This window comes from Callionymus lyra, chromosome 2 (assembly GCF_982586985.1).
Source record: "Callionymus lyra chromosome 2, fCalLyr1.hap1.1, whole genome shotgun sequence".
NCBI classification, from domain to species: domain Eukaryota; kingdom Metazoa; phylum Chordata; class Actinopteri; order Syngnathiformes; family Callionymidae; genus Callionymus; species Callionymus lyra.
In genome coordinates this window covers 23,661,212-23,804,306 of record NC_141819.1, presented here as the reverse complement: position 1 = coordinate 23,804,306, position 143,095 = coordinate 23,661,212, and the positions used below count along the sequence as shown (strand labels likewise).

The 143,095-nt window shown below is 39.6% G+C and overlaps 10 protein-coding genes and 1 non-coding gene across 22 annotated transcripts in view; 7 read left to right on the top strand and 4 right to left on the bottom strand.

Moving 5' to 3' along the window:
• Positions 1-35,764, top strand: part of nrxn1a (neurexin 1a) — a 63,579-nt gene extending 27,815 nt beyond the window's left edge. For 4 of the 9 annotated variants that reach the window (XM_087784224.1, XM_087784219.1, XM_087784218.1 and 1 more), the window contains 18 exons: positions 437-661; positions 1,495-1,642; positions 2,324-2,454; positions 3,766-4,018; positions 9,748-9,951; positions 11,584-11,610; positions 16,094-16,216; positions 16,360-16,741; positions 17,942-18,132; positions 19,105-19,278; positions 19,474-19,500; positions 20,897-21,016; positions 21,913-22,094; positions 22,709-22,880; positions 23,650-23,739; positions 24,551-24,861; positions 31,992-32,070; positions 33,872-35,764. In XM_087784224.1, coding sequence (XP_087640350.1) covers positions 437-661; positions 1,495-1,642; positions 2,324-2,454; positions 3,766-4,018; positions 9,748-9,951; positions 11,584-11,610; positions 16,094-16,216; positions 16,360-16,741; positions 17,942-18,132; positions 19,105-19,278; positions 19,474-19,500; positions 20,897-21,016; positions 21,913-22,094; positions 22,709-22,880; positions 23,650-23,739; positions 24,551-24,861; positions 31,992-32,070; positions 33,872-34,173 — 3,141 coding nt within the window. In that variant the 3' untranslated portion in view covers positions 34,174-35,764. The remainder of the gene's footprint in view (positions 1-436; positions 662-1,494; positions 1,643-2,323; positions 2,455-3,765; positions 4,019-9,747; positions 9,952-11,583; positions 11,611-16,093; positions 16,217-16,359; positions 16,742-17,941; positions 18,133-19,104; positions 19,279-19,473; positions 19,501-20,896; positions 21,017-21,912; positions 22,095-22,708; positions 22,881-23,649; positions 23,740-24,550; positions 24,862-31,991; positions 32,071-33,871) is intronic. The other 5 variants (XM_087784223.1, XM_087784221.1, XM_087784225.1 and 2 more) reach the window with 3 other exon arrangements.
• An 8,072-nt stretch (positions 35,765-43,836) lies between these two features.
• fshr (follicle stimulating hormone receptor) lies at positions 43,837-55,265 on the top strand. The gene is made up of 13 exons (XM_087784217.1): positions 43,837-44,046; positions 46,792-46,863; positions 47,538-47,612; positions 47,690-47,764; positions 48,332-48,406; positions 48,624-48,704; positions 49,226-49,294; positions 49,370-49,444; positions 50,545-50,736; positions 52,041-52,261; positions 52,340-52,521; positions 52,824-53,015; positions 53,711-55,265. The coding sequence occupies exons 1-13, from the start codon at positions 43,922-43,924 to the stop codon at positions 54,245-54,247; spliced, it is 1,971 nt and encodes a 656-aa protein (XP_087640343.1). The 5' UTR covers positions 43,837-43,921; the 3' UTR covers positions 54,248-55,265.
• A 3,076-nt stretch (positions 55,266-58,341) lies between these two features.
• fbxo11b (F-box protein 11b) lies at positions 58,342-67,922 on the top strand. 4 transcript variants are annotated; one of them, XM_087784216.1, is made up of 22 exons: positions 58,342-58,625; positions 59,651-59,817; positions 61,201-61,261; positions 61,365-61,506; positions 61,574-61,703; positions 62,857-62,940; positions 63,009-63,141; positions 63,206-63,312; positions 63,391-63,502; positions 63,592-63,698; positions 63,770-63,907; positions 63,977-64,194; positions 64,262-64,442; positions 64,504-64,626; positions 65,032-65,117; positions 65,200-65,276; positions 65,347-65,490; positions 65,650-65,760; positions 65,866-65,973; positions 66,033-66,141; positions 66,200-66,298; positions 66,774-67,922. In XM_087784216.1, the coding sequence occupies exons 1-22, from the start codon at positions 58,538-58,540 to the stop codon at positions 66,901-66,903; spliced, it is 2,655 nt and encodes an 884-aa protein (XP_087640342.1). In that variant the 5' UTR covers positions 58,342-58,537; the 3' UTR covers positions 66,904-67,922. The 4 variants fall into 4 exon arrangements, with proteins under 4 accessions (XP_087640342.1, XP_087640341.1, XP_087640340.1 ...); XM_087784215.1 differs by having other exon boundaries at positions 61,362-61,506; XM_087784214.1 differs by having other exon boundaries at positions 61,201-61,282.
• Positions 67,923-68,196: 274 nt separating this feature from the next.
• msh2 (mutS homolog 2 (E. coli)) lies at positions 68,197-78,345 on the bottom strand. The gene is made up of 16 exons (XM_087784211.1): positions 78,120-78,345; positions 77,328-77,473; positions 76,187-76,471; positions 75,391-75,537; positions 75,167-75,316; positions 74,592-74,725; positions 74,328-74,527; positions 74,097-74,206; positions 72,447-72,570; positions 71,577-71,727; positions 70,563-70,660; positions 70,255-70,500; positions 69,595-69,799; positions 69,287-69,534; positions 68,539-68,705; positions 68,197-68,411 (listed from the first exon to the last, which is right to left on the bottom strand). The coding sequence occupies exons 1-16, from the start codon at positions 78,325-78,327 to the stop codon at positions 68,241-68,243; spliced, it is 2,790 nt and encodes a 929-aa protein (XP_087640337.1). The 5' UTR covers positions 78,328-78,345; the 3' UTR covers positions 68,197-68,240.
• A 3,047-nt stretch (positions 78,346-81,392) lies between these two features.
• gch2 (GTP cyclohydrolase 2) lies at positions 81,393-84,504 on the top strand. Its single transcript, XM_087782844.1, has 6 exons — positions 81,393-81,710; positions 82,367-82,476; positions 82,644-82,699; positions 83,716-83,747; positions 83,822-83,906; positions 84,006-84,504. The coding sequence occupies exons 1-6, from the start codon at positions 81,419-81,421 to the stop codon at positions 84,133-84,135; spliced, it is 705 nt and encodes a 234-aa protein (XP_087638970.1). The 5' UTR covers positions 81,393-81,418; the 3' UTR covers positions 84,136-84,504.
• Positions 84,505-85,653: 1,149 nt separating this feature from the next.
• Positions 85,654-88,071, bottom strand: cript (cysteine-rich PDZ-binding protein). The gene is made up of 5 exons (XM_087782843.1): positions 87,992-88,071; positions 87,807-87,872; positions 86,472-86,526; positions 86,290-86,393; positions 85,654-86,203 (listed from the first exon to the last, which is right to left on the bottom strand). Exons 1-5 carry the CDS (start codon positions 88,005-88,007, stop codon positions 86,139-86,141), a joined length of 306 nt encoding a protein of 101 aa, XP_087638969.1. The 5' UTR covers positions 88,008-88,071; the 3' UTR covers positions 85,654-86,138.
• Positions 88,072-88,378: 307 nt separating this feature from the next.
• On the top strand, positions 88,379-91,996 carry pigf (phosphatidylinositol glycan anchor biosynthesis, class F). The gene is made up of 5 exons (XM_087784210.1): positions 88,379-88,679; positions 89,124-89,215; positions 89,666-89,782; positions 90,287-90,395; positions 91,742-91,996. The coding sequence occupies exons 1-5, from the start codon at positions 88,452-88,454 to the stop codon at positions 91,853-91,855; spliced, it is 660 nt and encodes a 219-aa protein (XP_087640336.1). The 5' UTR covers positions 88,379-88,451; the 3' UTR covers positions 91,856-91,996.
• A 12,619-nt stretch (positions 91,997-104,615) lies between these two features.
• Positions 104,616-109,214, bottom strand: cox7a2l (cytochrome c oxidase subunit 7A2 like). The gene is made up of 3 exons (XM_087784209.1): positions 109,080-109,214; positions 105,152-105,286; positions 104,616-104,947 (listed from the first exon to the last, which is right to left on the bottom strand). Exons 1-3 carry the CDS (start codon positions 109,149-109,151, stop codon positions 104,804-104,806), a joined length of 351 nt encoding a protein of 116 aa, XP_087640335.1. The 5' UTR covers positions 109,152-109,214; the 3' UTR covers positions 104,616-104,803.
• A 2,510-nt stretch (positions 109,215-111,724) lies between these two features.
• kcng3 (potassium voltage-gated channel, subfamily G, member 3) lies at positions 111,725-115,126 on the bottom strand. The gene is made up of 2 exons (XM_087782842.1): positions 114,501-115,126; positions 111,725-112,395 (listed from the first exon to the last, which is right to left on the bottom strand). The coding sequence occupies exons 1-2, from the start codon at positions 115,124-115,126 to the stop codon at positions 111,753-111,755; spliced, it is 1,269 nt and encodes a 422-aa protein (XP_087638968.1). The 3' UTR covers positions 111,725-111,752.
• A 2,653-nt stretch (positions 115,127-117,779) lies between these two features.
• On the top strand, positions 117,780-140,097 carry mta3 (metastasis associated 1 family, member 3). The gene is made up of 19 exons (XM_087784208.1): positions 117,780-118,088; positions 120,389-120,456; positions 122,992-123,085; positions 126,278-126,404; positions 126,575-126,638; positions 129,898-130,015; positions 130,107-130,209; positions 130,712-130,811; positions 130,873-131,061; positions 131,714-131,788; positions 131,922-131,980; positions 132,091-132,209; positions 132,926-133,083; positions 133,189-133,411; positions 134,527-134,619; positions 134,700-134,861; positions 135,241-135,272; positions 135,335-135,453; positions 138,464-140,097. The coding sequence occupies exons 1-19, from the start codon at positions 118,061-118,063 to the stop codon at positions 138,633-138,635; spliced, it is 2,103 nt and encodes a 700-aa protein (XP_087640334.1). The 5' UTR covers positions 117,780-118,060; the 3' UTR covers positions 138,636-140,097.
• A 988-nt stretch (positions 140,098-141,085) lies between these two features.
• On the top strand, positions 141,086-141,179 carry trnai-uau (transfer RNA isoleucine (anticodon UAU)). Its single transcript has 2 exons — positions 141,086-141,123; positions 141,144-141,179. It is a non-coding gene; the product is annotated as a tRNA-Ile (tRNA).
• Positions 141,180-143,095: the final 1,916 nt, after the last annotated feature.

The following is a 143,095-nucleotide window of genomic DNA, read 5'->3' as shown; positions in this document are numbered from 1 at the left end:
CTCATTTTTTGGCCAATCGCGACTGATTTGAAGACTTTCAAATTTTAAAAGGCTTTAATATTTGTGCCACAGAGCTTTTATGTAGTTTAAAACCTTCCTTGGAATTATATTAATACAATTAGCTATTGTGTTATTTATACTAGTACAATAGGGTAGTAGTTAGCACACAACTGTTTTCAGCCTGTTTTGGTCTTTCTTGGACGAATAAGGCAAAAAAACAAAAACTCTTAGTTCAGACAGAGCAGTTACTGTCAGTCATTAAGCGATTACTAATAACAAGAAAAGATTCAAGTGACCCCTCGACCTCCCAACACTTTACTAATGTAATACAGGGCGTTAAAGAAAACTATCACCAAGCAAATTGAATCAAACCCTTGTAAACTGTAATTCCTTCCTTGTTTTAAACCAATGATCATTGACACTTTCCACTCGGAAGGTGAGCGGGGTCGTGTCCTTCAAGTGTGAGAGCGTGGCAACGCTGGACCCGGTGACCTTTGACACCCCGGAATCCTTTGTGGCGCTGAGCAAGTGGACGGCAAAGAAGGCGGGATCCATATCTTTTGACTTCAGGACCACTGAGCCCAACGGGTTGATGCTGTTCAGCCACGGCAAACCTAGACAGCAGCAACGAAAGGACCCTCGGACGCCTCCGTCAATAAAGGTTTGTTGCAGATTTTAGAATCCTCAAAATACGTCTGTGATCCTTTGGAAATAATTATTAACATTTGGGAAGTACCTTGAATCGGTTGCTCTGTGCTCTCACATCCACACTGCCTCTTTCTCTCTGCCAAGGTTTGTTTCCCAAGTGGTTTCCTTTGACCGAAGGCAGTTTTTTATGTTTAATACACAGACACCAACATTGTGTCTGGAAAGAAGGATATTAATTTCAAGTTCCCGCTGAGAAATCCATGCATATATAATGTTTAATAAAGGTGGATGAGATAGTCTGGAGCCACAATGGACGCAACAGTGGCCACACATTCTAGGTTGTAATTGAAAAGATCATTGATACTAGAGGTTGAGTGGATTTATTGCCCTTGAGCCGGTGAAAAGATTATACATTCAGTCTGCTTTGGGATCCCTCAGTCAAGGTTAAGGTGCTTATTAAACATGATCTTACAGCTTAAATAGTTCAGAGAAGTCCATGAGCTGCTGTTTTTACACATCATGTATGATAGAAAAACAAAGCTTCTTCAGCTATGCCTGAAACTATTTTTAATCTTATAATTACAAACTTATAATCATTATAATAGTAATAAGACAATTTTTTAAATAAACAAACTCATCTGTTATTGAAAAAAAATTGTATCTGACGCTTTTATTATTCAACGGTCCATTTTCGTCTATTTCTCATAATTCATTTGTATTTTAAATTTGGTAAATAAGATAACAATCTATTGTGTTGTGAATTTCTCGAAAGCTTAACCAACTGGTTTTGATAGTTTATCAATTAAACTCACGTTGACGCAAGCTCTTTTAACCATTTTACTCCAGGTTGATTTCTTTGCCATCGAGATGCTGGACGGACAACTGTACTTGCTGCTGGACATGGGGTCTGGGACGACCAAGACCAGGGCCATGGACAGGAAGGTCAACGATGGAGAGTGGTATCATGTGGACTTCCAGAGGGACGGACGCTCGGGTACTAAGAAAACGCCAGAAAGTTTAGATCATAAGAAGTGCAATATATCATCTAAGTTTTAATTAAAGTCCAACCTAAAAGTGGGAAATGATTGATACCCCTGATGGCCATTATTTATATAAGGCAAAATGTCAAGCAGCATATTTAAGTCAGTATCGACTGAATTGCTAATGGCCGCCTGATGACTCAGGTCTGTGTGTCGGAGGATTTGAATTGCTGATGAGAACAAACAGAGGGAAGACTGCAACATTTCCAATTATACAGTCTTGGCCAAAACAATTAGGAGCAGCACAGTCTCTACAAAAAGACAAAACTTACTGAATTTACCCTCGGTGAACCGACAAGACGTTTTTTAAATGGAAAAGTCTATTTTATAATTATTCTGAATTGAGTTTGTTGCATTTATATCAGTAGGTTTCAGGTGACCAATCATGTTCATGCTTAAAGTAATGTTACATATAATCATTTACCACTGCAGCCACAACATACTACACATAACTGACATATCTGACAAGTCAAATCTGTATTTTTGGCAATTTTCTTGATCAACTTATTCACTTATACGGTTGCATTTCTATTTCCATTTGTGGTCCATCCATGAATGTGGAGAGACAGTAGGTTTCTGTTTGCCGAAAGATGGTAAACATTACTCTGGTTTGAAAGTCTAATGATCTTCCCCAGGAACCATCTCAGTGAACAGTGTTAGAACAGCCTACACAGCACCAGGGGACAGCGAAATCCTGGACCTGGATGACACACTTTACCTTGGAGGACTCCCGGAGGACAGAGCTGGACTCATCTTTCCGACCGAGGTGTGTGTTTAGGACACAAGGTTTAAAACCTTCAACGTTTGCAATTCTGCTGTTTCCATCTGTTTATAAATTACAAGCCAAAAGTGTGGACACACCTTTTCAATCAATGCTTTTTCTTGGTTTTCACGACTATTTACGAAATAGATTCTCGCTGAACTAAGTAAAACTATGAACAAACACATGTGGAATTATGTAAGTAACAAAAAAGTGTGAAATAACTGAAAACTTTTTTATATATTTTATATTCTGGTTTCTTCAAAGTAGCCTCCTTTTTCTCTGATGACTGCTACAAAGACTTGTCATTCTTTGACGACCTTCAAAATATAGACACCTGAAATAGTTTTTACTTCACAGTTGGGCTTTCATTTTCAGGGCTACATTTTCTGCCTTTTTAAATGGGGTCGTGACCAATAGTTGTGTTGTGCAGGTTGATACTGCTGTTCAACCTTATAATTCATTTTGTGGAAAGAACCAATCGGCTATAAAAAAATAAATGAGTGGCCATCATGACATTAAAAAATAAAGATAATTTTTCTTCTATAATGTGTTAATTAATTTGTTTAAAGCAATGTAATAGAAAATTGACTAAAACACTTATTCAGGTTTTCTTAATACTTTTTTATTGGACTTTCTCTGCCTCATTATTGGACCAGATGACTGACTTAAAGGATTAGGTGATATGTGAAAAATAAATAGACTATAACATCTATCCTTGAAACCAATGAACAGAGGCACAAACACAGGTAAACGCCTCTCTTTGTTTTTTGGAAGTTTCTTTTAGTATTTCAGATCTGTTAAAGCGATTAATATCAATCAAGTGATTCATAATTAAATAGATGAAAATTTGATTTTAAATACAATATTAATGAACACCTGATGGAAGTATAAATGTGTTTTCTTTTTGCTTAAGATCTACCGGAGCTAATATATGCTTGAATAGTGATTTGGTATTTTGTAATGGTCTTAAACTTTGAGTTAGGAAACAATACGTTCTTTCCCCTGTCGGCTTTTGAATACTTACAGAATAATTGTGTTCATTTAAGGCAGAAAAGGCTTTTGATGAAGAACATATTTTCTCGGGTATTGTCGTCACTTTCACATGAGCAATTACAAGTTGTGTAAACTTAACTTTTATTTCTGGGGCCGCCTTGACATATTGGCTATGTGAGCCGTACTTACAAAAAAAAAAGAAAAAAAAAACGTAAACCACAATTGAATTGTGATTTACTTTACCACCAACTACAAATGTCAAATTGAAATGTTCACCGAGCGTGCAGTGAAGCGACTTGACAAAGCTGACCTTTTCCTCAGGTGTGGACGGCTCTGCTCAACTACGGCTACGTGGGCTGTGTCAGGGACCTGTTTGTGGACGGCCAAAGTAAAGACATCCGGCGGCTGGCCGAGGCGCAGAGGGCAGTGGGGGTGAAGCCCTCGTGTTCCAGAGAGCCTCCCAAGCAGTGTTTGTCCAACCCTTGTCAACACAACGGCGTCTGCAGGGAAGGATGGAACCGCTACGTCTGCGACTGTTCAGGGACGGGATACCTGGGGCGCTCCTGCGAGAGAGGTGAGCTTATGTCTTTAAACTGTTAAACTGGACCTCTGTGCTCGAGCCAGATCGAAGGGAAGAAACACCCAAACTAAACATCATGTTTGGAGAATTCTAGTCAACTAGCTCTTAATAAAGAATTTGGGGGCGCTAATCTCTTTTGTACCACTGACCATTTTAATGTAGGTATCATTTTCAGGTACGATCCTTTAAAGTAAGGCAAATAAAGACAGAAAAAATAAGACAAAATGACCCACATAAATGTTTATATCAATTGGATTCAAAATGGCCCTCCCACTGAAAACACTTCTGGAGATGTAATCTTGTTTAATATAAACTGCATCCACTTTGCTGTGTTTGGTCAATCATCAAGGTTTGTCACCGTTCGTCATCAATCCCAGAATTCTCCACCTCCAAGGGACTCATTGTATAAACAAAGCGGGCATGATTACAACTGGCTGGAGGAGGAGTGAAGCCATTATTACGTCATAATAGACTCTTGTAACCTTTTGTTCGCTGAGATTTCAGATGGGGGAGAGCTTTATAAAGTAATAAGTTCAAAACATGGTCATGATGAGAGACTTACTGCATCTTGGAGAGGAAGACTTCAACATTTGAAACATGTGAGTCAGGAGAGTTGGGTTGTCGTTTAAGGTGCCGCAACATACAAACAACTTTACATAAAATACAACATACAATCCATGAGTATCCAAAAGAGGAACTGGGAGATTGACAACAAGAATAACAAAATATTACTTCTTGCACATAAAAAAAACCCATCAACATAAATAAGAAACAAAAATTAGTAAAATAGTCAACAATCATTAAATCATATTAACAAACAACTAATTGGCAGCAAAAATACACACAATGATGATGCTAATTCTAAAATGCCTTTCCTTCCATTTTTTTTTTCATTTTTTTAATCAGACCATGGCATGAGCTCACTGTTAACATTTGACCCTTTTGACTTAATTATCTTGGTTTGGACTGACTCCACCAATAAATGATTAGATCATCTTTAGAAAAGTCATAGTCACAGAAACGTTATTTGTGGTGAATTCTAAGTGGAAAAGAAAGCCACAGTGACGGCGAATAACAAGAGGCGAGTAAACAGAGAGGCAATATTGTTATTGACTGTATATTTTCATTAAGAAAGACAGCCGGGGAGCGTGTGCGCCGCAGACAGGGAACAGCAGAGGTGAAGAGAAGGAGGTGGGTGGAAGCGCGAGTGCAGACAGGAGTATTGGACTTCTATAGATGCAGAGACTGGGAATCGATGGGAGAGGAAATGTGCAGCGAGCGGGAGCAGTGTCAGTGGAGGATGGGACCGCTGGGTCGGAACGGCCATCTGACAGCAGGTGAGGAGACGAGGAGGATGGAGAGACGGGGAAATGTGAAGGGAGGAGGAGGAGTGAGGGAACGAGGGCGAAATGAAATGTACGAGAGATTGGCAGGGAGACGGATACAAGGCTGTTGAAAGAAGCAAGATGAAGTCAGACAAGGAGAAGAAAGTTGTTTGTGCCACAACCACTGGTGCGTCTCCGGTGATGATTGTACGATCAGCCACCTTAAGATATATCCTCACTCGCTCCCAGACATCCTGGAATGATCTGAAATGTTTTATTTACATCTGCTCTCCTGGTTTATCACTCTCTCTCATGGCTGTCTTCCTGTACGTCTTCCCTGGTCCCTCTCCGTGTGCACTGAGGGGTCACTAACTGGTGGTTCAGTGGATTAAAGGAAGCGCAGATGGAGAAACAGATGGAGAGAGTGATTGGCCATGTTTACGCCTTCTACCTGCAGTTTCTCTCGTCCTTTTTTCCCTCCCGTGCGCTCTCTCCTTCCCTTTGTTTACCGCCTCTCCTCTGTAATGAACAAAGATGGTCGCCCGACACCCACTCTGAGACAAATGTTGTTTTTCTAAAGAGCGTTTCCAGACTTTTTGCTCCGTGACACAGTTGAACGCTCTTCAAAACACTTCCAGTCATTTTGTCCTGCTGCTGTTTTCAGTTCCTCTTTCCACGGTTGTTGATCTTTGCACAGTCTAGTATAATTGCATCATCGCATTTAATCGGCCAAATTCAATCGGCCTATTTGCGCTAATTGCAATACTATGCGTTCAGATGGGAGGTAGAAAATAAATGTGTAAAAGAATCAATAAAGAGAATAGAAATTATTATCAGATGGGTCGTCAAATGACATCCTTTAAATATACTTTAAAACAATAATCACTATCCAAAATCTGATCATACTTTAATTTGACACTCAAATAAACATCTAACATTTGATCAAGTTTATACAACTGTGTAACCAATGAGTAAAAGAGGGGGACCTTTAGAGGTGAGATGGAAGATCATGCAGAGGATATACGTAAGTAAGTAAGTAAGTAATATTTATTTATATAGCGCTTTTCCAGACCAGGGTCACAAAGCGCTTTAACAATCAAAACAATACTCAAAAAAGTAAATACTTTAAAGATCAAGATAATACTGAGAACAACACAGGAGTTCCAGAAAATCAAGGAAAAGCCTGAACAAATAGAAATGTCTTAAGATGTTTCTTAAAGGAGTCAGTAGATCCATCAAGTGCAAAGAGAGAGGAAGATCGTTCCAAAGCTTAGGAGCAACAGCCTGAAAAGATTTCTCTCCTCTGGTCCTGAACCGTGTGCGAGGAACCATGAGTAGATTCTGATCCACAGACCTCAGAGCCCGAGCTGGGGTGTAAGGCTGGATCAGATCAGTGATGTAAGGAGGAGTCTGACCATGAATAGATCTGAAAGTAAGAACCAGAATTTTAAAGTTGATCCTGAAAGAAACTGGAAGCCAGTGAAGAATTTTAAGGATCGGAGAAACATACAAGGTACAAGTGAGGGTAGCGCAGAAATGGGATGAGGAATGTCTGGCTCAGAGAGAGTTGTGTAGAGGTAAAGAAGAGAGCGCAGACATGGTAGAATGGACCAGTGTGAATATAAATATGTCACGACGTATGATTTAGACACACAAATAATATAAAGTAAAGTAAAGATGTAAACGGGGAGGACGATCAAGATAGTTAAAGGTGGAGGAGACTGACTTGCTTTCATAGCCACTGATGGGGAAAAATGAATAAATAATAAAAGACATTTTATAGCTTGACTGACTCATTTTAGGACTGTCATGTACAAATCTGAGAAAACAATTGTCCTTAACCAGAACTGTCAACGTAACCTTTTCCCTGTGCTTTCGCTACTTTGTAAAATTGAGGCGTGAACACACGACTGCACAGAAGAATGTTCTTGGAAGGGTTTTCTTCAAAATTAAAAGTGATGTCTCGGAGCATGATTGACAATGAAAAGAATTTAAACTATTTCCATCTTTGCCTTTCACTTGATGTCAGCTCCAGGCATCTGATTCAGTGACAGACCCTGCTTGTGATTGAATCTATTTCTATATTTCTCAACATCCACCTACCTTTTCTATCAGTCATCATTTATGTATCGATGTTGCAGCAAACTGTTGATGTGTTTTAGAGGCACTTTAGCAGAAGCTACGTCAGTGACAGAACCCTGGATGCACGCGATGATCACTCAAACAAGCTCTGGTGTGTTTGGAAATTCTTAAATCATGGAGTGAAGGATGTGTTTGAAAAGCAGCCATCAGACACTAACAGGCTTAAGGCAGAACAAATGACTTTAACTCCGGGATATACATGATGCAATTAATAATACCATTGAGCGTCAGGGGGTGTTTGTCAACTGAGGCATTGAAAAATAAGATTTAACATTTTTAAAATCTTAAGTGGACGAGTCCGATTCGTCTGTTCTGCTGACACCGAGTGTCTAGGAAAAGTCGGGGCCACACGTCACATGACCCCAGCACAGGGGTCTCCTGAACCACATTTGAGAAAGAAAATGAATGTGGGAAAAATGTCATGTTCATTTAATACACATTGATTTTGCTTTTTGGAATAATTAGTTGATTGTTTATCAGTACAGTTAGTTCCTCTGACATTTGTATAAAACCAGAATTTTTATTTATTTTTATTTACCTATTCTTTCTGAAGAGAAAAGAGAAAAAAACAAACAATCAGCATTATTTGTTAAAGCTTTGAACTACAAAAAAAAATGTAAGTTTTTTTTCTCTTTGATATTGTTTTTATGAATTCTCTAAATAAAAACCATTTGGTATATAATGGATTTTATAAAAATAACATAAATCTCAGATATACGATATATTAACTAATTTAGCTTTTATTTAATTAAAATTAAAATTAATTTTTCCCCCCATTTATTTGCAAAAAATATCATCTGTTGGAGAAGGAATTATTCCAAGATTAAAGTCCAGGTTTAACCAATTAAAATTCAATTCAATTTAAAGTTTCATTTCATAAGGATGTTATCTCAGGACACTTTACAGTTTAAGAAATACTTTATTGTAGAGAAGAAAAATAGATCCCAACGAATCAACGATGAGAGAATCACAGTGTGACAGTAACGAAGAAAATAACTTCTTTATAGAAGGCAGAAACCTCGAGCAGAACCAGACTCGGTGTTGACAGCCTGCTGGGAGGTAGACAGATGGATGGAGAAAAGGAAGAGGGAGTATGAAGTGAGAGAATAAGAGAGTAGGGCAGTGAAGTAGAGAGAAATATGGATCTGTCGACCAGAGCCTGGATCTGCACTGTGGTCCTTCACGAACCAAATCACCCGATAATTTCTCCTTCAGGGAGGTTTACGTCAATCAAACGAGGTAGAGTTCCATTCCTGCGACTTTTGCCAATTAACTTGAAGAACATCTGCGTATAAACCACACCGAAGAAACAAGTAATGACTGTTTTGTCGCAGAAACCAAAAAAAATCATTTGAAATAATCTTCAAAGTAATTTCCACCTGCAGCTGGCTTGTCAATGCGACGGCTCCCGCGGTCGATCAGGTGCACCTTGTTGACGTTCGAGTGCGTTTTCGCGCGTCACGCTCTTGGTTGGTTGGTGTGTCTGCGAGTTATGTTAACCGTGATCTAACACCTTCCTCTCTTCCCCATCGACCTAATGAGGGTTCATTTGCATTTTAGCCAAGAGCTTCCACCTCACTCTTTCTCTCCCTCTCATCCCTCTGCGCTCACTTTACTAAACCCTCCTCTGTTCACGCTTAAATTCCCTCACTTATTCTGACACACACACACACACACACACGTGTACACGCGCTATCTCTCACTTTCCCTCCTTCTCAGCTCATCAGTATTCATGATGCCACCCTCTCTTCCTGTTCTCTTGTTTTCCCTGCCCTGGCTGCAGCCGTCTTCTTTAGATGCAGTGAGAGGGAAGGGGAGATGGGGGGGGGCGGAGGATGGAAATGTATACAAAGACAAAAGAGAGAAGAGAGTGAGGTTAAGCTGCTCGACAAAGGACAGGTTCCTGAGCGGCAGACAGGTGGGGATTGACCCTCAGAAAGGGGGTGATTATCTACATGAACGTTCCTGAACTTCATCATTGATCGTGGGTTTCAGCGGCAATGATTGGTTCTGATCCCAGAGAAACCAGCAGCAGCTATTTTTACTCCCCCGTAACCGAGATAAGAGGAGGGAGATGAGGTAACTTTGTGGAGGGGTTTGGGTGAACCAGGGATTTCATGCATGACGCAAGTAACTAAATATAAAATGAGGCGTTTTTTTTTTACGTGTCAGTCGTTCATCTGTTACAAGTGCCAGCTCGGTGACACTTACAACGCTCCCGCTCACGGCTGCCTCTCGTCTGTCTCTGTTTCGCAGACGCAACCATCCTCTCGTATGACGGCAGCAAGTTTATGAAGGTGCAGTTGCCTGTGGCCATGCACACCGAGGCGGAGGATGTTTCACTACGTTTCCGCTCCCAGCGGGCCTACGGCGTTCTCATGGCAACCACTTCCCGGAACTCTGCCGACACCCTGCGTCTGGAGCTGGACGGAGGCCGAGTCAGACTCACTGTCAATCTAGGTACACGCTCCCGGTCACGTGTAGACTTTCAAACGACCTTCGAGGAAGCGAGGAGCAGGTGCTGCCTTCACGGCACTGATTCAGAATGACGTGTTTCGACACGTGGGCCTGATTTATAAAGACTTTTAGAGAGAATCAACTTGAATCATCCACTTGAGTGGATTTTTAGGAGCTGTGACTCATTTTATCTTCAATTATTAACTATCTAGATAATTATATCCAGGTAAATCATTGTCTTTGCACCAATATAGAGCTATTTCACTAAGAAAACAGGTCAATTAAAGTAATATTTGAAAGGAAAACATCAAACTGGAATCTCAATTTGTGTCATCATAGTAATAAACAATAGTGATGTAGACAAAATAGTATTATAAACAAGGAATTATTAACATTCTTGTCTACAAGTGCTTTTCTTTGTTTGCAACATTTATTCAGGGTTATCCTGGAAGATATTTACAAACCCTGAAACAAAATTACAATTTACTGAAAATAAATGTACAAACTCTAAAATAAAATGTAAATTTCCTGGGTAAAAAAGTACAAAAGAAATTACATTTTCTGAAACACAATTACAAATTCCTGAATGAAAAACAATGAAAAAAAATGTTAACTAACAAATCAATTTCAATTCCACAAGTTTACAAACTCTAAAACATAATTAGTGTTTTCTGACCCAAATGTAGTATTTTCGAGTTTGTACATGTGTTTTGTTTTACATCTGGGAAACCGTACGTTACACCTATTTCAGTTTTAACACAATGAATTTCAGCAAAATTCTTCTAAAGCAACTAGTGAAAGAAATGTTGCAACACATGTTGATAAACAGACTATTTTTCTTTTGCAAAAACTACTTTCCTTGAAAAGTTATTATACATTTAAGGTCCTTCTGTTACCAAATTCAGGGCGAAATATAAAAAAGAAATTGGGCTAAAAAGGCATGAGAGGCCAAGTATTTTTTTAAATCGTAAACATAAAAGAAATGTAATCGATAAAACGGTGATTTTAAAACAAAAATGATGTCAGGCCCAGGTGGATTTATCAGAGCTGCGTTTGTGTTGAACAGAGGGTCAAGCCTCGAGCTGCATTCCTTTGCTCACTCCCAGTGGACCTTTGCATCCCGAACATCACACACAGTCAAGTAAAAAACACTGACAATGCTTCTGTTATGTATAAATCTCACTCATCTAGTGCAAACATTTATCTCCACATGAAACACACACCGGGGTGCATGTGTTGGTCTCTGGTTGTCTGCAGCCACGTCCTCCTGCGGTTGACGCCACACGACACACCCAACAGTCGACAACAACAAAAGCTAGTAAAAAAAAAAAAAGGAATCTTCAGGTGATTTTTGTGGAGATTTGCGTTTTGGAGCCCAGGATGTGTTCACGGGCGTCAGAGACAAAAGTGAAGCACATCCTGATCTGCCTGTGACTCGGTCACCGTCTGAGAGCAGCCGAAACACAAACGCACCACTCATGCTGGGAATTTTAGCTTCTTTTACCGAATGTATTTATAGCAATTGCGTCCCGGCGGTGAGTGGTGTGAGTTCAGGGTGTGTCGTCGTGTGCGTCCCCGGGATGTGGAGTGTGTTTTTGTGTGCAGCATTAACCCTCTGCTCTGCTCTTCCTCCAGACTGTATCAGGATAAACTGTACCGCCAGTAAGTGATCCTCCATCTCACCTCACCTTACTCCCTACACTCTCCCTCTCCAGTGTGAGTGAGATTTTACTCTTCATTTCAGGGTGTCAGCGGGTCTCTAAAATCTTTTTACCTTCTGAAGAGCCTTTCAAAAAGCTATAAATATAACTCCTGAAGAGGTCAAATACAACCATTTCTATCCTTCTGCATCTTCTGAGGATTAAATAAGTGCCGCGTGCTTCTATGTAAAAACTATTAGATTGCGATACTCGACTGCACAACACCTTAAAGTGTGAATCATCCAAGTGAACACGAGTGCCTCGTTATTTTTCATCTGACAAATCTGTAAAGGCCGTTTCAGTCGGCCATGTTCCCTTAGATGCTGCAAAAAAAAACAAGCTCTTATGTGTTTGTTGTTCTGAATATTCACAGAATTCCTACACACAGTCTTGTAGAATTTTATCCTTATTTTATATATAATCTCCCCTTTAGTGTGACTCATGCATATAGAGAAGAGAGTTTTAAGCGAGGGTCTCTGTGCACCGAAAATATATAAAGTTTAATTGAATGTATTAAAGTTTTTGCAAATAATTTGTTAAAAATGAATTAATTCAACACTGAACTAATACATTTAATTAAACTTTTTTATTTTTCAGTGTACAGAGGTGTCGAACTTCCACGTCAAGGGTCTCTCTACCTTTCTGAAGATTTCTTATTGATCTATATAATCTTGATCTGGGATTTTAACATCCCATAATGCACATTATTAAATTAAATTAGGTTTTCGGCTGCCGGGCCTCGAGTTTTGCACATGAAGTCTCAAAGAGATGATTCGTTCAGAGCTAAATTAAGTTCTATTCATTAGGAATGAAAGTGTGTTCCTGTGTCCTGGTGAAGTAATATAACTGCACAACACAAATAATAACCATTAATATTGATTTTGTTGTAGAAATATGATATTATACTATTTATTTTATATTTATTGTAACTATGATAACTTCAGCTAGCCACTGAATAAGCGCTTATTAACAATAATACTGTTTAAACCTGTGATTCATGTTTCATAGTTAATCCCAATTTTGGAAACGTAGGTTTGCACACAGTTGTTGACCATCATTAAAAAAATAATAGATAAATACACATTTTAGTGGGTAAAAACTGTCATGTGGTAATGTAGTTTGGTACGGTCCTATGGCATCTCTGGATTAGTGTCGATCGTGCAGAGAATCTTTTCACAATAGGGGAGCGTTCCATGTGTGTTGAGACTGGCCTTTTGTATCGTGCTCTTCAAACCTGCAGATACCCTGTCCTGTCCATTTCTCTGTGAGTTGTGAGTCAATATCCGTGTGTGTTGATGGCGGGAGGAAGTAACCGTGAGTGTGTGTGTGCGCGACAGGTGCGGTTTCATTTTTGCTGATGGCTGGAGTTTTTTTCTTCACGTCAGCCATTTTGGAAGAAAAAAGAAAGACAGGGATGAGGCTGTTAGGGGTTGAAGGAAAGGAAAACATTCTTCTTTTTAAAGGAGACGCTGACGTGTCAGATGTAGCCGGTGACTGAACACTAGCTTAACTCCAGACTAATTACTTTCCCTCATGCCACAGACAAAAGATCAGTTAGAGCTGCTCTTTATCCGTCGCACCTTCATCCTGCCGTCTGTCTGCTCTCGCTCGTCTCTCTCTAAACTACACGCCGGGGGGTTTCAAGAAGTGTTTCATCCTGTGTCTTTTTGTTGCCCATCTGTGAGTTGAGCTTTGGGTTGTGTGTCGATGAGTGGCGCTGAATCCTGATGAAGTTTAATTCCCTCATGTGGAGTTTCTCTCCGTCACGACCACAAGAGAGAGAGAAGGAAAAATGAGGGAGGGAGGGAGAGATGGAAAGAGGTGCTGAAATGGACGACTGCAGTTGCCATGGAAACCCTACTAGCCACACAGTGCTGTTGCTGTCCTGCATGTGTGCTGGCCAATCTTAGACAGGTCGTCTTAATGAGCATTTCAGTGGGCCGACGCTTCCTCTTACACATTGTGTCCATGCATTGAATTATACATCACATGTTGAAGAGGGAAGCAGGGAAATGTATTTAACAGCGAGGCGCCGCTGAAATAGTCCACTCAGCAGTCAAATAAAAGCCTCAGCATGGAGGAGATTTGAGGCTTATCCAGCAGAAAAAAAACCCATTTGTGACTTCTTGCTAATGAATTATAAAACACAGTTTTCATGCTCATTGTTCTTTCATTAACATGCTCTTATCAGCAGCCTTGGATGGGATTTGCCTGAATAAAATGTTACAGTTTTTTTTACACGTGTTATCATCCGATAAGCTGATTTGATCATCAACGTAAAAGTCTCTAGTATAGGTGCATTCGTACATCGCAACACAAGTACTTTGTTTTCGTTTTTTAGCATCAAGATATAAACATGGGAGAATTTTAGAGACTAATGTTTTTAAAAAAAAATATTAACACAAAACATAAACTTATAACTCTGTGTTAGCCTGAATAACATTATAATATTTCTCACAGTTCATGTTTTTGACCACTTTCATTTTTTGTTTTTCTGTGAAATAAGATTTTCTAATTAAGAATTTATTTTTTTTAAATATGTAATTATTTATTATTAATCTCCAATTGATGTTGTCTTTGTATTATTTGTTTGTATATTATTTTAATTACCACATGTTTTATTTTTTCAGTCGTTTTAAATGATGTCTTAGCTGCGACCCAATGATATTTTCTCTACAACTAATACATTATTAAATGATTTTCTTTTGAAATGATCATACATTTGGGACTATTAAGTATTATAAATTATAAACATTGAGCGTCCAAACGTGTCTAATTAAGCCTATTTTTAGTCTATTTCATAGAAACCACTTTCCTTTTTGCGCTGTATTTTTTCCACATCACAAGTAAATAATATTCCTTTACCACATTAGAACGTACTTAATTCGATCATAACATATTCCTTGTATTTAATGCTTCATTTTGTAACTACCAGACCGCTGCTCTACCACGATCCAACTTACTCCCGTGGCCTCTTGGGAAATGCGATTGCCCTCCCGTGCTTTAGCATCGGCTTGTAGCATCGACTCACCATGCTGCCGAGTGCATTGACCCAAAATAGGCGCGTGTGTGCGTGTGTTTGTGTTTGTGCGAGCCTCTGTCTATTCCCAGGTTGACACAGATCACTGCTTCTCTCTTTCAATCCGTCATTCTTTGAGTGTTAGCCTGCATACGCGCATACTCACACATGCATCTTCCTCGCTCGGCGCTGGGCACTGATCCATGGTAACAGGATGAGATGCTCATGCCTGGAGCGCAGCTGAGTCTCCTCAGGGGATCCCTCTGTCCTCTCCCAGCGTATTCTCTTAGCTGCACATGTATCGTGCCATCATTTGAAATTTACTTTTCATTTTTGCTCAGTTCGCATGCCTGTTCCATCTCTCTCTCTCTCTCACTCTCCCTCTCTCTCTACCTGTGTGTGAGTGTTGCACGGCGAGTGATGCAGGCACACTTGACATTCTCTGCAGCCCAATTCACTTGGGTCAGTTTGCTTCTCACCTTCCTGCCGTCATGTCTTCCAATAGGTCAGTGTGAGCCGACTGACTCCACTCAAGGCATATAGGGTATGTGTGTGTGTGTGTGTGTGTGTGTACACCGTGTGTGGTGCAGAGTGTAGTGTCAAGGCATGTTTGTTTAGGTGGTTTGAACATGACAGTTTTCAAAAAACACAGACGGAAAAACCCTTTGAGGCTTCCAACCGTTGAGAATAAATTTGACAAACAAAAAGCTGCTTCATGGCTAAAATCGTGTTACATATTTATTGTATTATATTTAGAGTATATACGTTTTGAAGTCAATTTAAAATGCAAATAACACAAGAAATAAAACGTATTCTGGCATTATTTTAAGAATATCCTTCATCGTTTGATTTAAAACGCTGTATATAAATGCATAATAAAACAAGTTATTTTGAATTGGATGTGTCTGGACTCGTTTTGAAGGGGTTGACTTGAGGGTATGCCATCATTTGAGCAAGTCTGCCAACTGTGTGCACTCAAGTGTGTGAAGATATGAGCTGGTAGACAGGCGGAGAGAGAGAGAGAGTGAGAGAGAGTGAGACATGATGATTGGACTGCTCAGCACCTTGGAGAGCGACCGGACCCACTTCTGTGCGTCTAGTGCCACCTAGAGGTGTAACGACTAATTGATGGAACGATAACAGTCTGAACCGGATGCGAATTTTTTATGTGTGTGTCTGAGGGTTTGAATGTTGGTGGTCTTCATGATTATGTTTCCTGTCATACATTTTTTAAGTTCTAATGAAAGGATGAGAGATGCCCCCCCCTCCCTTCTTCTCCATCCCTCTTTCATTTTCTCCATCCTGAAAATCTAAAGTGCCTGGCTCTATTTTCTACTTTCCTCTGTCTCCTTGCATCTGTCTCTGTCACTCTGTCTGCCTCCTCCTCCTCCGTGCGGATGTTAATGGTGCTCTGGACTAATTGTAGGTAAAGGCCCAGAGACCATCTTTGCGGGCTCGGGTCTCAATGATAATGAGTGGCACACGGTGAGGGTGGTGCGGCGCGGAAAGAGCCTCAAACTCACAGTAGACGACCTGCAGCCCGTGGAAGGTGACAGCACGAACACTACATTTGAAAACATGTATTTTTGTACTGAAAATATGATACTGTGTTTCAACCAAAGATCTAGCACTGAAGACTAGTTAAACGACTAACTAACCATTTCAACTGAACTCTCTACGACCCACCACCAGGTCAAATGGCGGGCGACCACACACAGCTGGAGTTCCACAACGTGGAGACGGGTATAGTGACGGAGAAGCGCTTCATGCCGGCCGTGCCCTCCAACTTCATCGGGCACCTGCAGGGCCTGACGCTGAACGGCATGCCGTACATCGACCTCTGCAAGAACGGCGACATCGACTACTGCGAGCTCAACGCCGTCATCGGCTACAAGAGCATCGTGGCCGACCCCGTCACGTTCCGCTCGCGCTCCAGTTTCGTCACGCTGCCCACGCTGCAGGCCTACTACTCCATGCACCTGTTCATGCAGTTCAAGACCACGTCGCCCGACGGCCTGGTTCTCTACAACAGGGGCGACGGCAACGACTTCATCGTGGTGGAGCTGGTCAAAGGGTGAGATGATCGTTGGAATATTAAACTGTTTGCTGATGACATGTGTATGTGAGTTGAAGAATTATTGAATACAACCATTACATTAAAACCAGAGCTTCCTTAAACTGGATTAGAACCTCAGACCTCCTAGCTTTAAGACTGTTAAAATAGATTTAGAAGCAGCAATACGTAAAATTTGAAACTTTTTCTGGTTCCCTCGTCTGTCAGAATGGTGTAACTGCAATGTATCAGTTATAAGTGTCTCAGTACATCCTATAAATACTGTGTTCTATGGTCACATGACACTTACTGATTCTTTGGAAAAGTTATGTAGGTCTTAACAAAAACAGAAAAAGATCAAAATGTTGTTTGTTTTTTCTAAAATAGGTTTATTGAACTAATACAATAATCTCATATGACCTTTTTAATGTTAAACAAGCAAATAACTAAAATTAAACACAACTTAAGTTGAAGTAAAACAACAGTGAAAATAATTATTACAGAGAATAATAAAACATTTCAAAAGGTCATTGATTATGTGTGTTTGTTTTTACTGAAATATGTTTATTGAAAATAATAATTTATTCATTTGCAAAGTGATATTACTTTTCTTTAGTTTTAAACAAACAAACAACTACATTTAAATACAACATAAGTTAAGAGAATAATAATAAAATAACAGTTATAAAGGAAATAATGTGAAGTAAATACATTAAAATTGTATGCATTGTATATTCTTTAATGACAACAAATAACTTTAATTAAAAATGTATTGTTAATTAACTTTTCAATTCAATTTTATTTTAAGTGTCTTATCATAAAAAAGTTATCTCAAGACACTTAACAATTTAAGTAAGACTATATTGGAAAAAAGAAAAACAGATTCCAATTGAAAATGACTCACCGTCTTGAACTGAAAACTGAAAGTTAAATTAACCGTCATTATCCATGTTTGTGTGTTTATTCTAATCTAACTATGCGTAGTAATTACCAGAGTTAATGAAGAATAAGACGACTGTCGAGCGGATACATTAAGCAGGGTATCATATATTCCAGGGTCGCTCACCTCTTTCATCGCAGCTCTAATTATATTCCTGAAGACAGATTATAATACCCTCAAGTGTATGACCCTGTCTTGTTCTCCGGCGAGAATATGATTAATTTGCCGTTCGGCTGCTGATTTATTTAGTCCTGTCGTCTGCTCCCGTGAACCCTCTTTAGCTACCTGCACTACATCTCTGATCTGGGCAACGGGGCGCACCTGATCAAGGGCAACTCCAACAGTCCCCTCAACGACAACCACTGGCACAACGTGCACATCTCCCGGGACACCAACAACCTTCACACGGTCAAGATTGACACCAAGGTCACCACGCAGACCACGATGGGCGCCAAGAACCTGGACCTGAAGGGTACGTTGGTGCAGACGCGAGCAGCTTACATGAGACTCTTCAGCGTCTGGCCACAGAAATCACCTTCTTGGATGTTCAATGTGTCGGCTCTTGTTTTAAATAAGAGAGAGAAAATAAGAAAGATAAAAGATAACTAATGTCAATTAAAGACAATGTACCAAGAGCAAAGTTTAAATTCTGTGTTGATTTATTTAAATAATATTATATTAATGTGGTATTATAATGATATGATATTAATATGATGGAAAGTAGATTTGACATTTGTTATAATTTATTATAAAGTTTTGTGTGAGAAACAGCAAAATAAAAATACGAAGTCAAAAATGTACGACAAATAATATAATTAATAGAAAATTGTATTATTTATTATTGTTATTACACGACACATATTCTCAATTTTTAAAAACTGAAATACTATATTTTATTATTTTAATATACATGTTTAATTAGTGGTTTAACTGCCTCCCCACTTCTGTACTTCCATAGTGTGTCTACTAATGTTTATTGTTTTGATATATTTGTCTTTATTTGTGTTAAACTTGATTTTTATTTTATTATTTTCGAATATCTTTAGTACATGTGTATTTGATTTGATTCTTATTTCAGATGTATTATTGTTTTTGTAATTATTTTTACTATATTTACTTAATGTAAGTAAGTAAGTAATTTATATTTATAGAGCGCTTTTCAAAACCAGGGTCACAAAGCGCTTAAACAATCAAAATAATACTAAAAATATATATATATACTTAAAAGATCAGTGTCTTAATATAATGTGCATGTATGTTTAAACTGCTGTGACAACTTGAATTTCCCCAATGAACGATAATAAACAAATTCAAACTAAAATGGCAAATCTTTTGTCAAAAGTATAAAAAAATGTTTAAAAATCCAAAACCTTCTCAACAAACAAACATTATTTCAAAATAAAAGGACTATAATTGATGGTAACGCTTGTATCGTCCCTCCAAGGTGACCTTTACATCGGAGGAGTCTCCAAAGAGATGTACAGAGACCTGCCCAAGCTGGTCCACTCCAGAGAGGGGTTCCAGGGCTGCCTCGCCACGGTCGACCTGAACGGCCGCCTGCCCGACCTCCTGGCCGACGCCCTGGCGACGATGGGTCAAGTGGAGAGAGGCTGTGAAGGTACTACCATCTGCTTGCTGCGCGTCTGAGTCCATCACTCCAGCGAATAACACACTAACCCGGCTTCTGTCTCACGCTTTCAACTTTTGGTTTTCTGTTGTTTTCTTTACGTTTTCTTCTCCACTCTTGGCCGTCTGCATCGACTAACCATCTAACTTGATTTGCTTGTTTGCTTTTTTGTTTGGCTGACAAAAGTAACATTGATGAAAGCTGACTTGCAAGGTATACGACTCTGTGTGAGCATGACAGACGTGTGACAGCAATGATGTAGATAGTGATGCACGATATGGAGGGTTTTTTTCTTTCAGCTGGCATCGGCTTTTAAGTTTAAATAGGACAAATACACCTTCTGTCGTCAACAGCGTCACAATCATGGTACTGCAGTCACGGTTTGACAATAGTCAAGGGGTTCAACTGTTATATATCTATAACACTAGTCGTGAGATTTGACCTAAGTATTCAAGTAGTTGCTAAAAGTATTTTTATTTGATGAAAAGCGGACGTTGATTGTAAGTTTAGGGTCTGATAACTTTCACATACGAAGATAAGTCAAGTTTAAATAGTTCACATACTCAATACTTCACTTAAAGTATTATAGTAATGAGTTGGCCTTGAGTTGCACATGTATGCTCTCAAATACATACTTAGTTTTGATGACTTGAATCACAAAAACAACTATTATCTTTCTAAATAGTGTTTCTGCCTCCCCCTACTGTCTGGTTAGTGTCACTGCAACTTCATATTTCATTTATTTTTTTGTTTAGCCATCACCAATTTTCTGTATTTGCGTATGTTTATAAAACAAGATAACGGCTCCTGCTGGGTGATTTTATTATCATGATAAGTTTTAAAAGTCTCTTGTTACTACATATGAAAACAATGTCTCTGACCCACTGGTGTAACGGTTTGATGGTCACATGACACTCACAGACCCTGTCAAAGTTGTAAACGGCATCAATTATTAAGGAATAACTAGAGAGTTCCACTGTGATTCATGATCATTAAAAATTAAACCATAATCACATTAAATATGAATAAAATGATCATGTTGAAATCTTACTTGATGCTGCTTAAAAAATGTAAAAAGTTGCTAAAGTAGGTGCAGAACTAGTGTGTTGACATATCGTGCATCCCTAGTAGAAAACCTCCTTGTGGAAGTGTTGTGTGGATCCCAGAGATCCAGAGTCAGCGAGGTCAGAGGTGACCTTTTCCTAGCGCTGACATCACTGTAGTGGCATCACCATCACTTGACCTGAGCTGGGGTCAGCAGGCAGCATGCTCTCCAAAACCCCTCCCACGACTCCTGATCTGTCATTGAAGCCTCTTTCCTCCTTGTTAGATGAATCACTCTCTTCCCGTACAGATGAGTCGATACAGAAGGAAACTCTTCTAGGCCCCTTATGTTCACTAGTCCTGCTGTTCTGACCACACTTGCATGATCCCCACGCTCCTCTAGTTCCTCTAGTTCAGCTGCAGAAACTCTCCACTACTAATAGGACTAACCACAGCATCGATGTGAGCACTATTTGAAACATTCTCACTGGGATCCGATCGCAGTCACACCAGTGTTTTTTGACGCTGCTAACACACTTCCTGTCCCCTACATGTGTCACTGCAGGACCCAGCACCACCTGCCAGGAGGACTCCTGCTCCAACCAGGGCGTGTGTCTGCAGCAGTGGGAGGGCTTCACCTGCGACTGTAGCATGACGTCCTACGCAGGACCACTATGCAACGATGGTGAGTTTTGACGGCCCTTAATGCACAATTTCTTTCTCTTTTTTTTCTATTTTTGACCCCATTTAAAACTTGTCTTCTTTGCATAGTTATTCAATGTTTTTTGTTGTTGTTGATTAGTGTTTTTTAATATTGTTCTTTTTGTGTTATTATTTTTGTTGTTGTCCATGTAGAAAATACTATGGACAGTTTTGTTTCTTATTTTATTCCTGCTGTAATCTAAGAACATGTTGTTTTATTTACTTATTTAACAGTTCATTCATTTCTTTTTTCACTTGAAAATAATCTTTGACTGTTTATTTTGACTCTGCTTTGATTACTTGTTGGCCTTTGATTATTGCTATAAATTAAAATGAAATTTCCAATTATTGTAATTGTCATAAACATTCATATATAATACATACAAAATTAACTTACATTATTTTTTTAGTTACAGTATAACGTCATATACTGATGGTGGGGTTTCTTTTTTAACTTTTCTATCTTCAGATCTCGTTGCTGTAGTCATATGCAGTTCCTAGTGTTCAGCATGTGAGGGCGCTGTTTCGTTTTCTTAAATAAACTCTTATCAGTCTTTTTTTTTTCTCCATTTAATCCGTTTAAATGTTCTTCTTTGGTGTTTAATTCAAATTATACTTATTGATCAATTATATGATTGTTGCCTGGAAATTTAAATATTTCTGTAATTGAAAATAGAAAAAAATATTTTTCTACCCAAAGAAGTGTTGAATTGGATGAAATGGTCTGAAGAATTAAACGATGTGAACATATTTAAACATATATATAATAATGTCTTGTATTTTTTTTTATAGTTATTTCAATCCTATTTGTTTAAGATCAAGTTGTTATTACCAATTACAACATATCTTGAATACCTTTGACTTATCATTGTTGTCCAGCCGGCACAACGTATATCTTCGGTCGGGATGGAGGCGTGGTGGTCTACACGTGGCCCCCCAACGAGCGTCCCAGCACCAGAGCCGACCGACTCGCTCTCGGGTTCAGCACTCAACAGAAACACGCCGTCCTCCTGCGGGTGGACAGTGCGTCTGGCTTGGGAGACTATTTACAACTGCAGATCGTAAGTCTTCTTTCTTTTTAGCAGGATTTTAAGATCATTTCTTTAGTGAACTTCAATGAATATGAAGTGTTTTTATTACTGTTTATAATGCTGTCAGATGGATATTTCCACTGGCAGGAAAATGTAATTTATTTATATCTGACCATCCTTTAATTTAAGTGATAGTTCTCATCTTTTCCTTGTCTTAACAATGACTGTTCGTCACATACATGTTAGCTTCATAACCAAAAGGTTTTGCCTTTTTTATTCTTTTGTTCAAATTGGCCCCTTTAAAAAGAACCTTACCAGCTGTGAAATCATGACATTTCTGTAATTTATTTTGCTAGTTGTTATTATTAACTTCTTTTTAGACATGCTTTTAGTTTGGCTTGTTTGATTGGCAGCTCAGTGTGCTTTTGCTTATTTGTTAATTTTATTTTGGGTACAAAATCTTTGCAGCGTGTCTGACGACGATTACAATCCGTACTCCCGCTCAGAAGACGAATGTCAACTACATATTTTCCTGTACTGTTTTACACAACTACTGTGTACTCGGCTTAAATGAAAATGACTGAGGAACATGTTTTTTAAAACTGACACTTGCACAAATCATGTATCTTTTCACTTGCTCAAAGGACAAAGGCAACATCAGGGTTGTGTTCAACGTTGGTACTGACGACATCAACATAGAGGAAAGCTCCAAGTTTGTCAATGACGGAAAGTACCACATCATTCGCTTCACCCGCAGTGGGGGCAATGCCACCCTCCAGCTAGATGACCTGCCAGTCATTGAGCGCTACCCCTCAGGTATGCCCGGCCACGCCCACTTCTGCTCCTCTTCCTGAGCCGCCATGACACGTCCACAGGGGCAGAGTTGACTAATCAGCCGTTGTTCCTTCTAATGTCACTGAAATAATATAAGTTTTGTTTCATGTAATTGTGTTTGAAATGACCTTTGTGTGACGTGAACCTTTTTAAACCATAAAATGATTCAGTAATTCTAATAGAAATGTACATTTTATTGTCAGTTAAATAGAGTTAAAGGTAATTCTTGATAATATTTAATGTCTCTGTCGTCATAAAAGAAAATAATGGTGCATTTATGGTCAATAATAACATAAAAAGATGTTATATGTTGAGTTAAATGTTTAATTAGACAGGATAAAATAAGTAAAAAGTGTATTTTGTTCATGTTTATTTCTTGTTGTTGTTATTTTTTTACATAGTTAAAGTTAACACAATGAAGTGGAGGCTAATAGGTAAAATGCTAAATGTTAGTTGTTGTGAGGTTTGTTCTGTATGTAACTCTAAATTACACTTGTAACTTTATTATCCTCCTGTGCTCTTGCAGATGTTAACCCCTGAAATGTCTCTTTAAAGTAAACCCAATGAACAGAGAGTAAGAGTCCGCTCACTGGAACCAGTAAACCATCCAACTTGTGTTTTTATGCATCAAGCTTAAACCAACAATGAGCAGACCATTACTTTCTTTTCATTGCTGTTCTTTTTGTATCCAGCTCCTGTACCACGTTTGGATGTGCGTAATTACTACTGTGTTTTCATCTCTAAATTAAAGGCAACATTGATAACGAGCGCCTGGCCATCGCCAGACAGCGAATCCCCTATCGGCTCGGTCGAGTAGTTGACGATTGGCTACTCGACAAAGGTAAAAACCCTGATTAAAATTCCTTAAAAGTGTCAGCATTAAAAAAAAAAAAACAATACAACTTGGAGGCAGTTGAATATATTGTGCACCATCAACTAACATCTAAAAATCTAAATCCATAACCAAGTATTAAAAAGCTGTAGTGTGTAATACTGTGTAAACTGTAGTGCCTGTGAACGCATCTTGTTAGTGTGTATCTGATAATATCAGGTTAAAGGGACGGTGGAGAGATTTAAATCAGTAAATAGATAAGAAGTACTGATAAAAAGATGCTTTATTGAGGTGGTAAACAATGTAAACACTTTAATTAAAGTACATGCTGTAAGTAAAGTAAGTCTTTAATTCGAGGGCATAGTTAAAATCTTCTTTAAAGTAGTCCCTTTAACAATGAGCAGAGCTTTGGAAACTGTGCATGCTTCATGACGACGGTGCTCTAAATGTCTGTTGCTCTGTCAAATCTAACGTTGTGCTGCACATCCATTACCATGGCAACCATCTGTCAGCCCCGTCTTCTGAGGGCCCTGTGACTCCTCATCTGCTACATCTTCTCCTCCTGTTCTGTGTCTCTTCCTCCCCTCCATCGCCTCTTCCTTCATCTGTTCACCCCTCTCTCCCTCCCTCCCTCCATCTCCACAGTTCTTCCACGGCTTGGGTTGCTCTGCTCATGCTTAATCTGTTCCATCCTCTCACCGTGGCGTTCGTTCTGGAAGTGGATTGTGAAATTCTCAAACACAACTCTGTGTGTGTGTGTTTGTGTGCGATCGCTGGTGTGTTTGTGCATCTCTTCTCTGTGGTGCGGTTGTGGCTATAGGTCGTCAGCTGACCATCTTCAACAGTCAGACCACGGTGCGAGTGGGCGGCGCCGAGAGAGGAGCCGGGATGTTCCAGGGCCAGCTGTCCGGCCTCTACTACAACGGCCTTCGCATTCTCAACATGGCCGCCGAGGGGCATCCGCACATCAGGGTGGACGGCAGCGCCCGGCTGGTGGGAGACATGCCGTCGTCCTCCATCACGCCCCAGTCCAGCGCCGCCGCCGGAGGGAACCGCTCCGACTCGGCGCCATCCATCAGTGACATCACCACCACGACAGCCACCAACAGAAAACAGGGGGCCACACAGCAGGTCAGAACCTCAACGATCCCTCTGAACTCACACATTCTTGAGTGTCACAACAACATGCATCTGCTTTTAAGTCTCTGGCTTCATTTTGAAGATATCTGGAGTTGTTTTTTCCAGATATGAAATTATATATTTGATCCAAAATGCGGCCCTTGAGCGATTTTCAGGCTTTTGATGGTATTTAATTTGGCCCCCATTATAAACTGTTTATTTACCCACTATAGCCAGAAGAAGACTGTTGTCACACACGCTTTTTTTTTAACCCTTGTGTTGTCTCAGGGTCAAGGTGAACGACCTCCACCACTGCATATGTATTTATTGAAGACGTTTAAAGTCGTTGACAACACAAGGGATACCTCACACACATTTGTTTTCATCAGACAATACAAGTGTTAAGACAAGATGGGTCAAACAAAAACACCAGAGAGAGAAGGTTTTAAGTGTAGAAATAAGTCCGCAATTTAGGTTTGAATTAGATGAATATATGTGCTTTTATTTTAAATTAAATGACCCTTGGGAATGATGTCACTGTTCACATTTGGCCCCGGCTTGTTTTCATTTCCTAAAATGTGGCTCTCTTAGAAGAAGTTTGGACGCTCCTGTTATACTTGAACGTGACCTCCAGCCATGGCCTCGTAAATGTCTGTCATTTGTCGTAATTGACTGCTTTAATATATATATTGATTATTGATTAGCCTACAAACTCTGATCGGCCTCTACAATGGTGTGTTGGAACAGTGGACGTGTCATGTGAGACATTTGTTCTCAGGCTGCACTGGAAGAATGAACAAATTGTATCATTTTCGTGAATGTTGTGTTTTGTTGAAAAAAGAAAAAAAAAATTACATTGGCCTTTGAGAAATAAACAAACTGCTCACCTTGAAGCAATAATAACCGCTACAGTGTATCTGTGGTGCATTAAAAAGGTTGTCTTAGTAGTTATGTTACTCTGCTCTCTCTATTTTTATCAGGCAGTAAAGTACGCCACCAAAAAAAAAAGAAAACGTGGCCAGTCAGTGGTTCTGTCCACATTTTCTTATCGTAAAGAGAGCAGAAATGTAAACTTCATAGTCGCCGCAGTCTCCATGCGAGTCACAAACAACCTCCTTCTTCATAAATGCACTGATGCAGCAACAAACCAGGAGCTGCCGATATTTCACTGACAGCTGTGTTGTGTTCAGATAGTCGAATATACAGTCGTGTGAGAAATCATTAGATCAGTTTACTTTACTTCTTAGTTTACTTCTTAAATTAAACTATTATGATCTATTTTTCTTCTTATCAATGTATTTGTACAAAAATGTAGCTTTAGAAAAAAATAATGTGCTATAATAATTGTTTTGATCATCATTTTTACCTAGTTTGGTATCTTATTTGTTGGCATGTTGACAAAGTAAATGTGGGCTCCCTTTCGTTACAGCCTGTTTGTCCAGTTCCTCATTTAGATTTTCTTTGAAGAATGTAGAATTTGGGGGTCACATCAGTTGACCAATTGAAAGAAAAGTTGTTTAATCCATCATAGATATGAATTAAATTAGGTAGTCCAGAAATGGGTTGATTCGGAGCGTAGTCATGAGTGTGTTTGTGAATGGCTGTGTTTCTTTGTGTGTTCTATGACAGACTAGCTTCCCGTTCAGGGTGTCCCTCACCTCTCGTCGTTGAAACTGGGATACGCTCAAGCGACCCCAATAAGGAAAGTAGTGTTAGAAGAGGAATGAAGGAAGGAAGGTTAAATATATGTATTATAGTCTTTTTAATAAGAAAATCAGACTCCACCTCCACCTGCACCACCACTGAAGATCAACGGGATTATAGACATCTGATTCTCCTCTAAGTGGTCCCTGCCCACCGAATTACAGTAGAGGAATTGTTTGTGTTAATGGCTCGACTAATAGCTTTTCCACAGTATGCCTGTAGTAAAGCGTGCAGATGGGACTCCGCGATAAAAAACACCGTTGTTAAAGCATATTTTTAGCTGATGCCACTGCGGGGACGATATTAATGTCACAGGATGGACCATCAAACTCACAACCCAGAGTCTCTTTGTGGGCGTCTGTGTGCTCTGCAGCTTCATAAACTGTGCTGCTGCACCGGGAAAAACCAGTGAGGCAGGTTGCCATGGAGACAGAGAACCACACTTCTTCCATGCTCATGCAATCCTATGGAGAAAGGGGTCCTCTGTGGATCAACCACCAGCTGTTTGAGACATAAATAATAAGGTAGAGCACTGTGAGCCCAGCCTCAGGCATCAATAATGGATATGAGAGCTGGATGGATGGCAGAGGAGAGTGACAGGGCCGTCACAGGGGTGAGTCTGCTCACGCCCCGCCGCCCTGCTAATGCCGGTGTTTTAACGCGAACACATCGTGCTGCATGGTTGCTGATGTCGGTGCTAAATATGAGGCGCTGCACTGTGTGAGAACTAGGTCAGCGCACCTATGTGCTCGACACACTGCAGTGGCTGTTCAGTCTCTTCAATTGTCGGAGGATTCTTCTCCATCACAGCCGTCCAGTGTTGCCTGGCAACCAACTTTGCCTTAACACACAAAAAAAACTCAGACAAATGAGTGCAGACGAACGGAAGTTAAAAAACTAAGTGGCCTCAAATTACACCACATCTCCGGGCGGTAAAGAGTCTCTGTTTCGAAGAGATGTCATCGATTTTTCATGCCACCGCCCCGAACTCGTGCGTGTTGATCTGCTTTACTTCCCCCCTGAGTGTGATCCAGCAGAATGTCTGATGAAGTCCACACTTGATTTCATTTTTTTCGGGAGGGTTGAAAAAGTGGAAGGGATTAAATATGCATGACAGTTGAGCACCGGCGAGGAGAGAGGAGTGTTGATGCTGGAGGCGGCTCCGAGTCACACGGCAGGCTTTTGATGACCACAAATCACCTGATCACCTCATCCTTCACACCCGTCCTCCGTCCCTGTCGCGTCTCACACCCGGTTCCTCCTCCTAACCTGCTCCTCGTCCCTCCGCTGAGGACACTTTTCTCCCTCCTCCCTTGTTTATGTTTCTTCTTCTCATCCCCTTTGGTCTATCTCTGTCTACATCTTTCCATATTTACCCATCACCCCCTCCTCCTTTTCTTCCGACTCTCTCTCCCTCCCGCACCATCTCTCTGGTGATAGGCTGTTAACACGGGCGGTGTATGAGTCTATCTCACCATCTGCAGTAGTGGAACTAGCTTCTCTTTTTCCTTTCTTGTCAGGATCTCTCCATCAGACAGAGAATTTTGCCGGGATTTTCTTCGGCAGAGTAGTCGAATGGAGCACTTTTGGCTGTTGTAAAGCGTCGTGTGTGTAGTTTTGACACTCGTGAACGATCAGTTGGATCTTCTTGGATTCTTTTGCACAAGTGTGTGAGGACAGAGTGGAGAGACTATGTGTGAACTAGGCGGTCAGGTGGGCATCAACGGTCGTTGGCACTGTTCGGCCGCTCAGGTAGATCTTCTTTCTCCAGCATGAACATGTTCTTTGTGTGTCCGTTTGTTGGCATGTTCGAAGCGGGGCGGGATTCTCACAGGAGCGCTTTGTTGGTTGTACTTTTGCACACAGATAAGTGTGAAAGTCGACACCCCATCGTTTGATATTCCATGTTTAAATTTCCATTATTATTAAGTTGACTTAACATGCAGACATGATGGGATTATATCGTCAAGTAGGACGTCTGTCGTCCATGAGGCTGTCACTTCTTCACGCCCTGAAAGATGCAGCTCTCGTGCGTGAATTACTGTCTTTGTAGATCAGTCTGTTACTCTGTCGCGCAGCAGACACTCGGTGTAGATCCTCTTTATGTAGGATCTTGTTGGGGATGGATCCCCGGACTTTGTTTTAAGGAAAATTATTATTATACCTCATACTTTAATTGTACGACGACAGCCGAGATGAAGCTGGAATGTGTATAAAATTGAGCTTTACATCAAAGGAATGCGCGAGAATTGTAAAATATATGATAAAGGCAAAGCGCTTACATAAATAATGTGTGCCGTGTTAACCGTAACAATGTGATGTGTTATTGGTCCTCGGGTGTTTTTCAAAGGAGCTTGTGTGAAGTGAATTAAGCTGCAACTGAGCGTGTGTGTTTGTCATACGATTGTGTGATTTTTGGCTTCTGTCGTGACTTCAGTAGAGTTTAGAGGAGTGTGTAAGAGAAAGAACACACTGACAATACTGTCGCGTATTATTTATTTATAATGGTCTGACATCAGATTGGGTCAAGTAAGGACATGGAGAATGAATCTAAATGTATTTTAATTGATTTTTCATATAACATGTGACATCAAATATGATTATTGATTAGATTCTCTTATATGTGATGGTGTTTATAAACTTTAAACTTGAGGATCGTGGCCCAAATCTAGCACGACAAGTCATTTTATGTGGACGGCTCTGAAAAAATCAAAGTAGATGAATGTTCAGGTTGATATTGTGACCTATAAAATGTTTGTGTTCAAGATAAGATAAGGAACAAGTGATGTTAAAGAGATAGATTAAACCCCGAAGAATAAAAAGGAAATACTCAGACTTGTACTTCCTGTTATACTTTGGTAAATACACATTTTGTTCAACTTAAGGTTTGATCTATAACTAAAAGTTTGGATCTATGATTAGTTGCTGACTTACAGAAATGTTATTTTTATCAACAATCACAGTTTTCCATAAATCAAAAAACACGCCTTTAATTTCCGGAACAGATGAATTCGTTGCTCAGACGATGTCTCATGTCAAAGGTTGAGTATTTGTCAAAGGTGCTCGTGAGGGTTTTTCGATGAAAACGGGGTTCAGGGCAGAATCCATCAAGGTGTCCCCGATCGATAGCGGAGCGAATCAGCCAGACACGGATGTCAGGCGTGATGTGTTCGCTGCAGGCTGATTGGCTCTGGTGTTATTTAGATCCTGGCAGAGACACAGAGGTTTATCGACTGGCTGGAGTCCAGAGGCGGAGCAGGATGAGCAGGACCGTACAGCGAGTGATCAGGGATGATTGTAGAGCCAGTGGAAGAAAGAGACTCGAGCATCAATGTTTTCCACTCGAAACACAGTCAGGACAGAGTAAAAAAACAACAAACTGGGACTCTGGTGTTTAGAAGATGCGACTCTGGGTGTGTTTTAAGCTTCAACATCAATAAGTCCCTATAAATAAATGTGACCTACTTGAAGAAGATGAATCTGTAAATTGATGCAGCAGTGCCTGATCGTGTCAAGCTAACAACCGCCATTGTCATGACTATTGTTCATTCATTAGACAATATCCTAAACTACATGTTGGCCTCACATGCTCGCGTTTAACCAGCATCCTTTGTGGTTGCTCGAGAGACAGAATGAGAGGTTTAGACAGGAGTTTTTGGATGGTTATACAACGGGCGCCATGATTAGCATCTTCCTCGTCGATTAGCTAAAGGCCACGTCAGATGAGGGCGGAATGAAAGGGAAACGAAGTGTTTTAAAGTTGTCTGCCTTCAGCGACGTGACAATAGACCTGTAAGTACTCTTTTCAGGCTCTGTTCTGGTCGGCTTGTAATCCTCGTCTAAACCTCTTGTGTTTCGCGGCTCTGGCGCTCACTCCCATCCCCTTTATTCTAGTGGTACTCACATCCACTGCAATGCATCACAATCCAATTTTAATTTGGTCCTGGCATCGAGCATCCCGGCGTGTTCTCGCGCACACACACACACACACACACACACACACACACACACACACACACATGCCCCGCTCCTGCCAAGGCTTCCAGGCGGCCAGTGTTTAACACTAGGTTATGAATATGCAGAACACATTAGCAGGATATTAAGTTAAGACCGTAACACTTTGAAGTCTGTTTTTTTCCCTTTTGTCTGCCCCTCCCCCCCCCCCCCAAAAAAAAACAATCCTTTTATCCTCCCCTCGTTCTGTCACACACACACACACACTGAATGTTAAATCAATGCACAGGTTCCCACTGAGAGTCCACGATCCCCCTTTATTTCCACATCATTTTTCAACAGCCTCAACATAGAGTTGCCATGGCAACAGGAGGAGCAGGGATAGGGAGAGAGGAAAAAGGGCATCTTTTCCAGGGAGATGTAGGGAGAGGATGGAGGAGAAATATATTAAAGAACGTGAGAGCTTTTTTTCCTTTTAGTGGTTCTCTTCTAAAAACGTGTTTAATTCGCGACACAAACAAAAGGCTTCACCGTACAAGCACAAGATGGAGGTGTTGAAGCAGGAGGGAAGGAAAAGTGGACACAAGTTCAAAGTGTGAGCAATGATATCCCTCCCAACGGGCTTTCTGTGGTTCCTCTCCTCCCTCATCCTTTCGCTTTCTCCTCGCTAATCTTGTTCTGGCAAAACTCCATCGACGTGGGTCGGAAACAGGCAACGTGTTTGTGGAGTGAAGGTGGGCGACGTGTGTGTTCACGCTCGGACGAAGAATTCCAGATCACAGCATTCCAATGGATGGAAATATGGAATAGGGGTTGGTTATTTGAGTTGTTTAGTAAACACTCATATTTTAAGTATATAAAGTATAGTAGTATAGAGTTTTGTTTTGAGACCTCATTTTTAATCTCACTCTGGTGTTGTACTGTTATGTTTTAACATTTCTTAATCTTGTTGCTACTGTGTAGCACTTTGAGATTTGTGTGCAAATGTAAAGTGCAATATAAATAAAACATATATTATTATTATTACTAGTATTCAAGGTTAGTGATGTTTAAAAAAAGGGGGGTTTTTTTGGTGATATTTTGGCTATTTGTTTATGCTTAAAAAAACATTTTTGTTTTTTTATTTATTGTCCTTGCAAAGTTGTAAACGCAACATGTTTAAATAAAAAGTAAAAAAAAGAATAATAATGTAAATAGATGTTATGTCATCTTTAAAAAGAAAAACAATACAAATATTTTAACTTAATACATTTCAAAAATGAGATTTTGTTTAAGATTATTATATCCCCCTAAAGTAAAGGTTTTCTTGGTCTGTTCTTGTCATTTTACCAAAAACACATCACTTGATTCTTTCCCCGTCACTGCCTTTTCTTTTCCTGCTTCTCATTCCGATGGTGTAGGAATGACTTTGACGGACCTGCAGCGTTGTTGCTTCGACGTTAACTTTCTCATTTGGATTCACGCGTCTCTTCTTCTCCCCGCAGTCGGCCGACGACCTGCTGGTGGCGTCAGCGGAGTGTCCGAGCGACGATGAAGACATTGACCCGTGTGACCCGAGCTCAGGTGAGAGAAGTCGGAACACAGATCCATCAGACTCGTCTCCCACTTTCCCCGTCGTCGCTCGCCCTGATGCGCTGAATATTTTATCTGTACTTTGGATCCTGTTCCCAGGCATCAGCCCCTCTACTCACTCTAAGTCTCCATCATTCATGTTTGCCGCTTCTCCTCACCTTTTCCTTCGCTATTAATCTTTTATTCAGCCTCTCTCCGGCTTTTTCTCTTTACTTTTTTTCAAAGGCGCTGGAGATAATGCGGCTCTCTTTACTTTTAGTTTCACAGAAAATATATTTTCACACTGAGATTTCTCTTCTCCAACTTCAACTTCAAGGGACGCCACGTAAAATACACTTTAAGACATAAAGTATACAAATATCTTGATCACTACAAGAATGAAGTTGTAAATAATCACCAAAAATAGTGAAAATAACTATTTGTATTATTGATTATTTCTGTCTAAAAATGTGTTTTGTTTTGACAAAAAGATTTATTTTGCTAGTAAGTAAAATTAGCTTGTGGCTCTTGACACGTCATGATGCTTGTTATAGTAACATTTATTTTAAAAATGAACCCGTAAACTAGTGAAAATGAGTGAAACAGAAACTCTATAAGATTCATTTTTTACTGTTTCTATCCGAAGATCAGTCTGTGAATATAATGCCGACATAAAGATGGTTCGGGGTGCAAACAAACGTTGGGGACACCTGCACTAGAGCTAACAAATCACTACAAAATCGAACCTATTAAAACCTTAAATTACCAATTATTACTCAATAATATACATTTAGATGATAGTAAAACTATGAAAAACCACCCTGATTATTTACTTTTGAATAAATATAACAAAATATCATAACTATTTAGTGTATCAGCCGCTTGACCTTTTTTACGTCAAGATAAAGATGGTCAACGGATCATTTAAAATATTTTGACCAGAGGTGAAACAATATAAATATATTTTACTGTCATTCACAATGGCTCTAGAGTCGTATATGGAAGTGTTAAAAATCACCTAAATAGCAGAGGACAGTGTTCTGGTTCCATCCATGATGGTTAGAACTCGTGTTAAACTCGACATTACAGTGTTTAAGATGAGATAAGGAGCAGATGTTATGGACGTCAACAGTAACACAGATACTTCCAACAAGAGTGATGTATTTGATGTGATCATTGAGAAGGATTGAACCTCCAGGAATGAAAAGACAATGGACTCATACTTCCTGTTCCAGACAGTTTGGTAAACATGACTTCGATTCCTCCCACGAGACGTTACAGCAGCAGGACATCGATTGCATCAGAGAATCATTTCTGTGAATGAGTGTCGCGTTGTTTCTCGTCGAAGCTAAACTCTGCGTGTCGCTCACACTCGTGATGTTTGGTGCAGCTGTCCTCACGACTCTGACCGACTGCACTTATTCATGCGACGCCGGATGATAAAGCAGGAGATTTTTTTTTTCTGCTGCGAGCCGCGGCCCTCCATTCTTCCGACACACTGCTTCATGCAAAATGCATGTGCAACCATTCATTATGAGCGAGCATCTCCCAGCTGGCTCGCTGGATCTTCAGAGAACTCCGTGGATGTAATAACATGAGAAGCATGAATAAATTATGAAGGTAAAAACTCGTATGAGTCAGGCTCACCAAAGGCACGAATGGAATTATATAAACCTTATTATTCGAAGAATATTGTAGTTTTTTTCAACGACAGCATTCGTACGACAATTCCCATAAGACACTGCAACAGCCGCGACGATCGATTCCGAAGCGATGCAAATAATGCCGTCGCTCTTGTGTTCCTCTCCTCCAGCCCGCCCTCCTCTGCCCGAGGTGAAGGTGTTCTCCGGCCCGTCCGAGGTGGTCCGGGAGAGCAGCAGCACCACGGGGATGGTGGTGGGCATCGTGGCGGCGGCCGCCCTCTGCATCCTCATCCTCCTCTACGCCATGTACAAGTACCGCAACCGCGACGAGGGCTCCTACCACGTGGACGAGAGCCGCAACTACATCAGCAACTCGGCCACGCAGCCCAACGGCAGCGCCAAGGACAAGCCGCTGGGCATCACCAAGATCTCCAAGAACAAGAAGAACAAGGACAAGGAGTACTACGTCTGAGGACGCCTTTCTATATTATGGTATATGTACATAAATAGGTATATTCTCGACAAAAAAAAAAAAATGATCAACACGGACAGAGACCTGCTGATGTTAATGTTTACTCTACAATAACTACACACACATGACAAGCACACACACTCCCGCACAAACATGACACACAAACTGGCCCGAGGGACCCTTTACTGTATAGTATTTACCAATGAGGCTCCTTTTATGAACTAACACCATCGCCAACATTTAGAGAAGCACCAGATCGACGACCTTTTTCTTGAGGGGCGGGCCGGGCCGGGGTGGGGGGGGGCAGGCAGGTGAGAGGATGCAGTAGCTCACCTGCCACAGGACTCTCAAGAGTGCACAAGCGTGAGGAAGCGAAGAAGAGCCACAAGAATCAAGAAGCAACAAAGTCCTGGTCGTTCTCCTCAAACCTCTTTTGTCTTTCTTTGGCTCGACCAAGTGCCGAGGGAGAGCGCAGCACACAAGCAAGCACACCTGCGGTCGCTCCCGGATGATGTCACAGGTGCGCTTCGGACAGGTGCTGTCAATCAAGTGTTGAGCTGGAGACGCTGGACTATCCTCCGCAGGATACCTGAGACTTTCAGATGCTACCTACGACTGAAGCGTTACACACACGCACACACACACACATCGACAAGTCAACGGACTCCTTCATCAGAAGCTGGACGACGGTGAAAAAGACTCTTACGATGAAAATGGAGGGCGTTTGGGCAGGATTGACTTTTTGGGGTTCCGGGGAAGGGGGGGGGGTGTTCTCATTGCACGTGAATTATCTTACGCTGTGTGATTTCTACCACGTTGAAACTCGGGAGGGTTCCCACGCTGACGCGCCCCTCAGACCACCTTCCAGACGACGACGATGACGGGGTTCAGTCGGACGACCATCATGAGCGAGCTGCATGCTGGAGCCCCGGGGGGTGGGGGGGGCGTCGTGGGGAGGCCGGTGATGAGTCGCAGTGCCTAAATCACTGGTCCAGTTCAAAGGTCGCCCACTACTACTCCTGCTCTGTTCGCTACAAATTGCCAAAACCAGAGGAAAAACAAAAACAAATGTTAGTCCATTCTATTAGGCGATCGACCTGAGTTTCCTGGGCCCTTCATTTTTGGCTCCTCGTCCGAACGACCGGCGCAGGTCTCGGCCGGCGTGACACGGACCGGCCCTTCTAGTTCTTCCAGATGTAATCAAGCAGTTGCATGTGGACGGGATCCCGGCGGTGGTTTGAAAAGGACCGAGCGCAATTTTCAAAAAAATTATTCTCTCCATGCTGAACTGGCCTTTTGACCTCCTACGTTCTCTTGTTTTCCTCTCGTTCTGTGTTTTCCCTCTGATGTCTTTCGCCTTCTCTTCCTTCTCTCTCTGTTGTGTCGCCATCCCAAGTGAAGGAAGCGTCTCCGCCGACGGGACTCCACATCTAGGTGTTCATTAGCCATGTTTATTTTCTATATGTACAATTTTTCTACAGTATTTACTTTTATTTTTATTGTTACGGTTCTTTGATGAACATAAAGTGGAAAATTTATTATGAAAAATAGTTTTGAAGATTAATGAGTAAATAAAATATTACCCAAGTGACCCCCGCATCGTGGTTTTGTGACGGTGAACGCTGTGACTCCGCCTCCTCCTCCTCTCACACGTCCTCTCTTCTGCGGCGACATGTTTATATTTAGTGCCGCCATCGACCACCAACACCATCTGGGCTCATTTTGTCTCTGATCGAAGGGTCCAGATGGTACCGGCGTGTTCTGTCGTGGTTAGTGCTTCTCAAGAAGTGGTGAAGAAGAAGTGGTGAGACAGGCTGGGTGTTACCCCAGCAGGATGCTCCCCCATAATCTCCCATTTCTAGAGGGATGGGTTTCATGGTTGTTGAAGAGCCCGTCATGATGCTGACACACATGTTCGTTTGAGGTATAAACGCTGTCATTATGAGGGAGAAAAAACTGTTAAAACAGCTCAGTCTTGTAGAAAGAAGGTCTTTTTCAAACCACATCCATTGAAATTGAGTTTCATAAACTATAGCAGTGGTCCCCAACCCCTGGTCTGGGGATCGGGACCAGTCCATGAGGCATTTGTTAACGGGTCGCACAGGAAGAAAAATAAATATGTCTAAAAAAGAAAACAGATTTTCTCTGAAAAAACCTTGAGCGTGTGACTCTTGACTAGTGAAAATGAGTAAAACACAAACTCCAGAAAGAAAACTTCTGTATTAGGTTCATCGTTCCATATCAATAATGACAAACTCACACATGGACACAAAGTCTCTGCAGACTAGAAGACACACACACACAGAACACAGACAGCATACAGTCAAATCTACGTAGTTTCAAATGAACATCTGCATCTATGTCTATCAAATCATTCCATTGTATTCTTTTTTTACTTCTCTCTCTCTGAACTCCGGTCCCTGAATATAATCCTGATTTAACCGGTCCGCGGTACAGAAAAGGTTGGCGACCCCCTCGACTGTAGGTTTGTTTGTTTTGTTAAAGTCAGTCAAAGAAGGAACCAAAGTTGTAGTTGCAGGCAGAAAACAAAATAACCATCCATAACAGATGCTACATTTAGCATGCTAATAAATGCTCTTCCTCACCATAGACACGACATACACTAAGTACACAAGTACAAAAATGTATTGTAAAGGAGTCCGGGCATCAGGAAGTATGTACAGTAAACAAATACATGTGGAGAAGTATTTGTTTGTTTGTCAATAACTTAGTAACGGCTGTTACATGTGACTGAAAACGGCAGATTAAGAAAACATGGAACGACTAAAAGCACAGTTTTGAGAAATTTTATAGCTACTGATACTTTATTATCAGGAAAATGAAATGAAAAGAAAAATGTCTAGATATCAGTTCTTAAATGAAACTATTATCATCTATTTTTCTTTCGCTTGAACAATACATTCAAAATCAACAAGATATGAAATAAAAATGATGCTATTTTTACATCATTCAACTTATATTTAGACTATACTAAGGTGTTTGAGTGGACGACTCATCCAAGAAGTTTATTTCAATGCAGTGGGAGAAAAGAAAAGTAATATTTGTAAACGTTAGAGTAGATGTTAATATTATACATTTGGGTTGAGCTTTTTTGTTTGTTGAAACATGGATCCATCTGTTTAGAAAGTGCTTCAATGTTACTCCATGTGATGGACTCGTTTCCTCAACGCTCTTCAGAATCACATCAGGTTGTGATGGAAGTAAACTCAACACGTCAAATGATGCACTTGGACTCATGGAATCTTCCTCCTGGTGTTGCAGTAGAGCTGCGTGTGATCACAGATCCAGTGGAAGTCATAGGCAGGAAGGATCTGGTCTCACCAGGATTCTAGGTTTACTCCTCAAGTCTAACCTGCTCTTTCATCCTAGCGACATCTTTTCAAAGAGCCACTGCGTCCAACTAGGACAGTGGACCCTCATGGACTCGGCTTTGAAGTAGGAATCCATGCAGGGAAGTGTGCGAGTCCCTCCAGAGTCGCTGTTTGCGGATGAAACTCTGCTGAGCGGAGCTCGTGTCCTCAGGTGAGAGGAGCCACGAGGACCTGATGTTTCAGTAAATGTCCTCATCTTTTTTTTCTTTAAAACTTGTTTTTCTCCCTGCACAGCTCCACAGAGGGGGCTCTGTTTTCATCCGCCTCTGCGTCGTCCTTGACCGCGGCCAGCTGGGATGGAGATAAGCTCCGCCCGCCGCTATATTTGTAAGAAGAATCTGTTGAAATTCCAAGGCCCTCGATAATAATTGCTACATGCATTTGAAAATAAATTTTAAACTGTATTTTTCAACCGGTTTCTTAATTTGTCCTTCTATGCTATTGTCTTCCACCAATATCCCACGGGGTCGCTGAGGCAGCAGTCTTAGCCCAGAGGCCTGACATACATATGTTACATCATAAGAAAACGACTCTTTTAGAGAAGCAACATGTGACGATGACTGTAACTGCACTGAGACGATGCATAGCTGGACTAGTTTCATATCATCAGGAACATACACAGCTGTGACCATACAGCGGTGTGATCTCATGAAAGTTATCATGTCCTGTGTAAGCAATTTTAAAATAGCATCTTTTTATTGTTTTGTGTCTTTTTGGTAACTTTTTATGTTTAAAAAAACTTGAAAAATAATGATGTCTTTTTTATTATTTATTTTTTTATTGAAAAATTTGGGATAAATATATATTTATATTTTTTATTTATATTTATGTTTGTTTTTTTGCGGGGGAGAGGTGGTTTTCTGTGGACTTTTTGTTGTTCTTCTGTCAGATATTTTAATATTCTTCATCTGTGATTTATTTTAATGTTTTTTTTTAATCAAACTTGTATTAGTATTTCCTTGCTTTGTTTGTTTTTTTCCATAAAACCATCTATAGGTTTACAACCCACTTCTGCTTTATTATCCTGCTTTTAGGACCTCATAAATCTTACTCATAAATATATAAAATTAATATTCATTGAAGATTTTGTATGGACACACACATACAGAGTGGTTGGACAGGTGGACAGATTGATCAGAAAGGCTGGCTCTGTGGTTGGCATGAAGCTGGACTCACTGGTGACAGTTGCTGAGAGAAGATCACTGAACAAACGACTGTCCATCATGGACGATGACAGTCATCCTCTGAACACTGTCATCAGTGAGCAGAGAAGCAGAATGAGAGCATGAATGCTCCTTCCTAGGTGCAAAACGAAAGTTACGTATGTAACTACGGTTCTATGAGTCCTGGATGACCACCAGAGGTGGTGCTTCAAGCACTGAATGTATCCATCTCGCGCATGTGCTGTTCGAGTGTTAATACCAACAAAGTCACTTGTGACCCCTGATGACGGATACAGAATCTTCTCGTGAAGTCAAAAGGATTCTGAGTGATAGAACGCTCTGGCGGTCATCCAGGACACATAGAACCGTAGTTACATACGTAACTTACGTTCTATTTCGTCCTTACTGACCGCCAGAGGCGGTGCTTTAAGCACTGGATGACCCATAACAACAAAGGAACAGAGGAATCCCAGTACATACCTCATTGAGAGGAAGCAGCAGAGTCGGGCAACAGTACCACACCTAATGGATGAGGAGTGGCGACGTTCACCCGATAGAACCTGAAAAAAGTGCTTGGTGAGGCCCATGACGCTGCCTCACAGATGTCCTCCATGACGTAGACATCGCTCTGGTAGAGTGGCACCTCACCCTGGATGGCAGGGGGTAACCACTTCCTTCATATGCGTGGGTAATAACATCCACGATTCAGTGAGACAGTAGCTGTTTGGAAAGAGCACAGCCTTTCCTAGGGCCACCATAGCAGAGGAAGAGCTGGTCCGACCGTCTTATACTTGCGGTTGCAGCTAGGTCCTTAAAACCCGCACAGGGCACAGCAGTCCCAACCTGTCTTCCCCTTCCGGGGGAAGAAATTGTGCCACTTGAATGGGACAGTGCACAGGGTCCTCACCCCTGTCTGAACACCATGCAGTAAACAGTTGCCACCTATTTGCATACTGCAGCCAGGTAGAAGGCGCCCTGGCATTTAGTATAGTATCGAAGACAGCATCTGAACACTCCGTCAGGAGCGGGTTGGGCCCTGGAGCGGCCAGACCCATAGCTGCAGGCGAAGAGGGTCGGGATGCCAAATCTGGCCCTCCTTCGTGTCGGGGAGGCGCCATGGTGAGCTGTGGCAGAACCTGCTCAGCAGTGGAAACCATGTTCTCCCTGGCCAGAAGGGGGCTACCAACATCAGACTGTGACCCTGCTGGAGGATCCTCTGTAGTGTTGTAAATCAGAGGGATTGGGGGAAAAGCAAAGAGGAGACCTTCTGGCCAGTCGTGCGCAAGAGCATCCTGGCCCAGAGGACTGCTTTCCTCTTTCAGGGAGAACCAGAGGGGGCAATGGGTCGACTCCTCTGTGGCAAATAGATCTACCTCTGCTCTGCCGAAGATGTCCCAGATATTGAGCACCACCTCTGGATGAAACCGCCATTCCCCCGGCGGAGGCTTGCCCCGAGAGAGCAGGTCTGCGACCTGATTCCGGTCCCCGGGCAAATGCATTGCTCTCAGGCTGGCCAGGCGTGGAGCCGCCCACAGCAGGAGGTCCCGGGATGCTTGCAGCAGCTGTGCAGACCTGGTGGTTTATATGCGATACAGTCGACACATTGTCTGACCGCACAAGCACATGTTTCCCTCTCAGGAAGGGAAGAAAGTACTGCAGGGCCATATACACAGCTCGTAGCTCTAGAACATAGATTTGCTCCGAGCAATCTCGAGCAGCCCACAGCCCCTGGGCTGTCCGGTTTTGCCACACTGCACCCCACCCCGAGAGGGAGGCATCTGTTGTGATGGCCTCTCGACGGAATGTAACCGAACCCATCTGCATGCCCTGGAGGAGAAAACGTCTCTCTCTCCACAGAGCCAGAGCAAGGAGGCAACGGTGTGACACCTTGAGTCTCCTGTGCCGGTGCCACCTGGCATCCAAATGAAAGCTGTTCAGCCACCTCTTAAAGGGTCGTAGCGACAACAGCCCCAAAGGGATCACGGTGGCGGCAGCCGTCAGTCTGCCTAGGAGTCGCAGAAACTCCACGTAATGCAACATTCCCCTGCAAAAGATGGGAAGGAGGCGGAGGATGTCGTCCACCCGCTGTGGTGACGGCCAGGCCTTCATTGAGAGGGTATCAAGTGTCATCCAGAGAAAAATTGTGCTCTGCGAGGGAACTAGGAAACTCTTTGTAGAGTTCACCCTGAGACCTAGTCGAGACACATGGGAAAGAAGGCTTGTGGTGTCCAGGGTCACCCGAGACCGGGACGGAGCACAGATGAGCCAATCGTCTAGATAGGGCAGGATCTTCATGCCCTGCGACTGCCGGGGCAAGAGGGCTGCCATCACAACCCTGGTAAATATCCGCGGCGAAGGGAGAGGCCGAACGGGAGCACCATGAACTGAAAATGACGCCCCTGAAAAGCGAACCTCAGGAACTGTCTGTGGTGCTATGGGCACATGAAAGTTAGCATCCTTCAGGTCTATTGAAGTAAACCACTCCTCTCTGGAAACAGTGCGCAGAACCTCTGCAGGGCTGAGCATGTGGAATTTCAAGACCTTCAGGAACTTGTTGAGTCCCCTCAAGTCGAGGATAGGGCTGAGACCGCCATCTTTCTTTGTTACCAAGAAGTAAGTCGAATAGACCCCTCCTGGTTATAACAGGGGATCTATCTGCTCGATTGCACCCTTGTCCAGGAGGACGGACAACTCCTGGTTGAGGGTTTGGGCTTTTGCCGGGTCGCGTATGATGGTCATCTTGACCTGGCCAACGGTTGGGGGCCAGCGTCGGAACTGAAGTTTGTACCCGTTGGTCAAGGTGGAGAGCACCCAAGGGTCCCGGGTGGAAGCAGCCCAATAGCTGAGCTGCTGCTGGGAAAAACAGCCGACGGCGGACCCCAATGCCTCAGTGCCGGGTCCCCCGGCCTCGAAAGGCTCTGGGGGTATGGCGGACAGTATGTGAGGCCTGAGGTTGCCCAGAGGGCAGCCGCCCAGGGGCTCGAAAGGTCTGTGCCGCCTGCTGAGCAGGCTGTGGACGTGGGCGCCGAGACCTGAGGTAGCCTCTGGGATAAGCCTGTGGATGAGAGCGATGCTGGGGGGGAGCTGAAGAACCCCTAGGTCTGCCAGGAGGAGGCACACTCCTGCGAAGCCCGGACAGCTGCTGTTGAGTCTGTCTGGCTGGACAGTTCCTCAAGTGACTCTAGCGCTGCAGGTCCAAACAGTTCCCCCTGTTCCCACTGGAACACTGCGGAGGGTTCTCCTGCATGCCTCTGTCAGAGGTGATTGTGCCAGCTAAACCTAACGCAGCTATTGTGGGCTCAACCGCTGGTATGCAGCCCAAGCCAAACTTGGGTGCATCCTGCATGGCTGCCAGGGTCCGGCCGTCTAAAGTTGTATGAGAGAAGACTCTAGCGCCTGAAAAAGGCGAAGAAGAAGAATGGGAGCCCGGCGCGGAGGTGTGGGAGGCTACATGCCGTGGCACCACATCCTCTCCATATTCGCCGAACTCAGTGGCTGAAGCTGCCATGGAGATAGAGGAGGAGGAGCAGGATCACCCAACTCTCTTTCACCAGTCCCAGACTTGAAGGCCAGGAAGAAGGATCTCATCCGATTAACCTCCTCCGTTAATTCGTCCACCTTGGAAGCAAGTCCGGACTTTTTAACCTTCTTCCTACAAGTGGGGCCTCTAGTCTCAGCAGCCTGCCGTTTAGATCGGCCGGATTGAGCTGGAGTCTGCCGCTGGGCTGAGGTCAACTGCTCAGGCAACGAAACGAGGCCCAACAGTTGTTCCACCTCAGCAAGTCTGGCAGCCCTTACTACCCGGGGAATGAAGCTGCAGTTCATGCAGGGATCTTCTGAAAGACCTTCCCTCAGATGCTCGAGACCAAGGCATGAGGGACACATATCATGGCCATCTTCAGGCTGCAGAAAAGCCATACAGGCTGAGCAAGAGTGGCCGCCAAGCATGTTAGTAACGAGCAGGAAGGCCACACAGAGAAAACAACAAACACTGGGAGCGGGAGCGAAAACACAGCCTTCACCAACGAGTGTTACACATATGAGATACAAGTAGCACAAATGCTGGGAGAGGGAGCGAATACGCTTTTGTCACCAACAAATATGAAAATATAAACAAAAGCGAATGCAATAGGTTGCACAGGTACTTCAATAACGGTAGCTGTATATCAGCGGTACAGATGTCGGGAGAGGGAGCGAACACACTACCACCAACAAAGAATTAATGCAACCAAAGGCGAGTACAACAGGTTGCACCGAACAAAATGTAATAAGAAAAGTCGGTACTACTACATCTGAGGCGGAAGTGTCCACGGCAAGCCGCTACAAATTCTCAGCGTCAAAGTTTGTTGCAGCCTCTGGAGGGCGAAAGGTTCGCAGCTCCGACAGACGTCACGAGACTACCAGCAACGAAAGAACTAGTCCTTGAGCTAGCTCGGTGACATGCGGTCTACCTACGCAGCGAGAAGATGAAAAGGAACAGATCCTCTGATGTCACCGGAAGATATACCCTATCCATGGTCATCAGGGGTCACAAGTGACTTTGTTGGTATTAACACTCGAACAGCGCATGCGTGAGATGGATACATTCAGTGCTTGAAGCACCGCCTCTGGCGGTCAGTAAGGACGAAATAAAACAAATAGACTCAAGGACTCATTCATTCCTCGGGCTATTATATTGTACAATTCTGAGTTCGGGGGCAGGAGTGGAGGAAAAGTACCATGATTTTCTGTTCTATGTTAATTTTTGTATCCTTTGTCTTTGTTATTTTTCTCTGATTTGTGTTCTTTATCTTTATCTTTAGACTTAGATTGTATTATCTTGTTCTTTCTCTTTATTTCTCTTTGTTCTTGTTATTATTTTATTTTGATTATTTTTTATGAAAGATTGCTGTATTTGCTGTGGCTAATTTGGAAAAAAAACAATTTCTCGAAGGAGACCTCCTGAGGGATCAATAAAGTTCTACCTAACCTAACCTAATACACCCACACACGCACACACAACCCACTCACACACACACAGACACACACAGACGCAGAGTTGAGAAGGACCTCCTACATCCTTTCCAAAAAATGTTCACACTGCCACAACACAGCAACTGACCAACAGAACCCTCCAGAGGTTTGGACCAGAACACCATCTTCAGTACTATCCTGAGAACTGGACTCTCTCTGAGTCTACAAATAAGGTGTGAAATGGTGATTGTTTTGATCTCGCTGACTGTCGTGGTTCTAACCATCAAGACGGCCGCTGTCAGCTACAGCATCGGAGAAGGAGCTAAAGTCATTCCCGCCAGCATTCCCTCGGACATCCACCACTTGTGAGTAAAGCCACACACATGTTCAGTCTTATTGTTGACAATAATACAATTATATACATGTTGGTATTAAATTAATCATATAATGAATTCATAGTTTATATTCTCTGTGCCCTGCTGCTCTGGATGCTGAATATAATATAAAGATAATATCCATAATTATTGTACTTATACATATTTGGTTATTTGTTTTATACTTAAAATATCTTTACTTTTATAAAATGAAATTGTCTTTTACAAAGGTTTAGTGCCATCCTTTCCGTTCGGCCATTTCTCAAACTAAAATCTCAGAAACGAGCGAAAAGTTTCAAGTGTGTTCCGGTGCCACGTGCAGTTTAACATGAGAGGAGGACATTTAGCATTTCATGCTAGCAGAAGTATCGCCAGAACAAACGTGGCGCTCTGGAAGATACAAAGAAAGAGCTGAGCTGAAAGGCAAAAGCTGTCCATATACCAGTGTAGTGAATGTACTTTACTGCATCTATGCCAGCTTTAGAGTTCTCCATTTACTGAGATAATATTCCTGACGCAGCACGACTTCACAGGCTAACGGTCGACAACAAACACTGAGAGCCGTGTCTAAAATCTGCTGCGTTTCTCCTTTAAATATTTCATTCATCCTCTGGAAACAGCAGCGCTCACCATCACTGGGAATATGAAACATTCGCTGTGTCTACCCATAAAGATTGAGGTGAAGTTAACTAATGATAATCTGGTTGTGCGAGCGTGAATAATGGATGAGAGCTTCATCGTTGCTCACATTCTCTACACACCACATGCTTTTATGAAACATTCATGTATCCCAGGGAAGGTTACTACACACGTTCTGCTGCTTAATTATCTCTTGCAACCCTAACCTGTGCATCATCGTCCACTGACTGGAAGCGTTATATCTACACACTTTATTTTATCTACACACTTTATTTTATCTACACACTTTTTATCGTGTACATTGATGCACGGATGCACCACCCCTGGTTCGGGAACTGCTACCGGTCCTTAAGAAATGTGTTACTGGGAAAGCAAGAAAAATATTGATCTATTCTTTTGATTATTACTGCCTGAATGTTGTTTCATTTTTTTTTTAAAGAAAAGAGATTTTCTTTTAAATAACATAAGCGTGTGACTCGTGTGAAAATGAGTAAAACACAAACTCTTTAGAAACAAAGTCTTCATTCCATATAAATGATTAACTTAAACACAAACTCACACATTGGCACAAAGTCTGTAAAAGCAGGACACACACAATCAATCAAGTATTCATAGACACAACAACACACAAATATCTTGTTACAAGCAGTCCAGAGCTCTTGCTGATTCAGCTTTAGATGTTTTTTTAAGCACTTATTTGTAGTTTTTTTTTACAGGTCATGCTATTGTTTTAAAAAAAAATGTCTGTTCTTTGGTTTGTGAATATAAGCCGGTCCACGGTCCACACAAAAAGGTATTTTAAACACATTTAAATGAAATAGATTTTCATCCACTGACATTTAAATTGCTTCTTTAAATTGATTTTATTTGCTCTAGAGATTAATGTGTTCAACTTTTCCCAACAGATTCAAACAGACCTATATAATACTTCAACTTTATTAAAAGAAATATATAATATATTTTATGGGATTATTCACTGTTTTATCTGCAGTTTATTAGTCAAAATGGTTTCGCGGCTCTGAGGGAGTTTTCATTTGACTGGGAAGGACTGAAGTTCACTTCATAATATTTAACTTCTTATTTTCAGCTTGTTCTAAAACTTTTCAATCTGGAGTCACACGCTAGTGCGCTACGCTAGTGTACACACTAGAATATACATTCTTGGGGGGGGGTCATGTGAGGTTGATGTGTGAGGGTCTGTCAAGATGTTTGCACTGATATAAAATTGTTTTTGTCGTTCCGAATATATATATATATATATATATATATATAATATTGTTATATATATATATATATATATTGTTGTTATATATATATATATATATATATATATATATATACAGTATACTGTATATATGTGTGTCGTTCAGATAATGTTGAGTAAACTCTCAAAGTTGCAAAAGCTACTGTAGCATCACACTGGCCAAGAGAAACGATAGCCTTTAGGAGCATCTGAATGGATTATATCTACGAGAAAAAGACACTCGAGGGACCTGAAACGATTCATATGTTGGTGGAGGATGATTTTTTTTAAACAAAATATAGTATAAATATTGAGTTATCGACCCTAAATATCACATAGCACTGCAATTTTGGCCTGGACAGAAATGTAAAACCAGTGAACCTGATTCAGAAAATGGATGCAGATTTGGAAGGAATCTCAAGGTCAGGTGATGTTGAAGAATCTGGTTCACTTTTCAAGTTTCAAAGTGTTTATCACGACTTGAGTTTAAAAACGAAAAGACACAAGTGTGTAACTGTGCACGATCAGCGAGCTGGTCTGATGAGACTTCACAGAGAAACCCTGGCGACCGTGTGTGTTCCTGTGTGTTCCTTCAGCTTGAAGGTCAAGGTCCTGCAACAGTTTATTGACAAGAAACATCGCAGGTGTGAGCCTCAGCAACACAGAGCTCTGAATCTTCGCTTTCACACGATGCAGGTTTCATTTTTTAATGACAGTTACAAAGTGTTTGAGTCCATTCACTCCCCCGTTGTTCCTGAACACTAATGTTTGTCTTTTGACTCCCTATTTAGAAGCAGACATGGTTTTGTCTTCATGGTCCAAACAATAAGCGAAGATTCTTTTATGTCCCATAGGGTCATAAATCACTCAAAGATCAGAGTGATACCTCGTGGAGCCTTCACCAGCCTCAAGCTTCTCCAGCAAGTGTAAGTCTGTTGAAATGTTCTTTGAGTAGATACTTATCAGATAACAGTAGGTCATGACGTACATTGGAAGGGAACCCAAATATGGGGCTACTTTAAATTAAAAATGTAATTTTAAAGTTGTTTGTAAGTTTTTATGAATGCAGCAAGAGCAAGGGACGCCATTTTTATTCAACGTCAGATGGTTGAGGATCAAGTTCATCACATCAAATGTTATTGTTTATATAGCTTTGGTTGTTTAGTTAAAATGGAACAGATAGTTCAAATAAAAATTACTGAAATTCACTGTGAAAGCACACAAAAATATAATATATATAAATACAGTATATAAAACATGTCAAAGATGTTCATGAACAAAAAAAAACTCCCCTGACTTTGGGGGTGCCAACGCTTGCTATGAAGGAGGTGATATTTTCTTCTTCTTCTTCTACTTCATATTCTTCTTCATCTTCTTCTAATTATTTTTCTTCTTCTACTTCATATTTTTCAGATTCTTCTTTTTCTACTTCATATTTTTCAGATTCTTCTTCTTCTTATCACCCCCTTCAGCCTGAGTGTTTAGACTGTATTCGGGAACAAGACATCCTGTCAGAATCAGCAACTGCATCTTCACAGCTCATTGTCGTCTCAGACAAAATACACTCAAGTTGGTTAACAAAAGTTCTTCTTCCTTGCAGCTACATCACTGAAAACATCATGCTGGAGACCATTGAAGCTCTCGCATTCTCCGATCTTCCTGAACTCTATGCTATGTCAGTCGAAGAACAATTCAAGGATCCGTCACTATAACAACTCTATAGACTTTGATGATTCGTTTTTTGGCTTCCAGAACTATAAAGAACTGCAAAAATCTCAGGAACATCGACCGTGATGCATTCAGGAACTCGATAAAACTCAAACATCTGTGAGTATACATTTATCTCCAACAAAGTCTGTCTGTCAGCAAAATAGATACAACAGATGATTACATCTCGGTGCTGTTTTGGAGTCCATCTGGATCGAGGGAGGTTCTGAAAATGAACTTCATTCACCTGTATGGCTTCTATCTGCCGCTGCTCAGACGCCCTGATAGAAAAACATGGTTAGCTGTGGTCATGACTCCAACAAATCCAAACGAAAACAATACTTTGAAACAGAAAATCTTAGTTATATCTTAGGAACAGACTTGTTTTATTCAATACAACCTAAGAGAATCTACACAAAAACATGACCTCCTTGGCAGATGTATTAATCAACCATTCAACTTATTTCTTGCAGAGATATTTCAAAACATTCAGAATTCTTTCTAACAGCATTTATTGATATCGATTTTGTTTTGTTTGGCTTTTTTTGTTGCTGCCCTCAGACTGATTGATGACATTTTCTGTGTGCGACACTGTCGGTCTGTGGCTCAGTGACTCAGCACAGAAACAGTGTCAGCTGTTTGAGAAGTTATGGTGTGAATGTTCTAACATGTTGTGCTTCATCACAGAAACATTGCCAACACTGGGCTCAGAGTCTTCCCGGATCTCTCCAAGATCGGTTCGGAAGCCTTTGGCTTCATACTGTAGGTCCCAACTCTCTCTCTCTCTTACAGACACACACACTTACACACTTTTGGTTAAGTGATAATGCATCATGGTGGTCACCTACAATCTCTGACTCGTTACTCAAAACATCTACCAGCATTTCAGTTTCCACCTGCTTTAGCAAAATAATGACAGATTATTGAAGTCAACCATTGTCCATGTGTGTGACGTGTGTGATCTGTGTGTGTTGCTCAGTGACATTGAGGATAACAGTCACATCCACAGAGTTCCAGCCAACGCGTTGAAGGGCCTCTGTCGTCAAACCATCGAGGATATGTAAGAACCTCTGAAACACTGCACCACTGACCCTCTGGGGAATCTTCAGCAAAAGGTTAAGATGTTCCTACAGTTTCATTCTTCTTAAGTGAATTAATAGATCAGCAAAGTCAAAGTGGGATCTTAAGTTAAACCTTCATTTCTTTTGGCAGCTGGTTTTCAGATAGTGTGAGGAGACTAGTCGTCCGTCAGAGACTCATAAGGTATATCTTTGATAGAGTTTGAAGACATTGTAACACTTCTATGACACAACAGAGAATATTTTATTAACGTACTTGAACCAAAGAACGTTCAAGGTTTAGCTTGTTGCGAGACATTGTCACTGTCAATCTTAGGGTGCTGGTGTGGTCGAAGATAAGGACGTCCTGCATCACAAGCATAGGGATCAAATCCAAACCAAAAATCAACCAGGCCAGTTTGTTCTAATGTTTGATCAGAGAAAAAAAAACACTTTTGAATACATTCGGGAATTTCTTGTGTCTGTGCCACGAGTGTAACTTGGCTTCTTCTTCTGCTGACAGACGGCTCACCAGAAATGGCATCACGGGGGTGGACGGTGACGCCTTCAGCGGTGTAAATATGCACATATTGTGAGTCACATTCAGAGGATGAACAAACGGACAGACACGTGAGTGTGTCAGCTTGGATTGTGTGTCCTCTCACAGGTCTTTGAAAGGTAACAAGCAGCTGACTCACATCGGGCCGAACGCCTTTGCAGGTTGCAGTAAGTTGGTTAGTCTGTAAGTATGACCATGTTTTCATCAAAGAAAAGTGACGCCTTCTGTGTAATAAGTTAATCAAAGTCACGTGTTCCATTCCAGTTTTTCATTATGATCTTTAGAAAAATAGGTACTCGTTTACCTCTTTTTTGTTTTTTCATTGACAATATAATGCGATCATGTGAAAGATTAGTATTGTTAAAATAAAATATACCCATTTTTCTTTTTAATTTTTGCATGAAGAAATTTCCGCTATTTAAAAGTTGTCATACTATTATTAGAAAGGTCAGTTATACTGTTTTATTCATATCGTGTTTTATATGAAACAGTTTGAATACACCCTTTTAATTAGTTAATAAAAGAAACGGCAATAAAACACACTTTTTTCTTGACCCTCATTCCACAGATAAAGTCTCTTTTTTTTTTCTACGTCAGTTTTAATAAAAGGAACAGTATGAAACAGTTTGAATACACCCTTTTAATTAGTTAATAATAAAAATAGACTTTATCTGTGGAATGAGGGTCAAGAAAAAAGTGTGTTTTATTAGTTAATTGTGAAAAAAATCTGAAGATGACGATCTAAAGACAAATAAATACTTTCAAAAATCAAACTTTTTTATGTTTCATACTGGGGTTTGTAGGCAGCAGTTAAGTTGTTGCTATAGCCTCAATCAAAACATTTTTTAATCACATTTTATTGCCGTTCCAAGGTTCCATCTGGATCTTAGGTTTTAATAGAATAATAATCTGCATTAACCTGTATGGCAGCAACAACGTTTTTGGAAATAATTAAAACAAATGTTTTTTTCGATATGTATCTTAGACATTACTGCCATCTAACGGCACAGACTGTTAACGCAACTGTTTATGTTTTGATCATTGTTACGTAATAAATAACATTTGAAATGTTCTGGTAAAGGCTTAATTCATGTACATAATTACCATGTTATGACTCAACCGCATGGTCGACTGTGGAGTTGGATTGTTGTTCCGTGTGAGTGAATGGTTGTTGGTTCTTTCGTGTGTTTTAAGAAACTATACATTCTACTTTAATTGTCGCCATGTTGACACACATGACTTCAATTTTAAGTGAAGACTTTCATTCTTTGATTGACTTCCAGTGACATCTCCAACACGGCCCTCAGCTCCCTGCCACAGTCTGTCCTCGGAGGACTGAAGACTCTGAAGGCTCAGTCTGCCCGGAACCTGAAGACGCTCCCTGTCCCTGGCCTCTTCACCAAACTGCAGCAGGCTAACCTCACCTACTCGTCTCACTGCTGCGCCTTCAAATTCCTCAAGATCTCCAGGAACAGGTAGACGATAAAAAGGGAGGCCATCCAGTGTCTTTCGCTTGTAATGGTTGAGGGTTGACTTCTCCTCACATTTTGGGAGCTAGTCACGTTATTCTTCTGGTTGCCGGGCAACTGTACCTGGCTGAAACTTGAATAATCTGAACTTCAAGGTCTAATTTGAACAATAAGATGATGAAGGGAGGATGGAAGAAGATAGGATACATGTGTGTCTTTAAGCCGCCTAGGGTGGATATATATTCACTGTATGTTCTTAAGTGGTTCCCAACTGGTCCCAACATCCCCCCCTTTAATTTCAATACAAAAATTAATCGTTATTGTTTTTTGTTTGTTGTTGTTTTTGGTCTATAACCCTTCTTTTGTTTTTAGAATTAAATATTTCTGAGAATATTGCTTTTCCCTTTTGTTATCTCATCATACTGATTTGTATTGGTTGTTGTTGTTTATATATTGTATGGTTTTTATTCTAACATTGCGTTGTACTCTTAAACCTAATGTTATTTTAAACGTAAAATGTTATCCTAAGGTCAAGGTGACCCGGAGGCCCAAAAACAAATCTATTTGTGTTATCCTTTGTGTTGTCTTGGGTCAAGGTGAACGACCTCCCTGGCTTCCATAAATACATATGCAGTGATATTTTTGTGTTTTTATTTTTTGTTTTTATTCTACTTTATTTTATTTTATCTTATTTTTTATTTTATTTTATTCTGTTAATAGTGCTAATTTTCTAATACTGTAAATAATTTGTATATTTTTAAGATCTTTTATTTTTATTTTATTTTATTATCTCTTTTACTATTTCTTTTTTTTCCATGCACTTTATTTTCATTGTCCTGCTGCTGATGTTGTAAAAGTGTGTTTCCCCTCTGGGGATGAATAAACGTTTTCTATTCTATTCTATTCTATTCTATTCTATGAAGGACGTTCACCTCGACCCAACAGACAACACAAGGGATAACACAAATACATTTGTTTTCAGGTCTTTGGGTCATTTTGACCCTGAGATAACGCAGTCAAGTCATCTGCTGGTTATCTTCACTTCGAGGGCATGATTTTTGGGGGTAAATAAGTCTCAAATATTCAGGACAGGCATCTGCAGAACTTGACTTAATCAAGAAACTAAAATGTCATCTTTTATAAACATATTTGTTTACAGTCTGCACATTTCCATGACAAATAAAAGATAATATCCTTAATCCAGACCCACCAGTTGAGAACCACTGATCTATTGTGTATTTTTAGCCAGAGAAGTTGGTAACAACACTTTTTCTCACCTACAATTTCAATGTGTATGTTGTGTTTTTAAGATCCGGTTCCAGTCTCCTGTGTTCTCATCCTCTGGTTCAAACAAACAAAGAACTGGAGAAGGAACTCTGCTCTAACGACACCGCCATCGTCTGTAGCCCGGGAGAGGATGGATTCAACCCCTGCGAGGACATCATGTCTGGCGTCCCACTGCGTGTTCTCATCTGGATCATCTCCACCCTCACGCTGCTCGGGAACACAGCGGTTCTGCTGGTGCTGTTAGGTACCGAGCTGCAGCAGTGGTTCAGTGACTGTTCGCGCTGGAAAACGAACGCTCTCTTTGTGTTTTTACCGCCACAAGGTAGCCACTCCAAACTCACCGTTCCTCATTTCCTCATGTGCCATTTGGCCTTCGCTGACCTCTGCATGGGCGTCTACCTGGTCTTCATCGCAACCGTGGACATGGCGACCCGTGGGCACTATTACAACCACGCCATGGACTGGCAGACTGGTCCGAGCTGCAGCGCCGCTGGATTCTTCACGGTAAAAAAAATGTTTTAAATAGTGATATAGTATATTTAATATTATGTAAAAAATCAATACAGTGCACAGCTTGTCCCTATTCCTATGAACCGTCAAAACATGGAATACCTAAAAGCTCTGGTTTTGTCAGTACAATGTCATAGCTATTGATGTAAGAACTTAAGTGTTTTTATCAAGAAAACATGGAAAATGTCTAAATATCAGTTCTTGAATCAAACTATTATGATCAATTGTTCTTCTGAGGAAAACAAGGCTATGGTTTTACAAGACTGTGAGTTGTTAAAGCTGTGCTATGAATGCAGGTGTTCGCCAGTGAACTCTCAGTGTTCACGTTAACGGCGATCACGCTGGAGCGCTGGCACACCATCACCAACGCACTTCGGCTGGACAGGAAGCTCCGAATGAGACACGCTTGCATCGGCATGACGGTCGGCTGGATCTTCTCCACCGTGGCTGCCGTGCTGCCCATAGTAGGGGTCAGCAGCTACGGGAAGGTGCGTTCCTCTTTCTGTTGGAATTAATATCATATCAGAGATTTTAGATAAATCATTGTAGGGTTTATTTATTTATTTTCACCCAGTGTCAACAGTGTAACTGCAATGAAGGGGAAACTGTAGCCATGTGTCTACTCTTGTTGGTTTGTTTTATTTACTTCCTGGATAGTAATGTGGTGGCCACATAAGACTCACCCAGGCGGGTCAACCAAATGACCTAGCATTCGTTGATGACAGGTATCGATGCAAAAAACAGGTTTTAGAGATGATGGTATTTATGATATTAATGAAATAATTGTACATTTTGATTTGGAAAAATATTCTTATTTTGATATTAGATCTGTATCATACAAATGTGCTGTTCTCTCTGTTATCTTGACCTTTTAAGTATATATTTTATTGAGTATTTTTTTGATTGTTTAAGCGCTTTGTGACCCTGGTCTGGAAAAGCGCTCTATAAATATAAATTACTTACTTACTTACTTACTTTACCTTAATACATAAGAGAAGAGAAAGTTTTTGAGCTGTAAGTCCTGCCTTTAAAAAAAAATTTGGAGTCAAAATGATGATCCCCATCAATCATGGGTTTTTGCTACATTTGAGAAACAGCACAAGCAGCAGGATAAAAGTCAAAAAGATGAAATGGATGAGTTGCTGTTTGCTCTCCTCATCTGTCAGCATCTCTCCACGCTCAGGTCAGCATCTGCCTCCCCATGGACGTGGAGTTCCTGGCGTCTCAGGTCTACGTCGTGTCGTTGCTCCTCCTCAACATCCTGGCCTTCGTGGTGGTTTGCAGCTGTTACCTGAGCATCTACCTCACCATCCGAAACCCCTCCTCCGCCCCGGCCCACAACGACACCCGCGTGGCCAAACGCATGGCCGTGCTCATCTTCACCGACTTCATCTGCATGGCTCCCATTTCCTTCTTCTCCGTGTCGGCCGCCCTCAAGCTCCCGCTCATCACCGTCTCCGACGCCAAACTGCTGCTGGTGCTCTTCTACCCCATCAACTCCTGCTGCAACCCTTTCCTCTACGCCTTCTTCACGCGCAGCTTCCGGAGAGACTTTTTCCTGATGACGGCTCGCGTCGGCCTCTTCAAAACCCGGGCGCAGATTTACCGAACAGAGAGCTCGTCCTGCCAACATCCGACATGGACTTCACCTAAAGGCAGTCACATGGTGCTCTACTCTCTAGCCAACACCTTGAGTCAAGACGGGAGGCCGGAAAGCTGACTGTCAATCAAAACTCTGATTAAGAAAACTGGCAGCTAACACCTTAATAAAACATGCCAGAAAAATGTAAAGCACAGGATTCAGAAACCTTGTGACAGATATTTTAGTCTAATTTCCTCTTAATGAGACTTTGTCTAATGAGACTTTGTCTAATGAGACTTTGTCGAAAGACTGAGCGTCTCTAGAAGTCCACTAAACTTGAGGTGCACAGACTTCACCTCAGGGATCTGATGTCTTCTTACAATGAGATGATGGAAACTGCCAGATCTGATTACATCAGAAAAATGGTAGCAGCAAATAAGAAAAACCCCAAAGTGTTGTTTGACACGATTAATTCTCTCGTGTCTCCTGCTCCTCAAATCACGCCTGTCTTCTGTGAAGCTGATAGCAATGCATTGTTGAGATTTTTCATTGACAAAATTAAATTGATCAAAGAGAAAATCTCTCCCCCTTTGTTTGGAACCCCTACTGTCTCTGAGCCCCTCTCCTCTTGGTCTTCCTTCACTGCTGTATCTTGGGTGATATTTCGGCACTAGTGAACAAGATGAAACCCTCCTCTTGCTCAGATGACGTCCTTCCTTGTAGGCTTTTTATCAAAGTATTTGATGTAATTGGCCCCTGGGTTACCAATATAGTGAACCTCTCCCTTTCCACAGGGGTTTTTCCCAATGCATTTAAACATGCCATTGTGGAGCCCCTGCTCAAAAAGCCAGGCTTAGACCCAACTGACCTCAGTAATTTCAGGCCTATTTCTAAGCTCCCTTTCTTGTCCAAGATCTTGGTGAAGGTTGTGTCTGAGCAGCTGTCTTTGTTCCTGGATCAGAGCGGCATCCATGAGAAGTTTCAGTCTGGCTTCCGTAAACATCACTCTACGGAGACAGCTTTATTGAAAGTGTCCAGTGACATCATGATGTCGGCTGACTCGGGTAAATACACTGTTCTGGTTCTCTTGGATCTGTCCTCAGCCTTTGACACAGTTGATCACCAGATCCTGCTGAGAAGACTCAGGGGTGAAGTGGGACTGTCTGTGTCTGTGTTACAGTGGTTCTCATCTTACCTTTCTGGGCGCAGTTTTAGTGTATCTGCCAATCAAATGAGGTCTGAATCGGCAGATCTGTTGTGTGGAGTCCCTCAAGGTTCTGTTCTTGGTCCTTTATTGTTTTTGCTGTACTTGAGTAAAATCATTCAGAGATTTCCTAATGTTTCTTATCACATTTTTGCTGATGACATACAGCTCTACTGCTCTTTTGATCCAGCTGAGCCCCGGAGGCTGAACAGCTTAGTCAATTGTTGCTAGAAATCAATCTGGGTGTTGTATTTGATAAAGACATGTCTCTTGTTCAACACTGCAGAAAACTGACCAGAAACTGTTTCCTTCAACTGAGAAAAATCTCTAAACTTGGGAAAATGTTGTCAAAACATGATCTGGAGCTTGTAATCCATGCGTTTGTTTCTTCTCGCCTGGACTATTGTAACAGTTTGTTTTCATGTCTTAACAAGAAGGATCTGTCTCGCCTGCAGTTGATTCAGAACTCTACAGCGAGAATTCTGACCCGCTCTAGTAGAAGAACTCACATTTCTCCGATCCTTAAAACTGACTTCTCGTTTCTTTCAGGATCAACTTTAAAATTCTGGTTCTTACTTTCAGAGCTATTCGTAGTCAGGCTCCTCCTTACATCAGTGATCTGATCCAGCCTTACACCCCAGCTCGGGCTCTGAGGTCTTTGGATCAGAATCTACTGATGGTTCCAGACACACGGTTCAGGACCAGAGGAGAGAAATCCTTCCAGGCTGTTGCTCCTAAGCTTTGGAACAATCTCCCTCTCTCTTTGCGCTTGATGGAGTCTACTGACTCCTTTAAGAAACATCTTAAGACGTTTTTATTTGTTCAGGCTTTTCCTTGATTTTCTGGAACTCCTTTTGTGTTATCAGTTTTGTCTTGCCCTTTAAAGTATATACTTTATTGAATATTGTTTTGATTGTTTAAGCGCTTTGTGACCCTGGTCTGGAAAAGCGCTATACAAATAAAAATTACTTACTTACTTACTTACTTAATGTACATATTGTCTGCATACGTGTCTCACTATAAAGTACACAGACTAACAAGATATGTGTGTTAAATAAATGTGTATCATCGTCACTCATGTTGCTTGGATTATTTCTTGACAAATATATAAATATGTGTCAACATATTTAAAGCCCCAAAAGTTATTATCAAAGTCCATTTGAGTTAAATTTAAAGTCATACCACGCGTCTGTAAAGTTCCCTCACAAATATATTTTACTTGATCTCTGTCCCATCCTATGATACTATGATAAAAAAAACATGTTTAGGTCTTTGAATATGTTGTAACATAAGAGCCTTAATTATGTACCACAAAACAACTTCTTTTTTTAAATAATTAAATGCCGAAATATTAACCTGAAAACATTACATGTGCTTAAATAAAAGTGTGAATTATGTCTCAAGGACTTCCCTTTTGACTGTAATGGGATGCTAAAGATGAATGAGTCACCTTGGTCACAATAAAAAGCATACATTTAAGAAAGATTTAAGTCTCAGGTGATTAAAAAAAAAGAAGTCATTTATATGTAGATGAACTTTGTACCGACTACAATGTAATCATTAAAGCAGAGTGCTATATATATATATATATATATATAACTCTGCTTTAATGAGAGTTCTATATATATATATATATATATAGAACTCTGCTTTAATGATTACAAATCTGAGCTAAATTAATGCAAAACCTCACTTTCTTGAGTGAATCCTTTAATCTTGTAATCAAGAGAAGAAATTGCTTCATGAGATGCAGGGGAAGAAAACAGAAAAGTGAGGTTATTTGTCCATGTGTGTTAAAGTATGTAAAGATTACACCTGAAGGATCTGTTGATCAACAATCAACACGGTTGTAAACATGATCAACTGTTGAGATTACTTTTTTTTTGTGTATTAATAGAATGAGCCACAAGGTCCTGAAAACATCTCGCTATCTGGAGCTGATATGCTTCAAGGACGAGTCTGCCCTCGAATGAAGCTGCTCTGTGTTCCTAAAGGTTTGGGAGGAGAGAGTCGGCTGCAGCTCCTTTTGGATGAAGAGACGGATACATTCACACACACACACACACTCACACACATTCAAGGTTGCAGCTGCAGGAGGGCCTGTGAATCCTTTCTGGTGGTCCCAAGAAAACATACAGATCCTCAGTTCATGAACACTTGACATACCATAGATGAGTTCATGATCCAATAACTGATCTGAGGTGGCCTTAATTGATATATTTCTATCTAGACTAGAAATAATCATTTGCTTTTGAATCACCGGTGTACTTTAAATTCTTTGTTATTGGTCCATCTTTATTCTTTCATCTGACTGGCTGAGTGGATTGTCTTTGTAGTGATTATAAAATCACCAGCTATCAGTGAATCAACGAGAGGAGGTTGATGCAGACAAACAGCGCTCTCTGCTCGCCAAAGCCTATAATTACATTTCCAATTAGACCTCGTCCATCAACATTCACAGGAGAGACACTAACTGGAGGCAAAACCACTCAAAACTAAACCTCATGTCGGTATGTGAAGCGAGTTATATTTGGAATTAAATATGGTTGTTATATAATGTGAGCTGACACTACCACACTCGGAGAGGACTAGTGTTGGTCATGGAACAAGCGGGTAAAGTTATAGATCTTCCGTTATTAAGTTTATTTCCTTCTCGATTTTTTCGAAGTGCAACCAGAAATAAAACCTAAATTATTCACCTTTTTTTTTTTACATTGAAACGAGTTACCATTCAGTTCTGCATGAGGCGACTATTAGGATGTTTGAGGCATAAATAGCAGGTAACATGCAAGAATATGAGCGATTTAATCCTAAATGAACATTATATATTTGTGTTTATTTATTCTATCGCCGCTTGACCGATTGCGAACCTTACAGAAAATATTTTTGTGAAGTCGCTTGATACGACCCGTTTGATTGGCCGCCTCCGCGGGCAGTGATAGAACGGCGGCTGCGATTGGCCGAGCGAACCCTCCTGCTCGATTGTTTCCCGTGTGGGTTAATGGCTCCTCCTGCTACAGACTGAGACGGAGCAGCGAGCGGCGGTTCGGGGGGAAGCTGGAACGCCACTGTAGAGGTGAAATTAAAGCCATCTTACCTCAAAAACACCAGCGGGTTCTCGCTCGCAGCTTTCGAGGGCGTATCTGGGGAAAAGGCTGCCCGGGTGGTTGCGTGGATCGAGGGTCGACGCTAGCGGTGAAATCTTCGCCAAACCAACTCCCCAGATGAACTCCGTCAGAGCCACCAACAGGAGACCCAGGCGAGTGTCGAGGCCGCGCCCGGTGCAGCCCGAACGAAACAACGGGGATAGAGGTAGGCAAAGGCCGCTGTTGGCTCAGACAAAAAAAACAACCGTATCTGTCCGTGTAGCCCCCCCTGTTTCGTCACGCAGATGCGCAGACTCGCTGTGGGTTTAAGAAGCAGGAAACGCCGAGGCTTCTCTCTGGGTAGTCTAGGCCAGGCCGCGCTTTGTTTGGCTTGAGTGATTGGGGCTAACTAGCCTGCTAGCATGCTAACTAACCTGCTAACCGGAGGAGGAAGGGGGGGGGTAGTGGTTTACCGTAGCCGGACCACAACTATCAGTTATCGGTATCATCTATCCTGAAAGCAAAAGGAGGGGGGTCTTGCACATTTATGTACTACACTCCCCGGAAACCTTTTCTCCATTCGGCCACTGCATTCCCAGCTGTCACTCGCGATTTCCAGGGTGTAAATCTGCAGCGACTGCCATTTTTGGGGTGTAACAAAAACATTAGCCGTGTGCCATGCTAACGCTGGCTAGCCCCGGCTTCTTCACGGGGGCCACACAGATCAGCTGTGATGGATGACACCGGGGGTGTTTTTTAGGTGCATTCCCGTGACCATTTTGTTCGCCGCAGTGACAACAGCCAGGGCAGACTCGTGCCGGGCCTCGTTCTCGCTGCTTTTTAGCTTCAGTGCTGTTTGTTTGCACCGCGGATTTGCCTGCTACGCAGTTGGGAGTCTTTAGCAATTAGCCTCACGTCTGATCCACTTCATCCCCGGACACCAGCGTGTCCCTGTTGTAGTCATTTTCAAAACACATGGTAGACACAATTGTGTGGGTTTTTTTGTGCACAGAGGTGACGAGCCACAGCATAAAGAATAATGCGTCTGAAGGTTGCCTCAGACATTATCAATCCCAGACCTTTTGTCTGTCTCTTCTACGTTCCTCTGCAAACATAAATCAGACACCATACATAAGTCACTTTCTCCAAAACCCCTTTTGTGTGATAACATGACGAAGCAACCCGGTGAATCGATAGTTTCTAGGGCATTTAACAGCGAGGAAGATCAACTGTCTCTCTATTTTTGTCTAGATGAGGAGGCTCCTGCAGCAGCTGCAGCAGAGATGGCTATTGAGGAATCTGGTCCCGGAGCTCAGAACAGTCCCTACCAGCTTCGACGCAAAACCCTGCTTCCTAAAAGAACTGCTACCACCGCCTCTGCCACCGCCTCTGCCTGCCCCAGCAAGAGCCCAATGGAGGTTAGTTCAACACCGTCTCTGTGCCAAATTAAATCCCAGCTTGTGAAGGTGCTGCGTGAAGCAGTTTGTGAAAACATAGAAGCATATCTGAGCGTTTCAGGTATATCATTCAAAACAGACCTGTGGGGCAAAGGTCTTCCTAAGCGTGTTTCTGAAGAACACTTTGTGCTGTTTCCCTCTTAAGTTATTTTTATACAACTTGTTAAATGAATCCCAATTATTAATTAACTTAAAAACATGAAATGAATGATCATATCAGCTGCTTGTTGACATGTTGACAATGTAAGTTTGCCTGTGTTATGTTTGGCCCTTTATATACAATACAATGCGTTACAACCTGATTAGGTTCTTCTAATGTTCTGTATCTCTCTTCCATGTTATAATATGTAATGTTAAGACAATTAATTTAGACATCTGTTTGCTTCAGTTCATGCACCTTTTGTTGTTGTGTTAAAAATACATTTTCATAAAATCTCTGCAAACATGCTAAATGAATCTACTTCAAATAGCTAGTTAAGATACAAGATTGAAGACGTGTAGAAATGAGTGTGTGTGTGTGTATATATATATATATATATATATATATATATATATATATTGCTTTTTGCAGTCCTAATGAAACGTTTTTACTTGCACCTGGTTTCGTCTTGTTTTCTTGAATGTGTGTGAATGTTATAAATGTATAAAACATGCTTTATTACATATTTAGTTTACAAGAAACTTTAAACACAGGATTAAATGCTTGTTTTGGTAGAGATGGAGGCGGGCGAATGGCAAAAATCACATTAGTACTAAATGTTAAATTGATTGTTTTAAAGCCAAACTTCTTCCAAAGTTCCTCGTTTAGAATTATCAGAGAGGCTGGATGGTATTAAAAATGTTGAACTGTACAATATGGTGCATTTATTTGCTGTGATAGTAATGACTAATAAATGGCCTCATCATCTCATGTTCAATTTCAATGCATGTGTGAGGGAAGTAACTGTACTATTAAGCACTGCTGCGTTCAATTTAAACAGGCTTGATTAAATATTTGAACAAAGAATGTACATACTGTTGAAGTTGTTTAAATAAACGGCAACATTGTATGTATTCTTTCCAAATATTTGCCTTAAGGCTGCGTTGCTAACCTCTCGGTGATACACATCTATGATGATGCATTGAAGTCATTTAAAATCTGCAAGCAACTGCTACTACTAATGCATTTAAAAATAAGTGTTGTTTTTACTTTTCAAATCACTTGTAAAATAAGAAAAACGTAATACTTAAACATGTTTTTTAGTGCCTCTGGTGTCAAAGAAAATGTATTTTGAAAAACTGATTTTATTTCAAAGTGTCTCAATTCAAGAATTAGCCTAACGTTGTTCTGGTTTGACATCGCAGGGAGCATCGACGTCCTCAACGGAGGCCTTCGGCCACAGAGCCAAGCGGGCACGAGTGTCCGGTAAGAGCCACGACCTGCCAGGTGTGTGTCACATCTTTGCATCTGCAGCAGAGAGATTACAGGTCCTCGTCCACTTATTACATTGTGTGTGTGTTTTCAGCAGCACCAGCTGAGCAGTATCTGCAGCAGAAGCTCCCAGACGAGGTGGTCCTGAAGATCTTCTCCTACTTGCTGGAGCAGGATCTGTGCCAGGCGGCTTGTGTTTGCAAGAGATTCAGTCAGTTAGCAAATGACCCCATCCTGTGGTGAGTTTAGACGAAGAGATTTTTGTGTGTGTTAAGAACACATCCTCAACTTATTTTTGCGTTACAGGAAGCGGATTTACATGGAAGTGTTTGAGTACACACGACCCATGATGCACCCAGAGCCGGGCCAGTTCTACCAGGTCAGCCCAGAGGAGCACGAAAACCCAAACCCCTGGAAGGAGAGTTTCCAACAGTTGGTGAGTGACTTTTTATCTGTCATATGTTTTTCTATGGCCTCGTTTAAAGGATACTTGACTGACATTTTTTCTCTCACTTTGAACCACATCTGTTTAATTTTCATACACTTTTTGTTTAAGCTCATCAACTAATAGAACTGCTTAACGTTCCTAAAATGACATTATTGAGTTGTATATTATAATGGAGTACTAATGACCATTATTGATAGCTTGTGGTGATATAACTCCAGTCGGACTAAAGTCTTTCTACTGTGTGATATGCTTTAAGACTTCGGACATTTTTGCTCTGGGATTCATATTCATGAATGTTATACCTGTGGTAAGAAATCTATCTACAGAAAGAAACGAATAAAGAAACATAAACATTTGTTACGGTGGTTAGAGTTTTTAAATGAAATGTATATTTGAACTTGTGTTCACCTGAGACACATTAGGATAAAGTGTACAACAGCTTGGAAACGGTAGTCGTACCAAGATGTAGATCCAAGTGCTGCTCACAGCTCTGTGAATAATTGAGTAGCACACAAATGCAAAAACCTCTCGCAGATCAGTTTGGAAAATGCTTCTCTGTGCACATGCTTCATTTGATATATAGTCCTCCTCCTTTGACTTGCCCCCCCCCCCCTTATCCAAGAGTCCTGCAGCAAACAGTTTTTTTTTGGAATAAAGCATTTTCTCAAGATTCTTTGGAATAATCAAGTAATTTCTTAAAAGCATTGCTACACGTTTAATTCTGTTGCTGCAGTGAAATCCACGAGAGAGCACATGCTCATGCAAGTGTAGTTACATCCAGGTAACGGGTTATCCGGCATATTCTCTCTCTGACATTCAAGTACAAAATCTGTCAATAAATACACAAGTTGCTACTGCTGTCAGTGGGAATCTAAAACACTTGTTTTCACCTCACTGTTGCCTCATAAAGATGGATGAATAACAAAGATTTTGAAGTACACCAGTGATTCAAAAGCAACATGATATCACACGAGGAGAACCTTTGTAATTGTTTAGAGATTATTAAAAGACGATCAATACTTTTTGTGAGTTGATTGTTGAAATCCAATAAATGATTGTATTTAGTTAATTCTGTACCTTGCAGTTTATTTTTTCCTATGTATTTCTTATGTTCATTATCGTGATGCTTATTGTGTTTCAGTACAAAGGGGCTCATGTTAAACCAGGTTTCGCAGAACACTTCTACAGCAACCCTGGCAGATATAAAGGCAGAGAAAATATGCTGGTGAGTTTTTGCAGCTTCTAAGGTTTCCTTCTAAAAATCCTTGTTAATCTGCGTCCTCTGCTCTGCAGTACTATGACACCATCGAAGACGCGCTCGGGGGCGTGCAGGAGGCCCACTTTGACGGCCTCATCTTCGTCCACTCTGGTATCTACACAGACGAGTGGATCTATATCGAGTCTCCCATCACTATGATCGGTGCAGGTATGCTTGTTGATCACATGGCTGAGACGATTGTGGGTGTTGATTATTCCTTCCGACCCATTAGCTCCTGGCAAAGTAGCTGATAAGGTCGTGATAGAAAACACGCGAGATTCCACGTTCGTCTTCATGGAAGGCTCAGAGGACGCCTATGTAGGATATATGACTATTAAGGTAAACTGATCCACACCTTGAGTATTTGGAGTTCACTAAATGGATATAGACTTAAACTTTTACGTCTTTTCCCCTCAGTTCAATCCAGACGACAAGTCAGCGCAGCACCATAACGCTCACCACTGTCTGGAGATCACCGTCAACTGTATCCCGAACATCGACCGCTGCATCATCCGCTCCACGTGCACATGTAACCCACTCCGCCGAGTCTTGTTTGTCATCATTCTAGCTGGTTGTGTTGTCGTTATAAACTCATTGTGTGTGTGTGTGCGTGTCCAGTGGGCTCAGCCGTGTGTGTGAGCGGTCAGGGGGCGTGTCCGACCATCAAACACTGCAACATTAGCGACTGTGAGAACGTTGGCCTCTACATCACGGACCACGCACAGGTACGAAGGGAAAGAAAAGAGTCGTTTGTCTTGTTGGCGTCTGGGTTCACTGTTGTCTGTTGTTGTTCTAGGGCATTTATGAGGACAACGAAATAAGCAACAACGCATTAGCAGGTATTTGGGTGAAGAACCACGGCAACCCCATCATTAGACGCAATCACATCCACCACGGCAGAGATGTTGGCGTGTTCACGTTCGACCACGGCATGGTATGTCCAACTATCGTGACGCTCTCACTCGAACACTTGTTCATAAAGGTTTGCCGTGTCATTATTCAGGGCTACTTTGAAAACTGCAACATCCACGAGAACAGAATTGCAGGGTTCGAAGTCAAAGCGTATGCCAACCCCACTGTGGTGCGCTGTGAGATCCACCACGGTCTGACGGGAGGAATCTACGTCCACGAAAAGGGGCGGGGCCAGTTAATAGAGAATAAAATCTATGCTAATAACTTTGCTGGAGTCTGGATCACGTCCAATAGTGACCCGACGATACGGTGAGAGCCCGGTCACAGGTGGACGCCGCAGGAGTGACGGCTGACCATGTTTCTCCTCTCTGCACAGGGGCAATGCAATATTCAACGGTAACCAGGGAGGCGTGTATATATTTGGAGATGGGCGGGGCTTGATAGAGAGTAATGACATCTATGGTAACGCTTTGGCGGGAATCCAGATCCGGACCAACAGCTGCCCGATTGTACGACACAATAAGATCCACGACGGTCAGCACGGAGGAATCTACGTGGTAAATACTCCATCTCACACTGGCGTCTGGACCCGGGCGCTGACTGAGTGTTTGTGTCCAGCACGAGAAAGGTCAGGGGGTCATCGAGGAAAACGAGGTTTACAGCAACACCCTGGCAGGAGTCTGGGTCACCACTGGCAGCACCCCAGTGCTCCGCAGGAACCGCATCCACAGTGGCAAACAGGTACTGGAACTCTTGCTGTACAACGATGTCATTTAGAACTTCCTTTTTTTGTTATTCTGATTCCTGTTGTGTGCAGCAATGAAGCTGAACTGTGTTGAAAATGTTTAAAATATTTTGAATAATGAATTACTGGAACATGTGACTATAAGCAGTATCATTTCCATGATTTTTCATGATTTCATTAGTAGCCATGTTTTATTACTTAGTTTATTGTTCCATATATGTTAGGCCTCTACAGATAAGTAACCTCGAAGAGTAAAGTAGAGTAAAAGTAATTGTTGGTCCTGAAGTAAATCTTTATACTTGTGTGATGTAACAAGAAACAATTTTCAACGTTTATTTTAAGTCAAGATTCTTCAACGATGATTATCCAAGATCTAATAGACACAAACTCTTGTTGTTCAGGTCGGCGTTTACTTCTACGACAACGGCCACGGAGTGTTGGAGGACAACGACATCTACAACCACATGTACTCTGGTGTCCAGATCAGGTGATTTATGCTGTTATTATCGTCAATGAACCGCATGTTTGACTAAAAACAAGAGACTGACAGACATGTTGTCGTGTCACAGGACGGGCAGCAACCCTAAGATCCGGCGCAACAAGATCTGGGGAGGCCAGAACGGAGGAATCTTGGTGTATAACTCAGGTTGGAAGATTGATTTTTGTTGCCGTTGTGTTGTTGCAACTCTCATGTTTTCTTTTCTTTCCTCCTGCAGGTCTGGGCTTCATCGAGGACAACGAGATCTTTGACAACGCCATGGCTGGAGTCTGGATCAAAACGGACAGCAACCCCACGCTGAGGAGGAACAAGATCCACGACGGCAGAGACGGAGGCATCTGCATCTTCAACGGAGGACGAGGTCTCGAACCTTCACTTGTTTATACACGTTCGTTTTGTGCTTCCTGTGATGAACGCTTTTTATTCTGAATATCCAGCTTTTTAAATGGATTACTATGTTCAGCTTGTCTGTCTTTCTAGTCCTTTGCTAATGTAAGTTTTGTGTTTGTTCATGCGTCAGGTCTGTTGGAGGAGAACGACATCTTCAGAAACGCTCAGGCGGGAGTGTTGATCAGCACCAACAGTCACCCCATCCTCCGCAAGAACAGGATCTTTGACGGCTTCGCTGCAGGTAACTTGATCCAAGTGAAAAAAATATAATTATATAATTGATGTTTAAAAATGATTCAGTTCCTTGTTGATGCTGTGATGAGACTAAATCTAAATCTGTCTGCAGGTATCGAGATAACAAATCATGCAACCGCCACTCTGGAGGGCAACCAGATATTCAACAACCGCTTCGGGGGTCTTTTTCTCGCCTCCGGGGTCAACGTCACCATGAAAGGTAAGTTTGTTTCACTGATTATTGTGGCTCCGTTTGTTGACCCTGGTTTCCGGTGTCAGACAACAAGATCATGAACAACCAGGACGCCATCGAGAAGGCGGTGAGTCGAGGACAGTGTCTCTACAAGATCTCCAGCTACACCAGCTACCCCATGCACGACTTCTACAGGTCAGTGATCGACTGGGTGAAGCTCCCGGCGTCCGCTAACCATGCGTGTGTGCTGCAGGTGTCACACGTGCAACACGACGGACAGGAACGCCATCTGTGTCAACTGCATCAAGAAATGTCACCAAGGTCATGACGTAGAGTTTATACGACACGACAGGTGAGTCGCTTGCACACACTCAGTGATGACTTTTACTTCTTTCTTTGTTGGTCTAGATCAAGTTGTGGGAATTTGAAGTTTAGCTAGTTTTATTTTCAGTGCAGGGAAGCTATTATATCACATTTATTGGCTGCACTTGTGCATCAAACAAGTTCCTTCATTTCTCATTAGCCTGGGTTGAGGATCTTAAGTCAGGAGGATGATGATGGATACATTGATGTTGTTTACAATACTGGCAGTAAAGGTTTTCGAATTCTGATGATGTCGTCTGTCTTGTGTCTGAGAGTCGATCCCAACTAGTGGATTTGAAAGGCCACTAGATGGCGCTTTGAATCAGTTATTTATTAAAACCTGCTGACACGCATATGAAACCTTCAGCTCTTTCATGAAATGTCATGTTTATTTTTTCTAAAAACTATTGGTACTTGTCCGAAGCGACACTGATTCATAAAATCTTTTTGTTTTTGCCACTCAGGTTCTTCTGTGACTGTGGCGCCGGGACATTGTCCAACCCCTGCACTCTGGCGGGGGAACCCACCCATGACACGGACACTCTGTACGACTCTGCGCCGCCCATCGAGTCAAACACGCTGCAACACAACTGAAGGCCTCGAGTTGACTTACACATTCATATTTAAAGAAAACAACACGACATTGCACACACACCTGGGGTTACACACAAACACAAACAGTTACTGAGACACACACACACATCCACGGACGGCGTTGAGGAGCCGGAGAGACTCTGACGTTTCCGCGCTGTGGTTGCGCTGCGGTGGACATGGACTCCAAGAGACGGAGCTGAAGCGCCGCAAGAGATTCCTGTTGCAGTCAGGAGGAGGAAGGTGGCGCCGTTGAGCAGTGTGTAAAGTTCATGCTGTCAAAGAAACTATTAGCTTACTTGCTGCTGCCTTGCCCAACGGCTACAAGGCAGTGGACTCATCAGCTGGATAAATAACTCCGTGCTGATAATCGTGTGTGTGTGAAGGAGGGTGTGTGCGTGTGAGATGGAGCACTTCGACTTTTTTTTAAAAAAGAAAGTGTGTTCAGATCAGTTATAATTTTATTTCCATACTTTCTTATGTAGTTTTGTATTTCCAAACAAAAAGCTAAACTGTATTTGAATGTCTTATTTTATTATATATTATATTTTGCCTTTGTTTAGCGTCCCTGAACTCCCCCTCATTCCCTGGAAGCCTGCAGACGCTCTGAAAATTGCCCCGGTGGTGAATTTCTTTCTGTGAAAGAGAATCTGGTTTAAACACTACAACCCTCTCCGCTCGTGTAAATGTGTGTATGAATGTGTGTTAATGTGCAGTGTGGAGAGGGTCTCACTAGAGGGCGACGGCCCCGCGGAACTGGAGCAGCGAGCGCTCGTGCGTCTTCCCCCCTCCTCCCCCATGTCTCCCCCCCTTGTGTATCGTGGTGACTGTGGCTCCTCATGCAGCCTGAACCATATGCATGTATCATAATGACATTTAGACTTAATATATTGTGAAGTATTAATAACCTTTGTGTAGAATGATAGTCGCAATTGAAAAAAGGGGTATAATTTCTTAGAAAGACGAAGAAGGAAAACGGGAAACTGGCCATTTCTAAGAAAAAATAAAACTTTATTAGATCACACTTGTCTGGTGTTGTGTTGCACAAGTGTGACCTGCGTTTAATCCGTTTATAAAACCAATTACTCCTGGGTTGTGACATAACAAAACGCTTGTGATCACCTGGCACAAGGTGTTAGCAACACCATGGATGAGACGGTGAGAAACATGACTTTAGAGGTGTCTGGACACATTCCACAACTGTGACTAGTCGTGATGGAACAAGGCGACTAAAGTCTGGGGTTTTCTTCTTGCAATAATGGATCAAGTTAACCATGACAATGAAAACAAAACATGTTTTATTTTGAATATTTATTTATAAAAAAAAAACAGCTAAATGTTTATCTGCCTGGAGTGCAGCGTGCGAGGACGTCACTGATGTACTGATTGTCTCGGGCAGCCAGCTCGTCTCTCATGCTCTTCAGCCTGGCCTTCACCTGCTGGTCAGTCATGGTGGCAGCAGGAAGACACTTGACCTTAGCCAGGAAGTCCAGGATGAGACCTTCACCCGCCTGAGAGGAAACAATGATCACGACACACTTGATGTTCTGAAGGATTCCCTTATGTGTTCACAACTTACACCTCACCGTGTGTAAACGTATTTGGGCGGAAGTGACATCATAATGATGGGAAACTTGCCTGTTTGTCAGAGCGTCGTCGCTTCGCTTCAGGCTCCTCCCCTTCCGTCCCCGCCGGCTCCTGAAACTCCTCCAGCTCTTCGGCCTTCTCCTTCGCCATGGCGACTACGGCGGGCGGGAAACAAGCCAGCTCGGCCACATGGATCCCGAAACTCTGATCACACACACCTGAAGAAAATCTTGAGTTATTTCTAGGCAACGACCTGATACAATATGTATCGCGATACAGGGGCAACAAGGATATATTTGTAGTACTGTCGAGAACTTGACTCTTGTGTCGCAGAATTTACCGAACACATGACTATGGACATATTTTGGAATAAAATCAAATGAAAGCAGTTACGACTTTTTCAAAACATCAGCTCTGAAAGTTGCTGGAGTCGGCTGTATCCTCTCGTCCTCAGACATTTAGACTTTTAGCTGTCGAAGGTTATCGTGACTGCGGCCGGAAGTTTGATAGCGACACGAGAAATTAACAAACGTGAAATTTAGCATGTTAAACAGTAAAAAATAAATCAGAACGAAGCCGTAAACTAACCACGTATTAAATACAATCCCGAGTGCAGGAATCAAACCTACGACTCCAGAGTGGAGTGCTCTTCATTAATACCTTAAATTGTTTTTCATTTACCATGTCATGTCTCGTACAATATCGCGATGTTTCTTTCACAATACCTGTTGATGTTCAAGTGATTTTCTTAAACCTCTAAAATCTGCCGGACGTGTTCAAGACAGCAGCAGGTTCTGACCTGGCTTGACCCGGTACAGCATGGTGAGGGTGTCGTGTGTGGTCAGCGCGGTCACGTGCAGGTTGTGGACGCTGGTCTGCTGGGCGGCCAGCGCCGTCAGCTCGTGGAAGTGAGTGGCGAACAGACAGAAGCAGTCGATCTCCGCGGCGATGTGTTGACTGATGGCCCAGGCCAGACCGAAGCCGTCGTAGGTGGACGTTCCTCTGCCCAGCTCGTCGATCACGATCAGAGACTTGTCCGTCGCAGACCTGCACCCAAGATGGTGGCTCAGCTTCACCGGCAGCTGTGGTTTCACTTGTGTCTCGTACCTCAATATGGCCGCCGTCTCCAGCATCTCCGACATGAAGGTGGACACGCCCTTCACCTGGCTGTCTCCGGCCCCCACCCGGGCCAGGATGCTGTCGATCAAGCTGAGCTCCGCCTTCTCGCAGGGAACGAAGCAGCCGATCTGAGCCATGAGAGCGACGACGCCCACCTGGCGGATGAACGTGGACTTTCCACCCATGTTGGGTCCTGAACACACAGAGAGACTTCAGCGCTGAGCGGCGACCCTGCAGGAGGGTTTCAAACCTCCGGAGGAACATAATAGTTTCGACAAAACAACAAACAAGGTGCTTGAGCAACAAACACACACACGTGCGTGTCTTTGGAGAAACACTAAGCCTGTGCAGTACCAGGAACCGTCGGGTCGTCCGAGTACTCAATTCAAGGAAACATGAAAGGATCCGTCACAGATGTTTCCGCTCGTCAGAATTCATGTGTGAGTGAACGTGACACACACCCTGTCTGGGCTTTCAAAATTTCTGTGTGACCCTCGAAACAACACGTGTTTGTTGTGATCTCAAGAATTCCATGAAATCCTTTAATCAAAAACAACTATTCGATCCACAAAGATATCAATTTTTAAAGTAAAAAAAAAAGTCATGACTATGATATAATGTTGAGGAAGAACAAACTTGATTCCTCACCCGTGATGATGTAGAAACTCTTCTCTCCCTGCACGAAGGTCACGTCGTTGGGGATGAAGGCGGTGTCGGCGTCCGTCTCCATGCAGGGATGTCGGGCCTGAACCAGCAGGAGGCGCCGCCTGCCGTCGTCCAGCAGCTGCGGCCGCACGTACGGCACCGGGGCGGAGACGGACGCCGTGGCGAAGCTGACCACGGCATCCAGGTGAGCGATGAGGTCGCCCAGCGTCTGCAGAGGATCCACGTAACCTGGCGAGGGGGAAGCGTGGTCGGGTTCAACGTCGGCGGGTTTGCACGTGACGCCTTCTCACCAGACGAGATGTTGATGATCTCCTTCACGATGGCGTTCTGGGCCTCCTCGTACTCCTCCCGGTTCCGGCCGTAGTCCTCGCTCAGGGAGCTCAGCTTGCTGCACATCGTGATGAGAAAGTGTCAGTGAACGTCTCGGTGCCACAACGACACCGGTTCTGGCGTGAAATGTCGCGATGGGTCGGAGAAAACTACGCCCGCAAACAAAAGATGGTCGACATATGTGCTCAGTAACACACAAATTATCCTCAAAGTAATACTGAAAGAACCAAAATCAGACGAAGTGTGTAACAAGTGAAACATTTAAAAATGATGTTTATCAATTTGCTACAAATTATACAATAGTTTCGTTAAAAATCTTAAAATAACAACAAACTTTCCTTGTTTTTCCTTCTTAAAGCATCAATTTGGCACCATTTCAAAAGTTGATATTTGGTAAATGTATCAGGTAAAACGTCCAACCAGAACAACAGCAGTTGAGTCAAAATTGAACCAATTTAAATTGTTTAAATCCTGATTTTCCTCAAAAGAATTGTCAGAACGAACAATGGATGTTGTTCGGGTATTTTTTCTAATATTTTTTTCCCGGTCATTTGTAATTAATTAAAGATTTCCATCTTGTTTTTGAGAATTACACGCCGTATCCACTGTACGGCCTTGAAGCGCTTTAAATACTTTTATTTTACCAAAGTTTTGTTTTAAGTCTCAAACTGCAGAAAAGCTTTATGCTAACATTAGCATTTCATGTTAAAAATAGCGACCGTTTAAACTATAAATACATATAAATGTACTTTGACCGTGGTTCCATCATGTCCAGTTTGTTTTGTCATTCTCATCTTAAATCAAGGTTTTCTTCATGGATAACGAAACCCAAAGACGTATAAATACCAGTGTTGTTACTCAGGGCCGGTCACATCGAATACATCAGAAAACATACGGTGTCACCTCCAGACCAAAACACTAAATTGATCTTGAGATATAGCCAATGGTTTCAACCATTAATATTGAGGTCGGACCTGTTGGTGAAGCGCACGCCGTTCTTCTGGACGTCCAGCGTGGTGAACTTCTTGTTGTTCCTCAGAGACTTCTCCTCCTTGCAGGTGACTCTCAGGTAGAAGCCCAGAGCCGCGTTGGACTCCAGCTTCACGGTCTTGCCGGCGTCTAGACCTGAAACCAGGAACCGTTGATCAGACCGTGGCATAAAAAAAAAAGAATGTCTCACTCTTACGAGGAACTTAATCAAGATGCCACCGCTTTCCCAGACACACAACTGTTTCTTTATTTTCATCACAAGGAAGTTTGGCTCGCACAGAATAAGAGCAGCTCCTGAGCACATGATGCCCGACTACACAATCCATCCGCCATCTGGTTTTGGTGATTAAAGAGAATTTGTTCTGTTGCTTTCAAAGTTGGGAAGAACCTGGCGAGGATGTGTCACGACTTTAAAGTACCTTTCTGCTTCCTGTCTATGTTTTTACATGCGTGTCAATTAGGTGTGTGTGTGTGTGTGTGTGTGTGTGTGTGTGTGTGTGTGCATTCTTGTCGTCATGTTTTTTATTTAAACAGAAGCTTAGATTGTAACTTCACAATTGAAACATCATCACCCAGACTGATGTTTCATGACCCTCTTGATATGTCAACATGTGTTTACTCATGATAAAAATATCTATAAAAGGATAATAAACATTAATATTAAATAGTTAAGTCAAAATATCTCAACACACAAACGACAAACACCTAAAGAAGAGAGTTTAAAGACTAAGAATCTTGAAAATGTTGACGCATTAGTCGTTTGTTTTCACCTAGTAAGAGAGAAATTAATCTTGTAATACTTTTATGACAGATTTCTGGTGTGCGTGTGTGTGTGTGTGTGTTGTTGTACACACCAAGATCTCTGGCTGCACTGCTCAGGACCGTCTGCATGTTCTTCTCCAGCGCGTCCATCTTCTCCCTCAGCTCACTGAGAACCGGATCAAAGGAAGCCTTGACAAGGAACTCGTGGTGGTCGATCTATGAAAACACAACGTTAACATCACAAGAAAACATGGCGAGTTTCCCTTTAATGCAAGCGTTTAAAACACTGCCACGAGTTAAAACAAGGAACAAGACATCTTGCTTGACTTTGACCTTTTCTGTGAATCGATCAAGCGAAGCGTGCAATCAATTGTTGCGCGGCTCAGTTGTGGGGATCACATTAGTTGTCGTGGTCACACTGCTGGAATCCATCCGAGCCGCCACTGTGTTTTCAACGCATCTAAATGTTGACGAGGACCGAGTCGGATCGATCGCAACGAAATGCATAATAATTGACGTTATGTTGCTGCAGGTTAGAGCGCTCGCCTCACAGCAAGAAGGTTGTTGGTTCGATTCCAGGCCGAGCCAACCTTTCTGTGTGGGTGTTGTGTGGGTTTTCTCCGGGCACCAAAAACATTCACAGGTTGATTGATAACGTTGGGAAATTGTCCATAGGTGTGTGTGAATGTTTGTCTGTCTTTGTGTGCTGGTGTCCTGTCCAGGGTGTCCCCTGCCTCTCGCCCTATGATACTGGGATAGGCTCCAGTCTCCCCACGACCCCGGTAAGGGATAAAGCGGTAGAAAATGAATGAATGTTGCTGCAGATTTTCTGTGTGCTTCAATATTGTTCTTTAATTACTTGTTTATTTGAATGTCTGGTTCAACATAATAGCATTTGTTTATAAAAATATAAAAAGAAGAACATTAGATCATATTAATTTAATTTAAGAACCGTTATCTAGACATTTACCTAGTTTTCTGGATAACAACACTTTACTTCCAACATCAATATCTATGACATTATGCCTCAGTAACTGTTTGATAACCATTGAATAAAACAAGGCGGCTCTTTAAAAATAACAATAAACATCCACAATAAATACATAAATCACCGCATCATTAGAAAACATCATCCAGCCCGAAGCGTGTCCAGTTCCATCTACAGTTTATATACACTCCAGTCAGCTTGGTTCTCTCATGGGTACTACAGAGCTTTTCTCTGGCTTGAAATGACCTTGAACTAAGCCAGGTTTTGTTATTCATCCGCTAAGGTCAGAAAGGTCATGCGCCAACTACTGCCTTATTATAAGAGCACAATAATCAGAAAGTCTGTCAATTATGCAACTAGAATAATTTTAAACTAACTTTGAGCTCTGTAGGTAAAATAAATGTAGCTTTCTTTTAGCCTTTAGCAGCTTCCACGCCATTTTTTGGAATCTGTCGCGATCGGCAGAAAAATGAGTTCATGCAAGCATGTGAAAACGACCTTTGCCTTTTTCATTTCCAATTTTTCCTGTGGTAATGTAGCTTGTTAAAAAAAAAAAAAAACGGTACTTCAGCAAGTAATTGTATAATAAAGAAACTTTTAAAAATCTGTTAGACTAAGATATAGTTCGAGATGGTTCACATTTAGAAAAACCCTCGTCTAACCTTGACCCACAAGGGGCAACGCAAGGGATATCACAAACACATGTTTGTTTTCGGGCCTCCCGAGTTAACACAAGGGTTAAAACAAAATTCACCTGGTTCATGTCCAGAGTGGTCTCGATCATCTCCTGGTACTTCACAAAGTCTCTGCGCAGGTCACTGAGGGGCGACAGGAACGCAGCCTCCAACAGGAACTGGAAGTTTCCTGCAACACAAAACCCGTTAAATGTGACCCGCCTGGATTCTTTCCTCCATGACAGAGACGTGTGTGTGTGTGTGTGCGTGTGTGTGTGTGTGTGTGTAAAACTTTGTGTGTGCGTGTGTACCCGAGTGTCTCTCCAGGGCAGTGGTCAGGGGCTGTATCTGGCTCACAGCCTGGTAGACCCGGTAACAGTCCTGCAAGGTGGCCGAGTGACGGTGGAACTTCTTGGCGAGCCGGTGCAGGTCAGGGAAGCGTCGCAGCAGGTCGTCCTGACAAGTCTGCCTCAGCTCAGCGTCGCACACAAAAGTCTCCACCAGGTCCAGCCTGCCACGACAATGAGCTCAGACTTCCAGAAGTCCTGGAGAAAGAACCTCACGTTCAACATTACCTCTCTTCTATCTTGGTTTTGTCCATCAGGGGCTGTTTGATCCACTGACTGACCAGTCGCTGACCCTGAGGGGTGCGACACTTGTTCAACAGTCCCGCCAGTGAGTGCGCCCCGCTCGTGTCCTCCGGAGATCCCTGAGACACCAGACGTTACTGTGGGCAGCTGGGAAATAATCATTTTGCTTTCTTGCCCGACCAGATACTACACTTAATGTCGACATAACCATCTAGACTTTACGCTTTCATTCTGGATTATCATTGTTTTCTGTTGGCACAAACATTTTTAAACACTATAATAAAATAACAATATACGGTTTTCCATCAAATAGTTTTTTGTGTGTGTTTTACTATGATGTGTGATGCTCATCTTTAACAACAGTATCTTTATAGTCACTATATTTGAATCTGTATTTACTGACAATTTACAAAATAATTCCCATCAAAGGCTTCATAAAAGACGAGGCCTCCAGTTTGATCTTCCAAAAATGCAACACAGAGTCAGGCACAGACGGAGGCTTCAGGTCGTTGGAAGCGAATGACTGTAGATGTTCAGTCAGTTCGTGGTTGGAGTGTTACCTGGAACAGGTTCAGTGCCCGGACGGCAGCGTTGTCCAGCCGCATGTACTGTCCCAATTCTAGCGGGGTCAGTCTGAAGGAATTAAAGTTGGACTCGTTCGAGAGCAGGTCCAGGAAACGCACGACTGCAGCCAAGCAAGACACGGCGACCTTTGAGCAGGAAGAACACATTTGAGAATCAACCTCATTTTGGAACCAAGAACCCTGTGAGCCTGTGAGTCCACCTGCTTGTCCAGCTCTGGGAGTGTGTTGCTGGACACGTTCTCTCCTTTCTTGGTTCTGAGCAGGCGGTTGAGATCCTGCACAACGTCCTTGCTGCTGAACTCTGCCCTCTTCCTCTCAGACACCAACACCCCGCCTCGCTGCACAACCTGCACGACACAGAGGCAGCACTGAAGACCACCGGCTGAACGACAAAAACAAGTGGCTCAAGCTACTGTGGCTTCAAGAGACGCTGTCTTTTCTCAAATGTATTTAAAATTAAGCATACAACGAGAGGTGACACAGAAAGGTTGTTTTTTTTTCCCTTCAGGAAATGGCAGTTTTATTTCTTATTTCTAATCTCTGGACAGTCATATTAATATTGTTGCTGCATGTATATATTTTTATTTTAGTATTCTCGATCATTTTATTTTATTTGTAGTAATGTGTTGGCATTGTTTTGTTTTTTATCTGTAGTTGCTTTTCTTCTTGCGTCTTTCGACTTTGTTTGTCCAAATATGTTTATGTATCGTGTCAAGTCTTCCAATAAAAACACTATTAATAATTATAATTAAATAAGAAACAACAACAATAACTTGCCAACAAAATAAATAACTTTTTTTTTTTTTTTTTAAACATATCAAAGAAAGTGGACAAAAATACTAAACTTAACCTCCACCTTAAGAACAACTAATATATCCATTAACTACGAGATAAAGTGTGGCTAAAAGAAAAGTTAGAATAAGGGCCAAAACAGTTGATAACAACTGTATGTAAACACACATCAAGTGACAAGATAGAAAGAATCCAAGCACAGACCTCGCGCAGCTTGAGCCCGTCTGTGTTGTTCTCGCCCTGAACGATGAGACACTCTTTGGGGCTGATCTGCACGAGCAGAGACTCCAGGTTCGAGAAGATCTCGTTGTCGGGGAACTCGCAGACTCCCATGGTCCTCTGTGCCGCGTCCACGTAGCCAACGCCGACCGCCCGCTGTCCGTCGGCGCCGGTCCCAAAACGCACCGCAACGACTCCTGCACAACCTTCGGCACCGTTTCCACCGCCGAACAGAATGTCCTCAAACTGGGTCAGGTTTCCTGGCGACGCCTGGATTTGGTTAAAAAACATGATTTTACTTTAACAGAGTAGCGTTTTCGCCAAGAAAGCAGCAGAACAAATGTATTTGACAGCAAATCTCTTGAACAGAAGTTGACAATTAAGACATTTAGAAAAGCTTTTTGATGCGTCCGTTTGTATATCTGGTTATTTTTATTATCATTTATCAAGATGCACCACATAGCAACAGTAAATGTTGTTAATGTTATTAATTAACTGATGAAGAATTATCTTTCTGACATTCACGACTGAAATGGGTTAAATCTTGTGATATTATTAGAAGATGGTGCAGGTATTGTCCATAAATATAAACAATAATAATCAATCATGGAGCCAGAAAGATATTGTGTTCTAATAACTTTAGATATTAATCAATAATTAAGGAAATAAATGGGATAAACAGAAATGTCTCAATAACATAGAATAGAGTTGGCGTCACATTTACCACGCGGATCCATTTTATGCTTTACAGTTCATTTTGCATTATTTTCCAGTCGGATTTAGTGTTATATGGAAATAATTAATCCCCGCACGGTTTATCGGTATATAATGGACATGTTTCTGAATTTTTGAGACCAGAAACTTGGCAATAATATTATTATAGATAGTGGCTTGAATTAGAAATATATGTTCAAAACTATCATAACGAGCGGAAGTTTATATTGTTTTGGTGGCTTTTTTATTCACGTCTCAAAAGTCCTAGTATCTACTGTAGATCCAAATGTACATTGTTTTTCTGGTACAACATATATATATATATATATATATATATATAATGTGAGATAGAACACAATGACATGCAACCAAAAAAAGATCATCTGAACATCTATGAAACTTAAACACATACCTTGAACTCGATCTTCCAGTCGTGCTCCTTGTTCTTGCCGTGGTTCTTGTAGACCTCCACCCTGTACTGTCGCATCAGGAGAAGGTCTTTGGAAAAGGCTTCAAAGTTGGCCCTGCTGAGGACCACACTCTCCACCTTTCGACTACCTGAGCTCAAAGAGAGAGTCAATGAGCGCAGACCGAAGAGCTTTTATTGTCAGGACAAATACACCTTTGAATATTGGAAGCTGGCTTTAGAAGAATATTACTTTAGTAATTGATCCATTACATTAATGTACACATGAACACAACATTTAACTATATTTGAACTTATCGTAAAAGGTTGTATGTAAAACAATTAAATTGAATTCACCTATTTTTCTTTAAAGAAAATTAAGCTCTGTAGAGGAAAATTCAAATTCTATTGTTATACTTTAAAATTGTATATTTAAATTGTAATGTGAAGTAAGTTTGACATATTATTGTAGATTAACTTTCACATCTTATTCCAAATGTTTATTTTCAAGTTGTATTGCTTCTCAGAAGATTCAAAGCATACATGCGTGTACAAGTGTACATTGTCTACAAGATAGTATCTTGAATGTATTTTCTCCATGTTATTGTTGCATGAATAATGAAAGTATCACGAGGACAATAACTGAGACAGTTTATCTCGAGAAAGGATCCATCATTTAACCGCTCATGTTATTGTGTGCGTCTAAACTTAGCGTCACATTCCGATCTTATGATCAATCGATCGATTGTTGAACACTTGTCTCGCAGGTTCAGGTTCTCGTGTGTCCACAGTGTGTACCTGAGCCCAAGTACTTGATGACCCCGCTGGTCTTGAAAACCTCTTTGGCCGCGAAAATGGCGTCTTTCCCGTGAACGGTGTAGTAGTCGTTGCGGTCGAATATTCTGAAAGTGGTGTCGGGTTTCTCCGACATGGAGAAGTAAAAGCTGATGAATCCATGTTCTGAGACGCTGTCCATGGACAGGTTCTGCTTCGGCTGCACCGCCATGCTGGAAAATCCCGCCACCACAGTGACACTACAGGAAGTGACGTATACCCTACGCAGGAAAGGGTCATAGACATAGATATATTCGCAATAATATATAAAATATATCAGATGTATTACCTTATTTTGTTTATAAGCATATTTTTTGTATTAATAATGCGTATTATTGAATAGTGAATTTGCGCCAAATAATACAACTTTTTAGGACATTTATAACCATTTTACTCAATTATTGATTCATATCTTCTCACCCTCAGGAAAAATGATTGAGACGCAAACTTTATTTTGGTCATTTGTTTGGGGTTTGTGGGCAGGTCAACTGTAAATCCACTTTAATCAGAATAACATACTTTTATTTCCACTGTTGCAAACACAAAACGGGATTTTAAGTGGCATTACGGAATAAAATAAATAAATAATAATTATAATAATTTATAAGAAATGTACAATAGAACTGTGTGCCAAAAGTCTGATCCAATACAATAGATGACATCACAAGGTATGAATGTTTTCTTTCTCTGGTTCTCTTGTCGATTAACAGTCAACATGTCACATGTTCTTTAAAACCCAAGCTGTGAAAATATATTATGTGTTGTAATGAGAAGTTACGGACACTGTTCGACGAAGAGGCGACTGTTTTGCTATTTCTTCAAAGAAATAGTAAAACTAATGACACACATCACTAACAGACAAGAACATCTCATGGGAACCAACACATTCCTCTCCCGTGCTGTCTTACTTCCCGTAAGGCTGGAATGGATTTCCCAAATGTGTCTTGAACTGTAATACAACAATGAAAGCATAACAGTTTATTTTTATTGATGATGGGTTTGTTATTATTGTGTATAAAATAGGAGACATGTTTTTAAAGCAGGGTGAAAGAAAATTCCCTTTAAAGTAACAATGACAACATATATATACCTGTATATATATATATATATATATACAAAAGGAAGATATAATCCTGTAAGCATTTAATAAAACCATTGCTTATTGCTGATAAACAACTGTGAAGGCCTTGCGATATATAGCAGGCACATCAAAGTCAATCACAAAAGGCACCGACAGTCGAGGTCACAGACTGAACAAAATGCATATTTACTCCAGTCTTTAACAGGAAGTTCTTCACTAAACACAACTATTCAATTCTTTCATCTGCCTTTTGAAAGGTCGCCATAGCAACATGACATTGTATCTATAACCATCTCATGGACCACATCAAATGACTTGGTGGGATAGTTTGACACATGATATGTAGAGATTTAATTAAAAAGATTCCTTCCTGTAAGTCCCCCAGATCTACACGTTGACCCATGATTGTGAAGCTGAAGCAGTTTTTCAACAGTGTGTGAGAGTTTATTTTTTCTTATCAACCCTAATTATTATCTGAATAACACATTTCAACAATGCAAACTTACAGAGAAGAGTCAAGAGTCTCAACACTGTCGCATCAGTGGAAGGAGGAAAAGCCCCCGATTAATGGATGCAGGAGAATAAACTGGTGAAATCAATTCCAGAGCGGTGAAGGGAAGTGGGAGCACATGTGTTAGATAAGGACAAGCGTGGAAAAGACTAATTTTCAAGCAGAGTTAATAGGTAAACCTGTGAATGCTTCATTGTTTCCAGCAGATATGGATCATGTGGTGGTATTCATATGTTGTTTAACTGCATTTAAGTATAACATATAACAACCACAATTCAAAACCAAACCTAAAGAGTTATTTACTAAGAACATATTTTAAAAAACAAATTGTTAAAGTGCGACTTGAGCATGTGATTCTGTGCTACTTTGACAGTCCTGAAAACCTTTATTTTCCTTCAGCCTCTTTGTTTATTATTGATAGAAAATATTACCACATGGTCGGATCAACATCTATACCATTATTTTTGGAGGATGTTTTAGACATATAATTGAACCTTGGGGTGTCTTGAGGTTTTTTTTTGTGAAAATAACATAATTTTATTTTAGGAAATGTTGTGAGAATCTGTCAAGAGTCAAGAGAATAAACAGACAAAGATATAACGTGATGGGAAAATGTATTGAAGATCACAGGAAGAAAATAGATATAACATATTGTAATGTAATGTTATATTTATATATTTAGATATGAATAATAACAAATCCTTAAACAATTAACAATTAATTTTAATAAAAAATAATAAGATAAGAAGAGACAGTAACACCCAAAAACAAATAAATTCATCAAGTTACATTGAAATTAGAAATTACGAAACAAACATAAAATTAAATTGTTATCCATCAAAAACATTTGGAGTATTTTATGCCATTATTATAGATAAGGAAGTGAGTATATAAGTAAGTAAGTAATTTGTATTTATATAGCGCTTTTCCAGACCAGGGTCACAAAGCGCTTAAACAATCAAAACAATATTCAATAAAGTATATATTTTAAAGATCAAGATAAAACTGAGAACAACACAGGAGTTCCAGAAAAACAGGGAAAAGCCTGAACAAATAAAAACGTCTTATATATGGCGTCCACTGTTAATTATTGAATCTATGGAAATATAATAACAAAAACATTATTGTAAACATAAGACTAAACATTATTTTGTCCACGTGGACCTGCAGCTTTTGACAAGATGTGGAAATATTGATTGATGACAATAGTGAGTATCAAAGTAATTATTTATAATTTCATACTGAGTTTCTGTATTATTTTCATGATGATGAGAATTATAGCAGCTTTTGTTTTAGCTGAAGGTTTACAAATAATTATTTCAACTTTCATTGTAAAGTTGTTAAAATAAATACCTATTAAATAGTCATTATTGAAGCGAACAACAGCTTTATGTCAATACATTTGAAGCTGACTTCTAAGAAACTAAACTGAACATCCACGTGAAGTCACGAGTGCTTTCATTGAAGCATTATCAGTGGAACTTATTACACGATCGATTAGCGCGTTCGTCAAGTGATGCACCGAGGGACGGCGTGAGGGACGGCGTGGGGGGGGGCGGCGGTCCGTGACGCGGCAGGGAGGATTTAAAAAGGTGGCGAGACGGTGGACCAGGACGACTTCCTCCAGCACCGCCTCTGCCTCGCATCACCTCACGCCCAGCCATCCCAACCATGAACGGACACTGCAACGGTAAAGCCCACGAGGTGGCGGAGGACTTCCCCTGCAAGAACAGCTTCAACGAGATCATCATCGACAGCAAGAAGGCGGTGGTGCTCAGGAAGCACGAGAAGTCCCGCAAGGTGTCGGAGGACAAGTCCCACTTACCTGAGCTGGAGGCGGCCTACACCACCATCCTACGGGAGCTCGGGGAGGACACGGACCGCCAGGGGCTTCTGCGGACGCCGCTCAGAGCCGCCAAGGCCATGCAGTTCTTCACCAAGGGCTACCATGAGACCATCGACGGTGAGTTCTTGGAGATTCATTGGGACACTTTTTATCCTACATTTATCTACTTTTTATTTTATTTTTTATTGCGTTGAGACGAAAGTAAATACACAAATCAAATAAAACTTACCCCAGAAGCACGCAGCATATTTTATTATTATTATTATTATTATTATTAACCTACCAACCGATAACAGTATTACTTACTTTTATTGGAAATATGCAGCGTTTTTCTTAAAATAAAAATTCGAAACGAGTTTAATTTAGCAAAATATTGTAATAATATAAATATACAATAATCATTCGATTTATGTATCCTTACACTTTTCACAGGAAGAGTTTCCAAATGGTATATTTCAGATTTTACAAATATCATAAAAGCTGCATTGGAGGTCTCAGAAGTAGCATGAGATGTTCGGCTTTTCCCGTCGTCGCTCGTTAATTTTCGGAACTTATATATATTTCACAGCACACACAGAACTCGTGCTTGTCAACTGGGGGACATAATGAAAATGGTTGACTAACTAAGCATTTTAAAACGTTTATATAGATGTATTGTTATGGATGAACGATTCTTTCTTTAGTCCCCATTTTTGCCATGTCTAATAAAACATTTAAAAAAAAAGCCAGTGTATCAGAAGATGCTCATTCAAAACTCGGTTGTTGGTCCACAGACATCCTCAACGACGCCATATTTGACGAGGATCACGACGAGATGGTGATCGTGAAGGACATTGACATGTTTTCATTGTGCGAGCATCACTTGGTGCCCTTTTTCGGAAAGGTGAGTCAACGGATGGACACTTTATTTCAGAATAGACCTGTTGTTTTGAAAAAGCTATAATATATATATTAGGATATCATTATAGTCATTTAATTAAAGAAGCCATTAAGACATTGGAGAACATGTCTTTTCACACAAAAGTACAAAAGCCTCTGTCTGCTCTGCAGGTTCATATCGGCTACATCCCCAACAAAAAGGTGGTGGGACTGAGCAAGCTGGCAAGGTAAGGAAACAAATCACTCTTTCCCTCCGTCATATTTTAGTGCCGACCGGCTGCATTCTTCTGTTATCTCAGCATATTGACCTGGAGGCTTAGAGTCTAAGCCCACTAGCCTTCATCTGGTCACTCACCCTGAACACTCACCGACACAAGCATCAACTCAAAGCTGTGGGAAGTGCTCTAGTTATCATAACAGTGTCTCTGTCGCGCCTCAAAAATACTTAAGTTGAAAGAGAACATATTTGTGGCCATTATTGTAGATACAAGGTTTGGGCTGATAGTTCTGTCCCTGCTGCTGCACAACTGACTTCTTTATTCACAAATGATCAAATACTACATATAAATCTATTTTTGTGGTGATTTAATTTTGAACGGTGATGACTCACAGTAGGACTCTGTAGCGATTATTCAAACAATGCTCTTCACTACACAAGTGTCATGTGACCGCCCAACTGCTGTACATCAGTGCGTCAAAGACAGTGTTTTTATATAAATAACTACATTTTTTGAAGTTACCAGGAATATAAAACAAAACAACAAGAGTCTTTCTCCCATTTTTGTAAAATCAAACGCGCATGCGGTACATGGCAACTTGGCAACGTAGGTGCCATGAAATTGTTATATTATTCTGACACTTGGGGGAACCAGAAACAAACAAAAAGACAGTCAAACAACATCACTTATTCCAATAAATATTATAACTGAAGGAACAGTGAAGATGCCAGCTGTATATAAATCTGTTCTGTTTGTCAAGCTAAAGAAATGTGGGCGACATGTGGGGGTTGCTATATGTAAAAAAAAATGTATATATAATGTCACTTATTGGTTGTCCCTTCTACTGAACCATAACGCACTGCAACAGCAGAAGACTTGAAAGAGACAGTTTAGATCAACTCCGGATAAACATTGTCGGCTTCAGAAAATGTCATGTTCACCTCAGTGCTTCTCTGGGATGGACTTTCTAACCTGTCCATCAATCACACTTTTAACCTGATGCCATTTTCTTGTGTTCCGTAAAGAATCGTGGAGATCTACAGTCGAAGACTTCAAGGTGATTTTCTTCAGCTTTGTGCTACTTACTGCACAGTTTCTTTCTCCTGTATCTAATCTCATCTTTTCCAACAGTCCAAGAGCGCCTCACGAAGCAGATCGCCACAGCGATAGCAGAAGCTCTGCAGCCAAAGGGTGTCGCTGTTGTCGTCGAAGCAGCGTAAGTCACCGTCACACCAGATCCCTACTTTTGTTACGACCTATTAAATGGCTCGTTTGATGAACTTGCTAATGCAACATGATTGAATCCAATATCCAGGCACATGTGTATGGTGATGCGGGGCGTCCAGAAGTTAAACAGCCGCACCGTGACCAGCACCATGTTGGGAGGTTACCTCGAGGACCCCAAAACCCGGGAGGAATTTCTCACCCTTGCCCTTAGGATCTAATAAAACCCGGGTGGTCAGCACATTGAAGACCCTATCAGACGGAGACTGGATCATCGTCAACATCTCATGACAGGAAACGTTTGATGCAGCCGGCGACTGCAGTGCTGCGAGTCTAAACCACTGGGACAGAGGCAAAGACACCCAGAGTGCCTTCCATTTACAGACAGAATTAAACTTGAGTACTATTGGCTTTTACTATTTCCTTTGATGGGAATTTCAACGGTGCTCTCCCAAAGCTTTTTATATGCTTTAAAAGTGTTAACTATATTTAAACATTAAATATGAAAACAAATACAAACTGTGTTGTTGCATTGTAATATAAATAACCTGTGAATTATACGATGACTTCTTCTGCTTGAACTGTGTATGCATTTTTAAAATGTGCAAAGCTGCAATAAAAACGTATCTGAGAAAAAACAAGCTGTGATGAATTCATTGAACTCAGACGTGTTTGTTATGAAACAAACAGCAAAGGATCATGAGCTTAAGAAATATAAATAATAATACAATATTATTGTTTTTATTATTATATGAGAAAGGAACCATATGCAATCTGGTAAAAGAAATTCCGATGGGAAAAACACAATTCTCAATAAAATAGTAATATTGGAGTTGTTTGTTGCATTTATTGCAATATTGTTATGACTTTTTAAATCATGTTGAATACAGAGAAATTAAAAAACCTAATTTGAAGTGTAACAAAAATGTTTTTAACTAATAATAATAAGTACACTCACACCCTCCCCATCTATTACAAAAAAACAACAAATTATCAATTCTAAATAACAGCAGGAAATTGTAGTAATAGAATAATAGACAATAATACAAATCAAAGAATACTAAGTAATATTATTAATACAAGTAAAATATTTTACTTTCTCTCTTTTTCAATCCCAGATACGACTTAAATGGAGCTTTTATGATGTCACATGAATATAAATGAAGACAACTGTGGCCACCAGAACCCATCCAGCCAGAAATATAATCACATATGGGCTGCAACATAATTGAATAACATCTTTTACATCCAACCAGTCATACCAATGAGGCTGTGATCAGTAATTTAAAAGATCATTTCTTTTATCATTACAACCGGGACACAAGCTTAACCGTTTACCTTGACCAGACTATGTTTTTAAACTCCGGGAAGTAAATTGATGATTTTATTTTAACAGTAATCCAAGGTAATGCATTTGGTCATCATTCTCTTTGAAACTGAAACTTAAGGTCCTGTGCTCTTATGAAGATCTGATGAACAGCTGGTTATGATGCCAACAATCCGTGCTGAGATTAACAACCATGCCTGAGGGAGAGTACAACCTTTAAATATCAAGTGCTCAGTTACAATGTGACCTGCGGGAGGAAGAGGGTCATACCTGACCAGGATGCACGTAGTTTGCTAATGCGATTATTTCACAGTAAAACAATTATCACGGGACAAATTTGGAAGCACCGTGCGTAACAGACCCTGCATTGTCATGACTCTGCCCTTTGGCAAGGATCGACTCCATCAACGTGTGACTGTGGAACAGTTTAATATACTAAAATCAGATGATACCAATCACACAAAAGCATAAAACACAAAAAACACATAAAAGAAAAAGCCAAAAAATTAAATGACGCAGATATAAAAAAAAAGAGTAAATGTTAAAATCAGTCACGATGTTGTCTAACAAAAGTTGAATGTGTGTCATTTGAGCAAAATTATGACAGACAATAAAAAATATTATCCAACGCCTTGACATAAATTGAATAAAAACAAAAATCTGTTGAAACAGAAGATTTATTATCACGCTAGATTAAATATGAAGGTATTTTTAATTGAACTTTTTATATAATCTATCATACAATTAAATTAAACACCGAGTTCGCTGCATTTTCAAAAAAGCAATCCAAGTTACGCCAAACCTAAATTTCTCATTGATATTGAAGGATTAGCAGTAAAGATTATGGTCTCTCACTCTGAAGCACAAAAATACAGCTGGCTCCTTTTTCTTCTTCTCTCACACCGATGTTTGCTTGTAATTTGTTGTGTCCAGAACTTTCTTCCCACACATTGCACAGATTCCTAAAAAAAAAAGGTGACAGCAACATTTTGAAAGTTACATTTCGAGTTATAAAACAAATAAATGGTTTGAGAAATCTAATGCATACCTTTCTTGTAGGCACAACCCTGGCAGTAGTGGGACCCAGACTGATGGACTGAGCTCTTACAGATCCGACAAATGGCAAAGCGACTTTTGCCATAAGGATCAAACCTAAAATGAAGAGTAGGTTGACTATTTAACATTTTCAACAAGGTGAGTATTTTTGTATTTTTTTGTTGGATAACCTACCTTGATTTCTTAGAAGTCAGGATCTTGTTTTCATTTAGCTTCCGCCCACCGCTTTCTGAGACAGAAATACTAATACAAATTAGAACAATTTACAGATTAGACCTTCAAATAAGATGAAAATTTGTGTAGTCTTAAAGTAATACTTCATCGAAAATTCAAACTTTTCTACTCACAAAGGGTTGGTATTATTTTCAGAGTAGTCTTCTTTTTTTTTAAGACTTGTATACAAAAATGTTTGTTCATTTTAATGCAGCGATTGACGCTCAGTTGTCTTTGTCTTCATCTTCATCCAAAAAGACCTTGAAAAGATCCAAATACCTCAATACTGCTCGCCTGTAACAACCATTTTGTATTGAATCCTTGCCAAAAGGAATTAAATAAATGAAATTAAAGATTTATAATATAGAATAAAAGTCTATATTTTAGGCTTTTTTGTAGCAGAAATGTAAAGGATAACAGGCGATGAAGACCAAAGTCTTACAAAATAATATTTGTAGGACTTATCCAGACCAGGGTCACAAAGCGCTTAAACAATCAAAACAAAACTCAATAAAATATATACTTAAAAGACCAAGCTAACACAGAGTGCCCTCAGTCTAGACAGCCAACTATATGCGCTTTGGAATTCTTACAAACAAGCTAAATAATATATACACCTAATTAATTTTTTCAGGAACATTCCTCTCATTGAGGCTTCAATACAAGATGGACATTACAGACGAGCACCACGGAGGTATACGTTTTTAAGTCTTTTCAGAAGAAGATGAAGTCCACTGAGCATCATACGCTTCATTAAAATGAATACACATTTTTGTTTATAACTCTAAAGAAGAACAGATTACTCTGAAAACAATCACAACCCTTAGTTGACATGAGGTGAGTAAAAAATGAGTGAAGTTTGAATTTTGTATGAACTAGCCCTTTAAAATCTCCATGAGGAATTTAACAAGGTCTTAAATCATGAGCGTTTAATTGGAAATATGCGTCATGAAAGGATTCCTTTTTTGCAGATGAAGTAGAAGTTAGATTAGATTAGATAAACTTTATTGATCCCTCTGGAGCTCCTCGGGAAATCGTTTTTACAGCCAGCAAACAGCAACACAGATGATAGATTGATAAAACAAGTGCGAAGTGTAATAAAAGGACAGAGCAGGAAGACAAGCTTGTTCAGTTGCTACTTCAATAAAACAGCTTTTGTTCAATCTGAAAATGTATCATCCTTTGTTACCCTGACATATCTCTTTTTGAGTATGATAACCCGAGCTCATATGGGATATAGAAATGTAAATATTCTGCTCATCGATATAACGATATCGAAAGTAAATATGAATATACCTGTCGTGTTCCGTGCTCCATCCTTCCAGGTGTCAGGAGTAATAACTCTACCCAGCTTTTTCTCACCTGAAACATACAATAAAAGGTGAAACCGAGCAGCAATGTTAACATTTAAACCGTGTTCAAGCGTCAAAATAGTACAATGCGTAACATTTAGTCTTCGTATGACCATTAAATACACTTACACTTCTCACAAACCATGGTTGACGAGTTGCTCGGAGAAAGAAAACTGCGTATGCTAACTGCTAGCCAGCTGTGTTGTAAACTTCCGGTTTGTGTCGTCGTTACCTGTTAATGACGGAAACTAGTCCGTTTGCTTTTAGGATGGCGCCCTCTAGAGGTCGGCTACTGACAATAAGAGTGAGCTGACTCGCAAAAAACCTATGACTTGATCATAAATATTAGTTTATAACTTATAATATAAGTTGAACTATCTAATGTAAATTGGCACCAACAGCCGTTAACACAAATGAATATTTTCGTGAAGCTTTGATCCATTTGTTCTAGTAGGATTTCCGTACTGACGTCACACCGTACCAAGCAACAGCGTTAATGCGCATGCGTGCCACTGGTATGTGCGGTTGCAGGTGACATTACTCTGTGGAACTTCATCTCCTGAGAGAAGATCCAAGACTTGTCTTCATCATGTGGGACCATGAGATCCGAGTCATGGCGTCCACCCACCTCATCCTCGCGGCGGCTGTGTTGGTTGCGACGGTGGTACCGGCTCAGCTGGTTCCGGGCTTCTCTGTGTACGGGACTCACCTGCTGTGGATCTACTCGGTGTCAGGTGCCGTGACCGCGGTCAGCGTCGCCCTGTTCTGGGTCCTCGGCCTCTCAGCGCCCACGAAGAAACACACGCTCGGATACAAGGTTGTTGACTGGCTGTAGCATCGTTAGCTTCTTGCTCTGTTTGGAGTCATAACAATTGTTGTTTATAACAAACCAACTGGTGTTAGTATGTACTGACCATCGATACACTTGTTTGATTTATAAATATGTTTAAATAACTAACTTAAAGCAAACTTATTCACTTTATAGGACCTACAAGTCATTTTAAATTGTTAATTGTCAAAGATAAATACTAGCTCATGTCCCTAACAATCTCCTGTTAAAGAACAACCAGCTTTACTATTCTGTTTAATATCAAAAAGATAAGACGAAATGAGATTTACGTTCTTTAAAATGTTTTAAGTAAATTATATTTTGTTGTTTTCTTAATTCTGCTCTTATTAAATTGATTTTGTGTATTTCAAAGTTATTTTTTGTGCGCCATGATTCAACCCAACAACTGAAGATTTCTATTTTGTTTTACAGTTATCTCGATTGTTTAGGTCGTGTCTCTACTTCTTCCTGTCCTGCCTCTTCTTCCACACGGTTGTTGTTCTCTACGGAGCTCCACTGGTCGAGTAAGTCCAAAGAACTAGCCTGGCTTTCGTTGTATCACAAAGTAAAAAAACAACTTCATTTATTAAGGTAAGGTAAAACTTTGTTGATGAAGTTGTTTTTTTTCCAATAGCCAATACATACAGCATTTTTTTTATAAAAATAAATTAAATGATGTGCTTTATATTTTCAATAAGATGTTACGTAAATATTCGTTTCAAAACCTTAAAAATTAAATATCATTTTTCTGATCAAAATAAAAAAATGTAAAACGTTTTACACTCAAATATTAAACCTTATTTAAATGAATGAATATATTTTATATTAATTTAGAAAGTGAAATAAAATATTAAATCTAGATTAGAAAAATGAGAAAAAGGATGTGAGGGAAAAGGGAGTATTTGTATAAAAACGAAGGTCAACACCTCATTCAACTGTCGACTAAAAGAATGTTCTTTTGTTTTTGTTTCCAGATCTGCTTTCGAGACATTCTCGCTCGCCGTGCTGCTGTCGTCTCTGACCACGCTCCGGTGTCTCTGTGTCCTCGGCCCTAACGTCTACGCCTGGATCAGAGTCTTCAGTCGTCATGGGTGAACTAAAGATCTTGTTTTCCTTTAAATTGATTTGATATGTATATCTTTAAAATGGGTCAAAAATACATTCCATCTTGAAGATGGTAGACAAAGTGGAAAAGAAGCCTGACCAGAATGAATGCAAGTCGGGGCAAGAGAAAAACATGTGTGTCAAATTACAATTTGTGTAAGAAAATCTGTCCTTAACTCCAGAAGATGCTGAGCACACATTTGTGATAACTCTCTACCACCATATCTATTGGTGCACCCAACCCCTTTTTTTTTAACTTGATTGATCACAATTGACACAAATATTGTTTTTATTTACGAAACCATACCTCTATTGTTGCATTTAAACATGAGCAGAATGTCGGTTGTTGAGCAGGTAATGAGGGAACATTTTTGATGCAACATTTCTTACTTGAAAATATCTGAAAAGATTATTTGAAGGGAGCTTAAATTTTTTTCATTAACATATTTTGCATGTTTATTTATAACGGGTCATCTGTGTTTGTGTTCCAGAGCCATGTCGGTGTGGGACACCTGTCTGCAGATCACTGTGACCTCAACTGTGGTAGGGGCCTGGCTGGGAGCGTTCCCCATTCCCTTGGACTGGGACAGACCCTGGCAGGTCAGGGAAAACTCATTATCGAAATGTGACATTCACACACCTGACCTTCACGGGTTTCAATCACTGCCTTCAGTTGTTTACCTTGTACCAATAATGATGTTTGAGCCTCAGCTAATCCCAGGCGACCTTGAGCCTGGGTTTTACAGGTCAGCAGGTCAAGTACAAGTGCGTTCAATTTTTCACAAAGAATCACCTTCTTAGTCCTTGGAATGGATCTTAACTGGTGCTTAATGCCACCATTTCACCTCCATATTAAGTCCTGCTTGATCCAAATTGAGTTGAGAACGTCTCGAAACTTTAACACACGGGAAGTACGAAATTTGAATATGTTTGAATATAAGAAATGTTTTAAATTAAAGTAGATCAATGTTTATGTTGATATGGAGACTTTTGGTGATATTATACAGAGACTTCTAATAGGAGTTAAAGTGATGATGAATAAAAGGAATGTAATGAGAGAGTTTCATGAAGCAGGACAAACACAAAGATAACTAGGATAACCTGCAAAATTGAAAGACAATAATGACACCCATACTTCCTGTTGCAGACGGTTTGGCAAATAAACCTTTTGTTTAGGTTAGGTAGAACTTTTTAGGTTAGGTAGAACTTTATTGATCCCTCAGGAGGTCTCCTATTGTTTATCCTGTTACCATGATTGTTAAAAAAAACATTGGTCCACTGTATCATTGAGTTAATAAGGTTCTAAATGAGTTGAAATTCCAAACTGTTAGTTGTGTGACGAATAGAAAGACTGGCTGATACATTGCACAAGTCAATGTGGATGTTGTTCAGAAATTAAAATGTTATTTTTTCCAACACTTTATTGGGTTTTATCCCCCAGGTATTTGTAGTCTCAATTTCAAGTGCAACATTATTACACGTAACACAACCAGGATGGATGCTTTGATAATGTTCCAATGAAATGAACATTGTCATTTGGGCTCTGCAGCTGCACGTTACCAACATATATACAACAACTAATGGATCTAATAAAAGATGACCGTGTCTTATTATGCGTCCCGATGCAGACGAGCACAGAATGAATGTGCAGGAAGATTCCTATCTTTAACTCCTTGAATTGTAATTGGAGAGTGTTGGCGGTGTGGATTAGAGGTTGGTGGAAGTTAAACAATCGGTCTCTGAGACACTTTTACAGCAGTTTATTCGAGAAGGATTGTTTTAATATTAGATAAGAAGTGGTGGCACTTGAAAAAAAGGTTCAGATGACTTTTATATTTTCACTCTAAACCCATGAGTGCCATGATGGCACAAATCTATTCTACACTGACTGTCAGAGAGTCTTGGAGAGCTGCCTTGAAATAAAAAGTATTAATATCTTCTTCTAGGTGTGGCCGGTGTCCTGCAGCTTGGGGGCCACGTTTGGATATCTAACAGGACTGGTGGTGGCCCCTGCATGGATCCACTATCATCGCAAAAGGCTAACGTACAAGTGCAAGTGATGGACGACGTGGGGAAGTTGTTGTCTCCGTTTGTTTCTGTCTGTTCTCTGTGTTATTTATTGAAATATCAGAAAACCAGAGGAGCGTTGTTTTATACCAAGAGAGAAAGTTGTCTTTTTTTTAATCATGAATAAAACTTTGAATATGTTTATTTTGTTGTTGTGTGTTGTCAAATACAGTCACACGATTAGTATTTTGTGTGTGGACAAACTCACAAACAAGATAGGCTACCTATATGATCGTAAAAGAAGGGGATTTGGGCAAAACTTGTGTGTTAAAAATGGATATGTAAGTTATTATTTGGATAAAAGTTCGTTTCATTTGGCTCTCGCACACACTTCCGAGGCTGAGCACTGGTGGAGTTTTTAACAGCCATTCATCTTTCTCAGACTCCATACCCTCCCCTTTCTTTCGCAGTTCCTCAGACTGTCTCATGATCAACTTTTATTTTTAAGAATATTCATTTTTCCTCCTTATTCTGTCCTCCACTGCTGGTCCAGTCAGAGTATGAACCTCTTGTGTGTCCTAATTCAACAAATTCTGTGAATGTTGTTAGTTGCCGTCAAGAAAAAAGAAAGACGAACAAAATCCCTAAAAAAAAAGGACATGCATCATTAGCCCATGACATTTTTAAGCTTAATAAGCTGCAATTTTATTCTTGTTTATATGATTTTTTTTCAAAACATTTCTTCAATTAACTTGAATTTTTTTTTTGAAGGATTCATATATACACAAACAATTATACACAAGAAGGAGGGAAGTATGTGAAAATGTAAATTAAAAATAAATACAAAATACATTTGTTAATGCATTAGAACCATTTATACATGATCATACTTTGACATTACGAGGCTTAGAGCTCTTAGAGAACTTTCCACAACCGCGGATGTTTTAGAAAAACTGACTGTTCATGTCAGAATATCCCTTATTTACCCCTATTTCAAAATGAATAATTTAATCTTGTTTTTCTTTTTACTCTAAATTGACGTTTCTTTGCATTCTTGCACACAAAACTGATCTTTTATGATTTGTGTTTTGAAGATGGTTTCCGACAACACTTTAGTTCGACACTGGGCGGCGCTGTTCGTCAACATGGCGCACAAAAGCGTGAACCAATTCCCTTGTGTACATATTGACTATGAAAAGTGGGTCAAGGCTATCAAGGGTTAAACTGCTTAACACAGGCAGGAAGTCAACACCTGTGATGGATCACCTGAAACCCAGAGGGCTGACAAATGATATGTTTACTCTTCAAGGGGATCTGATCACCTTCTCTCACGTGGATCAAGAGCTCGTCTCCGGAAGTCCACCTACCTGTCTCCATGGTCACGCTCTCTGGACTTTTTTTTAAAATAATCACCTCACTCCAGATACCTTGTTACCTGCTGAGATCCACAGGTGTGATGAGGCCAGACCTGCTCAGGTCTGTGTGTCGTCGTGGATCTCATTCTTTATGCAATTACTTGTTGTTTGATTTTCCAGCACACTTTACAAATGGCTCCCCGCCTTCAATCTCCTGCAACTTTATTTATTCATCATATGTTCGCAGCTCAGTGTGCAGAGGTCGTTTGTCACTTCCTTCTCTAGACCCAGTGTTGCTGCTCAGGGCTGATCCACTGATCACGACACTTCCTCACTAACATTCACACCGGAATAAGGAAAAATAACAAGGCTTAAAACAAAGATGCAATAGTAACAGAGGTGTTTCACAGTTCAGAGGCAAGAACATCTGTGTAGGTTTCTGTGTATGTAGGAACATACTTTTACAAATGTTTATAATAGCTGGGTAGGTTTAATAAAAAAAAACACAACGTATTTAATAAATATATATATTAACATCTGGGTAGGTTTTTTAAACTTATTTAATAAATATATATATTAACAGCTGGGTAAGTTTTTAAACTTATGTAATAAATATATATATATTAACATCTGGGTAGGTTTTTTAACGTATTTAATAAATATATATTAACAGCTTGGTAGGTTTTTAAACTTATTTAATAAATATATATATTAACAGCTGGGTAGGTTTTTAAACGTATTTGATACATATATATTAACATCTGGGAAGGTTTTTAAACTTATTCAATAAATATAAATATTAACATCTGGGTAGGTTTTTTAAACCTATTTAATAAATATAAATATTAACATCTGGGTAGGTTTTTAAACCTATTTAATAAATATATATATTAACAGCTGGGTAGGTTTTTAAACTTATTTAACAAATATATATATATTAACATCTGGGTAGGTTTTTAAACTTATTTATTAAATATAAATATTAACATCTGGGTAGGTTTTTAAACTTATTTAATAAATATAAATATTAACATCTGGGTAGGTTTTTAAACCTATTTAATAAATATATATATTAACAGCTGGGTAGGTTTTTAAACTTATTTAACAAATATATATATTAACATCTGGGTGGGTTTTTAAACGTATTTATTAAATATAAATATTAACATCTGGGTAGGTTTTTAAACGTATTTATTAAATATAAATATTAACATCTGGGTAGGTTTTTAAACTTATTTAATAAATATATATATTAACATCTGGGTAGGTTTTTAAACCTATTTAATAAATATATATATTAACATCTGGGTAGGTTTTTTAAACTTATTTAATATATATATATATATATATATATATATATATATATATATATATATATATATATAGTAACATCTGGGAAGGTTTTTAAACTTATTCAATAAATATATACATTAACATCTGGGTAAGTTTTTAAACTTATTTACTAAATATATATATTAACATGTGGGAAGGTTTTTTAACTTATTTAATAAATATATATTTTAACATCTGGGTAGGTTTTTTAAACGTATTTAATAAATATATTTATAAATATTAATATCTGGGTAGGTTTTCAACTTATTTAATAAATATAGATATTAATATCTGGGTAGGTTTTTAAACGTATTTAATAAATATATATATTAACATCTGGGTAGGTTTTTAAACGTATTTAATAAATATATATATTAACAGCTGGGTAGGTTTTTAAACTTTTTTAATAAATAAATATATTAACATCGGGGTAGGTTTTTAAACCTATTTAATAAATATATATATTAACAGCTGGGTAGGTTTTTAAAATTATTTAATAAATATAAATATTAACATCTGTGTCTGTTTTTTAACTTATTTATTAAATATAAATATTAACATCTGGGTAGGTTTTTAAACCTATTTAATAAATATATATATTAACAGCTGGGTAGGTTTTTAAACTTATTTAACAAATATATATATATATGTATTAACATCTGGGTAGGTTTTTAAACGTATTTAATAAATATAAATATTAACATCTGGGTAGGTTTTTAAACGTATTTATTAAATATAAATATAAAAATCTGGGTAGGTTTTTAAACGTATTTAATAAATATATATATTAACATCTGGGTAGGTTTTTAAATCTATTTAATAAATAAATATATATCAACATCTGGGTAGGTTTTTAAACCTATTTAATAAATATATATTAACAGCTGGGTAGGTTTTTAAACTTATTTAATAAATATATATATATTAACAGCTGGGTAGGTTTTTAAACGTATTTAATAAATATAGATATTAACAGCTGGGTAGGTTTTTAAACTTATTTAATAAATATGTATATTTTAACATCTGGGTAGGTTTTTAAACTTATTTAATAAATATATATAGTAACATCTGGGTAGGTTTTTAAACGTATTTAATAAATATATATATTAACAGCTGGGTAGGTTTTTAAACTTATTTAATAAATATGTATATTTTAACATCTGGGTAGGTTTTTAAACTTATTTAATAAATATATATATTAACATCTGGGTAGGTTTTTAATCGTATTTAATAAATATAGATATTAACAGCTGGGTAGGTTTTTAAACTTATTTAATAAATATGTATATTTTAACATCTGGGTAGGTTTTTAAACTTATTTAATAAATATATATATATTAACATCTGGGTAGGTTTTTAAACTTATTTAATAAATATATATATTAACATCTGGGTAGGTTTTTAAACTTATTTAATAAATATATATATTAACAGCTGGGTAAGTTTTTAAACATATTTAATAAATATATATATTTATAGCTGGGTAGGTTTTTTAATACATATTTTTCCAATGTATATTTTAATATTAGTGTTCCTTTTTAATAAATATATACTTTATATTATGTGTATGTTTTTTTTTTATCTGTTATGTTTTTATTGATTTGTGTGCATTCTTTTTGTGAAGATGTGTGTATTTTCAAATATTAATTAAAATAAAAATTCTAACATCTGTGTAGGATTTTAATACATTAACTATATATTTTCATATATGTGTATGTTTTTTAAATCCCTTAACTCTTGTGTTATCTCAGAACATTGCATATGTATTTGTGGAAGTCAGGGAGGTCGTTCACCTTGACCCGGAGACAACACAAGGGATATCCCAAATACTTTTGTCTTTGGGCCACCAGATCAGCTTGACCCCAAGATAACACAAGGGTTAAAATCGTATTTTAAATACATTTAGACGTTGTTAAAACTTGTCTAAAAGTTATAGGACTTTGTTTCTCATACATATTAAGGCCAGGTGTATTTTTGCAGTTCTTCAAATCTCTGCTCACCACAGTCCTCTCTTTTTTCACTTAAGGTACGAGGAATCCATTCATTTGCTCTTCAAATGTATGTAGTCAGCTAATAATTCACATTTGAGGAGCACAATGTTTGCATTTTCTATGGGGATTTTTCTCTAACATCATGCCCAGAGTAAAATCTGTTTAACGTGAAATAAGTTTTGCTATATTTGAGGCATATTTAAAGGGTCATTGAGATGTTTTGCCAAAGCAAGCAAGAGATATTTTAATGTGTTTCCCATCCATCTATCTAACAAGGCCCAGACTTCAGGCCCAGACAGTTCTTCCTGCTCTTAGGGAAAACAGCACCACGGGCCAACTGGGAGACAGAGTTGCTCAAATTTATTCTGGATCTGCTACTGGACCTGGACTGTCCCAACAACCCTATAGGACAGGGCTATTCAACGGAAACTTACGCCAGTCAACCTCTCTGCTACTATTCCCTTTGGGATGTTGGTCAGCCTTTTTGCGAAAAGCGACACAAGTAGAGCATTGCATTGAATAGCCATGTTAAGGTAGTTGTGGTTGAGTCTCCCATGACAAACCCGAGGTAAGAGACAGGACCAGATCTAATATAAATGTGTAAAGGCAACACACCAATTCAATTTCAGGCCTGTGTTAGTTATGGCCTCATGTTCAGACGCTGGTTAATGTCCTGATGTGACAGTAATTGACCTGCACACTCCAGACCCTGCTAGATATTTTACCTCCCTCGGCTTCTACACCGGCTCAGCCTAACTCAGTGTCCAGCTGCTGCAGGCAAACATGTCTGACAAACAAGCTCTGAATAATCCAGCACGCGACGCAGATTGGACTGGTCGATCAGTTGTTTTGTGGCACCGAACAATGCTTCAGTAGCACCGAGTACCATCCTTTGATAATGTATGGCTTTTTCTGATAACTGATAAAGCAGGTAATTATCAGATTCATTTTTGACTTGTTATCAAGTGTTTTTTTGCACTGGAAGCTATTTGTTGTTTATTTGTTTGGCATGAAAACAGCTTTGAGTGGAAATTTTAAGTTGAAACCCAAGATTTGTACTATGTGTAATGTCATTTGTTTTTTGTTAGAATTTTATATATATATAAAAAAAATGGATCATAAATTCTATTCCTCTAATACAATAATCTCATTATTGATTCTTTAACAATAGCCAACAGGGTAACAAGAAAGGAAACACAAAATCAAATATAATAAGATACTGTAGTTATTGTAAGTAAGTAAGTAAGTAAAGGTTATTTGTAAGCGTCTTTCTAGACCAGGGTCACAGAGCGCTTTAACAATCAAAATTAATACGCAGTTAAAATATATACTTTAAAAGATCAAGACACATAAGACGAACACAGGAAATCAGGGAAAAGCACAAATAAAAGTGTCTTAAGATGTTTCTTGAAGGAGTCAGTAGATCATCGAATACAAAGAGAGAGGAAGATCGTTCCAAAGCTTAGGAGCAACAGTCTGGAAGGATTTCTCTCCTCTGGTCCTGAACCGTGTTCAGGAACCATCAGTAGATTCTGATCCACAGACCTCAGAGCCCGAGCTGGGGTGTAAGGCTGGATCAGATCACTGAGGAGGAGCCTGACCATGAATAGATCTGAAAGTAAGAACCAGAATTTTAAAATGGATTCTGAAAGAAACTGGAAGCCAGTGAAGAGTTTTAAGTATCCGGGAAATGTGAGTTCTTCTACTAGAGAATTCTCGCTGCAGAGTTTTGTATCAACTGCAGACGAGACAGCTTCTTCTTGTTTAGACACCAAAATAAACTGTTACAATAGTCTAAACGAGAAGACACAAACGCATGGATTATTAGCTCCAGATCGTGTTGTGACAACATTTTCCTAAATTCAGATATTTATTTCAGTTGAAGGAAAGTGTTTCTGCTCAGTTTTCTGCAGTGTTGAACAAGGGACATGTCTTTAGTGATTAGAGGGAAACATGGATCAATGGTAAGGCAAGTAGTGAGCATACTATCAGGTCAAACATGTGACAGAGACGGGTTTGCATGCACGGATCATTTGGACTAAAGCTATAGAGGTTGGTCTGGGGGCTTATCTCTCGAGTAACATGCAGGTGAGAAAGTCAAATGGTTGAGGGAAAAATGTCGGTAATCGGTGGGTTGGACTGTTCTCACACTCCAGGAGATTGACAGTCAGAAGAAGTGTGACATGATCATCTCCACTTTATTATTTCGGCAGATGAGATTGAACATTTGATTTCTCATCGAAGCAGATAACGTTGTATTTCTCAGATGGTTTAGAATAATCATTTCAACATCGCTTGTTACTATTATTAGTATTAGCTGAGTTGTTTTTATTTTGTTGAGCAACTATTTGACACTGTATCATGTCTGGAAGATTCATAATCACTTTTGTCTTTTCAGTAAACAAATGAATAATTCATGAGTTTGTCATCACCTTGTGGTGCCTAATTTGTTGGGCAAAAATTAAGAATGTGCCATGAGAGCTAATGCTAATTAGCAAAAGAGATATTGTGCATTCTTTGATTAAATTAAAGCCAAACAAATTATAATAATAACAGGAATAGTACCTAGATAATCCATTTTTAGATTATGCTTGTACTACACTGATGTTAATAACCAAATTGAAGATTATCTAATAACATTACATCAAGGAAAAGCCTGCACAAATAAAAGTGTCATAAGATGTTTCTTGAAGGAGTCAGTAGATCATCAAACACAGAGGAAGAGGAAGATCTTTCCCAAGCTTAAAAGCAACAGCCTGGAAGGATTTCTCTCCTCTGGTCCTGAACCGTGTGCAAGAAACCATAAGTAGATTCTGATCCACAGACCTCAGAGCCCGAGCTGGGGTGTAAGGCTGGAAGAAACTGGCAGCCGGTGAAGAGTTTTAAGGATCAGGGAAATGTGAGTTCTTCTACTAGAGCGGTCAGAATTCCACATTCTCACAAGCAGGATCATAGAAGAGAATTGTGGGTTTATTACCTAAACATCACAGAAACGTTGGACAAGTGTTAACTAGCATTAGCTCTCCTGCCCATTTTAGCAAAACAGATGAAATGGGCAGAAAAAATTCTTCCCCAAATGAATCATTTTTCTTCAGAAACCAAAAAAAACAAAAGCAATGTATTGTGATCTTTAAACTCAGCAGTCATTGAAAACATGAATATAAATATTTAAATGTCTGGTACAAATGAAGGCTACTTTGTTTTACAAAAATAATAATAAGAATAAAAATACATCTCAAGGGTTTAATCATGCTGCTCTAATCATTTTTGACATGACAGTTGACTCGTTGTGTATTTTACTATCCCACAACCACGACACACATGGGCAACATAAGTAAGTAAGTAAATAACATTTGTAGAGTGCTTATCTAGACCAGGGTCACATAAGCCTTCACATGCTTCGAACACGTCTCCTTTTCACGCCATCTCACATCAGATGACATTTGCCACAAAGAGCGTGGGGTGTCTGTACGAGCGCCTTCACGGATCTCAACTCAAGGCATCTTTGTTTAGCGATATGGCAGAAGTCCGTGTGTCAGGGGCCCAGAAAACTAACAATCCTGATGTAAGAAAAAAGCTCATTTAAAGCATAGAACAAAAAGGCCAACTTTGTGATTCTCTTTAAGACCAGCATCCCTCCTTCAGCCTGGAGGACATTGGTAAGATGTTCTTCAGGCAGATGAAATATGATGCCTCTGTAATTGTCACGGTAACTGCTTTGGCAATGACCCAATAATTCAATGTTTCTGTCAAAGAGACTTTTTTAATCACAACATTGGCTCGAGCGCTGAATCTGTGACCAGTCGTCGTACTTCTTTAATACGATTGAATCCAACCCTAAAGTACTCCGTTGCAAAGAAAGCGAGGGAAAGTGTAGATTACATCCTTCTCGTTCTTTGATAGAAGTCACACCCACCCTCCGGGTCACACTTCCCCCCCCTCACATCTCACCCCCCCCCTCAACTTCCTGTGCTTTGTGTGTCTTCTCACCCTGCTTTCCTGGCTCCTCTCGAGCCTGGATAACTGCAGCTTTATCAGCAGCTTGAGAGCTCGAAGTCGCAGCCATAAGCATATTGTGATGATAATGATGTCCTGCCCGACACAGATCCATTGTTGCCGAGGGATGCTCAAGTGTTTGAGGTGACGCAAATGGGATCTTTCCCTTTCAGATGGATGTTCTATAGCTTGTTGTCGTACGGAAGCAGATCCTTGCCATCACAATATCGTATGCTTGAATGTCACGTTTTAAACGTTGGAACTCTTTTTTTTTTTAATGTTAACTCATTCGTTTTCTGTGCCGCTTGTTCCCTTATATTGAATACAAATATTCTATTTAGAAATATTCAATATTAATTAAATTTCTATATTGTTAGGTTTGATTTGTTTTTATTGAATCATTTAACTTAATAATTATAATGTTCTAAAAAATAAATGCATTTTTTTATCATAGAGTTTCATCATCTTATTCCATTAAACCTTTATTTATTTTGTTTTTTCAAATAATAACAAGTAATTTGTAGCCTTTTAAAATAAAAGTAAAATGTCGTAATGACAGTGCCAGCAAAGAGTACCAAGCTGTTAGAATGTTCAGCCAATCATGCGACACACAGACGTTCAATCTGTGGTTTCAGATGTCTAAGGATTTCATCAGTAATGATGTCATTCTCTGTCGGTCAGTGCATGCTGTTTTAGCGTCAGTATGAGCAGTGTGAACTCTGGGCAGAGTCTCTCAAGAGAGCTTGTTCTATGAAAAAGGGGGGATTTATATGAAGACAAAACTGCAAAACTGATATCAAGTCACAAAGGAAGGTGCTTTTTTCACAGAAGAAGGTTTATAAAGAGACAAGCTCATTATGATTCATGACACAATCCAAATGCAGGTTTTTAACTGTCTTTTAATTTAATTTCAAAAATATATATTGTATATCCATCCAACTAGCTAAGTTCATTTTAATCTTTTTTCCCCACCTTATATGATTTAATTTCAGGCCATGTAACGTTAAGAAACATTGCTATAAATAAAATACAATGGAATTGTCTCCGATGTTCAACCTGATGATCGAACGAAAAACTCTCCAGAATTGTGATCATTCTTCTTTTCCCCTCTCTGCGAGGATTTCATCTGCTGAGGCGCTCCATATATTATTCATTGTGTCTTTATTAATGTGTCTTATTATTTCCAGAACATGCGGGATGAAGTGATTCATCGTTGAATCAGTTTCTCTTCAAGCGAGCAGCATGATGGTGTTCCAAACACTTGAGACAGACACACTGTTATTTACTTTATCACCAGTGGGTAGAACAGATGATCTATTTCTTCTCCCAGGTCTCTGGATTCAAAGGGAACATTGCAAACCAAATTTAGCTCATCTCAGAGAGATCTATATTGTCTTCTTGTTCTTATGAATCGCAGCAGACTAATAGACTGTGTTATATTTGGCTGATCTGTGGACCTAAAACCTGCAGCAGACTCTGCATCACTTCTTTCTTCCCAGCATGAATCTTGAAAGAGATTCTTCACCCGGAGTGAAATATTTCCTGCCTGCAGCAGACGTTACTCTGACGTGAAGGCAGACATTGAACGGCTTCCAAATTCAAATGCTGGCTAGACCAGAGCTGTCAAGGTGGTGGATGGTTAAAGAAAAACACACACATGGAAGTGTGTGTAGCTGAGATAAATTATTCATACAATGGAACTTGACAAAAGACATAATTATACAAAGCTGAAACAAGAGGCGAGAACAACAGTGGACAGGTCGCCTCTCCATCGGAGGGGTGCACCAACAAACACGCACACACAATTCACAATAAACCTATGCAGGGAAGGACTGTGGAAGGAGATGGGAGTACGTGAAGAAAGCCCACACAAAGAGATTATATACAGACTTCACACAGAATTGCCTACAACAAGAATGAAGCCCATTGATTTTGGAAGCACTTCAGGGCTGTGCTTCCTCTTTTCTTCAGTGATAATCCACAGCATTAGGTCCCACGAGCACAGAAGGGGGGACTTGTATTAAACAAAAAACATTGATAATGAGCGTGAAATGATGTTCAGCTCAAAATTTGATGGGTCTACAAAATAATATTTTATTGTAGCTGTGAGACAAGTAGAGACATGTCAAAACAGCATGTGTCGTTAGCCATCTTGAATTGTAACTATATTGTTTTATAGGTTAATTTGGTCTATGTAGTGAACTTGCAGGACTTTATAAAAAAGAGTGGACAACTAGAATAGTAAACAAAAGTCGATCTTCCATCCGTGAAAAGAAATACTATTGAAAAAGGGTCAGATGTTGGAAGAGTGTATTGTCTTACTTCTACTCTTTATTCTGACAATTTGCAATTTTTTTAGATTCATCATGTTGTGATGGTTATCACAACATTCCTCAGGCAATGATTGATGGACGTCACATGATAAACATATTTTCAAATTCTGAAGTCATTTATACTTTTCTCTCCTGTAGTTTCTTCCTGAGTGACGGCAGTTTCAACGGTCAACGTTCAACATGTAATTTCAGCCAGAAATCTTGGTCCATAATGATTGTGCAGCCCCTTAATTAATGGTATTAATGTTTTTCCTTTCCTTTCTCAGCGCATTCATTTTTAGACCATCAACCTTGAACTTTACAACGAATGGACTAGTTTTTTTTTCTCCACAAATCTCTACAGAATTGATTTTTGTTCATTACCAGCAGCAGCTTTCACCCCTTCTTCGAACAGCATTTCCATGTTTCTCAGAGTATCAGCACTTTATTTTTGATGACAGAATATAGTCAATTTAGCCAATTCACCATTTTTTCCCCCAGATAATCCCTTTTCAGAAGCGTTTGCTTTCGATGACGACTCTAGTCAGAATTCCACGAGGTAGGAATATGTCGATAGCCTTCTGTTAGGAGCCACTGAGCAATGATCCAATCAGCGATTGATCAATGGAGAGTAAAATACGTGCTCGTAACAAAGTGTACTGAGAGTTAAGCTCAAAGCGAGACTGCAATCAGGAGCGTTTGACAGGCAATGATGGGCAAAGCATAATAAATACTTGGTGATTTGGAACTCGAGCCAAAACAGCAGCTGTGAGGTTCCAGACGGCACGTTATGCCACAATGTTTGCTCTTTCTTACTCAGTCTGTGCCGCATGGGTTGAATCAACAGTTCCAGTATGTGCTGGAGCACTGGAGGATTAGACAAGGGTCTTCGAAGAAAAAACTCTTACGCGTTTTTTTCCTCACATTTTACTGCTTCATCGTGTTTGTTTATAGTCAAAAAGCTTGTTCCTTAGGTGACTTACCTTTGCTGTTTTTTTAAAACAGCAGACCTAACTTGGCTGTTTTGTTTCTTTGGTAGCTTTGCACTGGTTCATTCAATGTCTGAAGCAAAAGAGTTGATCAGAGAAAGATCTTCTATTGAAACTATATTGAAAGTTTGGGATCTGAAGATCCTGTTTTCTTTTGTCTCACTAGATTAACATACAACTGTGACACAGTCCAGTACCTTCTCCAAGTCCCCAAACCGGTAACCCCTCAATATTCTCACAGAAGGAGGAGGAAAGTCTTTGCTCAACCCTGTGACTCGACCTTGGATAAGCAGGTAAGGATGAGTTGATGGTAAAAATAAGAACCAAAAAGCAATGAGAATGAACTATGTTGTTTGAATAAAACCTTGGTGTGTCTTGAGGTTATTTACCACATATCTGAAGTTTTCTTGAGAGAATGTTCAGGTAGTTTTCCAAAGTCACTTTTCCCTCATGAATGAAAAATGTAGTTTTTAAACATATACATTTTTATTTGTTCATTTACAAAGACCTCATTCATTTCAATCATTGCAACCATCTACCCGACTGAGAGCAACCAATATCACAACTGTTCCTCTTCTTTGACTGGCAGAAACCTTGCAAGAGCAAGACTCAGGAAGGTGTTCACTGCTTTAAGAAGGTATACTGACCTGAAGGGCAGAGAAAAGAGGGAAATGGAAATTGTGTTCAATTACACTGAGGATTTTCTTCAGCATTATAAACATCTATTACTTTATACCCTTTGTATTTTCTGTTGACTTCCAAGTCAAAACCATTAAGCAACACAAATGATACATTTTACAAAACTGTGTGGGAATGTGCTTGAGGAAAATGAGAGAAATTCAATTATTCTGTTGCATTTTATTAACTTAATGAACATGTATCATAACTATCTTCTTTAGATCTGGTCATCCGTTATAATTTCTCAGTGTCAAGAGTCTGCAGAGTCGAAGCAAAGAGGGCACGTGGTCCTTTCTTTCGGGGCAGAAGGTCCGGATGAAGGTCAGAGATCCATTGGTTCTGGGTCAATCACTTGTTGTTATTGGGTTGGGCCGCCATGTAAAGAGCCACCAGACAGTACAAAGCGCCTCCAACTGTGAGTGCCATGGTGGTGCGATATAGAAGCCGATCAGGGAGGCCTCTCTTCAAATGGACCGGGACATCATCTGCTGCCTGAGAACAAAAAAGAAATGCACTGTTAGACTGTAAACATACAGAGAGTTTGTAGTTTCTATGCAGCAGCAAAATCTTTTACATAAGTTATTTTCTATTTCCTATGCCAAATCTATCTTCAAACTCTTTGTCCCCCAAAGTGCCTCTTTGGTAGATTCCCAAGGAAAGATGAGTGGACTGGACTGTGAGTCAAATCTTGCTTACCTGAAACAACTTCTGCAATTCAGGAACTCTGTTCTTCACCATGTAGTCGGGCCGGGCCCCAGACTCGGACACCATCTTTGTGGGGGAGGCGAAAATCATAGTTGGGGCCTCTCCAGACACACCTGGCCTCAGCCCCTAAAAACGATATGGAAAAGTCTGGTTAAGAAACGTTGTCTGTTAATAAATCAACTCCATGACGAGCTTGCTTTTCTAAGTAAAGTCACATCACAAACAATGGAACCATGTTTTCCTGAGCACACCCGCCGGAATAAACTGGACCAACAACCGCATGACACCAAGCTGACCCAGATGGTTAAAAAGAAACAGTTACGGTAGATGTATTTTTCAGCAACAAAAACTTGCAAAACATTTTATTTATAAATAACAACCTTTTGGTACAGAGTTCCAGCTCAACACCCATTATGCCGTAATCTAATTATGACGTTACAGACGAGCACCACCAAGGTATTTGGATGTTTTAAGACAGACGAAGACGACGACAACCGATTGCTAGCTGCTACAATAAAAATGGACATTTTTGCCTACAACTCTAAAAAGGAACAGATTACTCTGAAAATAATTCCAAACCTGAGTCACCATAAGGGTGAGTAGAGAATTACTGAAATCTGAATTGTCAAGTTACAAGGCTGTCTGCATCTTACTAATGGTACCTTAAACAAAAACCACCACTGCACCCCTTATATTAAAACTGTTCTTGTTTGTCCAACTAGATCAAGAAGCACATAACTTTTCTAGTGAGTCTTGAAAACAATTGTATGCCCCGTGTTTTATCTTAGACTGCAAAACACCAGGGATTCAATTTAGTTGCAAATGAAGGTACAAACGTCTCCTGGAATTCTTCGGACTTAGAAAGAGCCATCACCTTGTTAGCGCGTGTGGAGGCAGCTTGAGTGGGAGCAGACTCAGCAATGATATCTGACATATGGAGATACGGAGGCACTCTGATTATTTTTACACTTCATTGAGGAGGGAGCACGGCTCACGTCGTTGCCAGAATCCGCCAGTATGAGAAATTATTATTATTTTTCAGTCGCAATCTTGGTGCTCATAAAACGGTCTCTAAATGACGAGTCTATGCTAAAAGCCATCTGTGATGTTGAGGGAAGATAATGTTTTAATGATGAGATAAAAGCATCGTAGTTAAAAAGGAACCATTTTCATTGCCACTCTGACAGCATTTGATGCCGTTTCTGGCTATTTTAGTTTAAAAAAAAGTGTAAAAGACTGGTTATTTATCAGTAATAAAACAAATCCTGTTTACCAGATCAGATTATAGATTCACTTTAAGTATCAAGTCTAAACCACCAAATGCAGTAGCTAACAAATAACAAAGAAATGTATGAAATACATGTAGGCCTCTTACATTGTATATAAAAGGGACATTAGTCTTTGGGTGTCTCACAATTTGAATTCTTGGTTTCAGAATTCTTTTTAAACTATTCTCCATTTAAATACATTATAGTGTATGAGGGAAATTATTGCATCAAGTTCAGTTTGTTTAAGATGATTATAGATGGGGTCATGTATAGGTTTCATCTATTAAAACTGCATGGTTGTTGTTTAGAACAAACATTTAACATCAAATTGTGTGCACAATGGGCAGATAACCATTACGCCAACCTTCAATAAAGAAAAAATGCATAACCCCTAAAAGTAGAGACGTTGAGAGTCACCAAGAAGATGTAATCCATTTGCTACTGTTGTTATTTTTATTATAATGCTGCGTGCAGAAGCCAATGAGGGCAAATAAAATATGTTTTAAAGTTAACTAGAATCAAATAAAAACAAATTAAATTGCTGCCCTCAAACCCCTTTAATAATATTAATCGTATGAACTGTATAAATAAATATTTATTACAATCCTAAAATGCCCTTACATCAGCAGACTGCATCTACATTGAGAACCATTACCTGAGATTTGAAGGTCAGAATCCTTGAAAGAAAATGTAGGACTTACTTCTAACTTTTTTTAATTGATCCTACATTTTTAAATAGGCCTATACAAGTGCAACTTAAGCCAACCAACCACACCTTCCTTCGCTTGAAAATATGGTTCAAATGACAAAAGCATGGTCTTTAAAAAACATTTGTTGAAGCCTATTTTATCGCCCGTTTGTCGTTTATAGCATTTGGATAAGGCTGAGCAAGAGAGCGATGTTGTGTTTGCCCACTTATTGTCGACCTTGAGAGGATGGATGGAAATGTGGTCACATGATTGACTTTCAAGGCTACAATCCCAAGTGTGTCAGTGGCTATGAATACAACTACATGAAGCCCATAAGTCTGACTGCATTTATCCTGATGCAGCAAAAAGTCAAACATTAACGGAGTACCTTTGACCCTTTAAATGCTACTAGTTTACCCTAAGAGCATGCCAAAAGGTTCAAGCAGACACGGTCCGACCCTGGACTTCATCTGACCCCAGACCCAAAATAACACCTGTACTGGGTTGTGAACAAAGTCATGATCTTGACTACAATTCTAGGTTAACGTTGAGTTATGTACAAGTACACCTTAGATTTAAGACCGTTTACAGTTAAGGTTTAAATTGTCCAATTGACAAAGTTACACACAAAACCGGTTGTTTAAGGCGATTAGAAAAAATACAATTAAACACACTTTACCCATCGTCATTGTTCAAGAGCAAATTAAGAAATCATTTGATAGAGCAATCTGAATATCTGCTGGACAGCTGAATTCAAATGGGTTAGCCTCGTTTTTTTATGGCCATGTGCTAGTTTATCAAGAATATTAACATTTTAGGATTGATTAAGTACAAGCGGCAATAATCTCGGAATTTTCACTCAAAATTCTCCTCGCAAAAACATCCAAAGCAATTGAAACATTCATTGGAATCCTTATAATAATAAACGTTGTAAATGAATCGGGAGTCTGCCAAATATTTTCTTTTAAATGGATCCATTCACTCAATGAGAAAATCCACATGCACTCATTGTTTCTGAATATAATCAATAAACATAAATTATTATAAATTTCCATTACTGTGTATTCGATTTATCAGTTTATGGCATTTTTATTATTATTTCAGTTTAATTAAAAGGACAATGTTCAGTTACGCCTGTTCAATCTGGGCTAATATTTTGCTTTTACTTTGCATATATTTCGAGAGCCAAATTTTCCAATTTGACGTTAATGAATTGATTCAAAATGATTAACGTCATGATTATATATTAAACTTGTTGTGACAATTTTAAAGTCGGATGTATCAAAAAGATCTAAGCTAAAATATTGAACCCTATTGACTTAGTATTAAGTAGGTAACCTAGAAATAAGTGTATTTTCATCGGATTTAATAATCCATAACTTTATTCATATTTAACACAGGGATATCATACTAGTAGCACTGGAATCGTTCTTACAAAACCGGTTTTATAGAGTTAAACAAGAGCAGAATCAATTAATCTTCAACAATTTACACACATAACTACAATATTGTGTAAAAGATATTTTTTTGTGTGGGTGTTTTAAAGCAGAAGACTAAGATTAAACATGACATTTTGTTGAGCACCTTTATCGGTGTCATTTCTGCCATCATTATTATGGACTAAAGGTCACCGTGTCACTGCAACCTACTGGAGTAAGAATAAGAGACAAAAAGAAACAATGAATGACCTTTTAACATGGAACGCTATTATACGTCGGATCTTTTATCGTGTATAACTCTCTAAACACCGCTCAACCAAAAGCCGAATTTTGCACCCATTTCACAAAAATATACGAATATAAAAATATTGGGGGTCAAGTTCAACATTAAAAACAAATAAATACTTACAGATAATTCTGGACATAGTTAGCATTTAGCAGCGGCATCAACAACGTTACAAACACATGAAGGTCAGCTCATAAAATGGCCGGTCGAAGAGTCCTTATGCTCTCTGGGTCTCACCTGTGGGCTGTAGGCGGTGGACGGAGAAGACCCCGTCAATTTTTGTGTAAATCCGCTGAACTTGTAGTACATTTTAGCTGAAGGACAGCAAAAAAGGTGGTGTTGCGCGCAGGAGGATTTCGCCGAGAGGGAGGAAGGACGTCATTGAGCTGCGACACACGGCGGACGTGACGTCATCAACCAAAGGTTTGGATTATTATTATTATTAATGATATCATATTCTATACAACATGCACGTTTATTGTAAAATATAAACGAATCCAAATATATTCCCATTATTATTCAAACTACAATAGGGTGATATACGAGTAGACTGATTTATAGGGTTAGAGAAATCCTTAGAAAATCAATATTCTCAGCAATAAGATTAAGTGTTGACAGTGAAAAATCAGTGAGATAAACACTTTAAACATACAAGTTGTACTTACATTATTCAATACCATTGTGTCTATTTTATAAAACGATATGTGTGTTTACTGATGTGACGTTCAAATAAAGGGCATTTTTCATCATTAGGTCTTTTTATTATGCTTTGTCATGAAATATTAACACATTACAATGTTTCATCAGGTTTTGCCTTTTTTTTCATTTGCTTGTAAAAAAAAAAGCATTATTGATCTAACCAGATCAAACTCTAGCATATAGAGTCATGTAGAAACAGATGGAAGCATCCTTGTATTCTTCAATTTCTTGTAGATTTGATATAACAAATATAACGAAAAGAAGAAAAAATAAGACCATAAGAGTTTAATATAAGAACTAATGTCGCCATGTATTCTTCAAAATAACCATTTTAGTTCTTACATATGACATGACATTGTACTGACAAAAACTGTGCTTTTAGTCATTCCATGTTCTCTTTTCTGTCCTTTAGTCACATGATATACACAGAAGTTACTTCTTGATTGATAAACATTGAAGAAAACAAGGATGATCTCATCAGTTTTACATGACTGTATGGTACTTTATAACACATAAATATACAAAGGACGAGGCAAGAACACATGAAGATACACTTACAAAGCGAGGTGTTGACTTTAAATGCTACATATATACATTGAGAACAAATTCATTTTTTGCTGGTGTGAAAAATGACTGTGAAATGTGGTTTTGTCTGATCATGTCAACCTACAAAATATATTCCATTTTCCATACCAATTTTCCATTAACATTAATTCTTCCCAGTTATCAAATACACATACAAAAGGTGCATGTATAAGTCCTATGTCTTGTCTTGTTGAAGGTTGCTATGGCGATATAGATAAATATAAAATGCCTTTAAAAGAAAAAAATACCTATGATTATTTTACAGGGTCAGCTGCAATCATTTCTTTTCAGGTGATTTCTGTTATTATTTCTTTTATAGCGCATTTGTGGTTATCTGCTGCCCTTTATGTGTCTGCAGTCACTGCTGACACTGCTCAATATTTCATCATCTTTGGCTTAGCCTTGCACTTGCACTAAGCCCACCTGTGTGCTCCAGCTTGTTTACACCATCAGTGTCCCATTTTTCTTTTTAAACAACATGCATCTAGGTCATACATCCGTCTTTCATAACTTCTAGCATCCATGTGAGATCTGTACATTTGTATGCTGGTAGACACACATACACATGCACACTAGGAGATACGCCTGGAAATAGAAATGAGTCAATCATTGTTGTTATCCCAAGTAGAACGCATATCATTTACAAAGCTAAATTTAACATAATAAATAAGAATTTTCTTGCATACAATGAAGGTGTTTCCGACATAATTCGAAAAATATTAGAGTTTTTGTTAAATAAACAAGAGATACATGAAAATATATTAAGGAAAAGAGGCTGTTTTCCATATTTAAAAGGAAATTCAACGTTATATTATTAAATGGAATGTGTTGGACTCCGTCATGTGAGGTATTTAAATGGAAAGTAAAACCTGGGCTAACCGAATATCCTATTTACGGATCAGTCTATTACAAAATCTGTCCTAATTCCATGATTTTGAACAACCTTAAATAACTCAAGGCCCGATTTGGCTGTTGAGTTTGACATAAATTGTCCATAAAAAACAACGATACTTCTTTCCACTGGAAATAACTAAAGCTTGAATTCTCATGGTCTGTATATCCACTGTGTTTATAAATTTCCTAGATTAATGTATATCATAGATGATGATTATTGATTTAATTTCTCTTCAAACTACAGAAAACAAAGCCTGTTTCTAACTAAATTCAAATAACATGAAAATCAATTTTCATAAAAGAACTATTACTTTAAAGAAGAAAAAAAAACACTTTTCCATAAACAAAAACATAATGTATTGCATTTTAATAAAAATGTATCTCACAAATTCAGAACCTAATCAACCCTGAGAGATTATTTAGGCTTATTTATAGAATGTTGAAGCTAAGCATGTTAAAGTAGATTACTAAAGAGAAAAAAAAATTAAAACTCAACATTTCAATAAATGGAAAGCTTACTTTAGCATTAAAATAAACTTAAGTCTTTTGTTTTCATATTATTTATATTTTTTAAATTAAATAATACTTGCAGGAATCATATTACTGTTTCCTTAAAGAAGACTTTTTCTTTTGGAAAAAAATACAGTGTTGTGAAAACTTTTGTAGTACACATTGTAGCTTGACACATATTCCTAAAATATTCAGGTACGTTCAGGTAAATGATGAGTTTCTTCATTGCATGGATGTGGAGAGGCTGCGGGCGTGTCTGGCGGTGCGAAATTTAAGTTCATGGTAGCATTGTACAAAACTGTGGTAGATGAAGGTGATGGGCAGCGCCAGCAGCACTATTCCACTCACTACACACATGCCCCCCAGCACACGTCCACCAACCGTCACTGGGTAGACATCCCCATAACCTACTGTCGTCATGGAGATGATGACCCACCAGGCAGCAGCTGGGATGCTGGCGTAATCATGGTTCCGTGTGCCCAAGTCCAAGCCGTGCTCTAAAAGCTGAGCCAGAGCACTGTATATCGCCATGGCAACAAACACAAACACCATCAGCATAACCATCTCCCTGTAGCAGCGCCTCAGAGTCAGGCCGAGTGTCTGCAGACCCAGAAAATGGCGTGCCAGCTTCATCAGCCAGAAAACTCTCATCATCCTCAGCACTCTCAGGATGATCCCCGCGACTCCCAGCCCTGCCCCGGGTATCCCCGCACGAGCCAGCGCCATGGTGACGTAGTAGGGTGTGATGGCGATCACGTCTATGATGTTCAGGGGTCGGCGGAGGAAGTCCCACTTGTTCTTGGCCACTAAGAAGCGGATGATGCACTCCGCGGTGAACCAGCCGATACAAACGGCCTCCACGATCCTGCAGGAGTGAAGAAGAGTGTAAACAGGAAATGACAGCGGCTTCAGTGAGATGAGATAATTGTTTGACTATCAGTCCATGTGAGAGGGAAGCGAGGTAGGCAGCTGCTGTTTAATTATAGCAGATATGGAGTGACGCACTTCTTCAGAAACATTGGGCTGTGTTTGGGCTTTTTATGCCGGAAAAGTATCTACTAAAAGTGTATTGTATACCATTGTTATGCTATTTCTATTGAAGCGGCATCTTGTTCTTTGTCACTCATTTATCTTAAATATCCATGTGTTTTCGAACACTTTAATAAACTTCATGAAGTCTTTAATATTTTTACCACAATGTTAATTATCTTTAGTACTATTTATCCCAATTTGCAATGTACATAATCTTCATTTAACAATATATATATATTTAATTTATTTTATAAACATTATTATTAAATGTTATCATTAAAATTAACATGTAAAAATGAAGAAGAATTGGACTGGTGCTTACACAAATTCATTCATAACCACTTCTGAATCTTCCATCTACTTTATATTAAAAACGGTTTTATTAAGAAATAAAATATTACCTCCAATTCATATCGAGCCCCATGGTGTCCCAGGTTTTTAAATGGCCTTTTCTTTCAGCCTTTTAAATGTTCAAACGATCTATCTGCAAAAACTTCACGGCTGAAATTAATTAAAAGAAGGATTTTCTTAATTTCTTGATTTTCTCTTGACTATGACTACTTAAGCCTCGTTTTTTATTCTCACCCTTAAATTAAAGTGAAGCCCACATGAGCGCTGGTAGTCACGTGTCCCAAAATCATTTGTTTGATTTTCACGTTTCTCGTCCAGACTCTGTTTATGTTTAAATGTTTTGGTACTTAAGGCCCTAGATTAATCATTTCTCAAATCCTTTGACAGTATGGTGACTCACAAGAGCCAAGTCGTGGATGTGAGTCATTCATATCAATTCATATTCATTTATCATACTGCTTGTAAACAATCATAACTCTCACATATAAATTTGATCAACTTATCAACAGAGCAATTCAGATATTTAACTTGATTTCAGCAGCTTTTTTTTTTCACAGTTAAAGAGTTCAATTGATCAAAATAATATTTGCAATCTAAATTTAGTTCCACTCTTCCATTTCAAGCTCACTGTTCTCAGTTTTTTGCTATATACGGTAAGGTCGGTCACTCTGATTTTGGATCTGTTACAGCTGTTAGGTAATCTTCTGAATATAGTTTTTTTTTCTTCGCCCTTTTCTTCAGTTGCTGGTAAAAGTTCAATCTTTGTTTGGATTGGCTTTTTTATGTAAGGTCTGGATGCATCCAAATATTTATTTGGCACAGGCCTTACGTAACCTTTGTTGAAGTGAGCAATCATCTGGTTATACTCACTGTTTAATACAGTTTGAAACTTAATGACGTGAACCCTATAAAGCTTGGTTTATGCTCTACAAATATTACTTACTTACTTACTTGCAAATCGATCACTTTTACTATTGTAATTAACAGGAAATACAGACTTCAGAAATCGGATGGGTTTTCTGTTGAAGTCATTACTTCATCATTATAATTATAATATCGTTGTGGGAAAGGGATGTGATTATCAACATGTAATGAGTATAATTGAAACTCCTGCTTTATTATTATATTGCCATTGACCCCAGATTTGGACAAACACTTTTTAAGTCAATTTTCTTTTTCTTTTTGGTATTTACCATTTTGATTACATTTGCAAATGTTATTTTATTCAAAAACAACTGTGCAAGTTCAGCATATGATGAATTATGCCAGAGGACTTATTGTTTTCATTTATTTGGTTTTCAATACACTATGTTTTTTGTATATGTCTGAGACTAACACACTTTTTTGTAGCTAACAAAAAATTAGACATTGGTGTGCTAGAGACAAAATGGTTAATATGCATCTGAATTTAGAAAACAAAAATAGATTTAAAAATATGTTTTTAACATATACATTATTTACTTGTTTTCATTTTCTACGACCGTATGTTTGCCTATATTTTGGTAATAAATTGGGGGGTACATCATGCTTAAAAATATCAACATTAAACGTCGAACTTTTTACGCACAGTACCAACTGTCCCCTTACCTGTGCTCCTCGACCGTGTTCTTCTTGGCCGTGTCCCAGTCCGGCAGAGTGCTCGCGCACAACATGACCATGGACACGATCACAAAGATAACGGACACAGACGCCAGGAGCTGCGCCACCACAGACGAGTCCGGCTCCTCGAAGGTTTTACGCATCATCTCGAGCCACTTGGCGCGTCCGGTGAGCTCGGTCCTCGGTGCCTGATCCGTCGAGCTCTGGGACTCTTCCCCCGAATAGAACACATCCGCTTCGGAAATATCCTCCAAGCCGATCTCGGACATCCTGTCGTCCAGACGCTTCTGGCAGCAGGTGTCCAGGTGCGCGCTCTCCAGACCCCAGTACAGCATCTCGGTGTAGAAGGAGAGCTCGCACACGCCGGGCACGAAGCGCAGGGTACCGGAGCGCACGTACAGCATGATGAACACGAACGCCTGCGCGTGTCGGTCGAAGAAGAACTCGTTGCGGTCCCGGTCGTAGTCGTCGCAGAGTTCCAGGACCTCTTTCTCCGAGGCGCACGCGTGCAGGCGACTGACGCGCCTCAGAGGGAAGTCCCGGATCACTTCCCGGGTGAAGGCGTAACGGGTCCCCCCAACGTTGAGCACGCAGATGCTCTTCCCGAACTTCATCTTTTTTTTTTTTTCAAAACCCCCGTCACCCTCAAATCCAACAGTGCCCTCCCCGCACTTCCACGACTTGGGGAGTCCGGCACCCCATGTTCCTCGGGGCGTGGTTGTTGTGCGCGTGGATGTGGCACCGCTAGGATGGAGTCTCTCTCCTCTGCTCTTCTCTCGTGGAGCCTGGAGAGAGAAGACTCTCCACCCCAGCCAGGGTTAGCCAATCCTGGCTGTGATATCACAAGCCACGGACCCACGCACGAACACGACCGAGGAGCAGATCTAGGTTTCACAACATGTGCTGTGTGGGATCACACTGTTTTAATCAGCCAGGATCGATAGAGAATCTTGATAGAGAAGTTTAAAAAATGTATTTAGATTTCTTCAAAATTGAAAAATGTATTTTAAAAGTAGCTCACTATAATGTTGGTCACACAACTTCAATCCGGCTAAACCTGTTTTAAACTCGACTTTTCACCAGAATATACTGTAATTTCCTTTGTTATGGATATTTATTAATTTGTATGGTTTTATGACATCAGTTACTCGTTATCTGCTTGAACAGGGAGAAGGTGTGACACATGATCTCTGAACTATCATATGTAGAGTATATTTGTTCAATAATAATAATTCCTGATATTCAGTCATATTATTCGTTTTTCCCACAGCCAGGTGAATTAAACTGACATAAATAAATATAACTCTTCTCAGTACTGGAGGTGTAACATTGAAGTCATCTTGCCCTGGCCATGTTGAGTTTCTATATAGTAAACAGTGTTTTTTCATTGTATACTACTAATGGTAGTCATTGAAAGACATTCACTTAATTGACAAATACTTTTTTTTTATGGCTTTTTGTAATATGAATCTAGCATAAAGTGAAGTATAGGCAATGTATGATGTCTGAACATCAGAGTATCTTTTATATTATATGGCAGTTATTTACATAATATCTTAATGATAAAATAATTGTGTGGTAGATATCTATAAAAAGGATACTTTACAGAACGGACTACCGTAAACATACAAGAGAAAGCAATGTAATCAATATGTTGGTTTTTAAGATGGAACATGTGATTCATTATGTTATGGAGATTTTTGGGGTTGGGGGGGTCATGACTTCTCAAGACATTCCAAATTTAGATTATTTTATTTTTGACTGAATGCTCACATAATAACACTTTTATATATGCTATATGAAACAAATAATATATATGTTGTTGTTATTAATAAAACATTATTGTTACTTTTAATGCTTGGAAATTTCTTCTCCCAATTCTCCGAAACAAACCTCAGACAATGTTTTAACAACAGTACACAGCTGTATTGCAACAGTCTGTTTAAACAAGAAGGACTGGTCCCGCCTGCAGTGGATTCAAACTCTGCAGCGAGAATTCTGACCCGCTCTAGTAGAAGAACTCACATTTCCCTGATCCTTAAAACTCTTCACTGGCTGCCAGTTTCTTTCAGGATCAACTTTAAAATTCTGGTTCTAACTTTCAGATCTATTCATGGTCAGGTCCTCCTTACATCAGTGATCTGATCCAGCCTTACACCCCAGCTCTGGCTCTTAGGTCTGTGGAACAGAATCTACTGGTGGTTCCTTTCACACGGTTCAGGACCAGAGGAGAGAAATCCTTCCAGACTGTTGCTCCTAAGCTGTGAAACGATCTTACTCTCCCTCTGTGTGATGATCTACTGACTCCTTCAAGAAACATATAAAGACATTTTTATTTGTGCAGACTTAACTTGATTTTCTGAGACTCCTGTGTTGGTCTTGGTGTTGTCTTGACCTTTGAGTATATATTTTATTGGGTATTGTTTTGATTGTTTAAGCGCTTTGAGACCCTGGTCTAGAATAGCGCTATACAAATATATATATGTATATATTACTTACTTACTTACCCTGGTCTAGAAAGACGCTTTACAAATAACCTTTACTTACACACTTACTTACTTAAACTAGCAACAAAATTAGTTTTTTTTTTTAGTCAATAACATACCTGCCTCTAATATTTATTTGATTTAAGTTTTAGAAAATTGCTTCAAATTGTATAGCCAATACCCTCTGGATAGTAAGATATCATATTGGTTAATGTTAGTCATCCTAGAGTAAAATCTTTATTCATGTAATTTCTAGAACAGATATCACAACATTGCAATTAAAAGTTATAGTATAATACTTTTGGTGTTAAGATAATGCTCTACTGATGGAGAAATAGCTTTACTCAACATACAGGAAAATTGGTCCCTCATTACAAATACATATTATCTCTATATTGAGGCAGTTAATGTAAATACTATTTATTCATTTATTCTTTACTTAGTGTACATACTGAAGCTCGTCTCCATTCATCTTTTGTTGTTTTTTATAAAATGACATTACAAAATGATTTGCCATGCCTTGCCAAGCATGCTAAATAACCACAATACAATACCTTAAGGTTTACAGTTAATACGATTTGTGTGGAAGTGATATGGACATCTATGTAGTTATATCATAATTATTAATAAAAAATAAAATAAAAATCAATTTTCATGTCATGTGTCATAACATGTCAATCATTTTAATGATGCTGTGGTCAATACCCTTTGCACCTTCTTTTTTTTTTTTTTTTTTTATGTGAACATCAATCCAAATCTTATTATTTGTTTATTTTTGTTTGTCTTCGGGTCAGCCTCGGCGCAGGCGCACTGCCTCCCTACGTCAGCGGTGGTTTTTCGGGTTGATCCGACTTCTTTTGGCTGCTGAGTTTACTGTATTGTAAAAGGAGGGGGGGTTGCCGAAAATTCTCCCAATAGGGTACACATCCGGTGAATCGACGACCACAAACCACCACCGTACCCTCTTAAAATCACCCTGAAACTTACTTGTTTTGTTTTTTTTTCTAAATTGTATTTATTCCAATTGTCTTTAGTTTATGTTAACACTCCGGGAGGGCAGAAATGGCGGCCAACATGTACCGGGTCGGAGGTATGTATGTCAATGAGGAGCTTTTTTTTTTTTTTTATTCAATCAATCACAAGCTTTATTTTTGTGTCGCCGCCGTGCAAAAAACGATGCAGATATGCCGCCGTTGTTTGCCGTCCATGTGTCGCTAACGGCTCGTATAAAAACTCCCTTTTAGCACAGGCGCGTAAACACCGTAAAGGTGAGAATTATCTCATTTTGAAGGGATTCAAAATGGGTCAGGCCTCGCGTCTGTCGAGCCGCCACAATGCTACACGGCTAACCCCCCCTGCAATGTAAACATTTCCCCCCACACATGTTACGTATGTGCGCGGATAATAACGCCGGGGTAACGATGTCGTGACTCCGCATCTTTTGTGGAGGATGTTGTTAAAATTCCAGCCGTTGCTGCGCTGCCGCGGCGTTCGATCGCCGAGCTAATGTTAGCATCGGCGGCACTAATTAGCTTTATTGATACTTGTGTGGGATCACATGAGCCACGAACACAGACGTGTTTTTGAAAGAAAAAAGACTAGTGTCTGTGGCTCTCATTGTGGTGGTGTCCTCGGTGTGGACGACAGAATGAAAACCCGGGTGAAGGGGGGACATGGGGCTGCTGTTGAAAAAAGGGCTAACTCGTTAGCAGTCCATTGGAATTTGGCATCAAAATGATTGTCTCGATTCATGGCGTCGCTGCGTCCCTTCGACACCTCTGGGCGGCAGAAGAAGACGCAGATGTAGGACACGAAGCACATGAGATAACGACTTAAAATGACTGTTGTTCGCTTCCGTACTTGAGTTAACTTTTATTTTTATTTTGGGGACAGAAGTTTCATGGTGTGATGGCTTTGTGGTTACTAGCTCCATTAGATCATAGGCTGTCATGTCTTCCTGGTGCGTTCAGGTGCTCCCTTATATCTGGACACTAAAACAAATGTATTTATAATCACACATATATTACTTTTGTACCATTCATATTCTCACACTATACAGATACATGTACTTACTCCTCAACAACATAAATTTAACCTAGAATAGATAAAGGGTATGGAGTCTACTGACTCTTTCAAGAAAGATCTTAATACGTTTTTATTTTATTATTGCTTTTCTGGAATTCCTGTTGTGTTATCAGTTGTATCTTGACCTTTAAAGTATATACTTTATTGAATATTGTTTTGATTGTTTAAGCGCTTTGTGACCCTGGTCTGGAAAAGCACTATATAAATTAAAGTTACTTACAATTCATTATTATTGATTAAGTATTGTTGATAACAGTATTTTCATTTGTAATTATAATTAGTTTTCAACACACATTTCACCTTAGGCTACGTTCAACATACAAAATGTATTAATAAAACTTGTAAATTTAATGGCTGAAGTTTACTATAGTTTTTCAATGGCAAGATTAAAGGTTACACCTCCAGTATTGAGAGGAGCGATACTAAGGTCAGTTTAATTCAATAAGGTGTAGAAAAATAAATGATTTGACTGAATATCAGTCGTTATTATATCTGAACATATACAGATTTTTATAGGAAATGTTTGCGGACTGTGGATAGAGTCATCAATTTTTTAGGGGAATTCAATCTCAACTAATTATTTTGGATTAAATCAACCTATAAAGGTACATCACAACAAACCAAGTAGTTTAATGTATCTTAGGCTTCACTTAGTTATTATTTAGTTTAAAGTATATTATTGTTTTGATTGTTTAAGCGCTTTGTGACCCTGGTCTGGAAAAGCACTATATAAATAAAAATTACTTACTTACTTATATTTACTCTGAAATGTCATTGCAGAACCTAAATTGATAAACCGCTTATAACACTATATTTTACTATTGAATATTATAGTGATTATTTCCCTAACTAAATTGAAAAAAAGCCCAACCCATCATTGTTTACATTTCCTTAGTCAACAGAGGTCTTTTGTCTGAAACAATGTGATCATGCTAAGAAAGCTGTCTATGCTTTGCTGTGTTATTGGCTGCTTGCCATGTTCAAAATGTATTTGTTATTGTGAGTTGTGTTACCAAGACCTCCCCATTTCATTTGGAGAAGCGATGAATTGTTTGATGAATGGCACCACTGATGCCATTCTGAAGAGGTTGCCTTCTTTTCTGTTCTTTTTACTGTTGTTTCTGTTTTGCTGAATCCCATAAAACAGGTACCACCCATCATCGAAGAGTGTTGTTTGTTTAAAAGCATCAACAATTATTTACTATGCAACTGCATCAACATTGATGTAGATATTTACACAGCGTTTGGTTTTCCTAAATGCAAGTGTTTACTAAGAACTGACTACTTTGTCTTTTCTCTTTTCAGATTACGTGTTTTTTGAAAACTCATCCAGTAACCCTTACCTGATCCGCCGCATAGAAGAACTAAACAAGGTAATGGCATGTTTTGTCTTTGATTAACATTTCTGTTTGATCCCTGAGGGCCAATTGTTAGGATTCCTCCCAGGTTCTTGCCTGACCAACACCCTATTCTGTCTAGGCATTTATAGTCGTAATGCTGGGTGTTCCCTTTGTTTCTTTTCTGCCTTTCAAGTCAGACAGTTAATTTGCTGGAATAGTAATTGAGGTGAGAATTGTGAGTGTGTAGAAAGACGAAAAGTGAAAAAGTTTCTGAAGTTTTTTATTTGGTGTATTTTTAGCACTTTATTGTTGAGAAATACGCATAATTTCTTATTATCTACGAGAAAGCGACCGTCATTAGAGCAATAGTGAATACATTAAATATAACACATTATATATCTGTAAAACTAAACTTATTTATAGATATTATTAGTTATAGAACCAATGACAACAACCCAAAACAGCCAGCTAAGCAAAAATAAACTTTAGTAGACCAAATACTTTCTTAGTGTCCTTTAGATTATTGGAGCCAATCCCAGCTATGACGTGCAAGAGGCAGTAAAAAAAACAACAATTCTTCTTCTATGTTTGTGAAATCTTCACAATGCCACATACTGGCGTGGCATGTGTACTACATTTTTTTCCGTTTTATTTTTATTTCATTAAATTGTGATATAAACATACACATTTAATTGTGTTTGGGTTATAACTTAACCTCAGTTCTTACCCCAGTACAGTATTCTTTCTTCCTGTAGTGACAACCTCCCCATAACCTGAGATATAATACAGAAAGTGTAATAAATCACTTTTTAGAAAGCAAGGTTTTTAAACACTTTAAGGTAGAAACAAATTCAGTCGGGTAACTGTTAGTGTACAAAGTCACTTTCCGTTTACGATTCCTTAAATAGGGTCTTACATTATAGCGTGGGCTGCTATGATCAGGTCGCCCTGTTTGGTCTCTTGTTTTACAGTCTGTACAAGTCAAGTTGGTTTAAAATATTTTTTATAATATTTGCCCAGACAGAGGCCTGTGAATTACTAGAAACATCTCCATAATCCACTTGTGGGTCGAGAGCAACCAGTTGAACTGCCCCAGAGGTGTCCTTGCATTTTGTGCAAAAATACTTTCAGCACAAATGATATCTGGGTTAAATCAGTAAATAAAAACAGTAGTCAGATAGTACTTTTTTGTTACATAATCAGAATCGGATACTTTTATTTCCAGTGTTGTGAACACAACATAGGATTGTTATTGTGTTGGCAGTGCAGAATAAAACAATGAAATATATCAACACAGAAAAAGCAGTAGTAAAACAGGACTAGCCACCAAGACCGCCATTCTGTGACTCCTAATGAAGGAGAAGTAAAGTACAAACTTGGTAACCCACTCATTAATGGTGGATATATAGTTTAAAATGTATTTTGGGTAACCGTTGTCAAAAGCAGTTTCCGCTGATTGGGAATTGTTTATCAAAATGAATTGGTTCTACCCACATCCATTTGGCATTACAACCTGAGAGGATAGATAGATTGAACGGGGAACAACCCAAGTGTGAAGTAAGTAACACAAAAAGCAATTTTGAAGTGGGAAATGCACTCAAAGATCTGACGGTAAAGAAAATGGTGGTCAATACACATTCACAAAAATAGACGGGCACCAAGGGAAAGAAGTGAGAAAAAAACCCCAAAGAAACAAATGGTATATGAGAATGACAAGAGGAACAAAGCAGGATCTGAAGCGTATTGCACATGATGCCTGATGACCTCGCACACATAGTTGGAACCAGGTGGATTACAGAGCTTTCCAGGACGACCAGATGTTTGGATGTAGTCTTGTCCCAGCAAATGCTATCCTGGCAAAGTGCAGAGAGACGGTAGATCAGCAAACAGATGTGAGGTGACAGAACAAAAAAACATGTAAATGCTGCAGATTTACTAATGTTTTGTTCAAACTTAAACACAGAAAAAACAGTTTACTGATGCTATGACTCAATTTATCAGGGGAGAAGAGTTTTAAAGTAGCAAAATGACTCGTACCCCCGCTTTTTTTGTGCTGTAATTTAGATGCATTTGGTATATTTAGATGCATCAACCCACAATTTATTAATTCCACGTGATTTACTTTATTCTTCCTAAATGGTATCAACATCAACTCAGGCTTTAATGAGTGGTTATATTCTCCCTGTTTGATATGCTCTATGTGTTTAGAATCTCCTGTAACAGACTTTAATTCTTATATTAAAGTCCATCCAGTTGATACAGTAACTGACTTGGGAGTGGAAAATGTGGTTTATGGTATTTTGTAGCTCCAAAGTACAAAAGAAGCTGTCTCTCAAACCCGTTCAAACTCATTCTCGTCCAGTCACTCACAGCAGCGTTCTGAGGCCTGTCAGCCTAATTATATAAGGCAGGACAATCCATCAATCATGGCATCAAAATGGCAATTGTTGCCCTGGTCAGTTTGTCATAGCCGCACTGTTTGACAAGCGCACAAAGACACCCGGTCTCCAGGGAAATCAGTCGTGTGAAGTCAGTTGTTCATGGCGTCTCTCTCTTTGCTGTTCTCAGACAGCCAGTGGAAATGTGGAGGCCAAGGTGGTTTGTTTCTACCGGAGGAGAGATATCTCCCACAGTCTCATACAGCTCGCCGACAAACATGCAAGTAAGTAGCAAGGTCGACCCCGAGATGAACTCGTGACACAAGTGCAAAATAATAACATTCAAAAATGTTTTATAACTTCAGTCAAAAGCAAAATGTGAAGCTTTAATTTGATAAATTCAATTAGCTAATTCTGAGTTTTGGCACCCGCTGATCTAGTGGCTGTTGGCTTTTATTTAGAACGGATACATAATATATTCACTGGCTCTCACTAGCTATTCCTGGTTCTCCAGTTCAGCATTTGTCTAATTTGCAGAGTTTAGATTGGTATTTTGAGGCCTAATGCCAGTAGCTTCTCTGTTGCCTGTTATGCAGCTTATAAAAACAAAATTGTTGCCAAATGTGTAAGATAACTAGTTTGATCTGGTAACTTCTGTGCTTTTTATTTGACTTTTTTTATTCTTCAGAAGGGTTTGCTTCAGTTTGTCACGTGTCTTACACTGAAATATATTTAAACACAATACTTGTTAATGTCCTCTATCTACTTCATACTTTATTATATTTTGCACGACTGCACTGATCGCCCACTGTTATCATTATCGTATTCAAAACCATTCACAAGCTTTATCACCATTTTCATTTGCACCAACTTTGCCAGACTCCTATTGAAACACTGATGAATACTTTGTCAGAGAGCAAGCTTCAGTGGAGAGTAAAGTAAGCTTTTGTGATCGTGCTAACCATCAGCTATGTGTAGGAGGTGTTCCACCTGCTCTTAGTTATGTTTTCATTCTACCGTTTAGTCTTGATCACACAAAAGATCGTCTATTTTATGACAGAATTACTTCCCATCCAACGCCAAGGGCACGATTTTGAGTCAGATGATGTGTCAGCCATATGGCATTAAGGGTGTGTGGAAAGTTGCATTTGTTGTTTGAATATGTGTGTCATGTTTCAGACCATATCAGTCTGACAGCAGTTTCCTGAACTTAATTATTCTGTGGAGAAACTACAGTGAAGACAAGAACAACTAAAAAAAGTAAATATCTTGAAACATTTGAATAGGTGACTGAAATAATACAAATATTTATTCTCTGTTCTTTGAATCTCTTCAATCATGTATGATTATGGTACAAAATATAAGTGTGTGGTTGTATTAAACCCAGAGATGTGTAAACGGATGATAATCTGACGAGATGATAATGGTTTTCAGGGTCACATTCGACTATATAGAAACTATGTGACAAGAACAGAAGCTCTTTCTGTCAATTCACAGATTTCCCAAAGACTCAATTTAATATTAATATATTTGTATATAACTGTTTATGATGGTGTTGCAAGGAACCTTAGAGTACTATTTGGGTCAAGAAGCTAGTTACACCAGGACAGAAAGCCTGTCAATCATTGGGCACATCAGTTAATTCTAATCAAGTAATCTTTTCAACAAGAATTAAACGAAGATAAATGTTCCAGACAAGTGTTTTCACTTTGTTCACCTTGGAACGTGCTTTCTGCAAACATCTATAGAAAGTTTCTTTGATTGCTTTTGAGCTTTCTTTCCAACAGAAGTCCTTGATTTAAAATAAATGTTTTTGTTCAGAACATTCCAGATTTGTTGTTCTAGCAAGCATCTGGCATCTTTTTAAAATCTGTAAAGGGTTTCTAGCCTTGCCTTTGTGTCTCGGGAGAGTTTAGAACTGGGTTGTTGCTTAAAATCTACAAAAATGATAGTATTTGTGGTGAAATTTGCCAAAGAAAAGGAGATAACACTCTTTGTTAAAACAGTGTGTCGACAAATCAATGTTGCATCAAATAACTTCTTAGGAACTTTCAGTATATTAACGAAGTGTTGCGTGAAAAAATACTAGCTATAATTCAGTCCATGACTACAATTCTCTTGCTTAAATGAGGGTGAATTAACAGCTGGCTGAGGACTTGAAGTTACTTACAACCGCAAATTAAATTATAAACTGGCCAGATCTTATTGATCCTGTTTCCACTTTTCAAAGTCTAGCCTACCACCTGGTCTTCTGCAGAGAATGATATTTCATGTTTTTCACACAACTCTAATAACTCAGAGTAGAGAGGCAATTTAGTGTTACAGAAAAAAACTTCAAGATCCTGCGAGTGTGGTCGGTGAGGTGTTTTTACTGCCTTATGTGGCATTTCTACTGAAGTATTTATGCCTTAGCAGATGGATAAAGCTAAAATGTGGTTGCTGTGTGTGGCTGGAGGCTTTTTATGGTGTGGAAAAATGTTTGATAAGTACAGGTGGAATAAGTGATGCATATAAATATGTGACCTCCTGTGAGATCATTTTGTTTCATAACTAAAAAAACATGTTTATTTTTGCACAGTCATGGAGACGTTAATTATAGCAGCATTGTTTTCAAACAATGGTCATCAATCGAGTAGCAACTCCTGTGTGTATCATGTGACTAACAGACAGAAGAGAAAACATGGAAGCTCTGTTTTTGTCAGTACAATGTCATAGATATTGATTTAAGAACTAAATGTCAGTTCTTAAATTAAACTGTAATGATTTTTTTTTTTTTTAATATTATAATTGTTCAAACAAATTTACCTTTAGTTGTTTAGTTGCCATTCAAACAAGAAGAAAAGTAAAGAAAACAAGGTTCTAGTAAATTATTTTTACATGACTCCAGATACTAAAGCAATCTATGGACACTTTCCTTTCAAGGGGACAAATATCGTAAATATATTAAGTCAACCAACGTGGACTTTTTTAGAAAACCGTAAAGAATACTGTTTGCTAAAAGTATATTTGGGTTAAGATGGGTATTTATAATGAATACATAATTTTTCGTAACTCAACTTAGCTTCAAATCTCAGCACAAGATGATACAGTTACATACTGTAACCAACATTCAGTCCAGGATGTTTGAACCCCAAACATCTTTCTGCCATAAGTAGCTTTAAAGGTGCGTTAAAGAATAGATGTACCAAGATATAGCAAGATGAATCTAAAAGAATAAGAAGAATAACATAATTTTAATACCCTTCAAAACTTTTACGACGACAAAGAACTTCCATTTAATTTAGAACTCGAACTGTTGATATTTATCTGACAATAAAAATCTATGGTCCATGTTTTTCATCTCAGGAAATAGAGACAGTTATGAAACATTGACTCCTACATCGATGTTTTCCTGAGGCTGCTTCTCTCATCTTCTCCACGTAAGATCATTTTACTTGATTCATTTTGTAATTTCATTTTTCACAATACTTTTTCAGTGGAGTTGGAAGAAGAGAAGGAGACCCCAACGGAGACAGATCACACAGACAAACAGAAACACCAGCTTCGTCACAGAGAACTCTTTCTCTCTCGGCAGTACGAAAGTCTACCTGCAACACACATCAGGTATCCGACCTATACGACACACACTCTCTCACTCTATTCTAACCCACAGCTCATCAGTAGCCCGGAAGTTCATCTGAAAGCTTACCCACTTAACCATGAACATCACACCTGTACTTGTGACTTTCCTGCCTTCATATTTCTGACTCTTCTTCTTGCATCTTATTGCTCAGGGGGAAGTGCAGCGTCGCATTACTGAATGAGACGGAAGCTGTTCTTTCATATCTTGACAAAGAGGTGAGTATCAAGGTTTTTATACACAAACTATTGGTTTTAATTCCCATAGATGTGGTTTCAATCTCTTGATTCTACCTGTGATTCAGCGGCTACATGTGCCCTGCCAAGATATTTTATGACAAGCAATGTAGCAAGAGCATTTTATTGATCATGACCCATGAATATCATGCTGTTATAATGACTATACATGTCGATATCATGACCCATGACTTTCGTGTTGATATCATGACCCATGACTTTCGTGTTGATATCATGACCCATGACTTTTGTGTTTTTATCATGACAATGAATGTTGATATCATGATCCATGACTATTGTGTTGATATCATGACCTATGACTATTGTGTTTATATCATGATCCATGACTATTGTGTTGATATCATGACCTATGACTTTTGTGTTGTTATCATGACGATGAATGTTGATATCATGAGCCATGACTATTGTGTTGATGTCATGACAATGCATGTTGATATCATGACCCATGACTTTCGTGTTTATATCATAACAATGAATGTTGATATCATGATCCATGACTATCATGTTGTTATCATGACGATGAATGTTGATATCAGGATCCATGACTATCGTGTTGATGTCATGAAAATGCATTTTGATATCATGATCGATGACTATCATGTTGATATCATGACAATGCATTTTGATATCATGACCCATGACTATCGTGTTGTTATCATGACGATGAATGTTGATATCAGGATCCATGACTATAGTGTTGATGTCATGATTCATGACTTTGGTGTTGATGTCATGACAATGAATGTCGATATCATGATCCATGACTATCATGTTGATATCATGACAATGCATGTTGATATCATGACAAATATATTTTGATATCATGACCCATGACTATCGTGTTGCTATCATGACCCATGACTATTGTGTTGATATCATGATCCATGATTATCGTGTTGATATCATTACAATGCCCGTTGATATCATGACCCATGACTATCGTATTGATATCATGACAATGCATTTTGATATCATGAACCATGACTATCGTATTGATATCATGACACATGATTTTCATGTTGATATCATGACAATGCATGTTGATATAAGGATCCATGACTATCATGTTGATATAAGGATCCATGAATATCATGTTGATATCATGACCCATGACTATCGTATTGATATCATGACGCATGATTTTCATGTTGATATCATGACAATGCATGTTGATATAAGGATCCATGACTATCATGTTGATATCATGACCCATGACTTTCGTGTTGATATCATGACAATGCATGTTGATATCATGATCCATGGCTATCATGTTGATATCATGACCCATGACTTTCGTGTTGATATCATGATCCATGACTATCATGTTGATATCATGACCCATGACTTTCGTGTTGATATCATGACAATGCATGTCGATATCATGATCCATGACTATCATGTTGATATTATGACCCATGACTTTCGTGTTGATATCATGATCCATGACTATCATGTTGATATCATGACCCATGACTTTCATGTTGATATCATGATCCATGACTATCATGTTGATATCATGACCCATGACTTTCGGTTTGATATCATGACAATGCATGTTGATATCATTATCCATGACTATCATTTTGATATCATGACCCATGACTATCATGTTGATTTTTCAATTTCAGTTTATTTAAAAGGACAATGTGTAAATACATTAAAAATATGGCTGCACCATTTAGCACACTTTCCATCTGTTGTCCTCAACAAAGATGCAGATTACATAATGCATCACATACAAATTAAGCAAAAACACAGTAATATACAAAAACACAGTACAATCTAATAATGTCAATGATGGCCAAACACCCATCTGGTACTATTAGTGCGAGCAGGACTGGTGGTCTAAAAGCCAGTCTTTGACAGCCCGTGATAAGAAATTAAAATATGCTTTGTTCCTTAGATTGTCTGGGAGCCCGTTCAATTCTTTGATGCACGATCCATGATTTTTGTGTTGTTATCATGAAAATGCATGTTGATATCATGACCCATGACTACCATGTTGATATCATGACCCATGACTATCATGTTGATTTTTCAATTTCAGTTTATTTAAAAGGACAATGTGTAAATACATTAAAAGATGGCTGCACCATTTAGCACACTTTCCATCTGTTGTCCTCAACAAAGATGCAGATTACATAATGCATCACATACAAATTAAGCAAAAACACAGTAATATACAAAACACAGTACAATCTAATAATGTCAATGATGGCCAAACACCCATCTGGTACTATTAGTGCGAGCAGGACTGGTGGTCTAAAAGCCAGTCTTTGACAGCCCGTGATAAGAAATTAAAATATGCTTTGTTCCTTAGATTGTCTGGGAGCCCGTTCAATTCTTTGATGCACGATCCATGATTTTTGTGTTGTTATCATGAAAATGCATGTTGATATCATGACCCATGACTATCATGTTGATATCATGACCCATTACTATCATGTTGATATCATGATCCATGACTATCATGTTGATATCATGACCCATGACTATCATGTTGATATCATGACCCAAGACTATCATGTTGATATCATGACCCATGACTATCATCTGTCACTCTGTGTTTGATGGATCTACTGACTCCTTCAAGAAACATCTCAAGACGTTTTTATTTGCGCAGGTTATTCCTTGATTTTCTGGAACTCCTGTGTTGTTCTCGGTGTTATCTTGACCTTTAAGTATATATTTTATTGAGTATTGTTTTGATTGTTTAAGCGCTTTGTGAGAAAAGCGCTCTATAAATATAAATTACTTACTTACTTGCAATGCATGCCGATATCATTACCCATGACTATTGTTGATATCATGAACGATGACTGCATATTTTTCAACAGGATGCTTTCCAAATTTTGGTAGAGATGATAAATGTAATTAGCTTGGATGAATCATTTCAGCCTTACGTTCTCCAACATTTAATTACATTACATTAACATTTTATGTAGATGGCCTGGTTGTAAAAGTATGGAAATTCTTTATTAGACTGAAGGGGAAAAGAAAATAGCAGCCAATGTGTTAGACTAACTTTGTTTTCAATAGGTTTTTCAATTAAATGATACATAGATAACAGTAACAAAATGTAAAAAAGAGTAATAAAAAATGTAAAGTAATAAAAAAGATTGTTGGTACACGATGACAATAGAAAGTTTCCTTTTATTAATGTGTTGTTTGAAATTTGAATGTCACCACAATATGAAGGAAACTTTGATGTTTTCTTCAGGATACCTTCTTCTACTCGCTGGTGTACGACCCCACGCAGAAAACACTCCTTGCAGACAAAGGGGAGATCCGAGTAGGGCCTCGATTCCAGGCCGACGTGCCTGAGATGTTACAAGAAGGTGAGCCACTCAACCAAGCTTTGTCCGGGCAGTTATTTTTGAGACCAGAAAAGCAAAAGTCAATTGTATAAAAAAAAAACATGTTTTACAGGAGAAGCAGATGAACGAGACCAGTCCAAGCTAGAAGAAAAACTGTGGGATCCAGAATGTCCGCTCAGCAACAAACAAATAGACCAATTTTTAGTGGTGGCGAGGTAAGAGCTTTAGTAAAGAAGGAAATATAAAAACTGTAATATTGTTTTGTGAAAAATTAAAACGTCTAAACATTACCAATGTTATAGAGTTTGTTTGTTAGAGAGATAAAATGAGGTCATTCGCTTTTCTGTTGATATAAAACTCAAGAAAAAATAATGTCAAAAGGAAATTATTTTTAAAGATTCATCCTTTTTATTGCTACAAACAAAGTGAACCACTTTAAATATACTGTACATATATACAAACAACGTATGTTATGAATGAAGATTTGAGAATAAAGTAAACATCCGTGCAAACAATCCAAATGTTGAAAGACCCAAGCTGAAATAGTTGATTAATCGAAACATCATAGTATTGACACCGACTGCTCAACCACAAACCTCTTATAGGTTTGAAGTCAAGCGGAGAACAGATCCGAACCGGATGGCAGCAAATGCAGCAAGACACGACAGGTTTTTATTGATCGACAGAACCACTGAATGTTTGTGTGTTATTTACCAGGGCGGTGGGTACTTTTGCTCGTGCGCTGGACTGCAGCAGTTCCGTCAGACAACCAAGTTTACACATGAGTGCAGCCGCAGCCTCACGAGACATCACATTGGTCAGTTGGACTCCAGCAAAGAGCTGCCGCACACATAACTGACAAACGCTTTGTGTTCCAGTTCCATGCGATGGACACGCTGCACTCGCACAACTACGACCTGTCCAGTGCACTAAGTATACTGGTCCCTGCCGGCGGGCCGGTGCTGTGCCGGGACGAGATGGAGGAGTGGAGCGCCTCTGAGGCAGCTATGTTCGAAGAGGCACTAGAAAAATACGGGAAAGACTTCAATGACATACGACAAGACTTTGTGAGTCTGAATGACACAAGTGTTGTTTGAGTCATAATCAAAGATATTTCAGTAGTCTTTATCAATATGTAGTATTTCAATGTTTAAATATAGCAACATTTTACAGAAACACAAATCATATTTTAAATCTGAGGTCTATAAGAAAATTAGGTGTAAATCAAGTGTTTATAGTAATGTCAGTCAGAGTCGAGTTAAAACAGAAGCAAAATAAGTTGAAATAGATAAAAAATTATCAGATATTGAATATTCTGAGTAGGTTTTATTAATAGTAATACTTCTTGTTGAAAGACTGCACAGTATTTCAATTTGCCTTGAGGCATAAATGAAGATACTGTTGTCACAGATAAAATGCTTTATCGCCAGATCATGCTAGAATTGATCCTTAAATATGAGCATTTCTTATCATATTGGACCAAGATCCCTCTCAACTAATTCTCTCAAATGTCTGTGTGAATGATAGAATCTCTCAGGCTTCTCTTTCCTTTCATTGAATGATGAGCCTTTAAGGATTTATGGATGGGTTATGTAAGCAAACATGTTTTTATTTCTCTCATATGTTGAGGTAACACTGATGGAAAAAACATCCTAAACTAGACTGTAAGTCTTCGACTGTGATCTATTCCCATCTAACTTCGCTTCTTTCTTTCAACAGCTGCCTTGGAAGTCACTGACCAGCATCATAGAATACTACTACATGTGGAAAACTACGGACAGATACGTGCAACAGGTGAGCTCGCTCCTTTGTCTTTCAGCCGTATGCAGGGTCAGAGAAACGATGATTGACAGCAGGATGAAGAGGAAAAGGTGTTTTTTTTATCCTTCCCTCACATCAATCACTTTGTTTGTGTGTCTGAGTTTAGAAGCGACTGAAGGCTGCTGAGGCGGAGAGCAAGCTAAAGCAGGTTTATATTCCCACATAGTGAGTCTCTTCTTTTTTCCCCGACGTCGTGGTTATTAATGTACGTGTGGCCGTAGACGCCCACGCCGATGCATAATTCATCTTCTCATTCACTCCCGTTTCCCTCCCAGTAACAAGCCCAACCCAAACCAGATCTCCATGACCAATGGCAAGATGGCCACAGTAAACGGAGCGGGCCCCGGGGCCATCCACGCGGCGGCAGGAGGACGGGCATGCGAGAGCTGTTACAGTGAGTTTTCTTGTTGGTGACTTCTCTCCTGCTGGACGACACTGTGTTTTTTTCCCGCATCTGTGGTTAATCGCCCGGAGAGCTGTAACTAATGCGGACATCAATATCAAGCTTTAGGCCACTCTTGTGGAACGAGAGCTGAGTAGAAGCTGTTTTACACTCTGCTGAACCTTCACCCGGTATTCAAAAAACAAACAAGAATTTGAAATACCGTTAATATAAAATGTCACATTCAAAAGATCTACTTAAGGTACTAGGCCAGTAATTAAATCCTATTACTTGTGATTTACATTTCATATTTATTTATATATTGTATATATGATATTTTATTATTATTTCTGGAGAGAAATTGATCTATTCAGTTTTAGTTTCAATGAAATATTTACTTTTTCAACAATACATATTAGACAGAAGATTAGTAATTCAAATAGAATGAAACTATCTGTTCCCTACTATTGAAGTCATTCTGAATATTTCATTGACACCCATTTGTCATCGTTAGGGTGACGGACAGATAAAGATCAGGGGAAAAATAATATAAAAAAATTGAAGAAGAATAATTCTAAATGTTGATTACAGCTGCGTTTCCTCGATATAAAATAAGTTTCAATATTTGTTTAAATGTGTGGGTCTAACAAACAAACTACTGATGCATCAAAGTGTCTATATGTATATAAACTAAGCTTTAGTGACGTGATGAATATGTTCTCCTGCAGCCATGCAGTCGGCCCAGTGGTACTCATGGGGACCCCCCAACATGCAGTGCCGGCTGTGTGTCTCGTGCTGGATGTACTGGAAAAAGTATGGTGGTCTGAAGATGCCCAGCAGAGCCGACGGACCTGAGGAGAGGACCTCCCCCATCCCCACGGCTAATGTGAGCACAAACTAACTTGCGTGGTTGCTTCAGCCTGGAGACCCCTTGTCGGGTCTTAGGTGGTGGAAGTCCTTATTGACTGTTCCGTGGTCCTTCCTCTCGCAGGAGCCTCGATCCCGGGGTCACACCGCTCGCCAGTCCAACCACATGGTGCCCATGAGGAACAGCGGGAGCCCCAAATCCTCCATGAAGACCAAGCAGGCGTTCCTGCTGCAGGCGACCCGCCTCACCAAGCTGGCCCGGCACATGTGCCGTGACATCATCAAGCTGCGCCGCGCGGCACGGCGTCCCTTTGTCCCCATTAACTGCGGGGCCATAAAGGCAGAGTGTAAGAGCGCTTTCACTTCCTAACTTCTGCCACACGGACACACCCGCTGACAAAAACACAAACACACCCGCCTCCCTCATCAACACCCATCCGCCCCCCTCTCCTTTTATGCCCCCCGTTGTTTTTTCGTTCTGTTTTTAATATTGTTATTATTATTTGGTTTTGTATTCTCCCACCCCATTTCCAATAAAGACTGCCTGTCCTCATACGTTTGAGTTTCGATCATCTTTTCATTCATTATTTTCATCATTTGGACATCATCGGTGCGACACACTCACTCCCTCATTCTCCCCGTAACAGCGTGTGTTCTGAGCCCCGTCACGTGTAGAGAAAGTGTATTTTGCTAAGAGAAGCTCTATTTTGCACCCCGCTGCTGGCAAAGACGGGTGGGGAAAAGTCTTGATTGTGTTGGTAAATCTTTGGCATGGCGTGTACGCATTCTGTTCCATTTTGCACAAAAGCTTTGAGGGTCTTCTACGGGTCCGGGTCGTAATCAGAGGTCTAGGACAGATTGAGCTCAAACGCTTCTTAAAAGGTTTCTCTGGAATGCTGCTGTCGGCACAATCATCTCCACCCCTCCTCCTCCTCTTCTGACATCTCTGAATGTGATCAAACAGCAATATTGACTCTTCCATCTCTCTCTTGTAAATGACCGGAATCATCCTCAGCCATCCGTCGTTGCAATACTCCTCATCTTCTACCTCTTCCTCCTCTTTTACTCTCATCTGTGTGAACGAGAGCTCCAATAAAGTCACACCTGAAAGCATCTCTTCCGAGTCCTTGTGCTTCATGTGTCTTGTGTTATCTGTCCATCGAGTGTCCACGAGAGAGAGAGCAGCCTCCCCTCCCAGCATGCACCTCAGTGCCCGCTCTCATGTGTTTTGCTGTGTTTCTGTTCTCCATAGACATGCGTGCATGTCAGCGTGAACTTACATCTCTGTGCATGTGTGAGAGACGTGTGACCATCCCAGAACGTAAGTGACCATATTTAACATCTTTATTTGCTTCACCTGCTTCGACCCCCTGTGCCCGACCTGCTGTGTCCACATGAGTCACTTCAGTCCCCGTGGGAGCTTTGTAAAAAAAAAAAATGTCCTTGTGTGTGTTTGATCCAGATATGTTAAGGGCTGCCGAAGGGCAGGGAAACCGTCTCCCCAAAACCAGGGCGGCCAAAAGAAGCACCCTAACCAGTGTTGTGCAGTTTCTAGGTAAAGCAAACAAAAGTGAAAAAAGTGTCGCACGAGCAGGAAACTCTCTCGCTGCAGCTGCTGTGTGGTGTCTCTTCCAGAGTCCCGCCCGGCCGCTCAGACACCCCGTCCTCACCGCACCCCGGGCCTGCAGACACCCCCGCCCAGACGCCTGCTGTCTTCGCTACCGCACGGACCCCACGGCATGCTGGGAAAACGCAGCTACCATCACCACAGCAGAACGGAGACGGAGAGACGTGCAGGTAAAAAAAAAGCAGAAAAAGTTAGTCTCTTGTTCAGTTTTTTTTAAATTCACTTTCTTAATGGTGACCTTTTCAACCCTGATTTGAACTTAATGAGGAGATTCAGACAGTTTTCTCAGAGCTTAACATACAAAGCATTTTTTAAAAGACATTTGAGAGTATGGCAAAAGCAAAACATTGATATTCACCAATCGTAGGTCATGTTTTTGTGCAAATAATCTGATAAAAAAAGTAGTTTGTGGCTGTAGAAACGGTCTTTGATGGAGCTTGGTGCCATAAAGACCCTCAGATATTATGTTTTTCTCTTTATTTTCTTGACTCAGTTTAGTTGTTTTTTTTGGAATCTCATCGTCTGAAATAATCCATCTGTGTTTTACAGACAACTCAGGATCCACAAGTGGCCCGCTCATGGTGCGTCTTTGACTCCATTCTGATTCTGTCTGTTTACAATCGATTGGTTTCCTCGTCTTCAGCACAACGGCCGCAACAGTGGCAGTGGAAGCGCCCGCGGAGGAGTGATGATCCGCAAGAGGCGTCCCAACTGGATCGATGCGCCAGACGACAGCTTCTTCCTTGTCACCAGGGAGACCAGGTAAGCAAAGGTGACCCTTTTACAACAATCGCATGGCTGCGCGTGTGTGTGGATGTTAATGCTGCCATTGGGCCAGTATGGAAGATGATCCATCAAACTCTCTAGAATGTCATTAGTTAATACTGTTATAGTTTATTCATAACTGCTACCTTCTGAAAGGCTGTTTTAACAATGTGGTGAAAACGCTATTATTAATATATGTCACACACCATAATGGCTATAAATTGGTTTATTTATTTTGCACTTAAATATTCTATAAGAGGGAGAAATGACTCCCTCATTTATATACATATGCTGCAGAATGAATAATAAATAACTATTTAAATTATATCAATGGATAAAAATATAGATTTCTCCAATGTAATGTATCAGTTTAATCACTGAACTACATGTTCAAATGCGTGGATATCAATTAAAATGATTATTTTTCGCTTGCTCCAAAGAAGTACTGCAGCTGTGGATAAAACATTTTTAATGCCAACAAGAACGTGATCAGAATGAGCAAAGGCTGTCGAAAAAAACTAATGAAAACAAATCCTTAATGATCTCACACTGACGAATCCATCAACACACTCACATTAGGAGAACAAACAAGTGATTCAACAACACACGTCACACACACATGACACATGTGGTAATGACATCAAATGCATGTTTGTGGCAGAGAGATGGATGGATGGATGGATGGATGGATGGATGGATGGATGGATGGATGGATGGATGGATAGACAGTCACAATGAGAATTAGAAACCCAATGTTGATGGCCATCATTATTATTTTATGAAACCGTAAATGAGGTTTCAGGACATGTTGTCCTTATTTGAGAGCTTGGCAGTCTGTGCTGTCAGATCATTGTGACATTGAATTCAAGGTTTCATTTTTATTTAGTGAATTTTTATAGAGCAGACAGTGTTTTCTAGCGGCATTTGAAACTAAATATCATGTTTCATGAAAAATCATCATCTGTTTCATGAAACCTCATCCATTGTTTCATTAAACCTTATCACCTGTTTCATTAAACCTCATCATCTGATTCATGAAACATCATCATCCATTTCATGAAGCTCCATCACCTGTTTCATGAAACAGGTGATGATGTTTCATTAAACCTTATCACCTGTTTCATGAAACATCATCACCTGTTTCATGAAACATCATCCTATGTTTCATGAAACCTCATCACCTGTTTCATGAAACATCATCCTCTGTTTCATGAAACCTCATCACCTGTTTCATGAAACCTCATCACTTGTTTCATGAAACATCAGAATCTGTTTCATGAAACATCAGAATCTGTTTCATGAAGCTCCATCCTCTGTTTCATGAAACATCATTACCTGTTTCATGAAACATCAGAATCTGTTTCATGAAACATCAGAATCTGTATCTGTAACATATAAATTTCACTAACAGTACTTTTTCTCCGATAACACATTCAGCGTGTGACGATTTAGACTTTCCACCATCGGCGTGACAGTCATTGTCACTTACTTTAATAATCAAGCTTCCCAGGTTTTTCTTGTTGCCAAGGCAACCACTACTACACTTATTTATTGTGAGTGCAGCAATCAGATGCTTTTACCATTGAGCTATTAATTACTCTACAGTTGTATGCGTATTTATTTTGAACATACTATAGTAAGTACTACAAGAGGGATGCTATTATTGATAACTAGGGACATATATTCTGTATAAAAAACATATGAGGATCAAAGGACGAGCGCTGCGTCTGGTGCCCTGCTGCCACTCTTCATAAGAGCTGTTATTTCAGCAGCAGCACGAGGTTATTGATGTGTTTTTCCTGCTCGCATTTAAAAAAAATAAACTGTGTCGCAGAGAAGGAGCGAGGAGGACAATTATGGCACTTGAAGCATATTCGGCTTCATGTTCCTCTGTCTAAAAATACAGTTAATGCTAGATTCCTCTTCTCGGCGTGAGACCTCTGTAGCGCGAGTGCAGATTCTTGCTTCACAGCACAGAAGGCTTCCTGTGGGCCGGATGACCACGAAGCTCGTCTATTGCAGATACTCTCTCACCTCAACAGAGGTTTGTGGAGCTGATGAGGAGATTGAGAGCCTCTTAAATGTAGAGTGTGTTTAAGCCTTCTTTGAACATCCACTCTTGTACTTTTTCATTGTCTAACGAACATGGTCCTGGTCTTAAACCTGTCTTTGGATTACGTCAATGGTTGCTGTTCTGGTTGTTGTTTTGCACATGTTTTATATAAAACTGTAAATTGTAAAGAAAAAAAGTAAAAATTAAAAATTTCCTAGAAAGAAACAATCAAGTTATTTCTAATAGGGAGTAAAAAACAAAATAATTGTGAGGTTTTTATAATGTTTGTGACAAAATAGTTAGTAAAGAGACATGGATATTTTTTAATGTTGCTTATGTTCATTTATTTTATTTTATTTTACTTTCTACGGATTCAAATTGTGAACACTTGACGAGATCACATTGTTTATAAGATATAAATGTTCTTCTATAAAAGAAGACAATGATTTCTAAAGGAACAATGCACTGATGCAGAACAAAAATGTGATAGCAATAGCTTAGGTGACCCTGAGAGAAAAATCACAAAAGTAAAGCACAACCACAAAACCTTACATAAAGAAAGCAACTTGAAACAAACTCGACAAAACCATAGAAATAATGGGAGTTATGAGTCACTTATCAGTGTTGTATATGCAGTCAGAGACAAAAGGGCTTGATGTTGATTTTTTTAGAACTGTGCGTCAGGTTTGTTGTTGTTCTGCTGTTTTTATGATCATTTTCTGTATTGTGATCGTGGTTTGTCCCTCAAGGCCACCGTCATTACCTATTGCATAATAATAAACTAAATAATAATACAAATTTGGGTTCAATGATTTATAATGAAAGTGATCTACTCCATGATGGGTTGAAGACATGTCTCCAGATTCTCCAGCAGACGTCGCTTTAATTGAACTTTTTGTTTCCAGGGTAAATTCTGCTCTCTGACTCCCTCTTGTGGTCTCCTCCCCCCTGCAGACGAGCCAGGCGGATGCTGACCCGGTCTCAGCTCAGGCACGCCTGCCGACAGCCCTGCGAGCAAATCACCCTCCGCAGGGCCTCCCTGCCCCCCCCACAGGGCCTGGCCCTGGCCCCCCCTCACCCTCATGCCACCCTGAGGATGCGAGGCCCCATCGTCATCCACGATTGATCGAGAAGCATTTCAATGTCGAGCGTCCATCATCGTCCCTGAAGAGGAAGAGATGCAATAGAAACACCTGAGCTGACTGCAGGTGCTGCCTGGATGTGTGTGTGAGAGAGTGTGTGTGTGAGAGAGAGAGAGAGAGACTGCAGTGCTTTTTATTATCAATGGAGATATTATGACTTTTGTGCATCTTTTGTGTTGATTGTGGTTTGTGGCGTTAAATACATTTTTGGGAGAGTGAGACGTTAAACTTTTGAAAGCCGTCTTGCGCCACCTTCCTGCTGCACTGCAGTGCTTCTCTCTTTCGTTCCAAAAGAATGACGGAGGATGTTTTATTTGGCTTTTGAAGTTGACATTTTAACTGTTAATAAAAGTTTTTTCTGCCTTAAATAATATTTATATTCATTTCAATTAGTCAAAGACACAGCACTGATCTATGTTCGAGCCCTGAGAGGGTTTTTGACTTTTTCTCATTATGTCACCGACAGCGTCGCTAGTTTTCTTATTCCTCGTGTCGTTTTATGTGTTTAGCAGGTTTGACCTCTAAGGTCCAGGGGTCGCAGCATCGTTTTTCAAACTTCTGCTGCAAAAATACAAAATCTACAAAAGTACAGTCGCGTGAAAACTGGTGAGATCAGTCTTGTTTCCTTCTAACAAAAGTCATCGATCAAGTAGTCATGTGACTGACAGGCAGAAAAGAAAACATCGGATTCACTAAAAGATGTTTTTGTCAGTACAATGTCATGAGAAAACATGGGAAATTCCTGATGTCAGTAAAATTAAACTCTAATGATCTATTTTTCTTCTTATTAGTATATTTCTATAAAACAAATGAACCTTTTAGTTAAACCAGACTTAAAAATATTCAAGAAACAGATGTTATAAGTCCCAGAAATTCTAGTCCCTAAGGGCAAGAATCTCGACTAAACAAAATTAAATGAACCTTTATATATTTTTGACACCTCTATTGTTCCACATCATCATCATTCATGTGTGAAGACATTGATCTCATTGATGAGAGTTGGGAGTATTGCAGTTTTTTTCCTCGTCTACTTGGTTTCAAGTAGATTTTGATGTCAGTGACACAAAAAAGAAACAACACAATGTTCAAACAATATTGATTTGCTGTTTATTCCTGGTCATTTTAGTGTTGAAAGAATCCAACCTCCTGTGTATAATATCTTGTATATTTCATCTTCTCAGTGTAAATTCTTCTCATCTGATTTCTACGATTAGGACGGCCTGGTTCAAAGGTAGCCGTGGTGAACAAAAACAACAAAAGTTTTCTCTAGTCTTTTCACTAGTTTTCCGCTCTGCTGCATGACATGATTCCGATCAGCCCTCGGTCGACATAATGAAGCACGACCGATGCCTGGTCACATGATTTTGTTTCCCCTCTTTCATTCAGAATGTTTCTGTTAGTGTTTCCTGTATGTCATGTGCTGGATTATGAATATGCTCAGAATAAAAAAACAAAACAATGCTGGATTATTCAAGGTTGTCATTCTTGTTTTCTTTTTCGTGTCGACACAAATGACAAATTCATCATTTTTATCTTGATCTTTTTTAGTATATAGTTTCTTGATGGTTTAAGCGCTTTGTGACCCTTTTCTAGAAAAACGCTCTATAAATATAAATATAAATTACTTACTTACTCACTTACATTGGAGGATGTTATGAATATATGAAATAACCACATGAATATTATTTCTCGTTTGTTTGTGTTCACGACTTAATGGGAGTGACAGAATGAATAATACCTTCATGTTTTCTTTTCTTCCATCAGAACAAAAAGGATAATTAAAGACTTATCTATAGTAAAAAGTGCTGTAAGTTTGTCACACATTTTGTACTAGTTTTAATGTTTTAATTAATTTAAACTGAACACATACATACATATATATAGTATTAGTTTCGTCAACAATTATTGCATACACTTCAAAACAAATGTTTATACACACAATTTCTCTCGGACAATACAGCCTTAATAAAACATATACAAATGACAATTAAGTGACAATAAAAATTCGACAAAATGTTACAGAAAGAAATAACCACACTTAAACATTTAAACAAAGAATGTGTGGGGAAAAAATGTCATCTTCACTTAAATCGTGGCAAGAGGGGGTTAACATCTAAAAGTATTTGACCATAGGTAATGTCATTTATCTTTAAAAATGTATTTGAATAGAAATATGTTTATGGAAAGTCATTCAAATAAATCGTGGGCATGAAAACAAACTGAAAGTGTTTGTACTTGAACGCAACATGAAAATCGACGGTCGCAGCTGAGGCCTGTTTACAACTCTACAACCACAACTCTGTATAAAACCCGTGACTTATTTAAGTCTCTTTACAAATAATAATAATTACTTATTTCAAAACTAAATCATCTTAAGGTCGGATCCCGTTCAGCAGAACGTTCTTAAACCGTATTTGTCACGTGATACGGCGTAGCTCCAGTGGCGCAATCGGTTAGCGCGCGGTACTTATATGACAGTATTCAGCAGAGCAATGCCGAGGTTGTGAGTTCGAGCCTCACCTGGAGCACTTCTTTTGTGTCTCCTCTCGCAGCCAGCGGATCATTAATATATATATAAATAAAACAAGTATGATCGATGGGTAATAAACCAATCTAATAATGTCCAGACACTGCTGGAGTTTAAATATGTTTTTTAATCCATTTAATAAAAAGTTCCACATTGCAGTTTTGACTTGTAACCACTAGAGAGCAGCAGTTGTCTTTTTGAAGAATGTCAGCCTTGTTCATGTTTAGTTTTATTTTAAAGTCTACCAAACTCGACTTTTCATGTCCTTGTGTGCTTTTATAACATATTTACAAATATGATTGATTGTAAAGCCAATCCATGACGGAAAACGGACGAATTAGGTTAGTTACTAACATATTATGTTTCACATTTTATGCCACCAATCTATGCCAGATTGTTTATTATTATTACTATATAAAAAAAAGAAATGACTTGACAAGCTATACTTCCAATTAAATGTTTAGTAATACCTAAACATTTATTTGGAAATATAGCTTGTTTTTGCCGTCGCTTTAATAAACAAAAAAACATTTAAATAAAATATATGGTATAATATTTTGTCACTCAAACATCATTTAAATCAGGCATGTCCGAAGTGCAGCCCGGGGGCTAATTGCGGCCTTTTATAAAATATATAATTCAACCAGAGAATGTAAAACATTGTGAAAATAAAACTGTTTAATGTCAGTTTTTTATTACAACAGTCAAAGGAAAACACCACAAAGTAAAGATGCTAACTGTCAATGCTAATTCCAAAAACAAATCTCATGTTTATCCGTAAATAAGTTCTCGATTGTGTGTTGAATTGGATGAAAATATAGAAGCTTTTATGTTCAACTTTGGACTGAGATAACTCCTGGAAGTCACTGCTAACATTCACTCGCATTCACGTCATCACGGGAACTGTAAAAAATAAAAATAAAAATTTGGAACTGTTTTTTTTGTCCATGATTAATAGACTTCTTGTCAGTTATTTAATTTGCTAATACTAATGCTAATAGTTCTGTTTATTTTTTTGCAGTTTATTGCAATGATTTGTTTTAAGTCAAACTAGATTTGGGCGTCGTGGGTGTACTGTGTGTACATTTTATAAATGACTTGACAATTGATTTTTTTCATGCGACACAAATACAGAAGAGTTGAAAATGTCTGTGATATTCATTGTGCTCTTCTTGAAGCGTGTGTGTGTGTGTGTGTGTGTTGTGTGTGTGTTGTGTGTATGCATCTGTGCGTGCTTGTGCGTCTAAGCCTCCTAAAGCTGGGAATGAACAAGCAGAAGATTGCAGTAATGATGTGACCCAGATGTCCCGGGTTCACATCCCTGGCCTGAAAATGAGAGTTAAGATCAGCGTCTTGTACCCACCATCAGCGCCCCCCGCCCTGTACCCCCCCGTACCCCTCCTTCGACCTTGACAAGAGTATTTAACAGCAGGGAGTGTGCGCGTGTATGTATGTGTGTTAATGTGTCAAACGTCTGCAGCATGTTTGTGTGTCTTCATCGGCTCAATGTAGACAAGAGATTTTCGAGGGTGTGCCACTTGTTTTTTTTCACTCCGGATTAGCTCTAACAGTTTTTTAATTTACTCCCCTCGGCTGTGGCCTTAAGATGCTCAGGATAGACCCCCCCCCTCCCCTCCCACACACACACACACACACACACACACACACACACACACACACACACACACACACCACCGCACACTCTTAACTTCTTCTAGGGGTTGGATTGGTTTTCGCTGGTGAGTCGACTTTTCTGCATAAAATCAGCTTATGTGAGAAAATATCAATACACTGTTAATCGCAATGTTTTATTTCACAATTCTGTATTGACTTTCATCAGCTCTGTATATATGCTTCCTTTTTTTAAATGTGTTTTTCTGTACTCAAGTTATTTATTTATTTATTGGCTCTCAAACT

Coding starts and splice junctions, on each gene's coding strand:
- cript (XM_087782843.1), bottom strand. Junction 86,527..87,806: donor TGGAGCACGGAACACGACAG/GTATATTCATAT, acceptor TTTCTGTCTCAG/AAAGCGGTGGGCGGAAGCTA. Junction 86,394..86,471: donor CTGACTTCTAAGAAATCAAG/GTAGGTTATCCA, acceptor TCTTCATTTTAG/GTTTGATCCTTATGGCAAAA.
- gch2 (XM_087782844.1), top strand. CDS start 81,419: ATGAACGGACACTGCAACGGTAAAGCCCACGAGGTGGCGGAGGACTTC. Junction 82,700..83,715: donor GGACTGAGCAAGCTGGCAAG/GTAAGGAAACAA, acceptor TGTTCCGTAAAG/AATCGTGGAGATCTACAGTC. Junction 83,748..83,821: donor CTACAGTCGAAGACTTCAAG/GTGATTTTCTTC, acceptor CTTTTCCAACAG/TCCAAGAGCGCCTCACGAAG.
- msh2 (XM_087784211.1), bottom strand. CDS start 78,327: ATGGCGGTGCAGCCGAAGCAGAACCTGTCCATGGACAGCGTCTCAGAA. Junction 75,538..76,186: donor ACGGGCTCAAGCTGCGCGAG/GTCTGTGCTTGG, acceptor TGTGTCGTGCAG/GTTGTGCAGCGAGGCGGGGT. Junction 72,571..74,096: donor CCACTCTGGACATGAACCAG/GTGAATTTTGTT, acceptor GTGTTTTCATAG/ATCGACCACCACGAGTTCCT.
- cox7a2l (XM_087784209.1), bottom strand. CDS start 109,151: ATGTACTACAAGTTCAGCGGATTTACACAAAAATTGACGGGGTCTTCT. Junction 105,287..109,079: donor CCACCGCCTACAGCCCACAG/GTGAGACCCAGA, acceptor TATCGTTTTTAG/GGGCTGAGGCCAGGTGTGTC. Junction 104,948..105,151: donor AATTGCAGAAGTTGTTTCAG/GTAAGCAAGATT, acceptor TTTTGTTCTCAG/GCAGCAGATGATGTCCCGGT.
- fshr (XM_087784217.1), top strand. CDS start 43,922: ATGGTGATTGTTTTGATCTCGCTGACTGTCGTGGTTCTAACCATCAAG. Junction 48,407..48,623: donor GAAGCCTTTGGCTTCATACT/GTAGGTCCCAAC, acceptor TGTGTTGCTCAG/TGACATTGAGGATAACAGTC. Junction 52,522..52,823: donor GCGCCGCTGGATTCTTCACG/GTAAAAAAAATG, acceptor CTATGAATGCAG/GTGTTCGCCAGTGAACTCTC.
- fbxo11b (XM_087784213.1), top strand. CDS start 58,538: ATGAACTCCGTCAGAGCCACCAACAGGAGACCCAGGCGAGTGTCGAGG. Junction 61,283..61,361: donor TAAGAGCCACGACCTGCCAG/GTGTGTGTCACA, acceptor GTGTGTTTTCAG/CAGCACCAGCTGAGCAGTAT. Junction 66,299..66,773: donor GAGTTTATACGACACGACAG/GTGAGTCGCTTG, acceptor TTTGCCACTCAG/GTTCTTCTGTGACTGTGGCG.
- kcng3 (XM_087782842.1), bottom strand. CDS start 115,126: ATGAAGTTCGGGAAGAGCATCTGCGTGCTCAACGTTGGGGGGACCCGT. Junction 112,396..114,500: donor AACACGGTCGAGGAGCACAG/GTAAGGGGACAG, acceptor TCACTCCTGCAG/GATCGTGGAGGCCGTTTGTA.
- pigf (XM_087784210.1), top strand. CDS start 88,452: ATGTGGGACCATGAGATCCGAGTCATGGCGTCCACCCACCTCATCCTC. Junction 89,216..89,665: donor TACGGAGCTCCACTGGTCGA/GTAAGTCCAAAG, acceptor TTTTGTTTCCAG/ATCTGCTTTCGAGACATTCT. Junction 89,783..90,286: donor AGAGTCTTCAGTCGTCATGG/GTGAACTAAAGA, acceptor TTTGTGTTCCAG/AGCCATGTCGGTGTGGGACA.
- mta3 (XM_087784208.1), top strand. CDS start 118,061: ATGGCGGCCAACATGTACCGGGTCGGAG. Junction 131,062..131,713: donor ATGACATACGACAAGACTTT/GTGAGTCTGAAT, acceptor TTCTTTCAACAG/CTGCCTTGGAAGTCACTGAC. Junction 133,412..134,526: donor CGGGGCCATAAAGGCAGAGT/GTAAGAGCGCTT, acceptor TGTTTGATCCAG/ATATGTTAAGGGCTGCCGAA.